Source organism: Gigantopelta aegis, chromosome 10, assembly GCF_016097555.1.
Source record: "Gigantopelta aegis isolate Gae_Host chromosome 10, Gae_host_genome, whole genome shotgun sequence".
Taxonomy (NCBI): Eukaryota; Metazoa; Mollusca; class Gastropoda; order Neomphalida; family Peltospiridae; genus Gigantopelta; species Gigantopelta aegis.
The window spans coordinates 39,237,905-39,364,987 of record NC_054708.1 but is presented as its reverse complement, the minus strand read 5'-3'; the positions used below and the strand labels follow the sequence as shown (position 1 = coordinate 39,364,987).

General features: G+C 38.1%; 3 protein-coding genes across 8 annotated transcripts; 1 reads left to right on the top strand and 2 right to left on the bottom strand.

Moving 5' to 3' along the window:
• Positions 1-1,674: 1,674 nt before the first annotated feature.
• On the top strand, positions 1,675-3,870 carry LOC121384789. 3 transcript variants are annotated; one of them, XM_041515370.1, is made up of 3 exons: positions 1,675-1,904; positions 2,180-2,385; positions 3,123-3,870. In XM_041515370.1, the coding sequence occupies exons 1-3, from the start codon at positions 1,723-1,725 to the stop codon at positions 3,326-3,328; spliced, it is 594 nt and encodes a 197-aa protein (XP_041371304.1). In that variant the 5' UTR covers positions 1,675-1,722; the 3' UTR covers positions 3,329-3,870. The 3 variants fall into 3 exon arrangements, with proteins under 3 accessions (XP_041371304.1, XP_041371303.1, XP_041371305.1); XM_041515369.1 differs by having other exon boundaries at positions 3,108-3,870; XM_041515371.1 differs by having other exon boundaries at positions 1,675-1,975; positions 3,108-3,870.
• Positions 3,871-54,812: 50,942 nt separating this feature from the next.
• Positions 54,813-58,473, bottom strand: LOC121383619 (proline-rich receptor-like protein kinase PERK9). Its single transcript, XM_041513712.1, has 2 exons — positions 58,403-58,473; positions 54,813-55,602 (listed from the first exon to the last, which is right to left on the bottom strand). Exons 1-2 carry the CDS (start codon positions 58,471-58,473, stop codon positions 54,813-54,815), a joined length of 861 nt encoding a protein of 286 aa, XP_041369646.1.
• On the bottom strand, positions 58,176-105,730 carry LOC121384310. Of its 4 annotated transcripts, none has more exons than XM_041514642.1 (3): positions 104,859-105,729; positions 65,405-65,491; positions 58,176-58,714 (listed from the first exon to the last, which is right to left on the bottom strand). In XM_041514642.1, the coding sequence occupies exons 1-3, from the start codon at positions 105,172-105,174 to the stop codon at positions 58,704-58,706; spliced, it is 414 nt and encodes a 137-aa protein (XP_041370576.1). In that variant the 5' UTR covers positions 105,175-105,729; the 3' UTR covers positions 58,176-58,703. The 4 variants fall into 4 exon arrangements, 3 of the variants coding, with proteins under 3 accessions (XP_041370576.1, XP_041370575.1, XP_041370577.1); XR_005959374.1 differs by lacking the exons at positions 58,176-58,714; positions 104,859-105,729 and adding exons at positions 61,619-61,873; positions 87,470-87,601; XM_041514641.1 differs by lacking the exon at positions 58,176-58,714 and adding an exon at positions 61,619-61,873 and having other exon boundaries at positions 104,859-105,730.
• Positions 105,731-127,083: the final 21,353 nt, after the last annotated feature.

Sequence of the window (127,083 nt, the reverse complement as noted above, 5' to 3'; positions counted from 1 at the left end):
AGCTAACATACACCCGAACCCCATACCCAGTTAAAGGACTGGAACTGGCCCTGCCTGCTTTCCACACCCAGTCACCATTCACAGTTTATGCACTAGAACTCTCCCTGCTTGTTGTCCACGCCCCAACACCGTACCCAGTTTTCACTCTTGAACCGGGTCTGGCAGCTATCATACACCCCAACCCCATATCCGGTAATAGGACTGCTGTCTACACCCAATCACCATTCACAGTTTACGCACTAGAACTGGCCCTGCCTGCAGTCCATGCCCCAACCCCGTATATTGTTTTCGCTATTGAACCGGCCCTGGCATCTGTCACAAACCCCAAACCAATACCTAGTTAAGAGGCCTGGAAGTGGCCATGCCTGCTGTCCACACCACAACCCCTTAGTTAGTTGGCACGCTTGAACTGGCCCTGCCTGCTGTCCATGCCCAAACCCCTTACCCAGTTTTCGCTCTTGAACCAGGACTGGCACCTATCATACATCCCAACCCCATATCCAGTTAAAGGACTGGAACTGGCCCTGCCTGCTGTCCACCCCCAATCACCATTCACAGTTTACATACTGGAACTGGCGATGCACCACAAGCCCGTACTCAGTTGGCACGCTTGAACTGGCCCTGCCTGCTGTCTATGCCCCATCCCCATACCCAGTTTTTGCACTTGAACCGGCCCTGGTAGCTGTCACACACCCCAGGCCCATACCCAGTTAGAGGACTGGAACTGACCCTACCTGCTGTCCACACCCAATCACCATTCACCGTTTATGCACAAGAACTGGCCCTGCCTGCTGTCCATGCCACAACCCTGTATCCTGTTTTTGCTATTGAACCGGCCCTGACATATGTGACACATCCCAACCCCATACCCAGTTACATGACTGGAACTGGCATTGCCTGCTGTCCACACCACAACCCCATACCCAGTGTTCATGCTTGAACTGGCCCTGCCTGCTTTCCGTGCCCCAAACCTGTACCCAGTTATCACTCTTGAACCGGCCCTGGCAGCTGTCACACACCCCAACCCATACCCAGATAGAGGACTGGAACTGGCCCTACCTGCTGTCCATGCCCGAACACCTTACCGAGGTTTTGCTCTTGAACCGGGCCTGGCAGCTATCATATATTCTAACCCCAAACCCAGTTAAAGGATCCCTTAGAATCTACTGGTCCTTAGCTATTCGCACATTGTTTGTCCCTTAAATAAGTATGCCAGGCATTAAAAATGTAATCCCCCACCCTCACCACTCACTATCAACTGATACCAGCTACATATATCATATGGACCGGATATGAAGTTTTTGTGAAACGTTTTATTTATCTAATTGTAGTGAAACAAATTAATGTAATGGGTTTCATGGAAATTGCCTTTGAGATATAAATTTAACAAACCAAAACGTTTCCATGATACCCGACCTTATTTGGAATTTATTTTTAAAGGCCTGCCCTAATTTTTCATTTAATAATCACAATAATAATAATAATAATAATAATAAATAAATAAATAAATAATAATAATAATAATAAAAATAAATAAATAAATAAATAAGCAAGACAACCTACCCTACCTAATGGTGGGTTTTTTTTTGCGCTTTTCTGGAAACGCACATTTATGAAGGCCTTATCACAATAAACTGAATTAATATTTATAAATAATTTGCTTCTTTCAGGTCAATATGGACAACAACAAAATCAGTTGTTTTCACGCCTACAATTGATATTATGCTTCTTAGAGAAGTGAATGTGAATGTCCCGTTCAGTGACCCTGTGAAATGGAATGCTGTTGCTGAAGCATTGAATGCTGCATTAAATCCAGAAAAAGCAATCACGTCCAGGACAGTGCGAGAAAGAACACAAAGGCTAATGGACAAACACAGAGCGGATGAACTGCAATCTGTTAAAAAGTGATTGCAATAGCAATGTGTTACTGTAAATGCATTACCAACATCAGATGTTCAGTGAAATTTGGTTCCAAGTAAGTAGGTTCTTTTGCAATCATTCAGGTAATTAGTTGTTATTATTATTATTATTTATGAATGAGAATGTTAGATGTTACATAACTCAAACTGATAACATGTTTTCGCCGACTGATAAAGGGCATGCGAATCGGTGCAGTAGGTTCGAATCCCGCCAGTTGACACTTTGTGTTTTTAAATATTACTAATGTTTGATGCTGCAGGTCTGGTACTAATGAGGAATACGGAGAGCGTGAACTCCTTCTGACTGAGATATTGCACCTGGAAAAAGAAGCTGAGATAAAGATACATGAGAACAAGATAAAGAATAAAGATGACGTGAAGACGTTGTCCAAAACCAAGGATGATACTGAAGGAGGCGAGTTCATAAGGAAACGAGCAATGGAAAGTTTGACACAAATCAGTGATGGTAAGGAAGTAACCAACGAAATGTAATTTTATTATACTAAAATCATGACTACTAGTATCAGGCCTAGAAACAAACCTCTGTTTCCGAGAATCCGACCCTATCTACCAAAAAAAAAAGACAACCTATTTTTAAATATTATTTTTAAAAATATTTTTGTACATGTGTATTTGGTTTTTGATTTCTTATTAATATGTTGGAGAAAATAATACACACATAACAGTTTATATGGACCAAAAGAGTTGCAGGTATAGGTAGTTTAAAACAGCAAACATGTCCCCAATCCACCCACACGTCCCACTACCCCGCACCCCCCCCCCCCAAAAAAAAATACACCAACAAAAACAAACTACAAACAAAAAATTAAAACTCTTTACCCTATTTTTTTATTTTTTTTTTTATTTTATTTAACTATTATTGTTTTGTTCATTGCACATTTTTGCTGTATCTTCTAAGGCCTAAATATATTAATTATGATGTACATATATCAGTACATTGGAGAAGTGATATATTGCAAGGGTAGAATGCTCGGAAATGTTCAGAGCACCATTATCCTTCTTTTTCTTTTTGTTCATGTCAGTAATTTTAGTTGTTAAAATATGTCTGTTATGGATTCAGTCATGGCTGAATAATAAAAACCAATATTGTCAATGGGTTGTCATAAGATGTTCTCTGTAATGATTACAGTGGTTTATTGTTGTTTTTCAACTGACATGGGTTAACAGCCTGTACTGTTTCAGATTATGATGTTGATAACGGTGGTGAACTAAAGCAGCCCAAGAAGAAAAGAAAACGTAAAGAGGACCCGTTGCTAGAAATGATGCGCGCAAAGCTTGATTTGGAGGCAAAACGTGAAGAGAGATCGGAGCGCGAGCTGCAGGAAAGGGCCAAAGAGAGGCAAGAGAGAAATGAATTGATGAAGATGTTAATGGAATACAAACGCTGATGGTCAACAAATATCAAAATGCGGGTTTTAATCAAGTTAATTTCAAATCATCAATGAAATTGTTCCGAATTAGAGACAAATATAAATAAATAAATAAACACATAACTGTTTTTTATGTCTTTTTCTTCCACTTGATGTGTATCAAGTATCATTGTTTTAGTATATATGTAGAGACTCTACAGAATACAGCAATATATTATCGCTAATGTACAACTAGGTACGGTTTCTTAGGTAATTTTCCAATGTACTTGGTTCAACTTTAAAAAACTGAGATGTTTCAGATCCATATAAACATGTATGACAATTTGTAAGTATTGCCCCAACCATGTATAATTTTCCAACTGGTTGTAATAATATTTTGTGGTTCTTTTTGAAATCTAGAAAGGCGAAGATACTGACCATTTTACCAAACACCCACTCAACACACACTCTAACTTTTGAAATTCGTGCATTAAATGTTTGCTCGAGCTGGGTGAGTACAGCACCTTTGAATGGTCCAATTAACTGTGGACGTAAGGGATAAGCAGGGTTCCCATATCAAGTTCAAGTTCTTTATTGCATTAAGTTTTCCAACTTATCAGCATTATAACAATGAAATACAATATTATGTACAATAGTGCGGAACAATGGTGGAGAATGACTTGCATAAATACATACACATATACAGATAAAACAATCCATGTATATCTATATATAAACAATCGGCAATATGGGTTACACAAATATAGATCTATTAAGTTGTTTGTAGTAATAGCATATCCCTCATTTTGTTCGCCTGTATTAAGTATTTGCCAAGGTTATTTATCTCCTTATTGTTTGTAGTTGACAATAGCTGTATTAGTTTAAAAGCACTGGGGTTCTTGGAGTAGTATTTCTTAATAAATATATTTCTTAAAGTTTCGTATCGTGGACACTGAAAAATAAAATGAAACTCATCCTCAATCTCATTAATATTACATAATGTACATACTCTTTGTGTTCTCTCGATATTTTTGTACCTACCAGCTTCAATATTTAGCCTGTGTGCACAAATTCTCAGTTTCGTTATTTCTTTTATATTACGTGAATCAATTGGCTTCGTCAAATATGTTTGTAATTGATATTCCTTTATTAAGTGTTTATATAGTGATCCTTTTGGCGACGCTGTTATTAAACTGTAGGATTTTTTTTTAAATAGATCAAATATTCTTTCTTTAATTATGTAATAAAAACTGATATGGGTATGGGTCAATTTCCACGTATAACTTAGCCCAAGCGTATCTAATTCCTGCTTAATATTCGTTATCCAAATATCTCCATACTCATACATTTCCTCGTACACAGCTTTTAGAATGCAATTACTGGTACTACCAAGGTTTATCCAATATTTAAAAATTCTCAGCTTTCTTATAATAGCTAGTGGAAATCGTCCCAATTCTCTATAAACAAAGTAATTACAAGTTCTATTATGTACACCCAATGAACGTTTACAAAATTGTATATGCACTTTCTCAATGTCGTGTGCTGAGTGAAAACCCCAGACTTCCGATCCATAATTAAGAACACTATTTACATAGGTATCAGGATAGCTAATTACCAGTAGGGCTCTTAAATGGTGTAATTTTGGGCAAAGGTTCACTCATTCGAAGCAGGCCAGCATCATGGCGACGACCCTCCACCGGTCCATACAAATTGGAAATTAAACTGATGGGGGTTACTACAGATTAAAACTTGATTCCAACAGTCCGTTTGTGTCCATTGTAACACTGACGTTGGTATACAGTGGGTCTGCAGATTGGTCTAACGGTTCCATCGATGAAGCCCCAACAATTATTCATTGGAGCACCTTTGGCGTGTACTGCCTGGGTGAAATGATTGAGACACTCCTCACTCAACTACGGCTGATCAACTTCATGTAACAAGTGTCCACAATGGTCATATATGAAGGCTTGTATAGAGTTGACAGTGGCCGACAAAACAGATGTAGGTCTTCCAAAGATCGGTTCCAGATCGCATAGTCTATTTGGGTACGCTAGCCACCTCAGTAGAATGCATAGTGCCTCAATACCGTTTACTACCGATCTGTCGGGCAAAACTACTCTTTGTGGTATCCTGAGAGCTTGACATAGACGGTGAATATCCTTTTTTTTAAAGCGGAACATAGCAACACATTGCTCGTTAGTAAAATTATCCAAATCAAACCTACCATAGTTCGCGAACGTTGATCCCCGTCTTCTTTTTACTTTATATGCGAACATCAGACACTCAAAGTCGTCCAATGTAACACCCATTTGCCATCTTACAACACTGATTTCTATCACCAGACGTCAAGAACGAGCAGCCAAAGAGGATTGCGCGAATATGACGTACACGTATACGTATACTTGTATACGTAAGCGTTCCCGTCCTTGCCGAACCTCTCTAATAGCTCGACTACGTATGGGTGTATCTTTTGGCTTAAATAATGTTAGATATATTATTAAGAAATTAGATACACCCAACTGCTCCTATGCCGACGGGTGAGATTGAGTGTTTTTTTACTCTTTTCCCACCCGTTCGGTTTTTATATATTAAAGGGTGGCAAAGAGGCGCCTCTGGACTTCTGAATCGACGAAATGCGTTTCGCTCTCCACGACTCACCAGACGCAAAACTTTCCTTCAACTCTACCCTTCTCAACAATACCAGCGATGGATTAATTAGTGTTGCTTTCCTAGCAACACCACTGCTGGACTATTATCTAATAAGGGGGGGGGGGGGGGGGTCGAGACTGGAGGGCACTGAGGCTGGGGGGTTGGGGGGATGGGGTGAGGTCACCGGAAATAGGTGATAGACGCTTAGGCGTAGGCGGTTCGGGCCATAGGGAGTGCTAGGTTTATCTGGGGACAACTCCCGCTCCCCTCCCGTTTTCCGCCCACTCCGCCGCCCACGTCAAGGTTACCAATACGATTGACACCCTTTCCCTTTCTTTTCTTTTTAACTCCCAACTACTAATCAAAACTTCCTGGGCGCGGATTACTTTCCCCCCTCTCCTGGTAACATTTCCCCTTTGTTTTTTCGGATAGACTATGGGGCAATTAATTGGTAAATTTAAAAATGAATATTAACTTATTTTTATTTGGGCAGCCCAATCAAATGCAACAAAATTTAAATTAAAATAAGATTTTGAGCTCTGTATTTTATAGTGACACTTTTTGGAAAATCGCAAAAAAATTGTTAATTAATTATTTTAAAGCCCCATGTTTTTTAAGTTTAGAATTAAACATCAAAATAGTCCCTTAAAGTCTTCTGCCCCGAGTCAGGCCACTGGCATCCAGAGACAGGACTCAGGATAGACATGCTCGAATCCTTCGTGGTATATGAGCATGTAAAAAATCTTCAAGTCAAGAAAATTCCTTCTTGTACCTCGCACCCAAAATGGGCCTCTTCTCTCCACCGTTGACCGAAGTCAACATCACAAAAGTCAGATTTTTTTAAAAACTAAAAAAAAACCTGACAGTACACAACTTTCTATATATAAAAAAAGATCATGTCTCTCGCATTTCAGCAAAAGAAAAAAACAAAACACACATCTCTAAACAATAAAAAACCGAAAAAACCAAGAGCACTCTGAAACACTCTTATCACAACCAGTACCAACTGCTTAACCAACTGCGCTACAGCGACATGTTGCTAGAGACAATCAAATAGTAGTAGTCAGTCATTAGTGTTGATGATGGAACGTTATACGTAATGCACACTGTGAACGTGCACAACATGGAATGCAGCCTAGGAACACAATAAAATATTGATTTTTAATCAACCACGTGGTACTGATTTTTGTAATAAAAAGGTAACACAGGTTTGTATAATTTGCACTTCACAAATTATGTCAAGCAAGAGAAAGGAGACCGAAACTGAATGTGAGGGAAGGAGTGAAATTAAGCGAAAACGTGGCAAAAAGCTGTCTCTAAATTTGATAAGATTGGGGAAACGATTGGAAAGTATAGAAACGTCATTTATCCCTGATCCATGTTTCTCCTCAGCCTTCTTACGTTCTAAAAGGCAGAACGTAGCAAATTCCACAATAAAATAGTCATAAACCCAGATCCCAGTGTTTGTTTCGCTTGAAAGGGCGAGACATAACAAATTATACAATAAAACAGTCATTATACATGATACATGTCTCTCCCCAGCATTCTTACGTTTTAATTGTTGATATAAAACAATAAAACTCTCTTTAACCCAGTTCCCTGAATCTCCCCAGGCTTCTTTCACGTTTTAAAGGACAGGACGCAAAAGCTTGCACATTAAAACAGTAACTAACGCAGACGAAACTGTACATCATAATTAACCCAACCGGTTGCCATATTTTAAAAGTTCTTGTGCCTTATTTGCAAATTTTTCAAGCATTATGCTTATGTATACGATCAAAACCGTTGTCTAAGTGTAAAAGTTTGGAATGGGTTTCTTGGGATAGTTGAAAATTGCGAGATAAACACCATTTCTCCCTTTGATGTTGTGAATTCAAACTCCTTTGCAAACTTGAGAAGCCAAGGGCATTTCGATATACTCTCCTCTCCAAATTTTCTCCTTTAACTTTAGCGGAATGTGGTCTGCTACACTATCAAAACTACTCTCCTCTAGTACATGCATGATATCATTATTTACAACCAGAGGAGGCGCCGACAGTGGAGGATGGGGGTGTGGATTATTGAAACAGAATGGGTGTGCTGTAAAATACTATCAAAATTTATTGTCGGTACCTGCATCCCATTGCCACTACTACCGTGTACACATTCACCGACCAGATTCTCCGCGACAGGAACTGCGTTTGGTCCCTCTCTGGTAGAAGTCGGTTTTTAAACTTGATTAGAAAAAGTTGTTTTCTTTCTCTTCTGGCGAACATCCTGTCCTCTAGCTGACGTCCCTCGTTTTAATGCCATCCGTGACCGCACGGACATGGCCGGTTGTGCTTCTTTTTTTTTTCCCCGAGGCACGTCAAAGAAATAAAGAAATAATACAAATAGTCCTAGAAATATAGTTTATAAACAATTCTGATTTGATTAAAACAAGTCTTAAAACTCAGTAGAGACCAATTTGAACTGCATATGATGAAAAAGTACTATGATATTTATTGGATAATTCTGTTAAATTTCCAAACACGTCTATCTGACTCACGCTATAAAGAGAGGAAGTGACGTTTTTTAAATTACTAATTTCATTGTGTGTTACGCTGTACCACATATAATTAATTAATATATACTATACAATGGAACTGATCCTAACACAAAACTATCTCAAAACTTCATTAAATACAATTGTTGGGTATTACCGATAATTATTATTAATAGTAATTTTGAGGGTTACGGTTTTCAATTTCTAAAGGTTTTTAAGTTTTTAATATGTATTATATTGTTGTTTTTGTTATTTAATTATTACAACCTACCTAAATAAACAAACATCCATTATGCGCAAAGCTCATTTTCGGCTAACGTGATAACAGAGTACCATACGCGAAATTCATTTCGAAGTGACATGATAAGCCATATCAACGCCAAACTTATCGTTGTATCAACTTCATATTATCGGATATGGATTATCGGGTCTCAGGAAGTATGACTGCACAATAACATAATTATGTTTCAGTCAAAATGTCATCACGAGTTAAAAACATAAAGACATAAAGATTTGACCGATCAATTCCTTTATTTGTTTACTTATTATTGAAACATCAATAGTTCTTAAGAACTATTATAGGAATCTAAATATCGGTCAGTTTTCATCACCTGATTCAAACCCAAGGTGTTTCGGTTCCAAAATAATACTTTCATTATAGACCTTGGTTATATTTTTCTGCACCGATATGACACACCCAGGGCAAATACTCATTGGATCTACTGTAGCTGCTGTAGTCTCATTCTCATCTATAGAAACAGTCACCTCGGTTATGTTCCGACCAGCACGTACGTTTCGCTCGGTTCGGTGTAACAAAGCTTCATTCGATTCCTTCGTGTGAGCTCTAGATGCAATGCTTCTATCCCATCGATTTGGATATTCAAATCGTTTCCACTTTTCATTTTCATTTGGTCTACCCGCTAGTTGTGTCTGTTCGTGAAGAAATTCACCAGACGGCAAGGCATCATCACTGTTAGTATTGTTAACACTGTTCATATAACTTATATTATTTCCAATGAGACTGCTAGATGCTGTTATATTGCTTTCATTATTGCTTTGTGTATTAGCACTGTTCAGATAATTGATACCACCACCAATAAGACTTCCATATCCCGTGGCATTACCATTGGCATCGTTGTTTCTATAATGAAGGTGTCTTTGCCTAGTCCTGTACGACAAGGCACGGACAAGCGTAGATTCCACACCACTAGATTCTGATCCTCGATTTATCTCAGCATCTAGGGAAGACAGAGATGTTTAAAACATTCATAATGTATATATGTATGTATATGTATATGTATATGTATATGTACCTGTATGTGTATGTGTGTGTGTGTGTATATATATATATATATATATATATATATATATATATATATATATATATATATATATATATATATATATTCAAAGGTACCGTGGTGATCCGGTTTTGCCAGTTTCCACTGTGTATATATATATATATATATATATATATATATATATATATATATATATATATTCAAAGGTACCGTGGTGATCCGGTTTTGCCAGTTTCCACTGTATATATATATATATATATATATATATATATATATTGCTCACGCACATGCACGCGGTAACATGCACACAGCTGAGGACATATTTTATTGACATATTTATGCAGTTATTATTATGATTACCAATAGACAACGGCGGATTTTTGGTATAACATGAACATAATTCAAAAGGAGTACACATAAGGCTGGCAGGTACTGAGTTCAAATCCCGGTACCAGCTCCTAACCAGAGCGAGTTTATGGACCCATTGGGCTGGTGTAAGGCCACTACACAGAGTTCTTTCTCACTAACTACTATCGACTAATCACTAATTGATTGACAGACAGTCCAGATAGCTGAGGTGTGTTCCCAGGACAGTGAGTTTGGACCTTAATTGGATATAAGCACGGACATAAGTACAAACAAACAAACAAACAAAGGCGTACAAATGTATTTTATAAACAACGATCAATATTCAGAACGGTTGGTTTTCCATGTTGTTTATTACACGAGTTTATAGTGCGCAAGAATATTATCCCATCAGACTGCGTAGCGGTCGAGTGGTATGGATCTTACACACTGTAAATGAGTTAAAAAAATAACACGAAAAAACAACTGGTATGTTGTTCTGTATTTATTACATACCACATTCGTATATTATGATTAACAGAAGTTTAATTAAATAATTCTTCTGAAAAGTTGGTTAACATTTGCGGAATTAACAGAACACTAAGCGTCCTGGATAGGGACATGCCGTCATTCGAGTGAAAACGCATGCGATATTTTGTGTTACACATGTTCAATATTTTGTATTATTATTACACGGTCAGAATGGTCTTTATTACAACAGTAAAATTAAATGGGTGTGTAATAAAAATGAATATAATCTAAAAACAAATGTTACTTATTTTGTAGCCCGAATAGGCCTACTCTGCCGTTTGTGAGCTGGCCGAACATGTGGATGGTTATACTCACTCGCTTGCCGTCAGAGACCTCTGTAGGCGAAAACACGCTATTTTTGCCCGGAGTATGCTTTGCATGCAAATATCTCCGCTGTAATAAAATAATAATCCTATGTTTGACGTTAAATACCAATGTACTGATTATTTTCGAGTTCGCCGACAACAAATATTTCACCATAAAGGAAGAAACCCGACAGCACCCCCATTCAAAATTATGTGTTATCGGCGAACTGGAAAATAATCGATATAAAGGTATTTTTAACGTGAAACATAGGATTATTGTTGTTTTAAATCAGAAATCTTTGACCACCCGATTATAGGCGTAAGGGCTCCCATTTTTGTAGGAAGCTTTTGCCCGAAGTAAACGAAAGTACCCGAATCTGGATAACAACATTTATTCATATTATCATTGGGTTGCAAACGAATCACTACGCATTTTTACATGGATTATAACTAATTTCGAGGGTAGAATGATGGAAATACAAGGTAAAAATGTCTCAGGTTGGCACATTTTACCCGAATATCTGTATAATGTTTACCCGAATTTGAGGTTTTGCTCTAGCACTAAGGGTATGCTTATGACTGAGAGATTGGTTATAACCGTCCGAATGTCCGTCTATTTTTCGAACAACAGAGTACTCGGGCTAGTTGTTTTGATGTCATTTCACCTACAATCATGCAGTAAGAAACCCAATATGTTATCTTTAATTACATTCCGAAATTTAATTATTAACTGCAACGTCAGAAATATTTTAAGCCTAGTTGATGAGACTTGAGCGAAGTGTATAATATTTGATTTAAACATGCTCGATGGGCGCAGGATCAGAAGACCAAGATGGTGATGATGATAACTAGTTTAACGTGCTCATATACCACTAGGGTTTCGAACACGCATATCCCGAGTCCGACCTCTGATAAGATCGGTGGCCTGACTCGGGATGGGGGGGGGGGGGGGGGGGGGGGGAAATGGGCAGAATTTTGAAATAGCAATTAGTTAATAGAATAAAAAAAAAAAAAAAGGAAAAAGGTTACAAGCCAAAAATAAAAGACCAGGATGGTGATGGTTAGACTATATTTGTGATCTGTTTGAAGTCCAAGCGGAATGAGGTTGTACGTTATCCAGTTGCGCGTGGAGACGTTGAGTGGCCGCCACAAGAAGACCGACCAGTATTAAATTTTATAAAATCATACATACATACATAGTGTGGGTTGGCCCCCAAAAGTAGGTTGCATCCCCCCTCTCCACCAATATTAAATCCTGGCAATGCCAGTGAGACCTACTACGTGGAGATTTCGTAGTACCGTAACAGTATATATATATATATATATGGGTTTCCTCTCTCAATATATGTATGGTCCTTAACCATATGTCTGACGCCATATAACTGTAAATAAACTGTGCTGAGTGCATCGTTAAATAAAACATTTTTTTTTTTTTTCATCTCCGGGCTGTACATAACGAAATCGTGTTTTGAGTTTTTATTGTTGATGATGATGCTTTTTGGAGTGTGTGTGTGTGTGTGTGTGTGTGTGTGTGTGTGTGTGTGTGTGAGGGGAGGGGGGTATTTTCACATGTAAATAATCATATACTCATTTACAAGTTACAAAGCATGTATTTGTTTAATGATGTTAATTGCTGTACTAGGTATAGTGACTTTATTTACACACCATGTTTTACTAGACAACCGGCCTCGGTAGTGTCGTGGTTAATTCATCCGACGAAAGGCTGGTAGGTACAGTGTTCACAGCCCGGTACCGGCTCCCACCCAGAGCGTGTTTTAACGACTCAATGGGTAGGTGTAAGACCACTACACCATCTTCTCTCATATTAACCACTAACAATTAACCCATTGACCTGGACGGACAGCCCAGATAGCTGCGGTGTGTGCCCAGGAACAGTGAGCTTGAACCTTAATTCAATCGAAAATAAGTTGAAATAAATAATAAATAAATTTACTAGACAAACCATAAAGTAGGCCTATGCCTAAAAAGGAAGAAAAAACCCCGTCTGCCACTATGTGGATTGATTTATACTTTTACTATTCAATACATAACATTCCAATAAATAACACAACTCGGTATTGTTATGTATCTCTTTGGTTGTTCTTTTGTAAATATATGACAAACATGGGAACTTTAAATGAAAATGGCATTTTTGCGCGCTTTAAATTATTGTTTTGAAAAAGGTGTTCGCACACTGTAAATTATTGTTTAGAAAAGGGCATTCGCGTGCTTAAAAATTTAAATATCAGAAAATTCAGGAACTGTTTTCTTTTTTCCATTAGGTTAGTCGTACTGTTTTTGCAATCCAACCTAAGTAGTCGCTAAATACAATGACAGTCACATCATCCACATCGCCATCAGAAACCGACTCCGTCACCTGCATGGTCGACATCGACTCCTCTATAGTCTGAACACTTTCCTAGTACAATGTCTCTCTTTCCATCTCGGATCGTGTCCTGCACCACGGCCAGTGTTGCTATCGGTGTGTCAGCTTCAATACTGCACTGATGTGTAGGGTCCACGGTAATCCTACATAATGGAATCGACCCCAAGTCCGTAATAAGCATGTCTAGTTAGGGATTGACTTTTTTCAGACGGAGCTCATGTGGAGGGCGTAGCCCGATGAGGCGCTTCGTGGAACGAGGTCCTGAACATTTAAGTGTATATATACACATATTTTACTTGGTGTCCTTTCTTATAATATGCTACATGTTAATTTAGTTATGTACTGGAGGTTGCGGTGTGTATTCAGGATTTTATAAGTGTGCGTGTGTGTGTGTGTGTGTGTGTGTGTGTGTGTGTGGTGGTGGTGTGTGTGGGGGGGGGGGGGGGGGGCAATTTGAGTGTTTTTTAAGGCAAGTGTGCCAAGCTCCCGAAGGAATCGAGATCTGCAGGGGATTTCGGGGGCTTGTGCTCCGGAAAGGTTTAAAATAAATATGTTTTCATGACAATTTAGAGATGTAAATTGTGCATAATGAATAAAAAAAAATTAAAATAATAAAAAGCGCACTTCAAACGTTGAAAATGCAAAACTCAAGCATACTCACCCAAACATTTGGCATGCTGAAAAACAAGAAAAATATAATCACCAATAGATTATAGGTAGTACTATACCAAATAACTTCCGGCTGGGTCAAAGTTCGAGGTGCACCCAACCTTTGATAGAGAAGTGATTGGTGACAAATGTGAGTGTGTTGGTTGTAAAAGAAAAATAGTTTCATCTGGGCAAACAAAAAACAAAAAATGCAATTTTATTTCATCTAGTACCACTGTGTCAAGTAGCGTTGTGCTTGAAACATGTATGAGGTACCTGTAAAACAAATACTAGAATTTTGTGCGGAACTAGGGTAGTCATAGACGCTACCCGTTATCTCAGAAATGAGCATATTGACCCCAAATGTTTTCTAATTCACTTTAAGGGTGAGGGGTGGTAGTATTTATATTCGTGGCGTTTATGTCGATTGATACGCTGCAGGTAGGAGTTTTAGCCACATATTATGTTACAATAGTCGTCTATGGGATTGGATTTGGTAGTATACACCCTAAAGAGATCTACGTTTGCAGCATCGTTTTCGACTACTAGAGCCTTTTTAACGACTAATTTTACATAGAAAATACATTTTTGTATGCTCAGAATATCAGTTTCGCCCTCAACATTTCGAGAATTCCTTTTGAGCTCTTCTAGCTATGAAATTATAATATATTAATTAACAAACCAAGTTTTTAGATAGAAATATCAAACAGTGTTTAAATAATACGTTACATTAATATAATAATGAACAAACTAAGTTTATACTGAGTAGTACACCATTAGAATACATTAATTAACAAATTAAGTTTAGATAGAAATATCACACTGTTGTAATAGGACCACATACCTTTAATATATTAATAAACAAACTAAGTTTAGATAGAAATATCACACAATTGTAATAGGACCACATACCTTTAATATATTAATTAACAAACTAAGTTTAGATAGAAATATCACACAATTGTAATAGGACCACATACCTTTAATATATTAATTAACAAACTAAGTTTAGATAGAAATATCACAATATTTTAACAGGGTCACGTACCGTTAAAGGGACATTCCTGAGTTTGTGGCATTGTAAGATGTTTCTGACTAATAATATATTTCTACGATTAAACTTACATATTAAATATATTTTCTTGTTTAGAATATCAGTGTCTGTATATTCAATGTGTTTCTGGTCATCTTAATATTTGTAAGAAGCCCAAACTGGATTTGATCTTCAGATAATTTCGTACGTACAAAAAATATATATTTTAGGAAATAAAATGAAATTTAACCTAGTACAAATATTAGAACGACCAGATACACATTTAATATACAGTTACTAATATTTTATGCAGAAAAACATATTTGATATGTAATTACAATCGTCAAAAAGTCTCTCTTAGTCGATAACATCTTAAAAATTGTAGCAAACTCAGGAATGTCCCTTTAATATATTAATATTGTTAATGGGTGTTCGAGGTGCGCCAACTCCTCAATAGTTGGCGTTACGCAACAACAGGGTCCCACGTGACACTATGAAAAACAAGGAAGTAAACGACTTTGCGTCTATAACATTTTGTAAAAAGTTCTATAAATAATGCCTTCTTCGTGTTTTGGTGTTGGGCTGCTGGTGCTCCCTTGCACCTGCCAGTGCAGGCGGTCCCTCCTCTCCTCTCCCCTCCCCCCACCTTTCCTGTCATGGACGGAGGAGCCGGCCAAGGCCGGCTCTTGTGCCCACGACAGGCGTGCGCTACAACAGCTTGTTCTGAATGTGCACGTAAAACTCTATGACATGACATGACATGTTTTTGTGTTCCTCAATACCACGGAAGAAGGAAACTTTCCAAGTGACAAGATATTGTAAAACAAAAGGCGGAATGTTGCTATGAGATAAGACAAATGACACTTGAAAGTCGACCGTCAGTGTTTTTTGTTTTTACAGACTGCATATATTCTGTGACAGAAGATTATAAAACATGCAAGTCCTACTGAATTTTTATTTTACTATTTTCTTCTGTAGATTATGTTAGAATATAATTTAGGTAATACTAAAATATAAAATATTAATAACACGATGATATGAATTTTTTCTTTTTGCTTAAAGGCACACTATCTCTATCACTGATATTATCAGTTTGCATGTGCTATTTGTTCACCACTTTTACATTATTTAGGTCTAGCCTACTTGTCAATTATAAGTACACATTTAATTAATCAATCCTACAATTAATCTTTGCATAATTAATGCAAGGATATCAAATTGTAATGTGCAGCCAATCAAATTGTAATACGAAGCCTCTCAATATTTTATATACTCGTAGAGCCAGGACATAGACCAGTGGTAAGACAATCACATAATGTGTGGTAGGTTTAATATTGATTTCCGCAATGGGTCCATTGGGCTATTTTTTATTCTATCCAATGCTCCACAACTGGTGTAACAAAGGCTGTGGTATGTACCATCCTGTCTGTGGGATACTGCATATATAAAAGATTGCTTGCTGCCCATCAGAAAGAATAGCCCATTGTGTGGTGGAAGCACGTTTCCTCTCTCATTATCTGTGTTGTCCGTAACCATATAACCTTACAGACATGTATACCATGCATATAATAATAAAAAAATTAAAATAATATTTGGATAGTGGGGGTGTTATTGTGGGGTTTTTTTTCTTCAAATTACTGGTAGGATATACATGCATTATATTTGTTTGCACATAATCCCCCCCCCCTCCCCACCTCCTCCCGGCATCTTTATACTGATTCCAGTAACAGTATTATACTATATAAATTATAATGTTATATTTTTATAACATCTTTTATGATGTTGTTCCCTTGTTACCAGTTTGCCAGAGTCATTTCACATTTTTTAAAAGATTTATAAATAAGGAAAGAAAAGGAACAATAACCCAATAACACCCCCTTCACCCAAATATTATTTTGTGTACATTTGATAGATGTTTGGCTGTGTAAAAGCTGCAAGTTACTTTTCTCACTAGTCCAAGTGCCAAAAATACCATACATGTATGTCAAATACTAAGTACTAAAGTACCTATACTATAGGATCTGCGGAGGCTCTTTAAACAGACATTCCTGTTGTTTCCTATTTGTTGATTTAAAAATAAGTGCAAAACATATTAAACTTAGCTACATGAATACATTTGTATTATAATTGAATTTTGCATTTCAGGTACAGAACTAGTATGGTTCCTTAACGACTGAAGCTAGAAGCCATTTCATGCTTGTTTTTGTGGATAGAACCTGATTTATTGTCTTGTTGGGACAGGACAAGCAGACTACAAAATGGAAACAATAAGAAAAGTGCCAGATTCGTATTCAGATGATAAAACTAAGTTTTTTATGTTTCATGATGATTGTTCCTTAGTAAAAAAAAAAAAGTAACAAGTGTCAATGTGTTAGATGTTGAAGTTGTGAGATACAAGTGAATATCACTGTACTTGGAACTTGGAAAGGTTTTTTTTTGGGGGGGGGGGGGGGGTTGTTTTACATAATTGTGATTTATATTTCTAAATTATGATGCTTTGCATGTTGTTGGTTTTATATTTTTAGACATTTATAAATGCTTTCCGTTTACATACATTTGGGTTCATACCCCCTATCCCCCAAAAAACCCCCCACAAATTCATTGACATTAATTGGCTTTAATCTGGGGGAGGAAATAGAGAAGGAAAGAGAGAGAGCGAGGGGTGAGCAGATGGAATACCTGGATAGTTATTGCTGGGAATAAATACACTGAGAAACTATGGATTGCTTGTCGACTTTTTTTCTGTTATGTACTGTATATATAACATAACATGGTGACAGATGTAAAAAATCCACACAAAAAAACCCCACCCAAAATATGTTGATGACTAAATAGAATTCATGTAAAAATAGGTCACCCTTCACAGCTGTTGCATTAGTGGCACTGGTACTCGGGGCTTTAGATCTCACTAATTTGGGCACAATATATATACAGTAGAATCTCGTTGGCTCGACCTTGGAAGGGTCGATCACACTGCAAAAACTCGAACCAAAAACGAAGTTCCAAGTTTTTTGTCTGGTAAACCTTATATTAACTGACGATGGGTCGAATTCGTCCAGAGACGACTATAAGGCTTCGCTCGAACTAAATTATCGGTCCCGTCTGTGTTATTAGTTATATTTCCCTCGAACTGGTGATACATCAAATATCAAATGGAAAACCACCGAAAAGGACCAACAATTGCCGCGCTTGCGTAGTTGGTTATTACAACCTTTGGATTATAATAATTTAGGCGGAACGAGTTATAGATGGATCGGAGAATCGCGACACTAGCCAAGCGATCCTTTCTTTGCCATACCTGTCATGTTGTGTGTTCATCCAGCAGCTATCCGGAAAAGTCTTTCAAGTACAGCTAGTGTCACGGTGCCTTTTCGATGAAGCGTGATACCAGTCAAACAATTGGCCTCGGCGGGAAGCGTTACTCTGAACACATCTACCAGACCAGTTTTCAATGAAACCAGGGGCGAGGTACTCAGCTATTATCACTTCGGCAAGGGCTTCTGCATCACAGGAGTAATTTCTAATAAATCCTTTCACTCTGATATTTTGTTATATAACACATTGATGAAATGTTTAAGTGTGCAGTTAACAAAATAATATGGTAACAGGTCGTTTCGCCCTTATTACTAGTTCACCAGAGTCGTTTTGAACAGGGTTGATTCGTACCTCTAACCGAGTCGTTTCGCCCCATGTTTCGATTCGCACTAATTTTTATTTTGTTAATAAAGTACATTTATTCATTGATTTGTCCTATATCCATTGATTTTAGATGTCACACATTGCGTGTTTATATTTACAGATAAAAATAATATTATAATTTTGTTTATTTCCAGTATCATTTACTCAAACCATATACATGAAATACGTACAGGCCTTAGATAATATACAGACAATGTATTCACATTAATAATTCATTTATGAACAGTCACACTGCATGCTACTGATGTGCTGTGGTTTCTTATTAAATATACTACATACCCAGCTGAGGTTAAACGACTCGGTACGAATGAGATTTAGGGCAAACCAACCCTGGGTGAATAGGACTAAGGGCGAAACAACGCAGAGTTCGAAATGGTTTTAGGGCGAAACGACTCTGATTCGAATAATATGTATCTAATGCTTTCGAGACGTTTCGGCCCCGCTACACATTCGGCCCCAGTCGTTTCGGTCCCGGTTATTGTTGTTTTATAAATCAAATTATTCAGTCACTTGTGTTTTGTTATTAAATTTTATCGTAAGTATTGTAATTTCTTTCTCTCGTTCTCTATCTTTTTTTTCTTTCTTTGTCTCTTTTTGTGATTATTTTTAATTGAACATAATATCCGAGTGTTAAAGAATAAATAAGAGCCAACCAACCAAAACTGTATTTAGCTTTGATAATCCAAAAATGAAAATGAACTGATTTTCTTGTTTGTGTAAATACAATTTAATAAATTGCAATAAATTGTTTTGCGTTGTTTCTACTTAATTATATTTCCATGTAGACCCTTCCTATAATAGGAATTTACATGTGGCTAGAATTGGAACCACTGATGTTTGACGTCAGTAGGGCTACATGTGTACAGAAATTAAGTACGATCACAAAGAATGTTTTCCATGCGGAGCACTCACTCAGGGTTTGGAGTTGGTATCTGGATTAAAAATCCCATTTATCGACTGGGATCCGAACCCAGTACCCACCAGCCTGGAGACCGATGGCTTAACCGCTGCGCCACTGAGGCCGGTAGGTAAATTGAAAGTAGCATCATTAAGACATGTTCAGTTCAGTTCAACTTTATTTTCGTGCTTATATCCGATTAAAGTTCAACCAAGCTGTCCTGGACACACATCTCAGTGTTCTAGCATTTAAAAGAAACCGCAAAAAACACATATGGATGCACAGTTCCTGAACCTAGTCTGAGTTGTTTGTGATGCCATCGTGGGTTAGGTAAGTTCTGTCTTGTATCACTCTCTACCACTTGAATCGTTAGTGAAACAATGTTAAAACGTAATATACAAACATGAAAGTCTAAACATACTAAACGTAAAATTCGCTTCCTTATTTTATCACCATATCATTTATCAGTGATATTCTATATGAACACGATGACGTACATGTTTATGTGTGTATGTGTGTGCGTGTCACGGTGTATAATATGTATATAGGCCTGTTAGCATGTATGCAAACGTCCTGACACCTATCTAATTCAACTTTCTAACTTGTGTTACGGAAATATCCGATTTTGACCGAATGGTTCGGTCGAACTACCCGATGGGTCGAACACTTTCTCGAGCACCGATGGGGTTCGAGCCAACGAGATTCAACTGTATATATTGTTTTCTGCTGCTGAAGGGTTATATTGCATTAAAGTTATTTTAATCTAATTCAAGCAAAATATTTCAGTGGTTTTGAAGTAAACTGTTTTGAGGTTAGCATGTTTGTATTTAAAGTTGCAGTCTCTGGTTACTAGGGCCTCCACGAGTCCAATATATTGGACTCGAGTACTCGAGGGTCAAACTCGACCCGGACCCGAGTACCCGAGATGATAATGAGACAACGGAATATAACGTAAAATAGCATTATATAGCTTAATTCCAGCACTGAACATGAATGCCAAATCATGTCATTGTATTGCATTTAGAAACCCGTTGATACGTTCAGTATTGTGACGGACGAACGGACGGCCAGATTAAAAAAGAAACTAGCAAATAGTCATATAATTATCGTGTAACTTGTATCGTTGATTAGTTACTGCTGAACTAGCTGCTCTACATTGTCTCACTTGTACGGGTACTCGAGTCCTGTGAATGGACTCGAGTCTTTGCTAGACTCAACCCGTGCCCGAGTACTCGAGTACTCGTGGAGACCCTACTGGTTACCATATTATAACATCATGTACAAATATGAAATACAAGCTCAAATGCACTTTTAAAAAACTCGTGTGTGTTCACTATGAACGGAGATCGTCAACAATATACGCTTGATTCGTCGCCTGTGCCGCCATAGCTGGGCAAAGCACAAACGACAGCCTGTTGTCAGTTTCATTTAACACGTGTGTTTGCAAATTTCAAATTGTAGGGTTCGTCTCAAAAAATTAAAAGAGAAATCTTGCGCTGTACGAAGAACGTTCAGTTGAGGATACGGTACTAGTCTTTCGTTAAAACCGGTTTGATCTTGACAACGTATTATCGACAATCGTACCTTCCTATTTCAGAATTAATATTTTATAAAGTGTTAGTAGAACTTTCAAAGTTTAGTTTGTATACTAACACATTAATCATGTATATATTTTTTAAATAAAATATACTAAAGTAGACGATAAACGTTTTCACCTCTTAATTTTACGTGTTAAAATCGACAAATTCAAATAAATATTCTTTCGTTTGGAAAGGATAAAGTTAGGGGGGGGGGGGGGGGGGGGAGTGTTTAACGACATCAAAGTTAGAGCATATTGATTTAATAATCATCCGACGCCATACAACCGTAAATAAAATGTGTTGAGTGCGTCGTTAAATAAAACATATCCTATCCTTCCTTCCATCTGCTGTTGGATGGCTAACATTTGGTAATTTTGACATATAATCTTAGAGAGGAATCGGATGCATGTGCAGGGAGGGTATTGGAGGTCGAAACTCTTACTTGCCCAAGCTTAAAAAAAAATTGAAATGTATTTTCTGGGGGAGCATGGTCCTATATAAATTTCGCTCAACACAGTCTATAACCCCAACCCCCGCTGAAATCCCTGCACACGCGCCTTGGAAACCCGCTACATTTTTTTTTAGCAAGGGATCGTTTATATGTACCATCCCACAGACAGGATATTACATACCACGGTCTTTTATATACCCGCCGATGGGGATCGATCCTAGACTGATTAGGTCTACATTTTTTTTAGGGGGGGGGGGGGGGGGGCGTATGCTTATGAATTGGCTCATATTGTTTCACTACTGCAATCTGTATTCCAAAAACACTTTAAGTGGAACATTTTATTTATTAAATGGAGAGGAGGAAAGGTGACAAAATGTTTTATAAAAACATTAAAGTATAGTTATTAGTGGTGTGAATGTATATTGTCGCAAACTGTGACCCATGACTGGTATATAAAACCCCATGATATTTGCTGTCCTGTGTGGAGAAGTGTATACTTAGTAATAATGCTGCTAATGGAAAACCGTCAATTACCAAATGGTTGACATCCAATAGCTGATTAATTTATCAATGTGCTCTAGTGATGTCATAAAGCAAAAATAAATTTTAACTTAAAAGGCATTCACAGCATCCAGGTAAGTTTGAAGACTGATAATACAATTTGCATCTCCCCCCCCCTCCACCCCCCACCCCACACACACACATCAAATATGTCAAATATGTTCATCCCCAACAAAAAATCCTGTTCGCCCCCACTTGGGGTTTTGGTGTATCCTTTTTAAAAATATCGATAAGGGAAAAAAAAACAATGACTACGTTTGTAGGTAAAATAGGTCATGTGATCACTAACACCCATGTATATTAATCAATGTCATCTTTACTGTCTAACATTAATATTGGGGGTGGGGCGAACCGACAAATAGTTGGGGGCGAACTGGCTTGGAGAGGAAACGTCTGGTACCCAAGCCATTGACGATAATTTGTTTTAAAAAGTCATAATAAAGTTTTATGTAAATTCACAGACATTGTACTCCACAATAATTATCACTTCTGAAAAAAATATTAATACAAAATAATAATTTTACTCCCATTTTGCAGTTGGTCCGAATTAATGTTAGTCACGAAAAACCGTACAACACGTACACACCTTACCTACGTATATTACGCCTACGGTACAACAAACAAGAAATAAAACAAAATTTCGATCTGCACATCAGTTTCTATTTATTTTTATTTCGTTTCATAATTAATGCAAGTTGAATACGCTGTATTTTGATGTTATTTGTTTATTTTTAATTGTGTACAAAAACAACTTGCTAGACTGGTTTCCTTTTTTGACGTAGGACCCTATTTTCGTGTGGCGTCACCTGGCGTTGACTTCATCACCTCGAAGCCTCATTAATACATCAAAGGTACGTGGTCCTACTTCAATACGGTGTGATATTTATATCTAAACTTTGTCAATTAATATATTAAAGGCATGTTGTCCTATTACAATAAGGTGTGATATTTGTATCTAAACTGTGTTAATTAATATATTAAAGGTACGTTGTCCTATTACAATACTGTGTGATATTTCTATCTAAACTTTGTTAATTAATATATTAAAGGTACGTTGTCCTATTACACATGGCTTCTAGAATATTTATAAAATCCACTAGCCGTGGGATCAGTGATTAAAATTTGTTACTAGCCATGATTAAAAATTAACTATCCTTACTTTACATTAAGTTTATACAATTTTACTAAATAACAGTAATAATCAGATATGTCACCTAAAGAGGGAGATACAGCTTAAAAATACTAACACTGATGGGTTGGGGTTGGGGCAGGATATTCATATTTACAAAATAGACTTAATTGCAACATTTGACAAAACAAATTTCACTAGCAGTCAGGCATGGTAATAATAGTTATTTACTAGCCCGACACTGAATATCACTAGCCATGGGAGTGGGGATACCATAATCTAGAAGCCCTGTATTACAATACATATATTAAAGGCATGTGGTCCTATGACAATACTATGTGTTATTTCTATCTAAACTTTGTTAATTAATATATTAAAGGTACGGGGTCCTACTACAATACTGTGTGATATTTCTATCTAAACTTAGTTTGCTAATTAATATATTAAATGTACTAGGTCCTACTACAATACTATGTATTATTATATGAATATATTAATTAATAAAGAGTAGAGAGAAATATCACACAGTATTGCAGTAGAAACCTGTACCTTTAATATATTAATATAGAAATATCACAGTATTGTAATAGGACAACGTCCCTTTAATGTATCAATATATAAAAGGTATGTGGTCCTATTACAATTGTGTGATATTATGTTAATTATTATATTAATGTAACGTGTATTATTTAAACACTGTTTGATATTTCTATCTAAAATTTGGTTTGTTAATCAATATATTAAAGGTTGTTGATTTTTTTAGATTTAAAGTTGATCGTTCCAAGATTATATGTTGATCTTTCCAATATTATATGTTGATTTTACCAAGATTAAAGTTGATTTTTCCAAGATTATATGTTGATCTTTCCAAGATTAAAGTTGATTTTACGTTGATTTTACCAAAATTAAAGTTGATTTTTCCAACATTAAAGTTGATTTTACCATGATTAAAGTTGTAGGCAAATAGAATTATTTTATTGCGTTTGGTGGCATTAATACGCTTTCCGTAGGTACGGTATAGCATTTTTATTTATATATATTTTTTAATATTACGTTTTGTATCACAACCCATTTTAAACGCAAACCATGTATCAAAATGAAAAGTATCAAAATAAATTGGTGTTATAAAAAACTTATATATTCTGCAATAGGGTCTACTTTTTTCGCTATTGAACTTTAAAAAATGGGACTATATTGTGTTTGATAGATTTTAAAAAAAGAGAAGAAAACCGGGGTGCTAGACAGATTTATCTAGCACGGTGCAAAAGCTGGCTAATTCAGTCCAGTAGGCAAGAAAAACGTCTCCGGCACACCGGCCTCAGTGGCGCAGTGGTTAAGCCATCGGACTACAGGCTGGTAGGTACTGGGTTCGCAGCCCGGTACCGGCTCCAACCCAGAGCGAGTTCTTAAGGGCTCAATGGGTAGGTGTAAGGCCACTACACCCTCTTCTCTCTCACTAACAACTAACCCACTGTCCTGGACATACAGCCCAGATAGCTGAGATGTGTTCCCAGGACAGCGTGCTTGAACCTTAATTGGATATAAGCACGAAAATAAGTTGAAATCAATCTCCGGCACGATATGTTTTATTGTGATGTTTATTGCTGTGCTGTAACGTTTATCCATTGGATCGAATTTTCCATTTGCACTCAGGATTTAATAAAATCAGGCATATGTTTGATTTGAATTTTAGATCAAAATATTAACTACAATACCTTTGATAACCTTTCCAGGATTAGATGTTTGAAGATGACACATTTGAAAGTTATTTTTATCCTGGAACACCAGGAAATCGAAAATGCGGAATGAAAATATGGAGGAACAATTATTCGTATCGAGCATTTTACGTCCATCCAATAAAAATAAATATATCGGAAATGAATGGAATTGATTATTTATTTATTTTGTTATTTATTTTTTTATATGTGCTTTGTGTAGGTTGCATTATATGCATTAGTAATATATATGCCATTAAAGTTTTTTGGGGGATTTTTTTATTATTAATTTTTTTTATTATTGTCATTATTTATTTTAAGGCTTTTATTTATTTACTTTTTTAAAAATTACTATTTACTTTTTAAAAAATTATTATTTACTTAAGTATTTTTTTTTCTAATATTATTACAGGCCATTAGTTATTTCATTCGACCAATCAAAACCTTACTTGCAAAATCATGCCAGTGATTTGAAAAGAATCGCTGCTGGAGTTTCGCGTCGCGTACACCGGGTCACGGACAACCGTGATTTTGGTGTACGGCGACTCGGACTCGCAGAAGAGGAAGGGAAGAGGGCGGAGGAAGAAGAAACGTGCGCCAGGAGCGGCTCAGGGGGGAACAAAACTGGCGGCTCAACCGCTATCGGACCTTCATCTCCCTCTACGCCACCGCCTACACGTAACTGGCCACTGTCACAAGTCTTGCCAGTTCAGAAGGCGGCGGTCCGGGAAGGAGCCGTTGCGAAGAGGAAGGCCGTCGCTCAGCCAAGCGACCAGCCTGACAAGGCAAGGCCTCCACCTTCACAGGCGGGAAATACTTAATCGTAGCCACCGGGATGTAACATCTCGCGAAATGCGATTTTAAGCTATGCCCTTTTTCGTAAACCACGCCCCATGTCATAAACTAGTCTGATATGTTTCCGCGGGAAATAAACATAAATATGAACGAATAGGCCTAATTCCCTAGTAAATTATGTCAAATATAGAGCTGTGTTATTGTAACGAGCATTTAATAAAATATTAAGTAATACAAATGCGTTTTTCAATGTGTTTTTTTCTTCTAATCTGTACTTCCGATGTTTTGACGTACCTACGTAGTCCGATACACCTGCCGTCAACTCGGCAACTGAATAACAGTGAGTTTATGACAGATGTATCGGACTACAAACAACGCTGTAAAGTTAATCGTTTGTAAACGTGACACAATATTAATAATACGTGAATAATATAATATATCGCATAGTTTGGGTGGGTGTATTTATTTTTTATTTTATTTTTTTTTTGGGGGGGGGGGGGGGGCGGATTAACGTCTGTATCAGATATGTAAACATGAATATATATACAGTATATGTAAAAATGAATATATAATCGTGCGTTAATTCATAATCTACCACCTACAGGTACGGTGAGGTTAAATTGACCGAACAACTAACCTAACAATGTGGTACATGATATTTGGCTAATGTCAGGGCTTTAGATTGCACCAGAACCGGCCTCGGTGGCGTCGTGGCAGGCCATCGGTCTACAGGCTGGTAGGTACTGGGTTCGGATCCCAGTCGAGGCATGGGATTTTTAATCCAGATACCGACTCCAAACCCTGAGTGAGTGCTCCGTAAGGCTCAATGGGTAGGTGTAAGCCACTTGCACCGACCAGTGATCCCTAACTGGTTCAACAAAGGCCATGGTTTGTGCTATCCTGCCTGTGGGAAGCGCAAATAAAAGATCCCTTGCTGCCAATCGGAAGAGTAGCCCATGTTGTGGCGACAGCGGGTTTCCTCTCAAAATCTGTGTGGTCCTTAACCATATGTCTAACGCCATATAACCGTAAATAAAATGTGTTGAGTGCGTCGTTAAATAAAACATTTCTTTCTTTCTTTAGATTGCACCAAAGCTGCACATGTACTATATATACTGGGGTAGATTTTGCAATTTTATCAGGGTAGATTTTCCATTTTATATGTAATGTTAATTTCAGCTAAATAAATGCCTTCTTATGAAGACACTGAAAATTAAATATGAATATGATGGATTAATCCATTATCTAAATGATCAGGGTATATTTACAATTTGTTATTTGTAATTTTCATTTTCTATTTCTGTAAAAGTGGGGCAGATATAGCCCAGTAGATTAAGCATTCGCTTGATGTGAGGTAAGTCTGGGATCAATCCCTGTCAGACCCATTGGGCTATTTCTCGTTCTAGCCAGTGCTCCACAACTGGTGTAACAAAGGCCGTGGTATGTACTATCCTGTCTGTGGGATGGTGCATATAAAATATCCCTTCCTGTCTGACGCCATATAGCCAGAAATAAAAATGTGTTGAGTGCATCGTTAAATAAAACATTTCCTTCCTTCATTTATACCGGCCTCGGTGGCGTCGTGGCAGGCCATCGGTCTACAGGCTGGTAGGTACTGGGTTCGGATCCCAGTCGAGGCATGGGATTTTTAATCCAGATACCGACTCCAAACCCTGAGTGAGTGCTCCGTAAGGCTCAATGGGTAGGTGTAAACCACTTGCACCGACCAGTGATCCATAACTGGTTCAACAAAGGCCATGGTTTGTGCTATCCTGCCTGTGGGAAGCGCAAATAAAAGATCCCTTGCTGCCAATCGGAAGAGTAGCCCATGTTGTGGCGACAGCGGGTTTCCTCTCAAAATCTGTGTGGTCCTTAACCATATGTCTGACGCCATATAACCGTAAATAAAATGTGTTGAGTGCGTCGTTAAATAAAACATTTCCTTCCTTCATTTATACCGGCCTCGGTGGCGTCGTGGCAGGCCATCGGTCTACAGGCTGGTAGGTACTGGGTTCGGATCCCAGTCGAGGCATGAGATTTTTAATCCAGATATCGACTCCAAACCCTGAGTGAGTGCTCCGCAAGGCTCAATGGGTAGGTGTAAACCACTTGCACCGACCAGTGATCCATAACTGGTTCAACAAAGGCCATGGTTTGTGCTATCCTGCCTGTGGGAAGCGCAAATAAAAGATCCCTTGCTGCCTGTCGTAAAAGAGTAGCCTATGTGGCGACAGCGGGTTTCCTCTAAAAAAATCTGTGTGGTCCTTAACCATATGTCTGACGCCATATAACCGTAAATAAAATGTGTTGAGTGCGTCGTTAAATAAAACATTTCTTTCTTTCTTTCCATTATCTAACTAATAAGGGTAGATTTTCAAATTATAACAAGTTGTTATTTTTTTCTATTTTTATTATTACTATTTTTTAATATTTGTGAATAAACATACTTTATGTTTACTATCAGTACTAGGGATAGTTCTAGGAAAATGAGACACTTAAGATTTCAATAGGGTGGATTTTATGGTACCGAACTACTGAGGGTACAAGATCATCTACTGAAGGTACTTTTCCCAAAATATGGTATATTAGTTTATGTCACGGGGATCCTATAATACCCGTAACTGAATGAAACACGATTATCCAAATATCTCTCCTAACTGTATCTACTATCTATTAGATCTATTAGATTTCTCTGTATCGGGCAGTCTATACCCGAGTGGCTCGGCTCTAGGTATAATATAGCACGTTAGTTCACTAGAAAACACAACAAAACACAATACACTTTGGAATCTGTATTAACCTTAAGCTGACAAATATATTTGCTGCAGTTAATAGTTAACAACAACAATAATAATAACAACCCAGAACTAATCACTTAGTTAATCACTAGGTGTCTAGTTTACACAATATTCTAATCACTTCACCGTGGTACAACACACACACGTGTGATAATTGAGAAACGCTGTCAGGGGAACTTAATTAATAAAGGAATTACAACTCTATTCCTAACTGGTTAATTTTTAATTAACCCTTAACTACTCATTCAGTAACCTTGTAATACAGAATTAATACTGGTACCTATCACAATAAAGACAATAACCTACAGTTTACCTAGGTCCTCTAGGATGACTGGTTAAGCCTTAATAATTTTAAAATAGTGAAGCCTACAATTTACTTCGTCAGTTTACTGGAAACACTGTCTAAATAATATTGGTATACTACAGTATTAAAATATTTAAAGTCACATCAATCACATCAAGGTTATACAACAGAGCAGAAAAATATATTTACCACGTCCGGACTGAACTTATATACTCTTCAAAAGAAGAAACGCAAAACCACATTGTCGTAACATTTGGAGAATTGATTTAATTATTGAATGGTGAGTCCGATAATTACCAAATGTTGCAGGATTGTTCACAATTCACTCTAGTCCATTGTGAGTAAGTGATAGGACACACCACCAAGGTTAAGGTCATCTGGAGTCAATACCGGGTGTGGCCTCCGCGTGTGTTGACAACTGCCTGGCACCGCCTGCCCATTGAAGCAACCAGAGTACGGATGACGTCCCGGGGGATGGTGGCCCACTCGGCCTGCAAGGCTGCTGCCAGCTCGGGCAGGGTCTGGGGCTGTGGTTGTCGCTGTCGGAGGCGTCGGTCCAACTCGTCCCATAGATTCTCAATTGGGTTCAAATCCGGTGATATCGATGGCAAAGGAAGGACATTAATGTTGTTGTTCTGTAGGAAAGCCGGTGTGAGACGTGCTGTGTGAGGCCTGGCGTTGTCATGTTGGAACACTGCGTTGGCGTTGGCCATAACTGGAACGATGTGTGGCCGGAGGATCTGGTCAATGTAGCCCTGTGCATTCAGGTTGCCCTGCACGTGGACCAGGTCAGTTCTGCCAGTGTGTGAGATGGCTGCCCACACCATGGCACTACCCCCGCCGAATCTGTCCACTTCCTGCACGCAGTTTGCCGCATAACGTTCACCACGACGCCTATACACGCGGATCTTCCATCATGACGTCAGCAGAAATCGGGACTCGGCACTGAACCACACCTGTCTCCATCGCAGTTGAGGCCATTGTCGATGAATCTGGCACCACTGCAGTCGGAGTCGACGGTGTTGTGGTGTTAAGATGACACCTCGAACTGGACGTCTGGCACGAATTCCTACCTCACGTAGGCGGTTCCGTACGGTCTGGTCGGATATCCTGCGCAAACCTGGTATTGCTGCGGCTGTGGAGGTGGCAGTAGTCAATCGTTCCCGAAGGTGGCGTACCCGGATGTAGCGGTCCTGCCCGGGGATAGTGACCCGTGGTCGACCGGATCTAGGGAGGTCACGTGTTGATCCATGTTGCTGGTAACGGTCCCACAGTCTGGAGATGGTGCTTGGGGACACATGGAATGCCCTGGCAACGGCCGTTCTGGATTCGCCTGCGTCTAGTCGGCCGATGGCATTGTTTCTCTGCGGTTCACTGAGACGTGGCATGTCCTGGATTGTCAACTGTCGGCCAGATACAGAGGCCAGGCAAGCGAACACCCTGCACTTTTATACTGTCGGTGTTCATGTTGCACGTGCAGACAACGCACGTGCAGTGGTGACATGGTTTGCACGTGGCTGCGTTTTTGCGAATATTCACATTTTGGAACTTTATTGTACAGTAGCTGCGTTTTATCGAATGTAACCGTGGGAATGTGTTTGGGACATGCAATGACCTTATATTCACAAAGCATGAACCGGTAGGAAACATAAACTCGGAGTTATAACCCATTTGTACCCTTTTGCGTTTCTTTTTTTGAAGAGTATATATTTCGTTCAGTGGACGACGTCCGTTTCCCCTGCAGCCTTCCTATGTTTCTCCCCGCTATTTATTACAAATCCAAATATCGGCTGGGGGCACATGGCGGTCCTCCCCCTATCATGTGAATTTCCCACAACTCCCAGAGTCAGTATTTTTTCTTAGAAGCCTAGACTGGTCGTCGCCTAGTTCGCCAGCAATACCCCGATCGTAACCGAACTAGCGGAGGTATTATGTAACTACTGGCCACATGACCTCCGCACCTCGTCTGGGTGTGTAATAGAACAGCTCGACCACCGTCGCGCGGAGGTATTACGTAACAAATTGCCCACCTAGTCTAAGTGCATATTGGGACTGCACACGGCCCTCTAAAACAATTAACATCGCCACAGGCGAAAACAAATTAGAAAATTTGTTTCTAATTTTCATTATTATTCATACTTACCTAGTGCTAGCACAACAAATATGCTATTCAACCTGAGTCATACCTACACACTGCAGAATTCTTTCCCTTGCCGGATATGCGCAATGCTATCCTTGCACGGGCTACCTGTAACTTCATTCTCGGTTCAAAGTCCACCCACCGAGGGAAAGCCTCATAGGGGTGGGTGGGAGGTATAGTTTGTTGTGCTAGCACTAGGTAAGTATGAATAATAATGAAAATTAGAAACAAAATTTTCTAATAGTCTTATTCAACTTACTGTGCTAGCACAACAAATATGCTATAACGGACGTGCAATGACACCGTTAGAGCACGTGAATTCAACATTAATGGGAGGAGGTAAGAAAATAGAGGACTTACCCGTACCCAAAAAGCTCCTTTGAAGTAATGACATGGAGATAGGACGAACCACGACATACGGTAACAAGGAGTCAAAAAACTTTTGGGAATAAAAAGGGGCTTCCCAAAAGAAAAACTCATCCCCATGAAAGGGAGGAAAAACATCTCCCCAGGGAGAGGAAACGGTAGACAACACTACAAAAAAACCCATCCCTCAGAAAAGAGTGGAGTGTTAAACATGTCCGAAGCGTGAATCGATGGCAGTCGGACGGAAAAGAGGTCGACCCCTTTCCATTGCCCTGCGCACAGACACGACGTGTTGAGCCGCAATGACTGTCTGGATCCTACGCGTACCGTCAGGACCAACCGCCATATCCCGGAAATAGAAACGGTCAAAAGTGTGCCGTCCTTTCCAAACCCCTGCATTCATGACCTTTATAATATCTAAAGAGTCATGAAAATTCAGGGAAGCAGAAATGGCTCGGATCTCATGTGGTTTAACAGAGAAATTCCGTAACACATGATCACCCGCCATCTCATATGCTAGCTTGATGGTAGCTGCTATCCATCGAGACAAAGCATTTTTTGTGACATCACCCGGCCTAATGGTATAAGAAATAAACAATCTCTTTTTACCCTGCCGCCGGTTTTTCGTACGCTGCAAATAATACTTCAATGCTCTCACCGGGCAAAGAAGTCTATCCGAGTTATCAGATGACAGTGTACGAGATAAACTGTGAATGACAGTAGGTGGAAACTCTTCCTCTGGAGACTGGTTTTTAGCAACAAAGATAGGGTCGGTACGTAAAGTGACAGACCCGTCCAAATTGTAATCAACCAAGTCATGCAAAAAAGCATGTATCTCAATGATCCGACGACAAACTGCCAGTGAAACCAGAAACAGAGTCTTCCACGTCAAGGCACGAAGACTAGCAAACCTCAACGGCTCATAAGGCGCACCCTTAAGAGCATGTAACACCAGAAAGACATTCCATTTCGGAATAATGGAAGGTCGTTCAACCGTGGATTGTAATGATTTAAGTAAATCATGCAACACCAAGTTGGTAGAAAAGTCACGACATCCACACTGTTTAAGAGTAGTGAAAATCGCAGCTCTGTGACTTTTCACTGTCGTGACTTTAAGTTTCCTTTCTTGGACCAACGCCAGAAAGTACTCCGCTAAATCGTTGACAGTAGGCGATAAGGGATCGAAATCCCGTGCGTTCGCCCAACGAACCCACATACGCCAGTGACACTGACACTGTTTCGTTAGCTTTCCCCATTCCCCATTGTTTATAAGTGTCCGCTTGTTTCTGTCAGTTGCGTTATATAAAATAATGAGCTGTCCAACACTACCTTTGTGACAAGATCTTTACCATCAGTTAAAATTCCAGTCTCCTTACAGAAAATGCCATTAATTCTGCCTGCACACCTGCTGACTTGTTAGTGGTATGGTCCACACTGCTTGCCACTCATTTAAGACTTGATTTCAAAACCTGCAGCCTGTCTTTATAACAGAACAGGATGACCACTATTATTGCAAGATTCGTCATTTTGATGTATGATCGCACAAGTACCTATAGTGACAATAGCCGATGATTAATGTTATTATAGGTGTTAAAACTGTATTGATATATTTTATATTTTATGAGCTATTGAGTAAAATAGCTTGTGGATGAGGCCATCTTGGATTTCAAGATGACAGCCATATATTCAATGTCACCATTGGATTCTTAGACCCCTGATATGTCAGTCTAGGTGTTAAATCTGTAATGATATCTTTTCTACTAAATGAGATATTGAGCAAAATAGCAATCTAATTAAAATTAGCTCCACTATTACATGTGGATCTAACAGCAGCCCATTGGATGACGTCCAGTTGACCTTTCATTCGACCAATCAAAATCTTACTTGCAAAATCATGCCAGTGATTTGAAAAGAATTTTAAAACATTCGGGATTATGGCGAGGGTATATGAAATGATTCGGGTGAATTACGAAGTATGCTGAAAACTAATTTCAATATAACATTTTATATAAAATTCGTTTCAAGACAAAAAAAACCACTGTGATGGTATAGCCATAAAATCTGTTTATACTAGTATACAATACAGAGTTTATTACTGCACTTTCCCCCCTGTTTTTTCAGTGTTGAAATAGACCAACAAGGTCGCCTATTGCATAAATAGTCTCGCCCAATATTTTTAGAATTTGTATGTTCCCGAATAAAAGGCGAAGTGTAATTGGTCGATATTTAAATTGTTATTTATAGATGAAATGTCACCTGGACATAAGAGTCCACGCAATGCTGTTAGATCTACTGTCAGACCCAGTAGAGCTGTTAATCAGATTGGCAAAATAGCATGTGGACGGCGACCATCTTTGATTTCAAGATGGCAGCCACAATTTGCAAACACTTCTGTCACCACTGGATTCCTAGTCTCCTAACATGTGGGTATAGGCATTTCAACTCTCTCGATATGTGTATTAGTTAAGGAGATATTAAACAAAACAGGTCCACAATGGTGGCCATCTTGGATTTCAAGATGGCAGCCATACAGGGTGCAATTTCCAGTATAAAAACATTACATACAATTTAGACATCTACACTGATAATTTTGATAATGGATTAATCCATCACATATAGTGTCTACATAAGGTGTTTACTTAGCTGAAATATACATTAGTTAACAAATATGTAAATTAATATAACATCTTTTGGGAAAAGTACCCTTGGTGGACGATAATGTACCCTCGGTAGTTGGGTACTGTAAAATCCACCCTACTCAAATCTTAAGTGTCTCATTTTCCTAGAACTATCCCTAGCACTGACAGTAAACATACATGTATCATACGGTTATTCACATATATTTTTAAATAATAATAATAATAATAATAATAATTTCTTTTAATTTGGAAATGTACTCTGATCATTTAGATAATGGATTAATCCATCACATTCATATTGAATTGTCATGTCTACATTAAACGGTGTTTACGTAGCTGAAATATACATTAGCTAACATATGTGTAATGTAATATAACATATTAAAGGAAAACTACCCTCGGTGGATGATGTCCATATACCTTCGGTAGTTAAGTACATGTATGGTGAAATCCACGCTTTTGAAATTTTAAGAGTCATCTTTTCTGAAAACCACTCCTGACATGGATAGTAAATATGCAGTAAGATTATTGACATCTTGTTACAAAAAAAATCCAAAAAAAATTCAAACTTTCACACATGAAAAGAAAATCTACCCTGATCAGTTAAATAATAGATTAAGCCATCACATTCATATTGAATTGTCATGTCTACATTAAACGGTGTTTACGTAGCTGAAATATACATTAGCCAACATATGTGTAATGTAATATAACATATTAAAGGAAAACTACCCTCGGTGGATGATATCCATGTATCCTCAGTAGATACATGTAAGTATCATAAAATCCACCCTTCTGAAATGTTACATGTCTGTTTTTCTGAAAACTACCGCTGACATCGGTAGTAAACATACAGTAAGATTATTCACATCCACTTAAAAAATAATAATATAATTTTAATGGAAATGTAAATGCACATATGTAATAAAATGGAAATCTACCCTGATCAGTTAGATAGTTGATGAATAATTCATATTCAGTGTCTACATAAATTGGAGGGGCCGGACGTAGCCCACTGGTAAAGCATGGTCGGTCTAGGATCGGTCCATTTTTATTGGACCATTGTGCTATTTCTTATTACAGCCAGTGCACCACCACTGGTACATGTATATCAAAAGCTGTGGTATGCTGCATATAAAAGATTACCTGCTACTAATGAAAAAATATAGTGGGTTTCCTCTCTAAGACTATGTCAGAATTACCAAATGTTTGACATCCAATGAATCAATGTGCTCTAGTGGTGTCATTAAAAAAAAAAAAAACAGTGTTTACTTATACATATGTATTTCACACACGCACACATTTATTTCAGCTTATTTCCGTGCTTATATCCAATTAAGGTTCAAGCACACTGTCTTGGGCACACACCTCAGTTATCTGGGCTGTCTGTCCAGGACAGTGGGTTAGTTGTTAGTTGGTTAGTGGTTAGGGAGAGAGAAGAGGGTGTAGTAGCCTTACACCTATGCATTGAGTCCTTAAGAACTTGCTATGGGCTAGAGCCTGTACGGGGTTGCGAACACTTTACCTACCAGCCTGTAGTCCGATGGCTTAACCACTGCGCCACCGAGGCCGGTTACACACACACACACTCACACTGTCACGTATGTATGTGTGTGTGTATGTATGTATGTATACATGTATGTATATCTATATTAAAGGTAAATGAACCTTCAGTGGTACTTTATTCAAATCTATTTAATAAAAATCATATTTAAAAAAATAAAGAAACAAATCTACTCTGATCACTTAGATAATTGATTAATTTTGTGTCTACAAAAGTAGACTTTTACTTTGAGGAAATAGACATTAGCCAAGAAGTGTGTAATTTGTTAACTACATCAGTGGATGACTTCATGTGTACTTAGTAGTGAGATAATGTATTTATAATCCAACCTACTGAAATCTTAAATTTATAATTTTCCAAAACCTACCGTAACTATACTGTTGTGTTGTTGTTGTTATTATTTTTATTTAGGACAACTGTTATTACAAATAATTAAATAATTATAATTAACAGTAGTGGACAACATTTTTTGTAATCGGTTTGACCTGTACTCATTTATACAATAATTATTTTAAATTATACATTCTGTAGTTGTTGAATGATTTTTGTTGTTGTTGTTTGTTTATTTGTTTATGAAATTAAGTTGTACAGACGTGCATTACAATTTTGACGTTTAGATAACCGTAACCACTGGTGTAAAATTCATCAAAATATCGGCGGGATTATCCCACAGAAGAAGAGCAGGAAAACAACAAACAACGACATTGATATACGCTACGTAACATTCAATTACACAATTTATTAAGCACACTGTATATTATTAAATACTTGTTACATTAATATCTACAGTTGGAATAATTTATATATGTATACACCAGAACATTACTCGATGTCGTAAAATCTCGATGTCGATCAACCGTTTGATCATGAATATTCAGTAGACGCTCACTGGCTGACGACTCTCAGTGTCTACGATTTAGTCTCTTCCTTCACAGGCACCGTCCCCCTCCGACTCGGAAGCCGTCTGGAAAGTTCAGATCGGGAAAATCATGTCCGGCTTCCTGAAGTTTGTGCAGAGGGACACCTCGGATCCGGCATCACTGATGGCCGGACTAGTGGAACCAGAGCTGAAACAAACTGCCTGATGGAAGCGCTTACGAGCTCACACCATCAAGTCTACAGCCGGCAAGACAGGGTTGGTACTAACTCAGCGCCGAGAAGGAGTCTACCGACAAGCGGTCCTAGTTAGAGAGATGGATAGCCACACCATCCACAGGATCGTCAAGGCCCTTTTCGGCAACGACTACCGGAGTGTTATAACCATCCTCGCCGACCAGTGATGGAAGCACTTCATCCCCGCCTTTGCCGGTTCTCCGCTCATCAGTTCGCCGTAGGCTAACCTCCACACCCTAACGGCCGTAACAGGCAACTCACGTGGACATATAGCTTGGACTTTAAACATTTAGACCTTCGTTCAAAATTTTATGTCGAAATTACTTACTTTTTTTTAATATTCCGATCCTCTCTTCTTTCTCTTATTTATTTTTGGACTGTCCTTCTAAAATACTCCAAATCCATTTTCAACACCCCCCCCCCCCCCCCCCCCCCCCCCCCCCCCCCCCCCATCCCGAGTCAGGCCACCGATCTTATCGGCGGTCGGACTCGGGATGTGCGTGTTCGAACCCCTAGTGATATATAGGCACGTTAAACTAGTTATCATCATCATCATCAAGACGAAAAAACTAAACAAAAAAAACGTGATGGTATAGCCATAAAAACTGTTTATACTACTATACCACGGTTCATACAGCCACTCATATAGATGGGGCTTTTTGACTGCACCAAAGTCAAGGCGATAAAGATTGTACCAAAAATATAAATGCCCAAAACAAGCAAGCCCAAATTGAGTATAAACAATGTTATATGCTAACCTCAAAAATATTTTATTTCAATACCACTACAATAATAAACTTAATTTGACTGATATAACTTGAAATGCATTTCAGCAACATCTTTACCAGCTGTTAATAACATTACCATATTAACAAGATCTAAGAGTGCTCTAACAGACAAAAAACCAGTTGTGCCCAAATTAATGAGATCTAAAACCCTGACAGAATAATAATCCATCAAGGTGTTGTTTTGTTTTTTAACTTGTAATTCTCTTACAAATAAACAATCAATAAACAATGTATTGGGGTGTTGTTATATAAAAATAAATAAATAAAATTGTATGTTTAATTTATATTATCTAGATTTTTTTAAAATTAAAAAAACCCCTTACTCTTCTAACCAAAACTATGAAGAAAAAAAAGAGAGTAATGTTTAAATACCGGTATTATCCAGATCTATTATTTAAAAACAATTATCACAAAACGTCTAAACATTAATTAATACATTTACGGTATTACGTTTATAGGTCAGTGCTTATAGAGTACATGTACATGTACTTCAAATCATTATTTATTTGTGGTTTTTAAAAAGTACCTAATGACAAAATTACATAAATCATATAAACATGTTTTTTTCTTCATTAATAATTATTTTAAACTCATTAGTGACATCGTATTTCAAATACGAAGTTTACCGGAATTATACCCGTTTCCGTGAGTAACTAAATGTCAATCACATTATTCATTGATAGCACTGGTCAACAATTTTTCAAAAGTTGTCTGCTTCTGAGATTAAATAAGCTATTTCTTATGTATTCTGATGTGCTGATTTCAAATATCACAATTAAAATTGCTAGTTGGCTATCGTTTCAAAGATAAACGAGGTATGTTGTGTTCATTATTTATTATCACATAAAGCATATATTATATGGTGTACATGGAATATTTTCAGTCATGGAATGAGAAATTATGCTGTTTATCATATGCTCTTTGTTATTTCATCAGATTAGGTCATCTGCTCGGCTTTATGTAATGATTACTAGGAATTACTGCATAGTTTACTCCTTAATCTGTGTCTATCCTACGCTTTTTGGCTTGTCGTTTGTAGGTATTAAATAGAACATCCCGTGTCACTGTCCAGCAATAGTTGTGTTCATTTATGTCCACGCCTTCTTACTGTGTATGTATTTCAACAGTTGACCAATGGCAGTCATGTGCGCTACAACAGCTTGCTCTGAATGTGCACGTAAAGCCCTATGACCTGACCTAATGGCAGTCGACCTCTTATAGTTACTGTTGCGTAAAAGGATATAGTTTGGAAACCAGACGTCAAACGCGATTCTTTATAAATATATTTTCCAAATAATATTATTAAATGAAAAAAAAAAAATATATATATATAAAATAATAAAATTCCAGGACTTTCCAGGGGGTTAATTCATTTTTTTTCTGGAGCTTTAAGCACTTTCCAGGATGAAAATAAAATTGAGCACTTTCCAGGGTTTTCCTGGATGCGTGCGAACCCTGTCTTACAAGTTACATGTACGTACATGTTGTTCTAAAAATATATTGCCGCTATTGATGATGATGATAACTAGTTTAGGTCTCACTACACAGATCACTTCCGGGTGAGAGTTCATTCATCACGGTCCACTATAGTTCCTAATTATGGCACATGTTATGGTTCACATATTCACTTCTAGGAAATGGTGAAGAATTAAAACAATATGTATGTTTAATGGTAAGCCTTCTGGCTGTATTTTTGCCCATGTTATTTTGTATTATTGTCCATCGACCTTTTGGGACATGGGTATATAGTGCAAGTGACAGCGGAGTGAATCGGTTTATGAACCACTTGTTCGGACCGGTACTACAGCCAGATGCGGTTATATAGCAAAAAAATGAGACGGAAATGTTCACAATTTTGGAATGAATACAAATGCTTATATAATGTATGTTCGCAATGGTTTATGTTGTTAGTGCCAACGAGAACCCGTTCTATGGGCAATCTTCGCTTGAAGTTGGGCAGTTTAACATGGGTTTCAATGGCGGATGACATCTGTGTAGTGAGACCATAACGTGCCCATATACCACTAGGGTTTCGAACACGCCCATCCCGAGTCTGACCTCCGGTGTGTGTGTGTGTGTTTTGGGGGGGGGGGGGGGTAAGTTGAAAATGGGCAGAATTTTGAAAATAGCAATTAGTAAAAAGTTAATAGAATAAAAAAAATAAAAAAAAGTTACAAGCCAAAAATAAAAAGAATTGACTGCTCGGCCGAATATTTATATAATTTGGAGCATTTTAGAAGGACAGTCCAAAAATAAATAAGAGAAAGAAGAGAGGATCGGACTAAAAATTTTGAACGAAGGTCTAAATGTTTAAGCTCCGATATATATGTCCACGTGAGTGGCCTCGTTAAGGCCGTTGGAGGTTGACCTACGGCGAACCGATGAGCGGAGAACCGGCAAAGGCGGGGATGAAGTGCTTCCATCTCTGGTCGGCAAGTATGGTTATGACACTCCGGTAGTCGTTGCCGAAAAGGGCCTTGACGATCCTATGGATGGTTTGGCTATCCATCTCTCTAAACCAGTACCGCTTGTCGGTAGACTCCTTCTCGGCGCTGAGTTAGTACCAACCCCGTCTTGCCGGCTGTAGATTTGATGGTGTGTAGCTCGTAAGCACTTCCATCAGGCAGTTGTTTCAGTTCTGGTTTCACTAGTCCGCCCATCAGTGATGCCGGATCCGAGGTGTCCCCCTGCACGAACTTCAGGAAGCCGGACCTGATTTTCCCGATCTGAACTTTTCAGACGGCTTCCGAGTCGGAGGGGGACGGTGCTTGTGAAGGTGGAGGCCGGGCCTTGTCAGGTTGGTCGCTCGGCTGAGCGACGCGACCAACCTGACAAGGCCGGCCTCCACCTTCACAAGCAACGTCGGCTGAGCGACGGCCTTCCTCTTTCCAACGGCGGCTGATCGGGCCGGTGGCTTGACGACTGGCAGTACCGGGGGATACCGGCCAGTTCTGTCTGGGCCACGTAGTGGTCGCCGATGGAGGGCCTTTACGGGGCGTCTCACACCGCGGTGTTTAGTCTGTCTCTCTCGGTGGTCGACGGTTCCGGCGTAGCAGGTTTCCTCGACTCGGGCTGGGCTGGTGGCGGTGTCGCAGAAAGGACCGCCGCTGGCGGTTGAGCCGCCAGTTTTGGTCTCCCCCCCCCCCCCCCCCGTGCCGTTCCTGGCGCGCTTTTCCTCTTCCTCCATCTCCTCCTCTTCTTCTGTACGATCGCGTCGCCGTACACCAAAGTCATGGAAGCCCGTGACCCGGTGTAAGTGACGCGATATTCAAGTAGCTTCCCGTAACTCAGTAAGAGTCCCCCCCGGGGGGGGGGGGAGGGGGGTGTGTGCGTTAAGAGTACATGGCGAGATGATGATGATGATGATAACTAGTTTAACGTGTCCACATACCACTAGGGTTTCGAACACGCCCATCCCGAGTCCGACCTCCGATAAGATCGGACGACCTGACTCGGGATGGAGGGGGGGGGGGGGGGGGGGGGGGGGTGTGATAATGGGCAGAATTTTGAAAACAGCAATTAGTAAAGAAGTTGATAGATTAAATAAAAAAAGAATTGACTGTTCGACCGAATATTTATATAATTTGGAGCATTTTAGAAGGACAGTCCAAAATTAAATAAGAGAAAGAAGAGAGGATCGGACTATTTAATAATATTTTAAAAAAGAAGTAATTTAGACATAAAATTTTGAACGCAGATCTAAAAGTTTAAAGTCCGATCGATATGTCCACGCGAGTGGCCTTGATAAGGCCGTTTGGGTGCACAGCTTAAAGGGACGAGATAGGTTGCATCCCATCAAGAAAACCCCTAGATTGACAGTCGATAGACGTTGAAGGTGTAGTGCTGTGCTGAAATACAGATCTTGAGATGCCGGATCCGTCTGAACGAGAGAGAGTATCAGACTAGGGTATAGTCCAGTCGTCATGGGTTGGTATAGTGGTGCGGACGGGCCCGACTCCGGAGGATACGAGATGGTATCACTATAAAGCAAGGTAAAGTCTAGAAAAAGAATAGTAGGGGCTGACCCCGCTTCCTATCTCTTCTTAGAGTGGGGTGGTCAATCTTCCAGTGCTGCTAGGACAGGCTCGGACATGTAGAGACTAAACGCGAACAACCGTGGCGTTCTGCAGAATGGCCGTCATACGAGTCACGAAAAAAACAAGTCGACAGTCAGACGGAGAAATGACGTGGAGGCAAGGAATCTCGCTAAAAAAAGAATCCAACCTGGTGGTGCAGGCTGTCGAAACGAGAAGCGTTCCAGCGTTCAATCAGTTCCAATGGCCGCATACATCCCAGTAGAAAACTTCATTTCGCTGACAAAAAAAAAAACGAAATGAAGGACCCCCAAGTCGAGCACACGAAAGCACGTGTAGTGTGCACAAGCGAAACAAACACGTCTTACCGCGTGGAGCTCCAGACTGGGAATGTGACATGCCGAGACGTCTGTCCCCATCGCAAGTTAGCTTGGAAGTGATTGCCACCATTTGCATATAATACTTTCGGCATGTTACGGCACGGAAATTACCGACTGTCAAAGGGAAATAACTCTTTATTTCATACCGTGCAAACCATAGCTAAAAACTGTTTATTTGTGCATTATTATTTTTAAATATATCAAATAATATTAATAATAAGTTTATTAAAATATATAATTCACTACATATGATTATCTGCTAAATTCAAGGGCTTTTCAAGGCAATTTTCAGTTTCAAGACTGCACCTCAAATTCAAGGCCTTTTCAAGCCTGTGCGAACCTTGTATAATACAATCCAGAGTTTATTACTGCACTTTTCCCCCTGTTTTTTAAATGTTGAAATAGACCAACAAGTTCGCCTATTACATAAATAGTATCGTCCGATATTTTTAGAACTTGTATGCTCCCGAATAACGCTATAAAAGGTGAAGTGTAATTGGTCGATATTTAAATTGCTATTTATAGATGAAATGACACCTGGACATGGGGTTCCACGCAATGCTGTTAGATCTACTGGTGAGACTAGTAGAGCTAATTTTAATCAGATTGCGTAGTTTTGCACGTAAACGTAAACGTAAATCTACGACTGAAGAGCATTTCACAAAGAAGTGTAGACGTAAATCTAAGAGTGCCCCCGGCCACAACTAGTGGCGCACGTAAATTGCTACATCCACTTCGATAATTCATAAAATGGCAACACATTTTTTTTTTTTTTTTTTGGTAAAGCGTTTATCAAATTAACTCCCTGTAATAATCCAGTGACACCCAGTTTTGTTACCTGTGTCATTTGATCCACTCAGGGCGGGATTTAGCTGAGTCAGTAAGTGCTCGCTTGAGATGCCTGCGTCACAGGATCGAACCACCTTGGTGGATCCATTCAACTGATTGGTTTTTTTTTCTGGTTTTGGTTTTTTCTTGTGAAAGTCCGTGGTATGTGCTATCCTGTGTGGGAAAGCGGATATAAAAGATCCCTTGCTGCATTAGGAAAAAGATGTAGTGGGTTTCCTCTGACAACTACTTGTCAAAATTACCAAATAATAAATCAATGTATTCTAGTGGTGTCGTTAAACAAAAAAACCCATCTTTTTTTTAATCCACTCAATAGTTTTTTCATATAGGCTGATAGCGTTCAATTAAGACGAGTCTGCATATTTACTGATATATCCAAATGTATGCAGCAACAAACCAGACGATATTTTCCCTCAGTACTATTTCCCGTACCAGCTCCCATTAAACGTAGGGCCGTACGTGGTCTGGACGTGGGGGTCAGGGCGAAAATTAACATAGCTGACCATTTTCTCTATACGTGTATTTTATATGAATAACCAAATATTGCTTTGTAAAATAATAATAATAATTAAAAATAAAAGAATACGGTTTGGTCTCAGCGGGTTAGGTGGGTCATGACATGTAATCCCCCAGGGCCATGCCCCAAAACATGCTTTTTTAATCAATTATTTCACTTTGGTGGTTTGCTTTAAAATATTAAAACAAAGTTTTATTTTTTAACATTTAAAGCTTCGTATTTAATGCTGCCGTGTCTATATTATTATTATTATTATTATTATAACATTGAACTGTCCTGAAAACGCATCTCTTCACGTCTTCATTACGAATATGTGTGGATCCCTTTCGGACCTCGGCTCAGTTGCCTCGCACAAACTCAGATTGCTTCTTTTATAATTCTGTGACACCCCTCTACCCTTTACAAATGTCTAGATCCGACCCTGCTATCAAACGCATTATTTTAAACTTATATACTTATACACTTATTGACAATGTTTTACTTTCATCTTTATCAAATTCAAATTAATATTTTCTCTAATATTTAGAAATGAAATATATATCCATATACAAATGACTATCTGCTCCACTGACTTATTTTGATAGGGGTGAAAGGTGTCTAGACAAAAGAAACAACAAAAAACAACAAACAAACAAACACACCCAAACGTCATCTTACATATTGCCTACACAACTAATAAACTCGTTCATAACATGGGGAAATTTTAGTTGCGGATCCACGGAATGGACATGCCATTTTATATTTAGCCCCTTTTTACTATTACTTTGTTGGAAAACACGAATTGAAATCACCATATTTTCTCTTTTTTTTTTTTTTTTTTTTTTTTTTTTTTTTTTTTAAAGTGCACGTCGACATGTCCAAATATAGGGAATGGAGTAAACGTACACGTAGACGTACGACAGGTGTAAAAGACCTGTCGTACGTCTACGTGTACCTTTACTCCATTTCACGAAGCCGGTCGTAGAAATACTACCAATACTTTGCATGGGCGTCAATCGGTGGACACGTCCCCCACACTTGTTAACGCCGGGGGACAATCTATATAAGTGCCCCCCCCCCCCCCCCCCCCAACTTTTTCGTTTAGCAAAAGCAACAACAATACCACCACCAACAACAACAAAAGCAACACCAAAAAACAAACATAAATTAAAAGTTTAAAACTAATGTGTAGCTTTATGATTTTCATTGACATTCTTTTATCACAAACACACACACTAACACTAACACGTGTCCGTCCCCCCCCCCCCCCTCCCACACACACACTTTTAAAGCCGGATTGACGCCCATGATACTTTGCACGTAAATCTATGTCCGTTTTCTTTTGCAACGTATTTATAGTCTGGAACCCAGAATTGGAAAAAGGCCTTAAAATAGGTTCACGGTGAACCCATCTGCTATACTTTTTTTTATTAACATTTTTAAATAGCTTAAATATTTAGAATCAATGTTCAACTGGTCTGCAAGTCAATTTCTAATGCGAAAAATAAATATCCTATGTGGAGTGGAGGCTGGTAGACCTCAAAAAGGATAAAATTGCGCCTTTGAATTGAATTTTCTTTTTTCTCACGAAATTGTTAATTCTTAAAATAATAGCATGAATCTTTGCACACCCATAGAAAACAGCATAGATAACATTTTAAAAATGAAAAGAACTTGAAGTATTTCCTGCATCAGCAATGGCGGCCATTTTCCAAGATGGCGGCTATGGATTTTTCTTAATATTCTGCCGTTTCTTTTAGAAAAATACTATGAATGTCATATAAAATATCATGACCAATGTCCATGCTGTTAGTGCATTATATGCCAAATAAAATATTATATAGCACCACCTTCTATAACCCGTACGGGCCATGTAATTCCAATATGGTCACCTTTGGTAAAATATTACATTTTACATATATTCAATTTTACATCTAAAAATCTTAAAACATCACGCTTTAGTTCTTTCTATATTTGAAACAAACATTATTTTCATATTACAATAATGTATGATAAATTATTTATTTGTGTTGTTTTAGGCTATACTTGTAGGAGTATTTAATAGTAATATAAATTAAAATGGCAACCCAACCCACCCCAACCATAAATACTACATGCATGTGTTTATTATATTAACAACAAGGCTTTTAGATACATAATAATAATAAGATTGATTGAAAAGCATTTACATTTTAACTCCTTACTTATTTTCCATTTAAGATATTATTTTTACTTTTGAATGTGGAAACAGCTGTCTAACATTTTGACAAAAGAAGAAAAGTCAAAAGCAACTCAAATAGCATATAGGTCAGTATTCCCTCAATCTCCTACAGATCTTGCCGTTGTGAATGCATCACTGGATTATTTCTCAGAAAGTTGGACAAGACAAAGCATTAGCACTTCGAAAGAAACTTCCTGAAAAGTTTGATAGACACATTCTTCGAATAGGTGGTTTTCACATTGCCTCCATTTTTCTAGGTGCTATAGGATTCTTCATGCAATCAAGTGGTATAGAATATATCTTTGCCCAAGCTGAGGTTTCTCTTCCAGGAACAGCTAGAACGATACTGTCTGAGAAAGATTATTACTTAATGCTCAGAGCACACAGCTTTGTGTATACTGCACAATTTCAGCTATTTTGAGTCTTTTGAAAGCTGGTTATTGCAACAGTCATGTGATCTGGACATGTTTTCAAATCATGATGAAACTGTCTATAATGTTATTGACATTCTCATGAGCAAACGCAATATTGCTGATGTATTGCAAACTGAACAGGCTACGTCTTCCCTAACAAGAGTAAGAAGACTCCTAACATAATTCAAAGATATATGCTGTAACAACCCCACAGCAAAGTTTTGGCTTATGTACATAGAAATGGTTACCATTCTAAAGATGTTCATCCACTCTGGGAGAGCTGGTATGTGGCAGCATCATCTGTCAAAAACGGAAGACATGATACCATACCTGGTTGCATCTGGACATGGTAAATATGTCTCTTGCCTTCCTCTGTATCTTCAAGAGATGCGAACGTTGCAGATTTCAGCACCGGAAGTGAACAGAGAATTTGAGAAAGGCAACTTTGTGGTTAGAAGAACAACTGGTAGATTCAATGGTGTCTGGTCGGATATGTGTCTTGAGTAGACTTATAACTGTGATGCTAAAACAGTCCTCTTTCATGGCATTACTAAAAAACCTGCGACAATGGAGAAGTACCCAAGAGTAGTCCCAGAGTTAACATCAATATCGGAAGACACAAAGAGAATGGTTCACATGAATGAACCATACAAATGTCATGAGGATCAAAACACTGGTGAAAGAAACAATGATCAACTCATTTATGTGTGACAACACTACAGATTTGCTAAACATCAGCACTGGGGAAAAGGCTTCTACTATAGAACTGATACATGCAAAAGAAACAGGTCTCCAGATCTTGGAAGAGGCAGAACATAGTGGATCCAACAGGGTAAAACATTGTACATGTAAAGAAAAAGTAAAAAGAAGAAGTATCAAACTGCATTTGAGAATTCAAAAAGTTTATGAAGAAGAATCAACAATAGCCAGAAGTTTGTTCTTTATCCATGAATTAACTGATGACAAAAAAAGAAGCTCTCAGTCATGAATGGACGAAGTATCCTTCACCTCTGTTTGAACCAGATGACATCTTGGATCAAGGCTATAGGATGAGAAAGGGGAACAAATCTGATTATGCTATGGCTCTCAAAGACTATCTTGGGGATATCTGGATAGAGAGAGAATACACCATCAGATGGAGGACAGGTTACACTGCTAATTGATGCAATGGCATTTATCCAAAGGCACCAACATTTTGGATGCAATACATTTGCAGAACTTCAAAGAAGTTCTTAGACAAGATTCTACACTATATCCTAGTGAAATAGTGAATTTTGTTGGGGACCGCTATGACTTTGGACCAGAAAAAAAGCTTGAAACAAGAAGAAAGAGAAAAGAGAAAAAACAAGTGTAAGCCTTAAAAAACAGAGTATCACCCTCATGACACATTACAAATTCCAGACTGGAAGCTTATGACACAAAGTATGCAGAACAAAGCAAACCTCTTAAACTACTTAGGGGAATCATGGATAGGATGCTGCGAGCACCTCCCAGATAATCTGAAACTCATAGTCAGTGGGTTGATGAAGGATCCAAGTCACACAGTCAAAATTTCAAATGTGGGACGCACTCATTTACCTGAACTGGCATGTGATGTACACGAAGAAGCAGACACGCGGGTTTTTTTCTGACATCAGTTACTGCGTCAAGGAACTTGGATGTAATAGTGTGAAAGTCCAGACTACCGACACAGATGTCCTAGTTCTCAGTATGTATTATAGTGTACAAATTCCAGGACTCGAAGAACTCTGGTTCAAAAAAATGATAAATACATTCCTGTACACATGATTGTTGCATGAATGTCAAGAAAGTGTGGTGTGGATGCTGCAACTTTGACTGGTATTTTGCTTAGTACCTACATTCTCATCAGTTGTGATACAGTCAGCTATCCATTCAAAAAAAGGAAAGAAAAGAGTATTGAAAGTGACACTACGCAACTTTGAACAATTAACTGTCCTAGGACAATTTGGATTTAGAACCATAATTATAGCCAGTTCCTTAACATATGGCTATTATGGTGGCCATTTTGGATTTTTACAGGAAGTGGTGAACGAAAAAATTGAAAACATTATTTTTTCTTAATTATTTATATTCCTAGAAGTGAAAAATCTATGTTTTTTATTTGTGCATTCAATAGAGGTATTTCACATTCCTATTGCGCATGCGCGCGAAGAGTAACGTCCCTTGACAAAATAGACTGAAACTAGTCTATTTACAAATTGGGGGGCGTGACAGACAGGTTGTTATGGGCGACTTGAGTAGCTTCGTAGGAGACTTAAACTTTGACAACTAACATGTACATATTTCGAATTAGATGGTATAATGGCCGTAGAAAACGGTCCGCTGAAATTTACAGCGGAATGGTTCAAATTAAAAAGCAGTGCAACAACTTGGACAAAGTCTCTGCGACTTGTATCCGAGGGTTTTGATAACGCCAGATTAAAAGACTATCTCGTAAAATGTATAAACAAAACATTTGACAGATTCCATAGGTTATGGCATCGACAGGTTATGGCATCGATCGATATATATATTTGAGAGAGAGAGAGAGAGAGAGAGAGAGAGAGAGAGAGAGAGAGAGAGAGAGAGAGAGAGAGAGAGAGAGAGAGAGAGAGTATATATATATATATAAACATAAACATACACACACACACACACACACACACATAGTACAGGTTGCCACATATATAGTCTTTAAAACATTTGTTGTTGTTTCTTGTTTTACCGTCTGTACTGCTAATTAACGGATGTGTGCTTCATAGTTGACTATAAATCAACTTTTGACATGTTGTCTCCTTCAAAAATAATGCAAATAGAATATATTAAATTAACCGTTTTCCACAAGTTTGTTTTCTTTTTCCATTTAATTATTTAATTCCGACTTCATGCGATATATTGTTATAGTAAGTGAATCTACAAATGTCAAGCGTAGCCTGCCCAGAGGCAATTAGATGCATGTCAGATTCATACTTCCTCAGAAGGTGTTTTGTTGCATTTTTCTTAGTGTCTATCTAATTGGGAAAAGTTAAAAAAAAGAAGAGATTTTTATGCTGTTACATGTATATCCATAAAGTGGGAATTTAAAAAAGGGGGATTGGGGGGGGGGGGGGGGTTGAAGGTAGGTGCCGTTCTGTTTACCCATACACACGTTTTTATACAGTGTCAACATGAACGCATTGAGTATTATACAAAATATATTTATTTTCTTTACTGTTAATGTGTTTTCCACCATATCTAAGTATATAAAATACTAGACGGACCTGTGTAGGAACGTCCTGTACAGAGCCGTCATCACTCTATATATATTTATATATCATTATTATTATTATTATTTAAGGAGTGTCTGTTATTTCTTTTACGTTCATCGGGGTATGAACAAAATAAATCATCCGTAAATTTTGTGAATCGGCGAAGCCGTTCTCACATAAGTTTGCGGATGATTTTTTTGTTCATACCTAGATGAACGTAAAGTAATAACAGACAATACTTATAATTAAATTTGAAAAATACTGAGTAATAATAACATTAAAAGTTCATATATATATATATATATATATATATATATATATATATATATATATATATATATATATATATATATATATATATTCTGTTGAGTATTGTCCGAAATATACATATATTTTCTGTATATACAAAATAGATATTTATTTTATTTTATTTACTGTTTACTACCATATCTAAGTAGAGAATACTAAACCGCCCTGTATAGGAACGTTCTGTACAGAGCTGTTCTGACTACATATATTTTTTATATATTTACACACGCACACGTTATATATTTTATTGAGTATAATCCGAAATATACATATATTGTCTTTATATACAAAATATATATTTATTTTCTTTACTGTTAATGTGTTTTCCACCATATCTAAGTATACTAGACCGCCCTGTGTAGGAACGTCCTGTACAGAACCGGTAAGGTTTTGGTCCCTTATGCGTTCACTGGCTTCCCTCCTACAAAATGTGCCGAACAAACCCTCGTACTTAGAGTAACATTAAAATCGTTTTCTACGTGAAACGATTACCCACAATCGTTTCCGATATCCATTGGCTGGATATCGATGGAAGGATAACGAATTTCCCGGACATATGCGGTTGGAACAGTTAATAATTGAACAATGGTCGTGGCCTCCCATTGCTTTTGCCCCCCAATTTGCACATAGGTCTATTTTGGCGAGATCTCGCGAAATCTCGCGGTTTGCGTCCTCGAGTAACTCCGCAACGGGCACATGCGCAGTGGAATGTGAAATACCTCTATTCAGATGGAATTCTATAATCTAATAGTTGAAAGTGCTAAAACAAGCTTATCTCAGAACAGTTGTTGGGTCCCCATAGTATATACGTGTTTTATAAAATTCGCAAAGGAATTCGCAGAGCAGACCAGCTTTTCCTAACACCTAAGATGAAAACGTGCAATAAAAAATGGTTTAAAAAGTATAACAGATGGGTTCACCTTGACCAAAATTTTCAGTATTGGGTTCCAGAGTATTCGCAGAAATTTTACATCTAAAGCCAATTATTAATAAATCAATGTGCTCTAATACGGTCGTTAAACAAAACAAACGTAAAACGTTTAAAAGAAAGAACGAATAAACTTGATAAAGCTTGGAAACCACCGTTTTCGGTATACCAACACATGGTTGTACTGTACCAAGTAAAATCCTATAGGCGACAATGTTAACCGATGCAGTTTAAAAACACTATACGAGTATAGCCAATTCCATATATTTGGATAAGTCGATGTGCACTTAACAATTAAAATAAATAAATAAATAAAATAAAATAAATAAAAAAATAAAAAAATGGTGATTTCAATTCGTGTTTTTCAACAAAGTAGTAGATATACTGCAAAAAGGGACTGAATAAAAAAATGGCATGTCCACTCCTTGGATCCGCTACTAAAAATTTCCCACGTCATAAACGAGTTCATTATTTGTGTAGGCAATATGCAAGATGACGTTTGGGTGATATTTTTGTGTGTGTTTGTTTGTTTGTTGGGGGGGGGGGGGGGGGGGGGGTTGGTCTAGACACCTTTCACCACTATCAAAATAAGTCAGTTGAGCAGGCAGTCATTTGGGTATATATATTTTATTTCTAAATTGTAGAGAAAATATTAAGTTGAATTTGAAAAGGATGAAAGTAAAACGTACAGTCCGTCAAATATAAGTTTTAAAATAATACATTTGATAGCAGGAGCTGATCTAGACATTTGTAAAGTGTAGAGGGGTGTCACAGAATTGTTAAAGAAGCAATTTGAGTTTGTGCAAGGCAAATGAGTTGAGGTCCGAAAGGGATTCACAGTCCTGTTTACCCTAAGTAATCTGTAGCAGTAGTTTGGTTCAGACTTGTCAGTAGTTTTAACTTCTTGTCAGTAGTAATACTATGTTCACAGATTTTAAGGAAAATAGTTCTCAACCGGCTGAATCTTTTGTATGCACTCCTCATATTAACAAAAAGCACATGCATTAAACTGGATGTTACAAAGCTAAAACTGCATTTAACAAAGTTAAAACTGGATTCCACAAAGTTAAAACTTATCTCACAAAGTTAAAACTGCATTTAAAGGGATAAACTTGCATAACACAAAGGTAAAACTGCATAATATTTTATTGGGTTCCACAAAATTAAAACTTCCTTCACAAAACTGCATAATTTATGACAGTCAGGAGTTTAAATTTAACAATGTAGTTGCCTATAGTAAGCCCCTTTCAGATGATCTAGAGTTTTGTCAGAATGCTGTCTGTATGTGTCACAAGGATGTCCTGGTCTTGATTTCAACACCAACAGAGATTCCAGTGTGCTGTCCCCAAGAGAAGCTCTCTGGTCTGTTCTGTTTTTCCGAACTGTGGAAAACACTCGCTCACAGTGAGAACTACTGTGTGGAATGCACAAAATTCCACACATAACAAGATTTCTGTACAATAGATGTCCGTTCGCATCTTGCATTTTACCTTTGGCTATCCAAGTTTGATCCAGTCTGTCTTTTATCATATGTTTGACGTCTTGACACTGATATGCTATGAACTCTTCGAAATAAAAATGGAAATTAGTCACATGCATTTTTGAAAATACATCCGGACACATGCGTAGAATTCTGCAATTCTCTCTCGCAGATGATTATTTCCCTTATTTGCTATATACTCCTTGGCTGCCTCTCCAGTGACTAGCTCCTCGTTGGTCTTCTGATTATATTTCAGTTTGTATTCAACTTTGTCAACAGACTTGCCAACAAGAGCAGATGGCTTGACAACGCGGATCATCACTTTTCTAACAACAGAATGCAGAGACCTGAGTAAGTGAATCTTTGGATCTTCAGCTTGTAAATTCAGCAGAACCTCATCAAATACAAGAACAGTATAGTTCAAGAAAATAACAAAGAGATTGTTTGTTGGCGATCTGATAAATCTGAATATATTATCAACTTTTTTTTCTGCATATGTTTGTTCAGTTGCAGCAGATTGCTGACTTGTTTTCTCAGACTTGGAGTTGTCAACTTTCTTTGATTTGTTAGCAGAACTTTGGCTAGACTTCTTGGCTTTACTTACTATAAGATCGTTTTGAGTTTTGAAATAAATCTTCAATGGCTCCCAGTTAAAGAGCAGCCGTTCCAGGCATCTTCCAATGCTAAGCCAACGAGTACACACCTGCTTAAGCATTCTTTTCTGTTCAATGTCAAAGACATCCTGCGTACCTTTGAATTGCAATTTGCGTTTTCCACTTTTGTTGAAGTATTAATAAATATCAACGAGTACCTCATCAATAGCTGGAAGAGCCTTTGCCGCTTTCTTTGCACCAATATGGACAAGGTGTAAGGTACAGCCAGAAAGATATACATGCAGCTGTTTGTCTTTCACGAATGCAAATACACCATTTTTATGTCCAGTCATAACACTTGCATTGTCACATCCCAAGGAGAGGCAGTTTTCCCATGGAATAGTTCGCTGCTTCAATTCCTTATCCATGAGAATAAAAATGTTTTGACCTGTAGAAGCTTCTGAACAAATGGGTATCGATAAAAGTTCAGAATTGACTAATCCTGAAACTTCATCTAATGTGCTCATAACAAGTGGTATTGCTGACTAGTCTCATCATTACTTCCATCCGTTGATATGGAAAAAAGTCCGGTTCTCATTCGACCAGCAAGTGTTGTTTGAGTCATTTTAGCTAGTTCATTAATCAAAGCTGTAGCCTTGTTCCTGCCACACTTTATGCCTGGAAACAAAGAATACTCTATTTTTACAAAGGTATCAAAACATTGCTTTACAAATTCAGCTATATAGAACTTGGAAGGTAAAATTCAAGCACTTTTTGTTTCACAATGACTTTTTTATTTACCACATCTAACTACACACATATAATCATCTACGACAACATCTACATAATTTCAAAAGCTATGTTCGGATTGTTTTCACTTTCAGATAAAAAGATTGGTACCGTTTAATAAATGATTTCCACGCGGTTCGTCTCCTGGACATTTAGTCCAGTCGATTATAGAATTCCCCCCATATATATATAAATAGTTATTTCTGTTATTTGTGTTATTACTGCAACACAGTGAAACATGCGAATGAACCATGAGTGGTCAACAGTATTGAATATCATGATCACAAAAACTGAAAGCATGCAGAAAACAAAATGAAACGCTTATACAAAAACAAACATACTGCACTGGCAATATGCAGTTAATGTTTTCTGGGAACCACGGTGTCACACAATTTTTTTTTTTCAATTTTTTTTAGAGGAAATGGAAAAGCGCATTTCGCGTAGCTCTCACATTCCTGCTTTTATCATTCCACTTATATCTGAAGCAATGCATATCATAGTATTTAAAAGCAAAAATTAATAGTAAAAAGTAACTGTTACTCACTTGAAGCTATCTTGGAATCTGGAAACATCAGTTTAAATGATGGCGTCAGACGATCTGCTGAAGCCAATGTTAGGTTAAAGTCTGCAATTATCTCGCACATAAGTAGTTCTGCCTTTGTTACAGATCGTACTTTGTCTGCCCGTGTTCCCTGACCTTCACCACAAAACATTGTTATTGGCTGATGGGTAGATTTCAGTTTTTTATAATCCTGATGTTGTTTTGTATCAACATGTCGCTTACAGTCATTTTTCCCGCTATGAGCACATCAAAAGTTCACATCGCACACGAAGCATTTCACGAAGGTGTCTCCTTTGTTCGACGAAATCAGGCATGGCCACAAACTATTATACAACTCTTTATATTTTTGCGACGATTTAAATCGTTTTTTAGTCATGATAGCGTTACTAGTATTACTATTTTTCCGTTTTAAAGACGGGAAACTGGGGAAACTGGGAAACTCTTTTTACGTGCCCCTATCCACGAAGGTTCAGGCACGCCCACCACGGATTTAGCCTCTGACTTCGCCAGTGACTAACTCCGGAGCAGGAGGGGGGGGGGGGGGGTAAGTTTGAGGTGGGCGGAATTTGGAAAAAAGCCATTTAGTAAGGTCAACGCGAGCGCGGACCAAATAGCAGACACTTCGTAAACTTGAAGTACACCGAGTGGGAGCCGTGCTCTGATTGGCTGAATTTCGATTCCTCGGTGAAGCCTGTATTTTACCTAAGTCTACAAAGAGTAACTGCATCCAAAACATGTCCGGACTCTAAAATTTAACCCAAAATAGTTAAGACTGCTCAGCCAAAAGGTTTTTAAGGTGATTTTGAGCAATTGAACGGGCGCCAAAATAAAATGCGTTAGACTACTTATAAAAAAATAAACATAAGAATTTTGAACTGCTTCCAAAACGTTTAAAGTCTAACTAGCCCAAAAAAAGAGGTTGTTACCTGTCCTAAGAAAGGTTGTTAGCGGGGATGTCGTCACGGAGAGGCGATGAATAGGGACGAGTCCAGATGGGTGAGGGCGTACTGGTTGGCGGACTTGGCGATGCTCTCGGTGATTGGACGGTAATCTTCCCCGGCAACGGTCTTGATGACGCGGTGGATGGTCGGGTTGTCCATTTCATCGAGAAGCATCCCTTGGTTGAAAAGTCCCTTCCGGCGAACGGTAAGGCAGATCCCTCGCCCATCGTTTATCGTGATCCTACGCACCGAGAACTCTCCTTCGGTTCGTGGCAGAGGTTGATACGACTCCGGAGTCGGTCCACAAAGGAGCTGACGGACATCCCCAATGTTAGTCTTCACCAGCCTCGAGTAGCGTGTTGGTAGCTTGCCGGCCTGCAGTGACCAAGGTTGTTCGGCGGGCTGGTCGTTCGCTGGAGATGAAGTAGGTGGGGGCGGTTGTGTCGGCGGACTTGGCTTGGCTGGTTGGTCGCCTGGTGACACCATCGCCTTTCGTTTTCCAACGACCACAAGACGGGCCTGGGATTCTACAGCTCCACTCTTCCTGGGTGGGGGTGGCATCGCTGGAATCCCGGGGGTTGAAGTAGTCGGAGTTGATGGTGGCGATTCCATCTGGGCCTGGTTAAGGACCGTGTCCGCCACTGGCGAGTCGTCGACTGGATCCTGCAAAGCTGGAACAGCTGGCCTCACTGGTGTTGACTTGGGCTTGGGGGGTACAACGGGAAAAGTCGCCGCCGGTAGTTGAGCTACCGGTTTTGACCTCCCCCGGTCCGCCCCTGGCGCGTCCGTCTTCCTCCTCCTTCTCCTCCTAGTTGGTTTCTTTACCGGGTCACCGTACACCAAAGTCACGGTTGCCCGTGACCCGGTGTACGCGACGCGGTACTCCAATAACACTCCATACGTTGTTATGAGTCCCCCCAGGTGGGGGGGGGGGGGGGGGGTGGGTAACTCCAGAGAGCATGAACATACGTCCTGCTTCATCATAACAAGAATTGGAATGCAAGAATCGAAGTGTAAAGACGGGATAACGGAATCGACCATTACGCCCCTTTTAAAAATATCATCTAAAGGACTTTTTTAAGAACCAGTGTAATAAGCGACCGAAAACCAGTTGATGCGCCTTTTATTCGGCAAACTCCGTAGTTTGCTTCGGTAAACTCCGTAGTTTGCCGAATATACCATGTTAAAAAACCCAACAAAAAAACTCCCCAAAAACCACCAAGTCGTAGTTTGTTTGAGACAACACGTAGTCCGTACTTTTTGGCAATTTCCCGTAGTAACTACGGAGAAAACGCAGTAGTAAACATGTCTGAGAGACGCGTTTTCAGGACAGTTTAATGTTATAATAATAATAGTAATAATAATAATAATAATAATAATAGTAATAATAATAATATAGATACGGCAACTTTAAATGTTAAAACATAAAACTTTGTTTTAATATTTTAAACCAAACCACCAAAGTGAAATAATTGATTAAAAAAACATGTTTTGGGGCGTGGCTCTGGGGAATTGCATATCATAACCCACATAACCCGTTGAGGCCAAACCTTTCCTTTTATTATTAATTATTATTATTATTTTATAATGCAATATTTGGTTATTCATATAAAATATAGAGAAAATGATCAGCTAGGTTAATTTTCGCCGTTATCCTCACCCCCATGTCCAGACCACGATACGGTCCTGCGTTTAATGGGAGCTGGTACAGGAAATAGTACTGGGGGAAAATAACGTCTGGTTTGTTGCTGCATACATTTACATATATCATCAAATATGCAGACTCGTCTTAATTGAACACTATCAGCCTATTTGAAAAATACAAATAAAAAATTGAGTGGATTTTAAAAAAAAGTTGTTTTTGTTTAACGACACCACTAGAATACATTGATTTATTATTCATCGGCTATTGGATGTCAAACATTTGGTAATTTTGACAAGTAGTTGTCAGAGGAAACCCACTACATTTTTTCCTACTGCAGCAAGGGATCTTTTATATCCGCTTTCCCACAGACAGGAAAGCACATACCACGGACTTTGACCAGTTGTGTTCCATGGTTGGAACCACACACACACACACACACACACACACACACACACTGACATTAGGAAGGTTCCACTACTACATCAATGGTTGAAACTCGAACAATGTCAACAGCAAACAACAGCAGTAACGTACACCGACGTGTATGCTGGCACTTTAACTTGGAAACGAAAGTAACTAGAATAACTGTCTTCAACAACAGGTTCACATCATCATCATCATCCTACTCGTCATCATTAAGGACAAATGTGTGTCTTTGATGATAAAAAACATGTCATTTTGCATTTTAGGACATATCTTAGGAAATATTTTTAAAATAGGATCATTGGAGATTTATTCGGTGATTGCTGGCGCAGCCATTTTTCAAAATGGCCATTTTGATTTAATGCCAAACGGGGTTCTTTGTATAAGGCTAATGTCCACCTTGTCTCTTTGGTGAAAGTGACTTGTGTATTAAATTATGTTACAAATATTTACAGGGTTTATATTACACTGGTTAGTACATATGCACATTGCACATATTGCAGGCATGAGCTTTGTAGGGCATACGAGTCACATGCACCTGGAATAATGTTCAAATGGTGTGGTGGGGACAAAGGTGAGATTATATCGTGGGCTGTATTCCATGATAACCATCAGCCAGTGAGTACCACCCCTGAGAGGAATGTAACCATTACTCAATGTGTGTGGTATAGACAGAAGTTGACATTCTGAATCCCAACAAAATGTCCAAAATCATTCTGGACCGGCCTTTGTATACCAATGACAAACGGATCGAATGCATATATGCCCATTATGTCCTATCGAATATCACTTAATTGTGCCTTGCGGATGTCTTTATATGACGGTAGTGAGTTAGTAGATGGCCTGATAGATAGGCTGGAGTACGGAAACGGCAGACTCCCTTCCCAAAAGCCGCTAATGTGACACGTCCCCCATCCTACAGTAGAAGGCATGTTGGTCAAAGGCTGATGCAATCACAGAGCTGAATCATGAACCCCGTTCCAGTTATGTTTTTCAGTTCTGCAGATGAAAATAAAAGTAATGCTCTGTCTTTGAACATTTGAGAAGCAAATTTCCTTTTGTATATAAGTATTTTGTTATTACTGGTTTCTTGCAGCAACACACACTTGGTGACTTTCAGTCCATTTACAAGATTTGGCGACACTTAATTAATACAGTGGTGATGTATATGCTGCGTAGCATATAAATGAGGCACTGAAGTCCAAGCTTTCAAAGACATAATGAACAATGACCAGTATGATATATTTATGAAGGAATGGCTTGTTTCTCAGAACGTTTCAAGATGAATAATCGTATCTTAATGTCTTGCTCATACTAAATCCAGAGAACAACGGCATCTTTCTTGAAAGAAGACTATTCCAGGCTTTATTAAATTTCTTGCCAAGTACAGAAACATTTTGCTTTAAGTAGATAATGCTGTCAGTGAAGGATATTCTAAGATCCAAATACACACAATGGACAGTTTTCATAGCTCTGAAAACATCTAAGAAACTCAATAATGTTTTGTATAGCTATGGTCTGTTTTTGTTGCTGGAAATACTTTTCGATATCTGGATGCCCAATGTGATGTCTTGCAGTCTTGGCACCAGGCAGGTGTCTTTCACTGTTCATGTTCCTTTGGCTGTTGCGACGAAATGTTTTTGTTCATTGATTGGAGCAAGAAAACATACTGGGCCACTGGAGAGGCAATAAATATACTAACTAATACAGCTTTCTGTGCTTTAACCAGACCAGCATCCACAGAACACGGAACGTGATTTCAACCCTAATACATCTTGCAAGAAAAAAACAGTGTACCATAATTGTATTACCAACTAAATTGACACATGTCTTGCATTGGATTAACAGAGACCTGGAAAGTAAAAAATTAGTTTTGTTCAACAACAGCATTAGAGTGCAACGATTTATCAGCTATTGGTTGTCAAACATTTTGTCAAATGATCTAAGAGGAAACCGCTATACTTTTCCTTAGATGTACCAGGCGTGGGTACTGGTTGAGACAGGAAGAAAAACAACAATCAGAGATTTGGTTCACCGAAGGGATTAAATCCTTTGCATCAAACACTTCTGGTGAACGCTCGACAACTACCACATGATCTGTTTAAGCATTTTCACCGTAACTTTGTTTTGCGAGTTTGATATACATGAATCCCTCATAGCAGATTTGTTACCGCGCTTATTGCTATGAATAATTTCCACACTAAAGATACTTTTGATACTAGAGGAAGCTATATAATATATAGTGAAACCCATTTTAACCTGGGGCATTTTATATGCTGCTGACTTGAAGCCATTCCCAATATAAACCATGCACAGTATGAAGCCATAAAAAGTCTACCCTAATTAACCCTGATCAGTAAGCTGGACCAGTCAGTCGAGACACCAGACGCCACACTACAAACCCACCCTAAGCAATACGTTTAACAAGCCCATACATTTTATTGGATAAAGTTGTGACTTTTTCCTGTGGCTTTTTTTCATCCACCACCTGAACATGCAGAGGGAGGTGAGGGTGGGGTTAATGATCAAATGTATAAAACGTGTACATGGGGAGGTGTAATAAAACATTCCCTGATTTTGAAAAATAAATACTTTATGGATGGCTCCCAATTAGTATCTGAAAGTCCTGCTACCCATTTCACAGCGACAAGATGGCGCACATCTCTCAGCAAACTTACTTGAGCTTTAGTCAATGTCCACGTTGTACACACTAGCAGACCGGTGTACGCACTCCCTACTTTTGAGTTACACTGAAAAGACCCTTTTTAACAGTTTGTTTGTTTTGTTTAACGACACCACTAGAGCACATTGATTAACAGACACTAAATACCCCCTTTTTAACAGAAACTGAAAATTTGTGGTACATTTGACCAAATATGACATAACATCTAGTGGTTATAATATTCCCACCTCCCACCACTTTCAAATTTCTGTATCCGCCCGTAACAACAACAAAACGAACATTTATTCATGTTTTTGTTTAGTTTACGTAGTGTCCTTTCTTTTAACATACTACATGCCAATATTTTAATGACAGAATACAGTGACACTTAGCAACTTAAACAGATTTATAGTGGTGACTTTTGGTGACCTCAAAATTACTTTTGATATTCATGAGAGAAAAAAATAGAACAATATTTTTTCTGAATCTGTATACAATAGTGATTATAAGTATCATTGGTTCCAAAAATTGACATGAAATTCCCACGGTACCTATTTTAGCTACATATGACCGTACACTAATGCTTCTTTGTTTGTTTTATTTAATGACACCACTGGGCACATTGATTAATTAATCATCGGCTATTGGATGTCAAACATTTGGTAATTCTGACTTGTAGTCATTAGAGGAAACCCGCTACATTTTTTTCTAATGCAGCAAGGTATCTTTTATATACACTTTCCCACAGACAGAAAAGCACATACCACGGCCTTTTTCCAGTTGTGGTGCACTGAACGAGACAAAAATCAGCTTAATGGATCCACCGAGGTAGTTCGATCCTGCAACGCAAGCACTCAACTGACTGAGCTAAATCCCGTCTCTTACACTAATGCGTCTTTTTGCGCTGTGCGTTCTTTTGCGCCTTTACTGCACCCTTTTGCGTCCTTTTGCGCTATTTTGCGCCTTTTCTGCGGCCTTTTGCTCCGCGTCTTTGATACGGGTGGAAGTGTATCACGTGATTAACTGCCTACGTGTCTGACGTCATTTTCTGTGTATCTTCGTCATACCCAACCCACAACAATGAACCCAGGGTCCTAGCTTCCATATACGAAGGTACGCGCAGCTGCGTACCACTTGAGGTTACAAATAATCTTTTTTTAAATTAAAATATATGTTGTAAATGCATGTATGCTCTATGCCAATAGCGTTTTATTCCATCGCCGAAAAAGTTTGCGTACCTCCTGAAAATTCCAAGCTAGGCTCCTGGAACCGGGAAATGGGTTGCAAATTTTGGCTATAGCATAATTATTATTTATAGAACAGCCAATTAAGAATACTTTCTTGTTTTTTTAATAATTATATCTTCACTTCCGGAATATTATAATTATATCAATTCATTCTGAAACCTGACAATATTATTTTATGTGCAGCCCATTGTAAATTAGAGAAATAACTATTTTCACTGTGTTAATTTGTAAATAAAACATTTACAATAAAACTGCATTGTATTTTATCAAAGTACAAACATAGTGCGTTTCAATATATACATATATACTGGATTGTCTATGATATGCCATTATTGGCGCACTGGTTGCAATAGGATAAAACAAAGGTCCAGCAAGGAAGTCGATCCTACGATCCTTCGCATCTCAAACGAACACACTATAATCATACATGCACTCTTTAAAACATTTCACATGCTTTAACATGGTTAAAACATCACAAAGTAAGGTTTAATATGTTTATTTTATATGGCAGTCAAAACGGTTATTTTATATGGCATGTCTTGGACGAGCAGTACCCAAGACATCCTACATGGAATTTAAAAATGTCAACTCCGTCACATTGTGTTGACTACTATATAGGTAGTACTAACCCAAATAACGTCCGGCTGGGTCAGAGATCGAGGTGCACCCAACGTTTGATAAAAAGAAAGACATGTTTTATTTAACGACGCACTCAACACATTTTATTTACGGTTATATGGCGTCAGACATATGGTTAAGGACCACACAGATATTGAGAGAGGAAACCCGCTGTCGCCACTTCATGGGCTACTCTTTCCGATTAGCAGCAAAGGATATGCACCATCCCACAGAGAGGGTAGTACATACCATGGCCTTTGATATACCAGTCGTGGTGCACTGGCTGGAACGAGAAATAGCCCAGTGTTTGATAGAGCATTTAAATTTAATACCACACGTCCTGACATTGGCGATAAATGTGTATTTGTTGCAAAAACATTATTTTTTTTAAATCATCTGGGCAAAAGATGTATGCAGTTGTATTTCATCTAGTACCACGGTGTCAAGTAGCCTTGAGCATGAGCTTGAAACATGTATGAGGTACCTGTAAAAAAAAGTACACAAATTATGTGCGGAACTAGGGTAGTTATAGACACTACCCGTTATCTCTGAAACGAGAAGCTTAACCCCCTTTTTTTTCTGATTTACTTTAAGGGGTGGTAGTATCCGTGCTGTATATGTCCATTGATACGCTGCAGGAAGGAGTTTTAGACACATATGCTACTATTGTCGTCTATGGGATTTGATTTAGTAGTATACATTTAATCGTGCATACATTGTCAACATGTGCAATTCATGTTGTTTATCAATATGTATATCCCATTATTTTGTATTGCTGTAATAAACTATAATAAATGGACTGAAAAGAAGCTTGTTTGGACATGTAGCAGCTTCATCTGTTACTGCACCATAAGTGATCGCTATTTTTCTTCTGTATCTCAAGGTCAACCTTCCCCGTCTGTCTCTGTCTCTCTCTCTCTCTCTCTCTCTCTCTCTCTCTCTCTCTCTCTCTCTCTCTCTCTCTCTCTCTCTCTCTCTATGTATGTATATGTATTAATTGATGTATGAATATCTGTATATTGTATGTATGTCGAGGTTGACGATTACATACATAGATATTAACGCATTGGCACAGGAGATAATTAAATCCTTTCTGGCCTCGCAAATTGTCCCATGCAGTTGTTGAGACTGGAACCTATGGCACCGAATCGCCCGCAAATTGCAGACTTGCCACGATACTTTCTGAGCTATCGAGTTATCCATAAAAAGGATGCTCTTTAACTCCGCCATATGCATGGAGCCTACAAGTTACGCGATCGATCCCGCTTACATGCATGAAACAGTGGGAAGACCTGGCACTGGTTAGTATGCATTGATGTATGAATATCTATATATTGTATGTATGTCGAGGTTGACGATTACATACATAGATATTAACGCACTGGCACAGGGCATAATTAAATCCTTTCTGGCCTCACACATTGTCCCATGCCGCTGCTGGGACTCGAACCTATGGCGTCGAATCGCCCGCAACTTGCAGACTTGCCATGATACCTTTTGAGGTACATGTATGTATGTATGTATGTATCTCTATATCTATATCTATATCTATATATATATATACACCGGCCTCGGTGGCGTCGTGGCAGGCCATCGGTCTACAGGCTGGTAGGTACTGGGTTCGGATCCCAGTCGAGGCATGGGATTTTTAATCCAGATACCGCAAGGCTCAATGGGTAGGTGTAAACCACTTGCACCGACCAGTGATCCATAACTGGTTCAACAAAGGCCATGGTTTGTGCTATCCTGCCTGTGGGAAGCGCAAATAAAAGATCCCTTGCTGCCTGTCGTAAAAAGAGTAGCCTATGTGGCGACAGCGGGTTTCCTCTCAAAACAGTGTCAGAATGACCATATGTTTGACGTCCAATAGCCGATGATAAGATAAAAAATCAATGTGCTCTAGCGGCGTCGTTAAATAAAACAAACTTTACTTTACTTTACTTTACTATATATATATATATATATATATATATATATGTGTGTGTGTGTGTATATGTGTATATATATACACACACACACACACACACACACACATCGGTCTACAGGCCATCGGTCTACAGGTTGGTAGGTACATGGGATTTTTAATCCAGATATCAATTCCAAACCCTGAGTGAGTGTTCCGCAAGGCTCAATGGGTAGGTGTAAACCACTTGCACAGACCAGTGATCATAACTGGTTCAACAAAGGCCATGGTTTGTGCTATCCTGCCTGTGGGAAGTGCAAATAAAAGATCCCTTGCGGCCTGTCGTAAAATAGTAGCCTATCTGGCGACAGCGGGTTTCTTCTAAAAAAAAAAAAACAGTGTCAGAATGACCATACGTCTGACGTCCAATAGCCGATGATAAGATAAAAAAATCAATGTGCTCTAGTGGCGTCGTTAAATAAAACAAACTTTACCTTCTTCTGTATCCACCCACCCCCAGATCAAAGCCAATTAATGTCAATGAATTCATGGGTTTGGGTTTTTTTATGAACCCAAATATATATATATATATATATATATATATGTGTGTGTGTGTGTGTGTGTGTGTGTGTGTGCATTTATGTCTAAAAATATAAAACCACCAACATAATAATAACAATAATGATAAACATTATCTATCCATTTTTTTTTCTCTCTTTAGAAAGGATTAAATGAGAAACATCAACAATGTCCTTGTCTGTAAAATTGGTTAAACAAATATAACTTCTTCGATGTACTTCACTTTCTCCATCACAGAACATTGGAAATGTATATTTTTATATTACAGAAAGTTCTGTATCCGCTTGATTGTCATCCATGACACATCCTTACAATGTGTATTACCATTGTAAGGCAATGATTCAAGGCTCTACAACCTTGACATTGTCTGTATGGTCTGGGGTTAATAAATATATAAATAGCAATTTAGCAATTTGTTAAATGTGCTTAAATAAAAGAAAACTTGTGACTTACACAATGAAATCAGACACTGGATTTAATTTAGGCATCATTTGTCAATACAAAATGAACCGTGTGACTGTCACGTCATTTTTAAATGATGCTTGGGTGACCATACACGAAAATCTGAAAATTGTCAGTAACATGTCTAAGCACCTTGGACATTGCATGTTGACGGCGGTACAACGTCGATTCGTGCTTCTGATGAGACGATGAATCTCTGGAATAGTGATAGTAATCCATTCACGAGTTAAAGCATGTTTAAGGTTGTGCAGCCAACGACCCAACAAATCCCATACCTGCACAAGTCAGGCGATTTTGCAACCCAGTTTTGTGCCACAGTATTGTTCCTCTGAAGAAGTCCAGTCATTAGTCTAGCAGAATGCTGGCGTGCATTGTCATGTTGAAACAGAACGCCTGGATGTTGCTGCATGAACGGAATGACAACTGGTGTGATGATTTCGTCACTGTAATGCTGAGCATTCAGATTCCCATGAATGTTGAAAATTAAGTTGTTTTGTCCGATGTCATGAATTCCTGCCCACACACCATGACGCTACCACCACCACATCGGTCACGTTCAGTGCATGACGGACATTGTATCACTGTCAATGCCCAATGTGCTCAGACACATAACTGGCAATTTTAAGATTTTCGTGTATTGACCCCTAAGCACCATTTATCGACGTGGCAGTCACACATTTCATTTCGTATTGAAAATCTTCTGTTACTTATACTGATAAATGATGTCTCAATTAAATCAGGTGTCTGATTTTATTTTGTAAGTCACTTTTAGTTGAACACATTTACCAAATCGCTAAATTGGCTAAATAAAATAATAAAATCCAGTAAATAGATGTTGGTCATTAACAACTTTTCTTTCATCAGACTTGGTTCAGGTTATCGTACAGTAGGGATATTGTCATGAAAATACGTAAACAGCCCTTTTATTATGTAATATGTAGATAGCCTTTAAACTGAGGGTGGATGAGGGGGCAACGCTTATCCTGCCACTCCCCCTCCCCCTCCCCCCTCGCTTCCGACGCCTATGTCAGTAAGCCGTAGATTGGACGACAAAATAATAAGGGTACATACCTTGCAATCTGAAACCGTATTTTTTCTCTGCAAACGATTCACTCCAGTTTGAACATTGTTGATGACAACACTTACCAGTAGAAATATCTGCAAAATAGTTAATTTAATAATATTAACAAAAACAACAACAATAATAAATATAACCGCAAGCGGTAATGACGGATTCCCGATATGTAATAGCTGTATATTAACCAGACATTCTTGTACGTTATTTAATATTGCAATAACACCACATACACCCCACCTCCAAACCCACACACACGCGCACAGTTTTCTAACAAAGTATCAAATTTCAGCGAAATCGACGCAGTATCTTTAGAGAAACAACAACACTTTTTTTTTAAAAACCCACATACAACAGCTGATATAGCTGCTTTATGGGTATACAATTTCTGGACAACAAGGCTAGCTATCCTAATGATATCGATGGCTGACCGCTCACACACAATGAGCGATGATGTTAATTGTCAGCTTAACAACTGGCCAGCAAATACGCATGCAGAATCTATTTAGGTAGTGATGTTTTATTTTATTTATATGTTAATTAATTATAGCAATAATTACCCCCTTCCCCAACCCACATACACGGACACTGTCACGTATTACTCATATTTATATGAAAGCAAATGCACTGGAAGGAGAAATAAAATATTCAGAAGTGCTATCATTTCTTTAAAATATGAAACATTTAAAAAGCCCTGGGTCTGATGGATTCGCTGCTGAATTCTTCAAATATTTTTGGATTGATTTAGATTATTTTATCATTAGATCAATAAATTATAGTTATATTGTCAAAGAAATGTCTGAAGTCCAAAAGCTGTGTATCATTACCTGTATTCCCAAACCAAATCATTTTTTTTTTTTTTTTTTTTTTTTTTTTTTGTAAATGGAGCCCTTTAACATTACTTAATTGTACTAGCTTCAGGCTGTATTGCCAATAGAATAAAAACAGTGCTAGATACAATAATTAGCAATGATCAAACTGGTTTCATTAATGGTAGATATATTGGTGAAAACATTCGATTAATATATGATATCATGCACTACACGGACGTCCACGATATTCCAGGTCTCCTGTTTTTGGTACATTTTGAAAAAGCTTTCGACTCTGTATCATGGGCATTTATTGAAAAATCATAAGATATTTTTAAATTCAAAACCTCAATTAAAAACTGGATTAAAACTCTATATAATAATTCAATGTCTAGGGTGATTCAAAATGGCTTTCTTTCAGAAACATCTAAATTAGAACGAGGATGTAGACAAGGCGATCCTATTTCTCCTTATATTTTTATTATTTACGTTGAAATTCTAGCTATATTAATAAAAACAAAATATAACGAAAACATAAATGGAATAGCAATCGATGGTGAACAATAGTTAACATCCCAATATGCAGACAATACAACTTTTATACTGGACGGAACTCCTGGATCTCTGTTTAATACTTTAACAATATTAGAATAGTATGCCACAGTATCTAGATTAAAAATAAATTATACAAAATCAAAAGCTATTTGGATAGGCAGTACAAAAACCTCAAAAGATGTTTATCACCATTCAAGATGGAAATTGGAATGGAATACAACATAATTTAAGATGCTCGGAATAACGTTTACAGTAAATTTACAATTAATTGTTAAAGCGAATTACCCCACAAAAATTAATGAAATTAAAGAGACATTCCTGAGTTTGCTGCAATTTTTAAGAAATTATCGACTAACAAAGACTTTTTGATGACTAATTACATATCAAATATATTTTTCTGCATAAAATATTAGTGACTGTATATTAAACGTGTTTCTGATCGTTCTAATATTTGTACTAGGTTAAATTTCATTTTATTTCCTAAAAAAGACTTTTTCGTACGTACGAAATTATTTGAAGACAAAATCCAGTTTGGACTTCTTACAAATATTAAGACGGCCAGAAACACATTGAATATACAGACACTGATATTCTAAACAAGAAAATATATTTAATATGTAAATTTAATCGCAGAAATATTTTATTACTTGGAAACATCTTACAATGCAGCAAACTCGGGAATGTCCCTTTAAACTATTGATAAAATTATGGTTAATAAGGAAGTTAACTGTCTTAGGAAGAATAACCGTATTAAAAACACTAATAATACCTAAAATTACGTATTTACTAACTGCACTACCAAACCTATCCAAAAAAGAAGTTGACAATTTGAATAGATTATTTCATAAATTCATTTGGCAAAATAAATCCAATAAAATAAAACGAGTCTTATTAGTTCCAGAATTCAACAAATCTTAAATATATATAATTTCATGATGGCTTTAAAATCTTCATGCCTTAGGAGACTAGTTTTAGGTAACCCTAAATGGATTAAACTGTTTGAATCTACAACTAGCTTATCCAATAGAGACCTTGTAATAAATGGAGATTATTACTTGAATATAAAAAGAAAGAAATTTAAAAAAAATGTTTTGAAAAGATGTTTTATACAGTTGGGAGTTAATTCAACAAAAGCAAATTTTGGAAAAAAATAGAAGACATTTTAAGCTCAAATATTTGGTACAACGGCAATATAACAATACATACAAAACCATTCTGTTATAAAAATTATTTAGAAAAGGGAATAATATTTATAAACTATCTTCTTGATGAAGATGGAAATTTCTTTACATTTGAGAATTAAAAAAAATATATATAACGTAAACTCACACTTTTTAGAATATTCATCGCTTATAAACAGCATTAAGACATTTATAAATAAAGCAATGTTAGAAATAGACACTTTACATTGTTAACTAATCCTGTATTTCCGGTAAAATTTAATATTATTCTTAAAAGTCAAACAGGTATTAAAGACATGTATAAATTATTAAATCACGAAATTATTACACCAACATCACAAATAAGATGTAGAAACTAAGGTTTTGCTTTTGACTCTAGAAAATGGGGAAACTATTATAAAGTGCCTTTTATAAGCCTCAAAGATAGAACTTTGATATGGTTTCTAGGGGTGCAACGATACGGTCAAACCCGTATTGCGATATATTGCGATATAAGAAACTGTATTGTAATATGTATTGCAATATAGTTGATATTATTTAAATTTAATATTTATGGGTTGGGTTTTTTTTAAATGAAAACAGAAGGCATAACTTTTTAATGATCTTTATTAGTTTCAGCTGCCAGACTAAATGTTTTAGACCATATTTTAATTGTTTAACACAATACTAGTCTACTAGAACACCGGTGTGACGGCGTCAAACTATTTATAAATTGTCATATTCAGAAATCATTACTATCGGGCTTTTTCCGTTGCTGCTCGCTTAACAAGTCGAGAGCACAGGCGACAGCGTCCAGCTTTCATCGAGTTAGCTTGGAAGTGGACTACGCTTGACGTGATTGTTACATTTCCTGTCATCACCAATTAATAAAATGATGTGGTTTTTGTTTGTTTGTTTGTTTGCCTATTTCAAGTCAAATAAGATAGAAGGAAAAAAAAAATAGCGTATAAAAACTGTACCGCGGTTTGTATCGAGATGATCAATTATCGCGGTATACCGGTATACCGGTTTATCGTTGCAGCACTAATGGTTTCAATACATAATTATACACCAGATACTAACAACTAATACTTTTTTTAAAACATAAAATTAAATACATAGATACTAATGAATGTACCTTCGGTGGAAGTTCACGAGAAACATTAACACATTTATTTTACTATTGTAATAAAGATCTGTGGCATGCTGTTGTAAATTGGATTTTAAACAAAAAAAGAATTCGAATAAAGTTTTAAAAAAAACACAATTATTTTATTTGGACAAATAGGCGATATAAAAGACATATTTATAAACTGGCTATTAATAAATATTAAATATTATATATACAAGACAAAAATGGAAAAAATAAAATAAATATAATAGCTGCTGAAAACCTTTTGCAAAATAAATACGAAATAGAAAAATATATTCTTTGTAAAAAACTGTAGATATGAAGAGTATAATACAATCTGGGCACCATAGAAACGACTCTTCAGTCAAGAAAGTAATTTGATGGAAGAAAATAGAAACAATTATCAAGCGAGCGCTTGAAGTTAATTTTGACATTATTACTTATCACTATAACTACTACTACAGCTCTTTTTTTTTAACAGTCCTTCTTTCTAAACTTATATGTTTATTTTATATCCCCATTACATCAACCAGCCTATTTAAATATATTTCTATTAACTAGCCATTTATAATGTGTTATTAATATTACTATCTACATGTACATATGCATTGATATTAAATATATCATCGTCTACATTATTTGTATAAGTATTACTATTACTATAATCAGCATACTGCCACAATGTGTATGTACTAGTATTTAGCATGTATAATGTAATTCATCTTCTGTGAGGCGATGAATCAGGCATCGTCAAAATGAGCTAGGGACAATAAAATATATTTTTAAAAGTGCTCTAGAGGCGTCGTTAAATAAAACAAACTTTACTTTTTAAATCCATTCGTCCGACGCCGTATAATCGTAATTAACATGACTTGACTAAATAATTGGCAATGTAAAATAGCGTATGCTACTATTACTATTTTATCCTTTTTAATGGACCTTTTCGTTGACAACACCATTGAAAATGCGCTAACTATGAATGACATCATTGTATTATATCATATATTGGACGCTGCATAGCTATAGCTTCCAGTATATCAAAGCAGAAATTTCCGTGTCAAGGAGTAAAAACAGCTGTGGCTCTGATTAGTAGTAATATATGTCAATCCATATTTCTGCAAATACTATTATCCATTTCAAATAAATAAATAAACACTTTTATTAAATATACTCTTGTTATCCAGTTTATACTACATGATTAAACCAACACAGGGTATCCCCAATTCTACATCTTCCTCTTTATCATATGATAAACATTCTGTTTAGTTTCAGAATTGTGGATAGCTTGATTTTTATACTGTATACCATATATAGTGATGGGGCGTTACTTGGGAAGTTGCCCCTGGGGCACCCCGGGTTTTTTTTTATGGTTTGGATGTGCACTACTGAACACTTGTTTATCATCTGATAAACATTATATCTTTAGTTTCAGAATTGTGGGTCTAATCTGAATATTGAGCTGATCTTCGAGTTTCGACCTTTAACGGGGCGTCACGACAATATAGTCTTGAGCCACCCTAGACTCTTCACATTACCAAGGAGCATGCACCATAGGATGGATCTGTTGAATTTCATAAACTTTCTAAATTCAGTTTCAGAACTGCGTGACTGTAAACGAGTGTGGTGTAGTTATACTATGTACCATATATATGGATGGGGCGTTACCTTGAAAGTTGTTCCTAAGCCACCCCGTGTTTGTTAGTTATGGGTTGAACTGCTGAACACTTGTTTATCATATGATAAACATTCTATGTTTAGTTTCAGAATTGTGGGTAGCTTGATTTTTACACTGTGTACCATATATAGTGGTGGGGCGTTAACTTGGGAAGTTGCCCCTGAGATACCCCGAGTTTGTTATTTATGGATTGGATGTGCACTACTGAACACTTGTTTATCATATAATAAACATTCTGAATATTGAGCTGATCTCCGAATTTCGACATTTAACGGGGCGTCACGACCAGATAGTGTCTTCAGCCATCCTAGACTCTTCACATTACCAAAGAACATGCTCTATAGGATGGATCTGTAGAATTTCATAAACTTTCTATGTTCAGTTTCAGAACTGCGTGACTGTAAACTAGTCTGGTGTAGTAATACTGTGTACCATATATATGGATGGGACGTTACCTTGAAAGTTGCCCCTGAGCCACCCTGTGTTTGTTATATATGGGTTGAATGTGCACTGCTGAACACTTGTTTATCATATGATAAACATTCTATGTTTAGTTTCAGAACTGTGGGTAACTTGAGTTTACACTGTGTACCATAGATATTGATGGGGCGTTACATGGGAAGTTGCCCTTAAGCCACCCTGTTTTTGTTATATATTGGTGGGATGGACTCTATTGAACACCTCTTTATCAAATGATAAGAATTCTATGTTTACTTTCTTTTTCAATACCTTTACAGCGTTAGTAAATTCTTACATGGATTGCCACTTTGCTTTATTTCTGAGCCATCTCATATTATCGTTTATTCCTAAGCCACTCTAAATTGGTTGTTTTCATAGACAAACACCTGTATTTGAATTCAAGTTTTTAAAGAATTTTAATTGCATATTGCAGAAAAATATTCTGAATGTTGAATGTTGTTCTGTCAGAACAATATTCAATATTGAATGTTGAACGTTGAATATCGAACCAACTTCTGCTTCCCAGTTGGAATGTGGTTATACCGTTGTAACCAGAGAGAGAGAGAGAGTATCAGATGAGTATAATCCAGTCGTCATGGGTTGGTATAGTAGTGCGACTAAATTCTTTTATTAACAAATCGTAAAAATATCTTAGGAAATTGGCGAATCGACAAAATCTGACAAATTGACTGGATTTGGCCGTCAGAGACAGATGGGTTGCTCAAAGACAGTAAATTTGTTGGCAGCACACTGACATTTGTCACAATATATGTTTGTATACTTATGTATACGCCAAAAATATATCCATGTATATAAACACCAGTCATTACCAAAGTGTTCGATCAAATGAAATAATTACTTATAATGAGCAACTGTACAATTAAACAAAAATTCGTTACAATTATAATCGCAAATTATATTAATAAAACAAAATTTATCATTTTGCAATTTACTATTTTCAATTTACTATGTAGGACTTTGTAAGCCTATTTAAAAAGAAAAATCAAATAGGTGAAATGGTTCAATGACTCTTTTGGTAACGAGTTTACGTCAGTTCTTGAAAGATTTGGGGAATCCTTCTCCAGAAAATTTAGAAAACTAGAAATGCAATTTCATGCATTCTATAAATACAAGTCACCACGACAGAATGATGGAAATAAAGGGTGAAAAGTATTTTGGCCAGCTAATTTTGCCCGAATGTCGCCATAATTTTTGCCCGAATGAGTAGATTTGCTCCATCACTTATAGCCGTAGTATGTGCTGTGCTGCCTGTGAGAAAGTTCATATAAAAGATCCTTTAATCAGACCTGTAGGAACGATATCTAAAGTTGGGGACACAACCTCCAGTTGGGGGAGGAAGGGGTACAAGCCATATGTGTAACTTTATTTATGTATAGTAGGTAAAATCAACCAGTACATTTCCGACCTCGCGTTCCTACGGGCCTGTTACTGCTAATCGAACAATGTAGGGGCATTCTTCTAAGACTATGTCAGGCTTATCCAATATTTGATATCCGCGTCCCGTAGCATGAGTTTTTTTGGGGGTTTTTAAATTTATATGAAATGTATTTCAGGCGGCCACTGTCTCAAGCATGATTTCTGACGATAGTTTATGGTATATACAGGCGTTTTAAGGTGCAAAATACTGGGGTGGGGGGGAGGGGAGCAATTTTTTTCTTTATGTCCCAATTTTTTCTAATGCTGACACAGAAGTTACGCATTTCCTTGCCTCTATGTATTCTTATCCCTGGCCCTGGGGTAGGGATTCTTACCCCAGGGTTAGTAGCGGTGGTGGTGGTAGTCGTAGTGGGGGTGCCAAATCAATGTTTTATCGAGTTTGGTGTCAAAATAGAATTTGAAACAATAACTTTCTAGTCCTCGTGACCTACTTTCCAAACTTTTTTATTTTCAAAGATAAACATATCGTGTTTAGTACCAAAATAAAAGGTATTATATAATAATATGGACTCATGGATTTTGAGAATGGACTCATGGAAATGAGTCCACTGGAAAACAATGGACTCCTGGGAAAAATCCTTAAAGGTCCACGTTTATCAAAAACGTAATTCACTATTGTATGGTATCTATGTATACCTTTTACAATATATATGAAGTATCAATAAAATAAAATAAATTAAATTTACCAGTTTTTAATATATTCGCAATAAAAGTCGCGTTTTTCCTATCGCTTGTCAAAACTCCAAGACCTAAGTCACGTGACCCCATGACGCGCTAACCGGCATAACATGAAAGCGTAATTCGCAGACTTTCAGACATTTTACTGGGAAGGTGGAACACGTGTATTTTTAAAAAGCGTAAATTTTATTCTATTGAATTGAATTGTATGGATGGAATATTCTGTTGGAGATGTAAAATGTAAAATATGGTGAACAATTGTTTAGTTTGGATGTATCAAAGCAGCAGTATTTCCAAACTTTAAACAAACCGACAATCACAGGGTTTGCATGGAAGTGGTTCTTAAACAGAAACCGCATGTAATGGAAAGGACCATCATGATGGGATAGGATCTGAAGTGACCACTTCATCCCTGGGGGTTACGACAATTATTTAAGGTGGTCGATAAATATGACACCTATTTTTTATTAGTATCATTTTTTTTAACATATCTGTACCAAGCCTGTATCCTCACCGGCACATGTTCTATAATTGCGCATGATACAGCAAACAAGAAACCACGACTAGCACGAACTAAAGTAAAACTCAAAAAGGTGAGTTCCTGCAGTGGCTTAGGGAGGGGCCCACGGGAACACGCCCCCACCTCACCCCATCAAACGTTTTTCTTAAACTATTACATTTTATAAAATCATACATACACATGTATATATATATGTAGTCAAACTTCGACAACTCGATTTTGAAGGGGACAAGGAAATAGTTTTCGAAATTAATATATAAGAGTTCAAATTTGAAACACTGCATTGCAGCTGGTTGCAGCATGGCAGCTGGTTGATTTCGCTTAATATTGTAAGAAGCGTGCGCTTCGCTGCCTACCTCTGAACTCTGAAAACTATGAATCCCCAGTTAAAAGGCGAATTAATATACCAGTCACCTCACCTCACACCACCACATCTCATCCTATCCCACCCCACCCCAGCTGTTGGCATCTTTGATGCCTGTGGTACATTCATTTTGTGTATATTGTAAAAGTAAGTAAATAAAACAAAAAAGATAACCCAGATGAATTTGAAATATATACTCTTCAAAACAAGAAACGCAAAACCACATTGTAGTAACATTTGGAGAATTGATTTAATTATTGAATGGTGAGTCCGATAATTACCAAATGTTGCAGGATTGTTCACAATTCACTCTAGTCCATTGTGAGTAAGTGATAGGACACACCACCAAGGTCAAGGTCATCTGGAGTCAATACCGGGTGTGGCCTCCGCGTGTGTTGACAACTGCCTGGCACCGCCTGCCCATTGAAGCAACCAGAGTACGGATGACGTCCCGGGGGATGGTGGCCCACTCGGCCTGCAAGGCTGTTGCCAGCTCGGGCAGGGTCTGGGGCTGTGGTTGTCGCTGTCGGAGGCGTCGGTCCAACTCGTCCCATAGATGCTCAATTGGGTTCAAATCCGGTGATATCGATGGCCAAGGAAGGAAATTAATGTTGTTGTTCTGTAGGAAAGCCGTTGTGAGACGTGCTGTGTGAGGCCTGGCGTTGTCATGTTGGAACACTGCGTTGGCGTTAGCCATAACTGGAACGATGTGTGGCCGGAGGATCTGGTCAATGTAGCCCTGTGCATTCAGGTTGCCCTGCACGTGGACCAGGTCAGTTCTGCCAGTGTGTGAGATGGCTGCCCACACCATGACACTACCCCCGCCGAATCTGTCCACTTCCTGCACGCAGTTTGCCGCATAACGTTCACCACGACGCCTATACACGCGACATCTTCCATCATGACGTCGGAGCAGAAATCGGGACTCGTCACTGAACCACACCTGTCTCCATCGCAGTTGAGGCCATTGTCGATGAATCTGGCACCACTGCAGTCGGAGTCGACGGTGTTGTGGTGTTAAGATGACACCTCGAACTGGACGTCTGGCACGAATTCCTACCTCACACAGGCGGTTCCGTACGGTCTGGTCGGATATCCTGCGCAAACCTGGTATTGCTGCGGCTGTGGAGGTGGCAGTAGTCAATCGTTCCCGAAGGTGGCGTACCCGGATGTAGCGGTCCTGCCCGGGGGTAGTGACCCGTGGTCGACCGGATCTAGGGAGGTCACGTGTTGATCCATGTTGCTGATAACGGTCCCACAGTCTGGAGATGGTGCTTGGGGACACATGGAATGCCCTGGCAACGGCCGTTCTGGATTCGCCTGCGTCTAGTCGGCCGATGGCATTGTTTCTCTGCGGTTCACTGAGACGTGGCATGTCCTGGATTGTCAACTGTCGGCCAGATACAGAGGCCAGGCAAGCGAACACCCTGCACTTTTATACTGTCGGTGTTCATGTTGCACGTGCAGACAACGCACGTGCAGTGGTGACATGGTTTGCACGTGGCTGCGTTTTTGCGAATATTCACATTTTGGAACTTTATTGTACAGTAGCTGCGTTTTATCGAATGTAACCGTGGGAATGTGTTTGGGACATGCAATGACCTTATATTCACAAAGCATGAACCGGTAGGAAACATAAAATCGGAGTTATAACCCATTTGTACCCTTTTGCGTTTCTTTTTTTGAAGAGTATATGTTTGGGCATATAGGCTACATGTATTTATTGACAGAAAACCCCCCGAAAAAGAAGGCATTTACATAAGCCTACATATATAAATAACAAACAGTAACAATGATGTATTTTACAGATGTCAAAACATGGCGGAACGTAACTAATAAATAAATCACTGAATGCCGAATAACACTATAAGCACATTTGTTTTACACAAAAATATTTACGCTTCATACATCTTCTTTCTTTCTCCAATCTGGCCACCCACCCCCATTTCTGGGCCCTACGCAATATTGCTTGGATGACAAGAAAGCAGAACTTTTCTTTAAAACAGATCTGGCAAACCCCACGTTACCACGTTCTTCCCCAGATTGCTCGATCTGTGATGTATCAATTATTAACATAACTAAATGACTGGTAATTGATAAACATTAATTGATACATAAATAGAAAAGCTAAACTTTGAAACGATTCACGCCTTTGAAAGCTAAAACAAACAGCGCTAACAATTATTACAATTATTGCTCTTTGAAGTTAACCAGACTGTGTCTGTAATTAAGTATTACGTAGTGAGGTTCTCCACCGCGTACGAACACCGACTACCAAACACAGGATCATTTCGTTCCGCTTATTCAGCGATCTATTATTCTGTAATTATCACCTTAATTCTCGACAGCCAAGACCACCCGATGTGTGTGTGTGTGGCTATAGACATATATATATGTAAACCGGCACAATTTTAAAGTCTCGTTCAGCTACCGTTAATTTATTAGGAAAACAAAAAACCTCTGTCGACACCGGATGGCTTCTATTCCGGACTTCGGATGCAAATTCAAGAACAAAAGAACGATTCATGTTACTGGGGACACACTTGATAAGCCAGTTGCGGATCACTCACAAAACGGAAGTATTTACGTTGTAATTGCCGCTAGATGGGGCAATGAACTCAATACTCAAAAACGTTGAACACTGGACTTTTTTCTCCCACTTTTTCCCCCCTTCCTTAATAATAATAATTATTATTATTATTAATATTGTTATTATTATTATTATTATTATCTTCTTAAACCCTTCTGGATTCGTCATTTCAACCACTAGTTCATAATAATTCGACCCTGCATGTGTTGGACCCAATCATAGTAGCCCTAGACTGTTCGTTCCATGGCCAGTCGTCCTCTGAAAAATATTTTATTAATCGTTGTAGTTTCATCTATTTTTCTTTTATTAATTTTGTTTTCTACAGGTAATGACAATATGCATATAATGTAAAGACACGTAGGCCTATTCTATAAACTGAAACTACGATTGTAAGTCTTCGTCCACTTGTCTCTCACGTTATATTAGTACATGTAATTTGCCATTCGTACACATACAGCTGCAGTCATTCAACAGTAATGCTAATATAAATAAAATGTTTTTTAAAATCCATTTTCGTTTAATTCGGGCAAAAATGGGAGCCCGTATGGCCTATGTTAGATCGCCAGTCTAGACCCCACATCTCTCGCTGCACACGTGTCTTGTATTTGCCCCATAAGACTATTCAGTATAGTTGCCCACTCCTCTCAGTGTGAGAGCCGTCCACCCCATTGCTTGCTTGATTGATTGAAAAAATATTTTACTGTACAAAGAAAAGAATCGGCACAAGTTTGACAACTTATTATCAAATCCTGCCACTGCCAGTGGTGCTCTATTTTGTTTTGTCAACGAAGTGAAAATCTCTTATACGGCTTTTCAACAGTCTGTACCACTATAGGGTGGATTAATTTTTCAGTGGGATTTTTGTTTTACACAATCGCATTCTGATGCAGGAAAGTCAGTCGACGACTGATCTGTGTATTCGCAAGGTCAATCTGAGCTAGCCCTAGCCTTTTAGACCGTCTTTGAAAATAATTCTGCATTCAGGAGCAGATCCAGGAAATATTTTGCGGGGGTGGGGGACTAACCCAAAAAGGGCAAATGGAACAACACGTCAAAAGGGCATCCCAATGAAGGAATTAAAATAATAATAATAATAATTCCGCTTTGTGATTGTTTAGTGTGTATCACTATATTAATATGTATCATTATTAACCAGGGTCCCGTTCCACGAAGCGATCTTAGCCCTAAGATTACCTTAGGCGCATTGCTACCCTATGCACTTAAGTTGATCTTAGGGCTAAGATCGCTTCGTGGAACGGGGCTCTAGGGTCTAACCGTCCTGCTTCAAAATTACTTGCTTAATTTTAATATTATGATAAATACTAAACAGTCCCAAAGTTTATATTTTGCAGATATATCATTTCTTTCTATTTCCAATAAAAGGTGCTGATTTTTAAAGCCTTTGTTCCTTTTCTAAAGAAAATGTGACTTTTAAAAGTCATCAATATAACAGTAATAATAATAATTATTATTATTATTATTATTATTATTGTTACTATTATTATTATTATTGATATATACGGTAATAAATGAAACAATGATTTATTATTATTATTTTTGACACAAGCTCCGTATATCTGACGTCATGGGACGCCATCGTTGATTTTCAATCGATTTTAGAAATTGCTAATTAGGGGCGTAATCAGGGTGGGTGGGTACCTCATGGATTTGCAAATTGCAATAAAATATGTCAGGCAGGATCCACGAACGTACAGAAAGTGCTAAGATGTTGGAAATGGTGTTTTTGAAGGCGTAAGGCTCTATTTTCGAAAGTGATCCGTAACTGGATAAAGCGATCCACAACTAGCGTAAGTACGCCAGCTTGAACAACACTGTTTTTTGTATCAAATGTTTACCTAAATTTACATTGTGTAGCCTACCACTGTTTATTTATATGGTTGATTGTCTTTATTACCAAGAATTTCTTTTAATGTCATACGCGCACATGTTGACAGAATTCACAATTTTGTTTGAAGTGATCCGGAACTGGCGCATCACCTGTATATATATCGATATATTATGCACAGTAACACATAGTTTTAAAATGTATATAATTATACACAACATGATTTCAGTAACTTTCCTATAAGTTATACAATACTCAGACCAAACATCAAATTAGGATCATATCTGGTTGCACGCTGTTAGGCCTATCTGTTCTGTGGACTACAATCAATACCACTATTTCTATTTACAAGCTAAATACTGAACACTAAATAATGTTTATTATTTCCTACAAAAAACATCTGTAACAATACTACATTTTTAGTTATTTATTTTACCATCATTTGCAAACAAATGTACTGTCGTCTGCACACATTGTAGAACGGTAAGAACAACAAAATTTATATACCATTATTATACCTTATGAAGTCATTGCATAACTTGGTCTAGAGGTTATCAACATGCTGGGGTATCGTGGATTAAAGCCGCACACCCTAGTTCCATCCAGCGAAAATAAATTATACTTTGGTTAATCTACAAACCTGTAACACACTTAGATCACGTTTTTATCAAATGGAGTGAAAAAGCAGGTTTTATATTGATAAATACCATGGGAATCCCCATGTCCCAATTGCTTGAAATAATTTTGAAAGTTAGTATTCTGATGTCACCGGTAGATGTCCCTCGAAGCACAACAATGCCTACATCACGACAAATTTAATTCTCGTAAGGGTTTTTGGGGTTTTTTTTTGTCCGCCCCACTCAGTTGTTTTGTCCCCCCACCCAATTTTATTATTATTATGTGTGTGTGCGTGAGTGCGTGTGTGTAATAATTATTAAATTAATATAATATCTGTTCACTTCGCATCATTTGTATAGGAGTTGCTTTTCTTTTGTACAGATGTATATTTTAATTTTACAGGAGCTTGAAGTACTCTTTGAGGCACATTTTGGAATTCAAAATAGAAGACCAAGACTAAGAATAGTGGAAACTGAAGAAACAATATCTGTATTACATGATGATGAGTGGGACGTAGCCTGATGCGCGGTCGGTATGGGATCGATCCCCGTCGGTGGGGCCATTGGGCTATTTCTCGTTTCAGGCTGCTAGTGCACCACGACTGGTAGTGGTATATCAAAGGATGTGGTTTGTGCTATCCTGTCTGTGGGATGGTGCATATAAAATATCACTTGCTACTAATAGAACAATGTAGCAGGTTTACTCTCTAAGACTATATAGGACTAGTAGTGTCGTTAAACAAAACAAACGTTAACTTTTACTGTATTGGATGAATATGATGAACAGGCCAGTATATGTTGACAATAATATTGAACATAGAATGTAACACTTATCTGATGATAACACCAGTGAGCAGGAAGACACTGAACCAGTTAACAGTTTAACGGAAATAAAACAAGTTACAGAAACGACGCACTGGATTGTGTTTTACAACATATTTTGAAAATCAAATTTATGACCATATTTTGAATTTGAGGGAAATGGAAAACGAGCAAAAGGAAATGTAGTTTACATAATATTCTCGCTGGGTAAAATTTAAACGATTGCGGTTGTGCGACCCCATGCCATCCCCCATCCCAAAAACCCAAAACCAAAACAAACAAACAAAAAACCAAGAAGAGAAAAGAAAGTGGGGAAGGGAAACATAGGCTAGTCTGAGTACTCAAGCTATGTGTAGGCCTATCGCTGTGAATTGGTCGACTTTGCGAAAAGACCTATTCTTATTTTAATATTATTATTTTAATAAAGATTTCAAGATATATTTAAAAAAAAAATAAAGACTTGTTTTAAAATGTGATTCCCTAAATTGGGATAACATTTCTGTGTTCTTTTTATTTCTTCGTCGAATGAATCGATCGCATTGATATCGCCAGCTGACAAAAAGTAGTTTCCTTTTTGTGAAGGCGGTGTATATATTATTTGGCTCCTAAGATAAATGCTTTTAATGATGAACACTACCACTTCCGTTGTTTTTATAAGCGGTGATGCCCCATAAAATTCACCAGTTACCACCAACTATATCTGCATTTGAGAACAAAAATCAGGCGATAGTTAGGGGACACAAAAGACAGAATGACCGTTCTGATCATGTGACAAATTTGGCGCCAAATAAGTGGTTTTTCAGTCGGAGATTACAGAAACGATAAAAATAAAGTGGTTTTATTGCTCAAATAAAATATAACTTTAAATGTTTGTCTCAACTATACAAATGAATACTGCTATGGGATACAACAGCGGCTGTTAAAATAGTGTTAAATTACGTTACGGTAACAATCGTAAGCTACTGAAGTTTTTGCTCAGTTGCGCTTTCGTACACACCGCGACTTGTCCAGTGTGCAGATTCATCGATTTGTTTCTTCAGTGTGGGGGAAAAAGTGTGCAATTTGAAATGGCGGAGCTGGGTGTTGTAAAATATACTAGGATGAGGGAAAATAAAGAGGAGTGGAGAAAAAATAAAGGGGCGGCAAAATGCAATAGCGGGCCGGCCGCTCCGCTTAAATGGAGCAGCGAGGACACTTTTGTTCGCCCCAAGTACCAGGATACATCATGTCCTCTACCAACCGAAGAATGAAATGATATTGTTCAACAGTACGATACCAACAAAATATGAAATTACTCTATGGTGCATACTGGAATCTGAATAAAGTGGGGTCGGTGCGAAATGTAACAGGAATTTGAGAAAAGGGGTGTGAAATGTAGTTCTCTAAATTTCATATCTGTCACCCATTAAACCATCTATGATTTACTAAGTAGTATTGGATCTATAGATTTTTTTTTAATATATCACTTAAAATACTGGATAAACAGAAAATTACCGATTCCAAATCAATTGATTTTATTGAAATTAGGCGGGAAGTAACCTAGAATACAGTAATAACGTTTTTCAGACGATGAGGCATTGCACAAAGAATGTCTGGAGTGCATAACATCTATAATATGACCCCCCCCCCCCCCCCCTCAAAAAAACACAAAAAAACCCACAACAAAAACAACAACAAAACAACAACAAACAAACAAAAAACAACCAAACAAACAGTGAATCGCTGGAAACGAGACGTTTTATGTCATAGCCAAAAACCTATCCATTCTCGTTGTGTGGATTTTTAAAACTAATTATTTATATATTATTTGAATAAAATCTAGTTGAAATATTATATTGTCTTCCTTTTATGTACTCCGCAAGGCTCAATGGGTAGGTGTAAACCACTTGCACCGACCAGTGATACATAACTGGTTCAACAAAGGCCATGGTTTGTGCTATCCTGCCTGTGGGAAGCGCAAATAAAAGATCTCTTGCTGCTAATCGGAAAGTGTAGCCCATGAAAATCTGTGTGGTCCTTAACCATATGTATGACGCCATATAACCGTAAATAAAATGTGTTGAGTGCGTCGTTAAATAAAACACTTCTTTCTTTTCTTTCTTTTCTGTCCTTCAGCAAAAAGATAACATCTTTAGTCATACCGAGTTTAATTCGGCAAATACGACAAAAACAAGGTCAGTAATCGTCAAATTGTGTATGGAATATATCGCAGATTTAGGAACGTACATGATACATCAAAATGCAGTTGGAATCGGCACTCTTAGGATTTTATGTTACAAATAAAAAATGTATTTGAAGGTTTATCACATTTTGTGTTTTATTTTGTTATTAATATGATTTTGGCACTCTTGCTGGTTATAATGTCTCGAATTTGATTTTTTGTCTTGGTAACGTTTCAGGTCTCACTACACAGATGTCATCTGCAATTGAAACCCATGTTAAACTGCCCAACTTCAAGCGAATTTTGCCCATAGAACGGGTTCTCGTTGGCACTAACAACATACACCATTGCGAACATACATTATATAAGCATTTATTTTCCCTCCAAAATTGAGAACATTTCCGTCTCAGGTTTTTGCTATATGACCGCATCTGGCAGTAGTACCGGTCCGAAAAGGTGGTTCATTAACCGATTCACTCCGGCTGTCACTTGCGCTATATACCCATGTCCCAAAGGTCGATGCACAATATTACAAAATAACATGGGCAAAATACAGCCAGAAGGCTTATCATTAAACATACATATTGTTTTAATTCTTCACCATTTCCTAGAAGTGAATATGTGAACCATAACATGTGTCACAATTAGGAACTATTCATCAATGAACTCTCACCCGGAAGTGATCTGTGTAGTGAGACCTCAACTGTTATAGGATTACGTGACGTCACTAAATCCCATCAGTTTTAACACATTGCGGGAAATTATAAGCGTTGGCGTATTCTGATAAACAAAGCAGGAATGTACGAGTCTTATGGAGTCTTATGGATGACATTATGTAATAAAACAATTATTGACCACATTTTGGGCAATATAATGTTTTATGGACCGAAGAAATTGATATTGACCGAAGCCAACGGCCGAGGTCAATATCAATTTCTTCGGTCCATAAAACATGATATTGCCCTCAATGACTGTCAATAATTGATAAATAAATATATATATATATATATATATATATATATATATATATATATATATACATACATATATACATATATATATATATATATATATATATATATATTTTATCATATAGTATCTTACATTTTCAGTGCAATCAAAGTATGTGATATTTTTCAGATACTTTAAGAATTTGATAACTTTGCAAATTAGATGTAAATTAGTCTAGGTCTCGGCACTAGGTTTATTGACATTTAAACAAACGTACTTGGGTGACACTCCATGATTGACGTATGCATTCATAGTCATCAAATAAAAACATTTCAATGGCAATTTGACACTGAAAGCTGTCCAGCGTTCGGAAAACAAAAAACGGTAGGCATAACTTTATTTTGATGTAAGGACATCCAAAATGACGTCATTCGAGTTTGACGTCATTTCCATTCAAAAATACACCGCGCCACATATTCTTACGTCATTTGAATATCTAGTAATGGCGGACTGGAATTAAAGTTGCGTGTACAGTTTACAAAAACACGTTGTATTAAGCTTGAGCTTATATGATAAAGAGATTATTACCCTCGTGTATTTCGGTATCGTCAATATCATATTTTAGGAATAAAAATAATGTATTATGCTCGCCAGAGGCTCGCATAATACAATTTTTATTCCTTAATATATGATATTGACGATACCGAAAAACACTGGTAATAACCTCTATATATTATATACATGTACATATATATAATATTTATTTGTGTTGGGTTGGGTTTGAGTTTTTTGTTATTATGTCTTTGAAATAATTTATTAAAAATAATTATGTTGACAAATTTGGTTGAATTTACACTACTCTATAAACGAATAATGTGTGGTTTTAAACACGTATATCCATGGGCGTATGGGGACTCTTTGATTTAGGGGGGCTGGAGTGGTTGATTTGCCCGAAATTTTACCGAGATAAAATTTTCCCGAATTTTCCCCACTGTTTTGCCCGAATTTGGGGGGGGGGGGGGGGGGGGCAATTGCCCCCCCCCCCCCCGCCCCCCTGGGTCGACCGCCCATGCGTGTATCTTCATATTAAATCGCGATTACAAACATTGAATAGGACCCGGAAGTAAAGAGCGAATAATTGAACGTGGCGTTTTACAAATAAAAACTTTATTAAATGCCGTTAACGTTTTCTATTGCAAACACTCAAGTATTATCAGTCAAACATGTACACATTTAATGATTTTGGCTTGATTTGACTGAAAATTATTTTCTTCTTTCATTTTTTTTTTAACCACCAACTACGGAATTTCGTAGATTTGTATTATTTACTTTAATTTTTAGCCGTTCTACGCTTCAGTCACATACATGCTCACAATTAGGTCGTGAATAATAGAGTGGATATACCGATCTGTGCGTTATGACAATCCAAATTTAGAAACCGGAATGGTGTATAGAACACGAGCGCCACCTGTCGGAAAGTCTGTGAAACATCCCTATACCTGGCACATAGTGCAATAATTAAAATAATAAAGAAAAATTGTTTAGATGTAGAACAATCCAAATTAACAAATCTTAATAAGAAGCCCGGAGAAATAAGATACTACTAAAGCATTACAATTTAAGTACAAAATAACCATAGCCTACCATTGCTAAAATATTGTACTTTTTAATATAGAAAACATATGATATCAATTTTGTAGGCCTACTAATGGACTACCACAAACTTTAAAATACTGAAATATGGATTAAACATGGATTAAAATATAACACTGTTAGTCTAACCTGGACACTGCGAAACATGGCTGTATTGTCGATCGCATCAAGTGGCAGCACGGTCTGGTGTGATTTATATTAACACATCACTGCATCTCTGCATCTCGTATTAATAACATTCACACAGTTCATAAACGCAGTTTGCTTTGATAGTTGTGAAGATAGTCGTGCTTTACTCACTAATGAGTTAGTATCTGTATATGAATCAGGGGCCAAATTCACCAAACATCGTAGTTTTAAGTTTACCGCCAACAGCCGTATGTTTACGGAATATAAAATTTACCCGTGGATTTAGCAGCCTATAATTTTGCATACAAAGGTTAATTTAGGATTGAAAACCTGTTGTTATACAATACAATACAAATAATACAGTTCGAGATACACCTAGAATCAATTTGTTTTGTCCTTACTGTGACCAGCAGGATCGAACCTCCTCGTGGACCCATTCTCTGATTGTCTTTCCCGTTACAACCAATGCCCCACGACTGGTATATCAAACGCCGTGGTATATGATGTCCTGTCTGTGGGAAAGTGCATATAAAAGATCCCTTGTGGCTAATAGAGAATGTAGCGGGGTTTCTCTGAAAGCTATGAAACAAAATTATGAAATGTTTTACATCTAATAGCCAATGATTAATAAATCAATGTGCTCTAGTGGTGTCGTTAAACAAAATAAACTTTAACTGTTTTGTTTCTTACCGGTCCAACCGGAGGGAGACTATAGGTTTCAGCTTCTGTCCGTCTGTCCGTCCGTCTGTCCCGCATATAGTTTTCCGGAAGTTTTTGTAACATTGCCTTAAAGGGACACACCCTAGTTACGGCTAGTTGTTAACCATTACGGCGTTGTTTTTCGCTATTAAACCCATTTTTTTTTACAAATAAAATTGCACTTTACTTAGCGTTTATTATTTAGAATATACATTTCCATTCACCTGAAGTGTTTTTTGGTAATCCTGGTAATCCTGGTGTTTGTAATACCACAAAATGCATTTTTCGTATTTCTGAAAAACGGACGCACGTTTGAGAAAAAACCGTTGAGCAGACAAGGTCTAATCTATTTTTAGACGGGATATTTCCATTTCAATGTCACAGACGTTGGTATACCACGTGACCGTTATCATTTTGGTTCGGTTTGTTTTCTGGTGCACGGTTCGCTCAATCAACATCCGATTTTTTTTTGTTCATTTGTGAGATTTTTCTTCACAGTTCGTGAACATTTTTAGTAACAATAAAGTTCAGACAAGTAAGTATCTCAATACAAAACGTTACAAGCCCTTAAAACCAATAATTTTGCTAAGTCCTACGATATCTGGAGAGGGGATACAACCAGGACAGAACAGTTGGAACATGACCAGGAGAGGTGAAAAGAACGCACCCCAAGTCTGTGAAATTTGTCGTGACGTAGGCATTGTTGTGCTTCGAGCGACATCTACCGGTGACATCAGAATACTAACTTTCAAAATTATTTCAAGCAATTGGGACATGGGGATTCCCATGGTATTTATCGATATAAAACCTGCTTTTTCACTCCATTTGATAAAAACGTGATCTAAGTGTGTTACAGGTTTGTAGATTAACCAAATTATAATTTATTTTCGCTGGATGGAACTAGGGTGTGCGGCTTTAAAATATTGATCTGAAATTTTGTGTATAGGTTTACAATGTACTGTTACAGATCAAGGTTGGCATTCTTTGTAGAGTTATGGTCCTTGAACTTAGAAGATATAAAAATTAGTTTTCCGATTTTTTAAAAATTATTATTATGTTTTTTGTAATGCCTGAAGATATTGAGATGACATTTTGTATATGGTTTTGGCATGTATTTTTACAGATCGATGTCAATGCGTCTTACTTATTTTGCAACAGTTATCGCCCTTGAACTCGGGAGATACGAAAATTAGTTTTCCCAGATTTGTTTTCGGACTACCTCAAGATATTGAGCTGATTTTTTTTGTCTATGTATATCGTGTAATCGTGTAATGCTACAGATTAAGTTTCACAGAGTTATGACCCGTAGGTAATACGTATAGCTTTAGCAATACACTCCAAATGCTTGTTTTTACTGTAATCCATATTCCATATTTACATATTTTGTTTACTTGGAATAGATACTAACTACTTGTAAACATACGACTGCTAACATAAAGTTAAGATGTTTTGTGAATTAAGCCCCAAAATTAAAAATTATATTAGATAAATACAAATACAAAAGATTGCATTAAGATGTTGTATTTGACCATATAATAAATGACGCTGTTTTTAGTGGTGCAACCTGAGTTTTACAAATTTACAGGTGATGCAAATCCTACAAAAACGTCTCTCTCGAAAACAATCCGATTTTTAAAAATTAACTTGTGTAATTTACAATTAAGTGATCGTCTGTGGCACATAGGGCTATTACTTTGGTTCGGAAGTAAGCGATAAGCGTAAATAATCGAAACAAGTCTGCCGACTCGATGTTTGTTCCATAAATTGTACAGCTAATACTTACTTGATTTGGGGCAGTAAAGTGCACATGAATGCTGTGTAATAGTACATTCTGGATCCGTTGGGGGCAGAAGCTGCCCCACGTTATAAGGTTATTTAGCATTTTCTTTGTGAAATAGATCCGATCTGGTATATCGTCCAGCTAAATTATGTGACGCGATTGGTTAGATGACGTCATGTGACGTCATGTGAAAAGTATAAAAAGCGCGAAGGAACGTTTGTTTATCACTTTGCATTTCGGTGTTAAAGTCATAACATCTGAAATAATAAGAAGAAAATGGAAGAATACCGTTATGACAAATAGTTAACTATTTTAATAACGGTAATCTTCCATTACACTATTTTAATGTACGCAGACGAGACTGTGCTGCTGTCAGAGTCTGTTGATGGCCTGCAGAAAATATTAGATTCGTTATATACTTATAGTACTAAATGGAATATCGATGTTAATATAGACAAAAACAAAATACCGTATACGCAAATATTTTCGCGGCTAAAATAATTCGCGATCAGGCTTTCATTTTACATTTTCGCGAGGAATTATTTTGGCGACTGTGTCCCCCGATAATAAAAGAAAAATTACCCATATTTCATTTGCCAAACTGTTTTCAATGACGATTTCACGCACATACTTGGACATGTTCACTGTGCAGTCAGCGATACCATTACTATTACCAATATTTATTTACATGCTCATATACCACTAGAGTTTCGAGCATGTCTGTCCCGGGCCCGATCTCTGGATAGCCAGTGAGACGACGTCAATGTTGTATGTATGTCTGATAAGACTATTGTCATGTTATCGATGGAACACGCACATGCTAAACAGAACATTGAAAAAAGCAAATATCATAAGTAATAACTTTTTATTATTGGTGATACTCACAAAATTCCATTTAAGGTTACAAAGAAAACAAACAAAACTGAGATTACGTAACAACAGACTTTCACCCAAATGTGTGTCATTTGGATCAAATCCATGTGACCAGGCAGGTTTACAGAATCATGTGACCTTGCGGACCACTGACTGCTTGATTCTGATATGGGTTGGGCGTGTAGAGATAAGACTATATATTATAAGGTAAATAATAGTATACCAAATTGGAAATAAGTTCGCGCGTAATTAAATTCGCGGTGCTAACAACGTGTTCGCGATTTTCGCGGTATATTTTATTCGCGAACATATTTGCGTATACGGTAGTTGTATTCAGAAACAGGGAGAAAATTACTACTAAAGACAAATGGACTTACAATGACAATATAATCCAAGTGGTTGATAGTTTTAATTATCTTGTATTAACGCTAAAGGGACATTCCTGAGTTTGCTGCATTGTAAGATGTTTCCAACTAATAAAATATTTCTACCATTAAACTTACATATTACATATATTTTCTTGTTTAGAATATTAGTGTCTGTATATTCAATGTGTTTCTGGTCGTCTTAATATTTGTAAGAAGCCCAAACTGAATTTTGTCTTCAAATAATTTCGTACGTACGAAAAAACAATATTTTAGGAAATTAAACGAAATTTAACCTAGTACAAATATTAGAACGATCAGAAACACGTTTAATATACAGACACTAATATTTTATGCATAAAAATATATTCGATGTGTAATTACAATCGTTAAAAAGTCTCTGTTAGTCGATAACATCTTTAAAAGTGCAGCAAACATAGGAATGTCCCTTTAAATTACAATGGTAAATTTACAAAAACTCAAAAATTAACTGCTTTACAAGGCAGAAAAAACATGGGCCATATCTTCAGACTATGTAATAATCTATCACTTAATCAGGAAACAAAGTTACATGTTTTTGATACTTGTATATCTAGTGTGTTAAATTATGGTTGTGAAGTATGGGGTTTTGACCCAGCTCATGATATAGAAAAAGTTCATATGGATTGTTTTTAAATGATATTCAATGTGAAAAAAGGTATAATGAATGCAGCAGTGTTAACAGAATTAGGAAGATTGCCACTACATGTAGTACGTAAAGTAAGAATTGTTAAATATTGGTTGAAGCTTTTAGAATAATCTAGAAATCAATATATGATGATATGTTAGAAAGTTAGGAATCTTTTAACTGGCTACACCATGTAAAACATTTATTATCTTCTTTAGGATTTGGAGATGTATGGTTTAATCAGCAAGTTGATAATCATGTAATATTTATAAAAAGAGTTAACATGCGCCTGTCAGATCACTGTATTCAAGAAATAGACAAATTGTTGAACAATTCACCAAAATGTAATATTTTAAGATATTTAACAGATACCTTTTGTTATTCATCTCTCATCACACAATTTCGTGTTTCGTCGCACCAATTACTCATTTAACAAGGAAGGTATTGTGGAACTGAACGATCACAGAGTAAAATGTCGTATGAGTAGTCGGGATAACATTGAAGATGAATTTCATTTTATTTTAATATGTCCATTGTATTTGCATATTTGCGTATTGTATGTAAAAATACTACTGGTCTTGTCTGTTTTTAAATTAATACAATTACTGTTTGTTCAGAATAGAAAACAACTTTGTAACCTTGGAAAATATTTAAAATATGCATTACATTTAAGATCGCATCATGTATAACTGTCCATATTCCAAATACACATCCACTTGTTTATGTTTTTGCTGCTGATAATTTATATATGACTTATAATATTGTATATACGTGTATGCTTATGAGCCACACAGCTTAAAGTAAATAAACTACTACTACTACTACTACTACTTAGACAAACGTGTAGGGTCGCGGACCACCTTCCAGGATCAGACGGCCCTTATTTGATATGTGTATACTAATAGTGAGCTACATGCACACTTATATCCTGAATTTATGCTGTAATATGTAACCAATCGCCAGTTTTTAATATTCGGTATGTTTCACAGTATCTGCATTCTAACATCATAACAGATGTACTAGGACCTATATATTCAATCAGTTGTCAGATGTTTTAATTAGGGGATAATATCACTGTGTTTCGTTGTTAACTATAAGGATTTATCACAAAATTTGGATTTAGGGACGAGACGAAGTCGAGTCTTATAGTTAACAACGAAACACAGTGATATTATCCCTATTGTAATACTACACCTATTAGGAGTATCTGTAAGACATTTTATGGTGTTTTTATTAAAGAAAACACACACACACACACACACACACACACACACACACACACACACGCACAGATATATATATATATATATATATATAAAATTATCTATTCTCCTTACTTACGATATTCAATGAAAACGCTTATAGTAAGTAAAATTATGACGTAGGGCAACGACTCCAGTATTCGACCACTTAAAGGAGAGGACAAGTAAGGCATTTGGCCTGGTATGCATATTCAACGATATATAATGCACATTATTGCTTAATATCAACACGTATAATCGTATAGTTAATTAATAAAACGGTTAAATGTGACGGCTATTATATATAACGGGCGCAGCCATTTTGTACCATCTCAGTGAGTACGCCCTCTGGCGAGCTGGTGGTTACGTAATACTTAACGCGTAACGTCAGGAATGATCCTTAGAACTAAAGAAACACAATCTACCTGGTTTTTGCGGGATGATAAATAGTCATACATTGCAATGTTCTGTAATAATGCACATCCCAGTAAGCCAGCAATAAGTATATCCAGCACTATATATATTATTTTTCAATACAAAATAAAATATCATTGTCAAAGCGGCTACACAACAAGTCGAAACAATTAACAATGTTTTGCCCATGCATTAACCTTTTTCTACTTTTATGCTCATATACCACTAGAGTTTTGAGCATGTCCGTCCCGGGGCCTGTCTCTGGATAGCCAGGGGCTTGTCCCGGGACAGAAAAAAATTAGTGGACGATTTTGAAATTTACATCCAAAAATTTAATAGTGGGCCTTTAACATTTTGATGTGCATTTCTAATATAATTAATAAAGAAAATTCTATTATTAAATTTGGTCGCTAGATTAGATCGGGTGATCAAAAAGAAATTAGATAAGATCGGTGGCCTGACTCGGGATGGGGGGGGGGGGGGGGGGGTGTAGAGTTGAAAATGGGCAGAATTTTGAAAATAACAATTAATAAAAAAAAGTTAATAAATTTAAAAAAGAAAGAAAAAAAGTTACAAGCCAGAAATAAAAAGAATTGACTGCTCGGTCGAATATTTATATAATTTGGAGCATTTTAGAAGGACAGTCCAAAAATAAATAAGAGAAAGAAGAGAGTATCGGACTATTTAATAATATTAAAAAAAGAAGTAATTTCGCCATAAACATTTGAACGAAGGTCTAAAAGTTTTAGTCCGATCTATATGTCCACGTGAGGGTTCACAGCTTGTAGGGACGAGATGGGATGCATCCCGTCAAGAAAACCCCTAGATTGACAGTCAATAGACGTTGAAGGTATAGTGCTGTGCTGAAATACAGATCTTGAGAAGCCGGATCCGTCTGAACGAGAGAGAGAATCAGACTAGGGTATAGTCCAGTCGTCATGGGTTGGTATAGTGGTGCGGACGGGCCCGACTTCGGAGGATACGAGATGGTATCACAATAAAACAAATTAAAGTCTAGAAAAAGAGTGGTAGGGGCCGACCCCGCTTCCTATTTCTTTTTAGAGTGGGGCGGTCAATCCTCCAGTGCTGCTAGGACAGGCTCGGACATGTAGAGACTAAACGCAAACAACCGTGACTTCTGCAGAATGGCCGTCATAAGAGTCACGAAAAATACAAGTCAACATAATTAGATGGAGAAATGACGTGGAGGCAAGGAATCTCGCGAAAAAAAGAATCCAACCTGGTGGTGCAGACTGTCGAAACGAGAAGCGTTCCAGCATTCAGTCAGTTCCAATAGCCGCATACATCCCAGTAGAAAACTTCACTTCGTTGACAAAAACAACAAAAGTGAAGGATTCCCAAGTCGAGCCGCGAAAGCACGTGCAGTGTACACAAACACGTCTTACGTACTGAAATGATACAGGAGTGTTTTCTTAGTTAATTGGTCTATGCTGTTAGTTGCTTCTACCTGTTATTCCTGATTGGCAGGTGTGTATTTGATTGGTAACCAGACGAGCCAATTAATTGATGCATACCGGTATTGTGGAATATTACCTGTCGCCCCTAAAATTGTAATGGACATGGTTTATTACTGTAAATAGTTCTGTAAAACTATTGATTAAGTAGACTTTTCCATCTAAAACCACAGAACTGACCAATTACGTAGTCCCAAAGAAAAGAAAATTATCACTTGGGTATTGTGGGTTGTCGTTTTTGCTCCAACGTAGCATATCAATAGACCTAATAGTGTACATTTTTCCTTTGGATTATTAAACAGAGAAACATACTATAACCCCATTTTGTTCCGTTAATACAACTTGAAATATATTTAGTTAAATAGTTTATTATATTATTACGTCATTTATGCTGTTTTACAAGTCAGGTTGATCAAAGAAAAGCGCCTTGTTGAAAATTACTGCTTTTGTTTACACTGTACATACAGGAGATGGGCAGGAGCTGACGTCACTTCGCCCCAAGCTATCCCACCGGACGTCACAAAAACAAAACAAAATGGCTGCCCCCAGTTAGCAGGAATAATCATGGTATTTTATTAAATCTAAAATTACGCGTTTTTCATTTGCTAAAGTGTCAGTATGTGTTGGTGGTCCGGGTATGCATCTTTCCAACATATAAGGCTCTTGTTTGAGTTGACCCTACCTTTAAGAAAGAAAGGAGTATAACATGTTCATTTTATAGACATTTTCTAATACTTGTTTTTCTTCGTAAATACTTACTCATTGGATAGACCCAAGTTTTGTTCGTGTGGTATACGCCGACTATAGTAGGTTTCAATGCCACAAGGAATAGTATGCAATATTCGACCAGCTGACCCAGTATTCGACCACTTTCTAATTAACTAATAAAACTAAACTTTGAAGTTAATGCAGCATATATCAAACAACTAAATCCAAAAAGTGTTCATTTTAACAACTGTAACACATATTTATGCATTTACGCACGCACGCACATACTTATAAACACATTCACACACGCACAATTACTTTCTGGTTAAACAGTCTCTTTGGTCCTATCTTAACTTACAAATAATGATATTAGACTGAAAATAAAAGAAAACATAATTGTGCAAGTCCTGACAAACAGCACCAAAATACATAAAATTAGTAAATTTGTGGTTCTTGGGAGTTTATTTTGGGAATGTATCCTCTAGCTTTTCTATTGGTCGAATACTGGGGCAACCCTCTCTATCATATGTCATTATTTGATCACGTGGTCACGTGATTGAAATTATAATGACTGACCTCACATTGCATTGCCAGCTCCATTTGATTATAAATAAAAACAATAAACACATTTTCAAAGATTTCAAATGGATTAAAAGTATTGCAAATGTCACGGGATGTTGGATGGTGTAATAGCATGCTATAAAAATGGCCGACGTTCATATTATCACTATAGTCGATGAATATATACTTACGTTCATTCACATGGTTATCGTCTGCTATTGCGTTTCCGGAAGAAAGAATGTTCACCCTGTCGCGTATGTTCAAAAATGTTGGGGAAATCTATATACTATTCAGTTTAAACGAGTATGGTAATTAAATAAGTTTATAACTTGCTAACATATGTTCACTTAAAGTTTATATAAATACATAAAATAATATGCATTTACTAAAGGGCCAGTATTATTTTCAAAAGTTTTTCAGAATTGTGCGATATTTTAAAGCAGTTAATGTTGTTTAAAATTGCGTTTAAAAATCAAGTCATTTCCATCTTGTCTTCTTTGTCAATTTTATTGTCACAAAAAGTATGTTCTAAACAAAAATAAGGTACTCCAGATTGTGATATAATTATTTCTGATGAACCTGCTTGCACCCTTTTGAGAACACAAACTAGAAGAGCAGACCACAATACACATGCTGCTGACTGCTGCGATCGATCAGTGACCGGACCTTACTTGGGGTGGGTGGGTGCATATTCATTGCTGCAAACGAAGTGTTAAAAGTTACAATGGCACGAAATAATAACAAAATAGTAACAATAACATCATTTTCATCTGAAGTTAGTAATTTTGTTCAAACTTATTTATATCGACGTTTAAATATAATGGAATTAATATACTAACGAAAATACCACACATGAGGTTAAGTGACAGCATATTGGACGAGTTCTTGGAATTTTGTTATCGTGATAAATCCTGGTTGCCCATGACAGCGTACATCTATCGTCCGATTTATCACGAAAATTAACCAATGGAAAAAAGGCTTATATGAAAGTTGTATTCAGTATGTTTCACAAATTGAAAATCTAAAATCTAACATTCTAAGAAGCGTCAGTTTTTAATATTTCAGTGTGTTTCAAGGTAACAAAGTGAAAGCCTACAAATATACCTAGATGTTATCTTAGTCGATGAACAAACAAACAAAATACTGTTTTACTGTATAGAAGTTTGACATAACATTTTGAACGAAGGTCTAAAAGTTTAAAGTCTGATCTACATGTTCACGTGTGTTGCCATTAAGATGCACGGTCGGTAGAAAACAGATGGGTTGCATCCAGTCCAGAAAACCCCTACAGTGACATTGATGTGAAAGATGAAGTGCTATTCAGATAGTACTAAACAAAATAACTTCCGGCTGGGTCAAAGTTCGAGGTGCACCCAATTTTTGATAGAGAAGTGAACACCACAAGTCCTGTGATTAGTGATAAATGTGAGTGTGTTTGTTGTAAAAAAAATAGTTTTATTTGGGTAAAAAATTTATGCAATTTTATTTCACCTAGTACTACTGTGCCAAGTAGCCTTGTGCTTGAAACATGTTTGGGGTACCTGTAAAAAAAATACTCAAATTTTGTGCGGAACTAGAGTAGTCATAGATGCTACTCGTTATATCAGAAATGAACAGCTTGACCCCCAATTTTTTATGAAGCACTTTAAGGGTGAGGGGTGGTGGTATTTATATCCGTGGCGTTTATGTCTATTGACACGCTGCAGGTAGGAGTTTTAGCCACATATCTTACTATTGTCGTCTATGGGATTTGATTTGGTAGTATACACCCTATAGCACATATTCAGTGCATAATAAACAATAAACAATGTCCGTGATCAACCTCGACCTGGTCAACGTCCCGTTACGACCCCACGCCAAGATCGGCAGATTCGACGACACCACCTCCGTGACCGGTTCAGAACTGCGACGATGACAGCAAGCAACACGATAGGAGGTCATGGAAGGCCTATCCATCCGATGACGGTCATCCGTCGACTCACAACGGCCGTACAACAATAACATCATGACACCGCGACATCGTGCTGCGAGACTACAGTTTGCTCTCCAGAATGGTAATCATCCACCAGCCTTTTACCGGAGCATTGTTTTCTCAGATGAGTCCCGTTTCTCGGTCTCCTTTGCCGATGGAAGAGCACGTTTGTACAGGAGACTCCTATGAACGGTACGCTGACGGATGTGTGAGGGAACGTGATCGGTTTGGCGGCGGTTGTCTGATGGTATGGGGGGCAGTCAACTGTGATTTCAGGAGTGATCTCATCATTGTCCACGATGCCCCTACAGCCCAGCGTTATGTTGATGTTATTCTAAGACCAGTTCTCCAGCCACTTTTGCGCCGTCACTGAAGACCAGGAGGTCCCCTTCTGTTTCAACAAGACAATGCCCATCCACATACTGCAAGAATTACCCAGTCATTCCTGCAACAAGCCGGTATCACCGTTATGAACTGGCCCGCCGTTTCACCGGATTTGAACCCAATTGAACACGTGGGATGAGTTAGGACGTCGTGTACGTCACCACCAGCCACCAACGCGTAATTTCGCTGAGCTTGCACAGGCGTTGCAGGAGGAGTGGAGGAACATTCCTCTGGCTTATTTGAGATGTTTGTGCCAATCCTTTCCCCGTCGTCTTCACGCATGCTCACGGGCCAATGATGGACACACCAGATACTGACCTTGATATGGGGGGTTGAACTTTTCGATTACGAATGCAACTCGATTATTGATGATAACTGGCCATGTTTCCATGTGAATGTATCTCATGAATACCAGTCATTAATATCATATTACATTGTCCATCAATTCATTAATAGTTTGTCATTATTTGCAATGAAAAGTTGTTTTTGCGTTTTCATTGTGTTTCAGAATAGTATTTTTGAGACACAAAATGTGCAACAGTACCCCTATTCAAATTGCGATTTATTTTTAAGCCACCAACATTTTTGCTGCCGATATTAAATTGATATTTAATGGAATATCTAAAAATGCTTGTCTCCAAAAGTCCCTTGGCGGGTGGGGGGGGGGGGGGGGGAGTTCGGTATCTGGCCCATGGACTACATAGTGAACCTTACAATCAAATCAAATATACCCTCATAGCGGAGTAAACAAAGATTTTATTTATTATTATATTATTTTATTACACACCCGTTGGTGAGAACACCATGCGTTATTTTTGTTACACATGGTTGTTTACACATGCACGTGTGTTAACAATTCAAAGACTGCTTCTAGGTGATGACCAGGTCACCAAGGCCATACAACCAATGAAAACCAACACGATGGAAACCGATTAGACTGTGGCGTATAGTTAACCTGACATTCATGTGTAAGTCAGCTACAAGTGCAACGGCTGTAAATAACTTTTAGTAGAAAATTATGTTAGAATTTGCTTAAAACATGGTTTTGAGAATATGTAAGAAATGGAATAACACATTCGTGTCCGTTAGATATCATTTATCTCACAACTCGTTGTTTACAAACGTATCAAATTCGCTTTCTCTCGTTAGCTACATTTTAAAACAACTCGTTGTGTCATAAATGTTATCTAACGGCCACTCATGTATTATTCTCTGTGTACTCAATATTAATTCCTAGAATATCATCTATATTTTGTGAGTGTTAATTGTGTTGTACCCAGCTATATAATGTATCTCTCCAAAATTATTTTGTTATTTGTATTCTAGTTTAAATGTACTGAAATGGTCGCCATTCGTTAAACAAAACAAAGATTTAACTATCTTTGTTTCTTTTTCTTTTGTTTCGAGGTCGGGTGTAACTCAGTGATGTTTTTCGCAATAGGTGCGATAAACATGGGGTTTCCCCACATCCCAACCAGTGCCCCACGACTGGCATGTCACAGGCCGTGGTTTGAGCTATTATGTCAATGGGAAAGTGTATATGAAAACCATTTTTATGCTTCTCGGAAGATGTAGCCTGCCTCCTCTCTCTATCTCTCTCTCTCTCTCTCTCTCTCTCTCTCTCTCTCTCTCTCTCTCTCTCTCTCTCTCTCTCTCTCTCTGTGTGTGTGTGTGTGCGTGTGAGTGAATAAGACAGAAATTTGATAGGGGCTCAGAGAGAGAGAGAGAGAGAGAGAGAGAGAGAGAGAGAGAGAGAGAGAGAGAGAGAGAGAGACACGCACGAACACTATCGCTCTAACTGGGTAAAGCTTTTAAACTTGTTTTTTGTGTTGTGTTTTAAAGATGCTGACGTCCATATCAAAATCTATGCATTAAACTGAAACTGCCCGCTAATTTGAAACCGAGTATATGGGCTAACACTTTATCATGGATGTGTGAGAGATTTGCCATACAACCTCGAAGGTGAGGTGCTATTGCATGAGTGTTACGTGTGAGGAGCTATTAAAATATGTAATTATCTAGGGTGTATGTGTCATGAGCTACCGGCCTCGGTGGCGTCGTGGTTAGGCCATCGGTCTACAGGCTGGCAGGTACTGGTAGGTCAAAATCTGTGTGGTCCTTAACCATATGTCTGACGCCATATAACCGTAAATAAAATGTGTTGAGTGCGTCGTTAAATAAAACATTTCTTTCTTCCTTTGTGTCATGAGCTGCATTGCAAAACTTTATAAACCCTTCCCATACATGTGGAGAGAATATCAAATTAACAAGTATAGACATGTATTCAAAAATAGAAGCAAGCAATTAAAATATCCACCTGGATATTAATGAAACACCTCCTAGTTTTGACCGTGTGACTTACACTAAAATTATCGAGAGGATATTAGGAAAGAAAGAAAAAAGACTGACAGCAAGTTGCACTGATGTTAAATTAACATTAATGTTTTCTAAAGAAAATCACTGAAACCGTAAATATGCATAGCATTGTATGGCAATTCATTAACTATTAACAGGTGATGGTTACTTAATTGCCAGGTGTACATATATATTGGATTATTTTTAAGGAGAATCCAGTGGTGTCAACATAGCGGATCTAGGATTGTTACTGAATGAAAGAATGAATGAATTACTGTTTAACGACAACCCAGAACAAAAATGCATTGGCTACTGGGTGTCGAACAAAGGTAACTATATGAATGAATTGGTAATCAACATTAATATAGCAATTCTACAGTTAAATTAAAACAGTGTAAAGAAATGTGCGAAACATACAAATATCACAAGTAAGTAAAACAAAAACAAACAAGAACAAATAAAATTCAGTATCTCTATGAAATTTTAAAACAAGTTCAGGATTGATCTCAAATGATTCCATCACACTTCTATAAAATATATCTCTTCTCGTTTGCTTAAGAATATTGCACTCTACCAAAATGTTGCCTATCGTCACACAGAGGTGGAGGTCCCTTCTTCAGAATAAATGAATATGTCAGATTTGTATGACATGTAATATATATATATATATATATATATATATATATATATATATATGTTCATATATTCGAAATAACTGTCAGACGAATACGATCTGATAGTTAAAATATTAATAATCACATCAGATATGTCAGACGATTATTGATATTTGTCATCAGGTTACAATGCTTTTATTACAATATCCGTTCTCGTCAATATTATTATATTGCACACTATTACTACTACTACTTAGTAGTAGTAGTAGTAGTAGTAGTAGTAGTAGTAATAATAATAATAATAATAACAAGAAAGAAAGGGGGGGTCACTCAATTCTGACGTGCCTATGTTTTGTGATTGGGTGGGGGTGGGGTGCATTTTCTGTACTAAAACGTGTCTTGAGAGTTCGCTTATGATACCATTGACACCTGTAGGCGGAAACCAACACTTTAGGTTTATGCTTGGGAGGGGTATGTAGAGTGTCATTTTGTAATAAAGTATCGAATTGTAATAATACATTTTTTATTATTATTTAATTCTAATCTACTCTTAACTTTAATCTTGGGGCCGAAATATGTACCACCAGACCTCGTTTGGCATATTTTTTCATTAGTTAGTCGTTCCACAGATTTGAGAAATTACCCATATTGTTGTATATGTGTTTTGGGAGCAATAGCGTTAAAGTGCCGTTTTGTAATAAACTTAATTTTTCAAATGTTATTTTGCTTATTAGCATCTCAAAATCACTGTCCATCCTTAACAGGACATGGGCAACAAACTGTAAAGTGCCGTTTTGTAATAAACTTAATTTTTCATGTTATTTTGCTGAACAGCAACTCAAAATCACTGTCCATCCTTAACAGGACATGAGCAACAAATTCCCATTCCAACTTTTGTAAATTTTAACAAAGAAACGGGAATATTTCAGTTTGTTACAAAACATCACACGTACATTTTTCAAAAGTGTCGTTTTGTAATAAAGTGTCGAATTCTACTCAATTCTAACTTAATCTCGGGGCCGAAATATGTACCACCAGACAAAATATGGGAATTTTGTTCATTAGTTAGTCGATGCATGGACTTGGGAAATTACCCATATTGTTGTATATGTGTTTTGGGAGCAATAGCGTTAAAGTGCCGTTTTGTAATAAACTTAATTTTTCAAATGTTATTTTGCTTATTAGCATCTCAAAATCACTGTCCATCCTTAACAGGACATGGGCAACAAACTGTAAAGTGCCGTTTTGTAATAAACTTAATTTTTCATGTTATTTTGCTGAACAGTAATTCAAAATCACTGTCCATCCTTAACAGGACATGCGCAACAAATTCCCATTCCAACTTTTGTAAATTTTAACAAAGAAACGGGAATATTTCAGTTTGTTACAAAACATCACACGTACATTTTTCAAAAGTGTCGTTTTGTAATAAAGTGTCGAATTCTACTCAATTCTAACTTAATCTCGGGGCCGAAATATGTACCACCAGACAAAATATGGGAATTTTGTTCATTAGTTAGTCGATCCATAGACTTGGGAAATTACCCATATTTTGTATATGTGTTTTGGGAGCAACAGCGTTAAAGTTCCGTTTTGTAATAAACTTAATTTTTCAAATGTTTTTTTGCTTATTAGCATCTCAAAATCACTGTCCATCCTTGGGCAACAAATTCCCTTTCCAACTTTTGTCAGTTTTAACAAACAAACGTGATTATTTCAGTTTATTAGAATTAAATGTATTATTATTATTATTATTATATTATTATTATTATTATTACAATTCGACACTTTATTACAAAACGACACTTTTGAAAAATGTATGTGTGTTGATTTGTAATAAACTGAATGAATGAATGAATGAATGAATGAATGTTTAACGACACCCCAGTATTTTTGTGCTGGGGTGTCGTTAAACATTCATTCATTCAAATTCCCATTCCAACTTTTATCAATTTTAACAAACAAACGTAACTATTTCAGTTTATTACAAAACGACAAAGATGTACATTTTTCAAAAGTGTTGTTTTGAAATAAACTTCGTTTTTGATATCTTATTTCGGTTATAAACATGTCTAAACCAATGTACGTCCTTATTAGGATACTGGAAAGACATTCCCATCACAAATGTTATCAGTAGTAACAATTTAATGGAAATTATATCAGTTTATTACAAAACGACAGACATACTTTATTCCTATTTTAATGACCGGAAAACAGTTATATTTTGAATATTGCAACGGTCAACTTAAAATCCATTTCGAATCCCTGGGAAAAATTAGAACTTTTTATTTTTTTTTAAATTCCTGAGCCATACATGGATACATATATGCCGAGAGGTTATCGTGGCGGTCTGAGTTCCAGTAATGGTAACGAATGTATATAGTATTAAATAAAAATGACTTTAATCAAATACATCTTGTAGGCCTAAACAAATTACAAATAATACTGACCGGACTGATAGGCCCTTTTCTTAATACAGTGAATACATGTAAAAATTGATACATACATATCTACACACACACACACGCGCGCACGCACGCGCGCTATGTTAAACTTATTGTTTATACTTAATATAATATAGTCTTACTTTTCAAAACCGGCCTCGGTGGCGTCGTGGTAGGCCATCGGTCTACATGCTGGTAGGTACTGGGTTCGGATCCCAGTCGAGGCATGGGATGTTTAATCCAGATACCGACTCCAAACCCTGAGTGAATGCTCCGCAAGGCTCAATGGGTAGGTGTAAACCACTTACACCGACCAGTGATCCATAACTGGTTCAACAAAGGCCATGGTTTGTGCTATCCTGCCTGTGGGAAGAGCAAATAAAAGATCCCTTGCTGCTAATCAGAAGAGTAGCCCATGTAGTGGCGACAGCGAGTTTCCTCTCAAAATCTGTGTGGTCTTTAACCATATGTCTGACGCCATATAACCGTAAATAAAATGTGTTGAGTGCGTCGTTAAATAAAACATTTCTTTCTTTCTTTTACTTTTCAAGATACAATACATCTTTAAGTATATCAATATAATGCATTTTTAATCCACTCATTAAAGGACATTCCTGAGTTTGCTACAAGTTTGCTACAATGTTATCGACTAAGAGAGACTTTTTGACGATTGTAATTACATATCAAATATATCAAATATGACTGTTTATTAAACGTGTTTCTGGTCGTTCTAATATTTGTACTAGGTTAAATTTCAGTTTATTTCCTAAAATATAATTTTTTTCGTACATACGAAATTATTTGAAGATCAAATCCAGTTTGGGCTTCTTACAAATATTAAGATACACATTGAATATACAGACACTGATATTCTAAACAAGAAAATATATTTAATATGTAAGTTTAATCGTAGAAATATATTATTAGTCAGAAACATCTTACAGTGCAGCAAACTCAGGAATGTCCCTTTAATACACTGTTTATCACAGTACATGTCAAACACTTATGCTAAATTAGTTAGAGAAAAATGCAGTTGAAACATCGAATTCTGAATGGGATCATGTTATGGTGCTAAAGTTCCAAGAGGGTCTGTAATGGAGAGGGTGGTTATATACAACGTTTTTGTAAGCTGAATGGATCGTGTTTTACGATATTCATTACTGCTTGATGCTCTGGCCTTAATACCTGACCACTTAAAAAATTTGAGGAATGATTTATAGAGTGAGACTGAAACCGAATACGTATACTTATGTTTGAACTCTAGACGTGATAAAAGCCAGAAGCAGTTCTGAAGGGGAGAAAAGAAAACAAAACAAAGACCATGTGCGCTATATTGCATTGTACGTCTTTAACTCTGATCCATGAATGTTTCTGTTTTGATACAATATTAGTGTATGAGTTTTTAACAGGTTATTTCGATATAGAAACCAGAAGTAATATATTGCTCAAACATATACACGCTCGCTCGCTCTCTCTCTCTCTCTCTCTCTCTCTCTCTCTCTCTCTCTCTCTCTCTCTCTCTCTCTCTCTCTCTCTCTCTCTCTCTCTCTCTCTCTCTCACATATACACAAATCGACCAACATTTACATATACCTGTATACGTAAGGTTTCATGTTGACCGCCTCCTCCCAGCAAATACTATTTTGGCGGCCATTTTGAATGATGAGCAATATGGATTAAAATATTATTTCATCTATAAGTTTATATAAATCAATAGAACAATTTTAAAAGTCGACCAATATTTATCTACATAAGTAAGTTTTAATTTTGACATATTCCCTAGCAAATAATGGGGGGGGGGGGGGGGTCAGAGGGGTCATATTGGACACACTTTATAAAACATCGGTTAGCACCATCGGATTCCTTGGAAAAAAATCCATTTGCAATCAACTTCAAACATGAAGTGAACACTTTCGAAAAAGATACCAAATCTGAGACCGACTACTGGGCAAGTGAAAAATACTGCGCAAATTTCACAGAGGGGCATCATATTTAACAGCTACCTACAAATTTCCAGTAACCTTTTGGCAAGGTTGTCCACCTTACATGTAGGTTGTGATCCTAGATATGTGTAGATATGGTTTTAGGTGGCAAACTTTTTACAGCACGCCCCCTGGGTATACCCCGCCGGATCAGAACCAACTAAAATTTACTAGCCCGCAAAAATTTCTGCTAGTCCGCCAACCTATAGAACAATATATTGTTGTTTAACAATAGTAAAATATACACTGTCTTCATTTCAAATAATAAATATATATTTGACAAAAACGATTATTAAGGACACTTGGTAGGCTAAGTGATCAACATCACGTGGCAAACAAAATCAAGTCTCATACCTTGATTGACAAAACAATAATAAAGTTTTGAAATATTCTGGTAAAGACAAAAAAAATTGTTTACATTTTATTTATATAGATTTACAAAATTCAAGTGACATGACATAAGTATTTAACAGAAAGATCTAGTCAAATTAAAAATACTCTAGCAACATGCATGTACTTTCAATGTAAACAAGCCATTTCTAGAAAGTATTGACCTTTGACCGGCTCCGTTTCCGGAATGTCATGCTTGCGCAGTTCGGAACACTGAAGTCATATATTGCCAATGCAGTACATATATTGTTGTGTATTTCGTAATAATTCTGAACGTTTTTGTTTGAATCGTTTGGAATTCTAACATGGCTGATATGGAGTCGCGGATTCGATGCGAAAAAAACAAGTACAGTCAGTCAGAAAAAGACCGATCGCCCGTCGGACTAGTAGTTGCATTTCTTTCATTCGTCCGTCGGAATTTGTACTCGCATTTGGCGAGCGGGCGAGTACTTTCTGCACCTCTGACAGATCACTTCACAATTATAAAACGTTAAATAAGAATTACTAATCAATTTTGAAATTGATTAAAAACTATGGCTAATCTAGTAATACAAACTTTGGAAACAATATGTACCTGAATTTGGAACCATCTGGAAGATTACAAAAAAATCTTGTAACGTCCAGTTTTTATTTCTTTACATGGCACTGTGTATGTTACAAGTCAGCTTTTCTAAAAACAGAAATATATGTACTAAAACGCAAAAGAATCGCAGGTCCTGGCAATGAGAAGGAAATACACTTTTTAAAGCAATATCTTTGGTGGAATTGAACCTGAACGGTGCTAACGGACATGGCACACACGCACACCGCGGCCCCACCCGCGTGTCAATTTTATTACCTGAGTGACGTAACGGATTCTCAAAACACATTATTTGCACGTGCTGGATCACCCGTATGGTGAATCCAATGCAAACACGCTCAATGAAATGCTCTAAAAGCCAACATACCTGGATTTAATCGCATAAATTGAATTTGAGTGGTGGGAGACAACAGAATCAATTTTTCCAAATGCCGCGACTGACGCAAGTCCAGCGAGGGATGGCCATCGGGATGTTGCAAGCCGGACAGACTCGTACTGCTGTAGCCAACCAATTGGGGTGCCATTATTCGACAGTCGCACGACTTTCCCAACGTCACCAAATCACTGGATCCGTGAACGATCGACCACGCACCGGCCGCCCGAGGGTGACAACCGCAGCCCAAGACCGGTACATCCTTAGGAATCGGATGATGCCAGCAACTCACACCGTTCACCAGGTGCATGGCCCACGTGGTCCAGTGTCCGCCGCCGTCTGAGGGCAGCAGGACTCCGTAACCGCCGTCTCTATGTGGGACCAATATTGACCCCTCGGCACCGCCAACGACGTCAACAGTGGGCACAACAACATCAACAATGGCGACGTGTCCAGTAGCAACAAGTTTTGTTTACGGATGAGAGCCGTTACAACCTTTCCAACGCTGATGACCGAATCCGAGTATGGCGACGTCGACATGAACGTTACTCCGACTGCTGCGTTCTGCAGGCCGACCGATGGGGCGGGGGTAGTCTGATGGTGTGGGGTGGATTTACATTCAACCACAGAACACAACTTCATGTCTTCAGACAACGACTTAATGCAGCCGTGTACCAAAATGACGTCATCAACAATCACGTCGTTCCCTTCTTTGCTGCCCACCCACGTGTGCGCTTCCTGCAGCAAGACAGTGTCAGGCCTCACACGCGTTGCTGGCTCAGCACAACATCCCAACGTTGCCGTGGCCGGCCTTATCACCGGACATGGCACCTATCGAACGTGTCTGGGATGAAATCGGACGTCGCCTGCAGGTTGTAATAGACCAAATCAATTCCTATTGCCAATAATGTTAACGTTTACTAATAAAATTGATATAATCAGCGTTTCAACACACCCAGGAAATACAGCAATAGAAAGTGTAGCACCTCACCTCTAATCGACCTGCAAGAAAATGGGGGGTCACGTATCATTTAAGAGATTTAATTAATGTTTTTAATAGCAACCGTCATTTTTGTTGAAAATTGCAGTTCCATTTTTGGGGGTATCCCGCATTAGTTTCAACCTCTGGTATATACTGCCTAACAACTATAAAAGATAAAAGTGTATTTATTTATTGTCAATGGACAATAGTATTTGCACAAATAATCAATGTCACATATTACTACCAATCACACCCACAGCTGCTTTTACTCCGTAAATATTTGACAGTGCACGTCGAACTTTGACACAGAACTCTCTTCTTTGGTACTATACAACCTGCAGGCTCGCGGACATCCTCAGAATCTCCAGGCACTGGAGGCAGCATTGGTGCACGAATGGAACACACTCCCTCAGGCATTCTTCCAACGGCTTGTAAACTCAATGAGGAGACGTTGTACTGTCTGTTTGAATGCCCGGTGTGGTCACACACGATACTGACATTGACAGTGCTACAGGTCGTCAGTAGTAACAAGGCCTTCCTGGGGCCATGACCTACTTTCCGTGACCTTGACCTTGGTGTACTTGGCAGGTGTGAGTCATAGTGGTGTGGTCTACTAGGGTGAACGCTCGCCCGTGTCCCTGACCGACTTAGGTTAGTACTGATGTCCTTGGACTGGCCCTGACCGACTTAGGTTGGTACTGATGTCCCTGGACTGGCCCTGACCGACTTAAGTTGGTACTGATGTCCTTGGACTGGCCCTGACCGACTTAAGTTGGTACTGATGTCCTTGGACTGGTCCTGACCGATTTGTTTAGCATTGATCGACTTAGAAGGCAGTGACTGGTATACCTGGGCAGGTGTGCGACCTTGGTGTAAGTCATAGCCTTGACGTACTTGGTGTGTGACTCATCGCCTAGCCTTGTCAGGGATGGTGTAAGATTATTAATTGCTACTAATGGGAAAGTGCAGCGGGTTTCCTCTCTAAAACTGTCAGAAGTATGTTTCACATCCAATAGCCGATGATTAATAAATCGAGATGCTCTAGTGGTGCCGTTAACCTACCACTTCTAAGGACTGCCCGACGCGAGGTAGTGTATTTAATTTTAGCGCGCTGAATGATGAATGGTTATCACTGTTTACATCCGGCAAGTGATGGTATCTTGTGTTGTCAGTCTCTAAATAAAATACTCTACGGAACTTCTAGAAGTTAAGTTCTCAAAGTCTGGCAGAAAGACGAAATGATTGAAATAGGTGAAAAAAGGAATTCTCGTTCTACACTATCTGATAGCGCATTCACAAGATTATTATGAACTGACCTATTTCGTCGCTTCATCCCGCGAGCACACACACACCCACACATATATATGGTTTAAATGACAGATTTTGCCAATGTCTCGGTAGCTCAGTCGTTAGCGTAGTCGACTTGAGCGTGAAAGGTACGTCGTTCGTATCTCATGTGGTAGAAGTTTTTTTTCTTTCTATTATTATTTTTTAAATTAGTTTATTTATTTATTTATTTATTTATTTGTTTTTATTTTATTTATTTATTTATTTGTTTATTTATTTATTATGTTCAAGCAGAACCCAATACAAGCATCCTCTAATAACCCTGTGTGGACGGGACGTAGCTCAGTGTTCCCTTGATGTGCGGTAGGTCTGGGATCGATCCCCGTCGGTGGGCCCATTGGGCTATATCCAGCCAGTGCTCCACAACTGGACAACGACCGTGGTATGTGCTATCCTGCCTGTGGGAAGCGCAACTAAAAGATCCCTTGCTGCTAATCGGAAGAGTAGCCCATGTAGTGGCGACAGCGGGTTTTCTCTCAAAATCTGTGTGGTCCTTAACCATATGTCCGTATAACCGTAAATAAAATGTGTTGAGTGCGTCGTTAAATAAAACATTTCTTTCTTTCCTCAATCAATATCTGTGTGGTCCTTAACCATATGTCCGTATAACCGTAAATAAAATGTGTTGAGTAAATAAAACATTTCCTTCCTCGTAAAATAAAGATTAATTGAATACAAATATTTATTTTTAGTATTTTGTTTTAGTCATAGGGAAAGAAAGACATATTTGTCTCGAAGAAAGGAATGTTTGTTAAGAAGAAAGGCATATGCGTTAAGGAGAAGAAAGGAATATTTGTTAAGGAGAAGAAAGGGATGTTTGTTAAGGGAAGAAAGGAATGTGTGTGTGTGTGTGTGTGTGTGTGTGTGAAACATCCCCAGCCCATTGCTTTGAAGAAAGAACGACCTTGGCACACTTGGCAGGTGTCTGGCCTTGGTGTGAGTCATGGGCCGCCCTTGGCATACTTGGCAGGTGTCTGGCCTTGGTATGAGTCATGCCCTGACCTACTTAGACTAGTTCCGTTGTGCCCTTGGACTGTCCCCCAGACTATTGTCCTTGGCCTACTTACGACTGGTCTTGACCTATGTAGGCTCGTATTTAGATATAAAAAGGGGTGTTTTGTTAGTAGCGTCATTCGCTTGCCGAAAGTTCTGTGAACGAGATCTATTTTTACTTTGGAGTTTGAAGATATTCTGGTACGAAGAAAATGACATCGGGATATTCGAGCAGTGTTAGTAGCAGCAGCAGTAGCGATGAGGACGACGTCTTGGTCTGCAAATGTTCAGAAAGACATACGATCAAAAGAGTGATTACCAAACAAGATGAGGAGAAGAAGAGTATTCATTATACGGATCAAACGGATGCTACACGTGACATTGGGGTTGGAACTGAAGATGGCGAACTCGTGGATGAACCCACAGATCAGACGGATGCTGCCTGTGAAATAGATGCTGCCTGTGAAACAGATGCTGCCTGTGAGGAAGATTGCTATTCGAGACGTTACGTGTTCTGTCATCGTCCCGAAATGAGACATTTCTATGCCCGGATGCTGACGTATGCTCGGTGGCCCATACAATTACGTCAAAAACCAAAAGAACTTGCAAAGGCCGGTTTCTACTACACGGGAGACCACGATGCCATCACCTGCTACTGTTGCGGACTTCGCGTCTACCGATGGAAGAAGACAGACGACCCAGTGATGGAACATTACAGACTCTCTCCAAGATGTCCTTATGTGAACAACCTGTTCAGACATTAAATGTTTTAGACACTTGTGTGCTATGTTTTCATGTTGTATGTTGTGAATAAAACCGTGAATAACAGGTTTTGCTTTCTTATTTATGTCCTGGGTCCACGAGTGTGTCTCTGGACGTGTCCCTATGGTAGTAACACTGGTAAAGGGTAATATTTTGGTAACGATTATTTTTGGGAGCTCGCACGATGAGATTTGTGCTTGGGAGGAGGGACACTGGTCATACGTATCACACACATTCAAACATTCCTGTACCATATTTTTATGCGTCATAAGGTATATAAGTAAAATAGTTTTGGAAAACTCGTCATTTGAGGTAGAACTTTCAGAGGAGCAATATGTCAGACCAGTACAAGTTATATGTACCCGACGTGGATAAGTGGACCCGTTTCTATAAACTGCAGGCAGAAGGTAAACTTCAACCTCATTTTCCAGTGCAACGTGGTGGGAAAAGTCAGATCATGTACAGTGTGGATCGATGTCTAGAACTCTACGATCCCACGTGGAAAAAAGAAAAAGAGGAACAGAACAAGTCCCCGACACCCAAAGTCGTCATGGTCTCCTCAACACAACAAGTGGTAGAACAAGCCAAAGCCGATCTGAAACGGAAACATCAACAACAACAACAAAGTGGTACGGGTTGGAAAGCCCCGAAACTGCAGAAGCATTTCTAAATAACCTATAAAAGGAACTATGTGGGTCAGATATCATCATTTCATTTAGAGTCGTCATGCAGAGCACATGTTCAGAATGTGGTTTCACATTCTCAAGGAGAGACGCCATGTTAAGACATTTTCAACAAAAACATGCTAAAGGTCTACCACCACCACCACCACCACCACCACCACCACAGCAGCAGCCACCACCACCACCACCACCACCACCACAGCAGCAGCAGCCACCACCACCACCACCACCACAGCAGCAGCCACCACCACCACCACCACCACCACCACAGCAGCAGCAGCATCCCCTAAGATTGCTACATCCCTTCACCATGATCGTGTCGGGACCCACGTCGTGTGGAAAGACATTTTTGGTATACAAATTGTTGAGAGATGGTAAAACCCAGCCGCCTCCCCAGCGCATCATCTGGCTCTACAAACGATGGCAACCCCTCTATGATATGATCAAAAAGGTTGCTCGAGTGAAATTTGTTCAAGGTATACCTGAGAATTTGGAAAAGGATCGTTATTTGGATCCCAGAGTCAGAAATCTCATCGTGTTGGACGACCTGATGTGTATGGCTAATAAAGACCCAAGGATCACCGACCTGTTCACAGAAGGAAGTCATCACAGAAACTTATCCGTCATCGCTATCAACCAGAACCTGTATCACAGCAAGGACCCGACACAGAGAAGAAGAAACTGCCATTATCTAGCGCTGTTCAACAACCCCATCGACAAGCAGCAAGTTCTGACTTTGGCACGGCAGATGTATCCGGAAAACACTAGTCATTTCATGCATCAGTTTGAGGAAGCTACCCACAGGCCCTACGGACATCTCTTGGTGGACTTGAAACCGACCCACACCCGAACACTGGCGTCTTCGGCCTAATGGTTTAGAGACGGGGCCGTCCGAATGGTATAAAAGCACGAGCGTAACGGCGAATGTCTCAGAAGACGTGCAACCACTGTCGAAGAAAGAGCTCTACCTGCAAATTATGCAAAGGGGCGCATTCAAGAGAAAACTACCAGGCATACCCGCCTACGAAAGTGACGACGAAGAAGAAGATGATGAGGTAGAACCCTATCTGAAAAAAAGTCAAGAGGATGCAGTCTTGCGATACGTGTGGTCTGGTCTTTAAAGACGGAAGCGACTTGCAGCGACACGTGAAAATGTGCGAAAAGGGAAATCGAGAGCCGTCGCCCGACCTGGAAAACGAAGGCATTCGTCTCATGGTGGAACGTGAATTCGACATCAATCGTGACTATCTCCAAAGCAAGAGGAAACGCTACGAAGAAAAAAAACATGTCCCAAGATGCCATTGAAAGAAACATGAAGACATTGCAATGGAAGTTATTTAAAGATACGTACTCTCGCTTTCTGACATATATGCATTACTTTGACAAAGGTCCCAACACCAGGAACATTTTACAGTTTGTGAATCCAGACAAAGATGTGAGACCACAGATTCGTTCTAAATTAAATCAGTATCGTTCATGGATCGGCGAATATTTGGATGAACAAGACGACGACGATACCGACGATGAGGAGGACGACAGTGATGAAGAGAAATGAACACTCATATTATTCGCATGTCGCCCTTAAGGCCTCTCGATGTAACCCAATGTGTGTCCATTTCATGTGTAGTTGTCTCTAGAGAGACCAGTGATTGTAATTTAGAAAAAAAAAAAAAAAAAACCAAACCATTGCGTTTGTTTTTTGTGTTTTTTACTCTATGACTAGATTTGTGATTGGATATTTCTACCGCTACTTTATAGTAGCAAGAGCTGTGTGTACAAGACAGAACATACCACGACCTTTCATATACCAGACATAATACACTGGTTGGCTATAGCTTAATGGGCCACCGACGGGGATCGATCCTAGATCGACCACTGTATTTACCCATTTGGTAATTAAAACGTCCTGTAAAAAGGCTTGTACTCTAGGGAAATACTTGTGTTTAAAATGCAGTTAAAAGATCATAGGTTAGGCTGGAGGGTTGAGTTGCAGTCACGCGTTCTTTCTTCAAAGCAGTGGGTTAGGGATGTTTCACACACACACACACACACACACACACACACACACACACACATTCCTTTCTTCCCTTAACAAACATCCCTTTCTTCTCCTTAACAAATATTCCTTTCTTCTCCTTAACGCATATGCCTTTCTTCTTAACAAACATTCCTTTCTTCGAGACAAATATGTCTTTCTTTCCCTATGACTAAAACAAAATACTAAAAATAAATATTTGTATTCAATTAATCTTTATTTTACGAGGAAGGAAATGTTTTATTTACTCAACACATTTTATTTACGGTTATACGGACATATGGTTAAGGACCACACAGATTTTGAGAGAAAACCCGCTGTCGCCACTACATGGGCTACTCTTCTGATTAGCAGCAAGGGATCCTACACTATCCCACAGGCAGGATAGCACATACCACGGTCGTTGTCCAGTTGTGGAGCACTGGCTGGATATAGCCCAATGGGCCCACCGACGGGGATCGATCCCAGACCTACCGCACATCAAGGGAACACTGAGCTACGTCCCGTCCACACAGGGTTATTAGAGGATGCTTGTATTGGGTTCTGCTTGAACAAAATAAATAAATAAACAAATAAATAAATAAATAAAATAAAAACAAATAAATAAATAAATAAACTAATTTAAAAAATAATAATAGAATTTTTTTTTTACCACATGAGATACGAACGACGTACCTTTCACGCTCAAGTCGACGACGCTAACAACTGAACTACCGAGACATTGGCAAAACCTGTCATTTAAACCACATATATGTGGGTGTGTGTGTGCTCGCGGGATGAAGCGACGAAATAGATCAGTTCATAATAATCTTGTGAATGCGCTATCAGATAGTGTAGAACGAGAATTCCTTTTTACACCTATTTCAATCATTTCGTCTTTCTGCCAGACTTTGAGAACTTAACTTCTAGAAGTTCCGTAGAGTATTTTATTTAGAGACTGACAACACAAGATACCATCACTTGCCGGATGTAAACAGTGATAACCATTCAACATTCAGCGCGCTAAAATTAAATACACTACCTCGCGTCGGGCAGTCCTTAGAAGTGGTAGGTTAACAACACCACTAGAGCATCTCGATTTATTAATCATCGGCTATTGGATGTGAAACATACTTCTGACAGTTTTAGAGAGGAAACCCGCTGCACTTTCCCATTAGTAGCAATTAATGATCTTACACCATCCCTGACAAGGCTAGGCGATGAGTCACACACCAAGTACGTCAAGGCTATGACTTACACCAAGGTCGCACACCTGCCCAGGTATACCAGTCACTGCCTTCTAAGTCGGTCAATGCTAAACAAATCGGTCAAGGCCAGTCCAAGGACATCAGTACCAACCTAAGTCGGTCAGGGCCAGTCCAGGGACATCAGTACCATCCTAAGTCGGTCAGGGACACGGGCGAGCGTTCACCCTAGTAGACCACACCACTATGACTCACACCTGCCAAGTACACCAAGGTCAAGGTCACGGAAAGTAGGTCATGGCCCCAGGAAGGCCTTGTTACTACTGTCGTCTTTTTCACATTTTTTAACATGGACCCCCACCCTGCTTTATGAAATGAAACAATATCCAAAAATGAATTCAATCCAAAATTTCCAACACCAATGTGTGCAGAATTGGAGTGGCACCAAAATAAATGTTGAAATCCGCATTTAGTGTTGTATTTTTTATATTTTATATCCAATTTAATGAGAACCTGCGTTTCTTTTGCGTTTTAGTATATATAAGTATGTATATAAGTTAAAATGTATTGTCAAATGATGTCACATTACAATAAATGATGATGTGCTCTAAAGACAAAGTAAAAACTCTCAATATTGTAATTATACCTGAAAATATATTACTTTATTTTGTAGCAAAATATGTTTTACTTAATTGTGTTACTATGAGGACAAAACAGTATGTGAATTGAGTATGTATCAGTGTTAGGGTATCCAGTCACATTACATTTTTAATTTTGTCAGAAAGCAGTACTTTTGGCAAGCATCCATTTAATGTGACCACATGAAAAGCTGAGCTTAATACATGTATAACTAAACATCTGATTTGTAGTACTGGGTTACTATATTAGGCAATTTGAACAGCAGTTCTATGATCTATGTAAAAGTACAATTCCACACACGCTATATATCCATTAACTGCCAGGATTTTAGGGTACGTAATTTTACACTTGGTACACACTGGTAGAAACCCTGTATATGACCTGCTCATAACATGGACCCAAGGGAGGAAGACTGGTGGCTGCTTATTACAGGTTACAGATATATTAAAATGTAATTTTACTGTGTATGCTAGGCATTAATGTTTGTGTGTTCTGTAGCGCTTGATTATTCCATACCTTCACACACGAAACCATATGTACAGGCCACATATAAAAGGGACAGTCCTGAGTTTCAGCCATAGTAACAGTTCCTCTCTGCCCCCCCCCCCCCCCCCCTCCCCAACAAAATAAACAAATATTCAATTTTTTCTTTATTTTATAAACAATATCTTATCTTAAACATGTTTTAAATGTAAAGCACTACACGGATAAAACATTCAGGATTTCCTATAAATTAATTATTTCAAATTTCTTTTGGAGGTTGAAAGAAAATATAAATTGATACATACGTAATTATTTTAGGCAAAAATCCATGTTTGGCTACTACAAAACGTTAGGATAACAATAAATGTATTGAATATACATACACTCTTATTCTAAGCAAGAAAAATTAAGTAAATTATAATTTTAATAATTATAAAAGATTATATTGGCCGAAAACGTGTTAACATGGCTACAAACTCAGGACTATCCTTTTAATTATTGAATGTTAAATAATTTTAAATTAATGAAGTCCAAAACATATCCCTCCTTTCACCAAAGTGATAAGGAATAGCTATAGATCCAGTGCCATAACCCCTTAATTGGCTATGTATTGAAATGTGAGTGTTGCTAAAACTATCTGTATGACAATGGGTGTTGTATGAAAACAGTTTAAATTCCGATATGTTTTATATGATATATCACGTGACACAAGAATTTATTTTCTAAAAGTTAAAGGAAACATAACATTTATCACATTATCATATGCATATTTACAATGGATATTGGGTCTTTTATTTATTCCTTCTTTGCAACATAATGCAACAAGTCATAAAATGGCAAATATTTGCAACCTATCTCCGGGTTCGTTATGGTGGACTGGGTATGACGAAGATACACAGAGAATGATGTCATGTACCAGCGGATACGTAGGCAGTCGGTCACGTTGTACACTTCCACCCGTATAAAAGAGGCGGAGCACAGAATTCTCGCCGGCTTGTGGACACACGGGCTAAAGGGCTCTCTCCCCGAAGAAACCATAATGAGTTTCTCCCCGTCAGTTCCCCAACATGAACACTATTCATCGCCGTTTCCACACCAACGGTGCTAACTGAAACTCCAGACCGACTACTTATCCTCCGGACCACCTGACCCGTGTATATAGTACCTGTTGTTGAAGACAGTTATTCTAAAGTACTGTCGGAAATAGAATAAAAATTATTTTCATGGATTATTTCTTACATATTAAAGAGACAAGTAAGTATTTTGTAAATATCTATTTAAATATAGTCTACCTAATTTAGCATTTACTTGTGTTGGCTCTCATTGATATACAAGGTGGTGTTTACTCTTGAAATTAAAAGACAGATGTCAGTAAAACAGGTGATTTGTGCACTTTATTGGAACAGACTGTAACACATTTTGGTCAATGTGTCAATTTCATTGCTGATTCCATATGTGAGGGACCTTTCTGATGACAGTTTACCCCTATCCCTCTCCAAAACAAAGTATTTGTAGACATTTATAAGTAACTTTTGAGCAAAACTGTTAAGCACCATTTTGAGTTTGTGATCTATTACTCCGGTATTAAAGGTGCTATCTCAAAGTTGCATAATGACAGCTATTGCGAATCATGTTTTTATTAAATTTTGCTTTAACATTTAAAGACTACACAACTATATGCCCATAAATGATTATAAGAAATAATTGTATCTACTAGTAGAAAATAAATTTTTATTGGAGAATCTTTAGGCCACATACCAAAAAAAAGTTGGTTAGCGTCCCTTTTTTTTTTAAAGTTTGGGGAGGGAGGGAGGTTTTTTTTTTTTTTTTTTTTTTTTTTTTTAATACTTTCCATTGAGTTTGTGTAGTTCTGGCATCCTGTAGTTGCTGAACTGTTCAAATGAAATTGGGATGGCGCAACCACGTTTCTTCAAAGTGTCCTGGTTTCTGTCAACATACCAGAGACTCTCGGCCAGGGTATTTACAAAGGACAATCCAAGGGAGCTGACACTGTCGGCACTCCACCCCAAATTATTGCGTTGAAGCCACTGGAGAATGTCGTTCTTCAACTTGTTCTTCTGTGGCAGCTGAGCGAGCGGGAATACAGGTGGTAGGCAAGTACAAGACGCATTAGCACGGGCAGCAGACATGAGGACACTAAACACATTTGATCGACTAGGCCCACCATCAGGTTCCATCCTGTCATGATCCGTGACCGTGTCTGCAGCCAACACAGATTTGAGAAATGAGCCAAGAGTCTTTGTCACATCAGAAACTTTGCAAGCCGGTGAAACTTTCGTCATGTCAGTTTTACTGGGGCCGGCGAATACTTTGACAACAGTACCGCGTGTATCGTCAGGCAATGGCTCCCTATCCCCATCATACTTGCCGTCTGAGAAGTTCGCATAGAAGTCCGAGATTGTAACATCCAACTCGATATTGCACGCAAACCAGTCATTTACAGTCTTAATAGAGCCCTCACGGACTATTACTGCGGTCACAATAGGTATTTCAAGCCGATTTTTATATCACAATCAACATATAAATTCCCCGACATACTACTCTTGAAATGATGACGTCAAACACAAAGACACCGAGGACGTTTACGTAATACGTCTTGCAGAACGGCGCCAAATTTGAATGTGAAAAGATCGTTTTTTACGATTTTTTTCAAAAAAAAAAGAAAAAAGTTTCGGGTCGGGTGTGTTTCGTAGGGGCGGGCGGGGACGCTAACCAACTTTATTTTTTTATGTGGCCTTATCACAAACATGCTCACATATAACTTCTGATATAGCACATTTATGTGGTTGCAAGATTGCGTAAATTTCTGATGTACTAATATTGAATTTATATTTACTAAATATGCTGGTCATAATTAATCATTTATGCTGCAATTCAAAATAATCAGCTAACTTTCAGTTTTAAACAAAAAGTTTGTTTAAGGGTAAATGAAATTGACATATATCCACCAAAATGTGTTATAGTCTGTTCCAATAAAGGTCACAAATCTCCTATTTACCGACATCTTTATTTTAAAGCTGCAATGTCTGGTTTCAATCGTATACAGTCAAGTTCTAAGTTCAAATACAAGCATAACTGCACTTTTAATTCACTCGCAAGTTGTCGTCATTAACGCATATCGTCAAATGCTTACTAGCCAGTTAGAACAATTCTCGCCATTTTGTAATACCGAGCGCATTCTAGCAGCCACTTCCTAGCAACCAATTACGCTAGCAGCCAATTTCAGCAGACACGCATGGCGACGTTCTAAACACCGGTATATTACGCCTTTTATAATGTGTGTTGTGGTGTGGGCTATACGATACTAGTTGGACATCCTATATTACTGTAGTACAGACGGATTTTTAAAGTGATACTTCAGATATAAAAGTGCTTAATAAAACGGTTAAGTTGTATTTATACGGATATTAGTGAAAATGAGTCTTGGTTGTTATTTTGTTTTTGTGTTGTTATTATATAAAGATACTCTTTAAAACTCTAAAATTCTTAAGTTGTAGTGAATAATTAAAAATTAGCATAACAGTGTGTATAAAAGTGTGTAAAATACAGGTAACAATCGAAAGGCGTATGAGTCCGGTGTTAAGATCGTCGCCATGAGGGTCTGCTGAAATTGGCTGCTAGCGTAATTGGCTGCTAGGAATTGGCTGCTAGAATCCGCTCGGTTTTTGTAATGCAACAATAGCCGAACCGTACTATTTTTAGCCCAGAGGGAGCCCGGCAAAAGTGTCCCATTTTCGAAATAGTGGGTTTATTTTGAACTTGGAAAAGCCAGTGTAGTGAAACCAATGCGGAGTGCGGCGTCTTATATGCACCAAACGTAATGGGATTTTCTGTTCTAAATGCTTAAATAATAAAAATATTCCAGACATAGCCGCTTTAATTTCAAGAGTAAACACCACCTTGTACATCAATGACAGCCCAAGCAAGTGAATGCTAAATTAGGTAGAGTATCATTAAATAGATATTTACAAAATATTTACTTGTCAGTCTAATATGAAAAAAAAAAATCGATATGGCAACGTTGCGTTCTCTTCCCAAAAGGCTGGCCGGGATTACTGCTCGTCGACTGATCGGGACATCCCCAAGTGTGTTTCCCATCCGCCTCATTCTTCCGGTCCCTATGTTTTCGATTCTGTGAGTAGTATAGGGGCCTGTATAGGGCCATGACCTACTTTCCGTGACCTTGACCTTGGTGTGAGTCATAGTGGTGTGGTCTACTAGGGTGAACGCTCGCCTGTGTCCCTGACCGACTTAGGTTGGTACTGATGTCCTTGGACTGGCCCTGACCGATTTGTTTAGCATTGACCGACTTAGAAGGCTGTGACTGGTATACCTGAGCAGGTGTGCGACATTAGTGTAAGTCATAGCCTTGACGTACTTGGTGTGTGACTCATCGCCTAGCCTTGACAGGGATGGTGTAGGATCTCTAATTGCTACTAATGGGAAAATGCAGCGGGTTTCCTCTCTAAAACTGTCAGAAGTATGTTTCACATCCAATAGCCGATGATTAATAAATCGAGATGCTCTAGTGGTGTCGTTAACCTACCACTTCTAAGGACTGCCCGACGCGAGGTAGTGTATTTAATTTTAGCGCGCTGAATGATGAATGGTTATCACTGTTTACATCCGGCAAGTGATGGTATCTTGTGTTGTCAGTCTCTAAATAAAATACTCTACGGAACTTCTAGAAGTTAAGTTCTCAAAGTCTGGCAGAAAGACGAAATGATTTAAATAGGTGAAAAAAGGAATTATCGTTCTACACTATCTGATAGCGCATTCACAAGATTATTATGAACTGACCTATTTCGTCACTTCATGGTTTAAATGATAGGGTTTGCTGTTTTCTCGGTAGCTCAGTCGTTAGCGTAGTCGACTTGAGCGTGAAAGGTACGTCGTTCGTATCTCATGTGAGAGAATATATTTTTGTTCTATTATTATTTGTTTAATTTTTTTTTTTTTATTATGTTCAAGCAGAACCTAATACAAGCATCCTCTAATAACCCTGTGGGGACGGGACGTAGCTGTGTGTCCCCTGGATGTGCGGTCGGTCTGGGGATCGATCCCCGTCGGTGGGCCCATTGGACTATATCCAGCCAGTGCTCCACAACTGGACAACGACCGTGGTATGTACTGTCCTGTATGTGGGATAGTGTAGGATCCCTTACTGCTAATAAAAAAGAGAGTAGCCCATGAAGTGGCGACAGCGGGTTTCCTCAATCAATATCTGTGTGGTCCTTAACCATATGTCCGTATAACCGTAAATAAAATGTGTTGAGTGCGTCGTTAAATAAAACATTTCTTTCTTTCCTCAATCAATATCTGTGTGGTCCTTAACCATATGTCCGTATAACCGTAAATAAAATGTGTTGAGTAAATAAAACATTTCCTCCCTCGTAAAATAAAGATTAATTGAATACAAATATTTATTTATAGTATTTTGTTTTAGTCATAGGGAAAGAAAGACATATTTGTCCCGAAGAAAGGAATGTTTGTTAAAAAGAAAGGCATATGCGTTAAGGGAAGAAAGGAATGTTTGTTAAAAAGAAAGACATATGCGTTAAGGAGAAGAAAGGGATGTTTGTTAAACAGAAAGGCATCTGCGTTACGGGAAGAAAGGAATGTTTGTTAAAAAGAAAGACATATGCGTTAAGGAGAAGAAAGGGATGTTTGTTAAGAAGAAGAAAGGAATGTGTGTGTGTGTGTGTGTGTGTGTGTGTGTGTGTGTGTGTGTGTGTGTGGACCTGTGATCCTGAGTATGGCCCTGAGTGTGGCCCTGTGTGAGGCCCTGAGTGTGGTCCCGAGAGTGGCCCTGAGCCGTGCACGAGCTATGCTTTGGGATGGGGGATGGGTCATACGTACCACACAAAATTTAATCTTTGTGTGAATGCGCTAAATTGTAGAGAATATAAATAAAAGGGTAATGGGTAACATCGTCATTTGAGGTAGAACCTTCAGAGAAGTAACATGTCAGACCAGTACAAGTTGTACGTTCCGATGTGGACAAGTGGACCCGTTTTTACAAGTTGCAAGCAGAAGGCAAACTTCAGCCTCACTTCGAAATTCAACGTGGTGGAAACAGTCCATGGGCGTCATTTGGTGGGGGACAGGGGGGACATGTCCCCCCCCCCCCACTTTTAGCAGTGGGGAGGACAGAATATCTGATGTCCCCCCCACTTTACTCTAAATAATGTTCTCAGACAGCCACAATGACCTTCATTTTTCAAAATTTTCTGGGGGGGGGGGGGGGGGGGGATGCCCCCAGACCCCCTAGAGTCGCTTCACGCCTAGGGCGCTCGCGATTAGTCGCACGAAATATTGTTAGAACCCAATTGTCCCCCCCCCCCCCCCACACTTTTTCCTTGCAAATGACGCCCATGAAACAGTCAGATCATGTACAGTGTAGATCGATGTCTAGAACTCTACGACCCTACGTGGAAGAAAGAAAAAGAGGAACAGAAGAAGCACCCGGCACCCAAAGTCGTCATGGTCTCCTCAACGCAGCAGGTGGTAGAGCAAGCCAAGGCCGAGCAGAAGCGAAAACGTGAAGAGAGTGGCGTGGAACAGAAACGACGAGAGCAAACTGGGCAAAAACGGCACAAGCATTTCTGAGAAGACTATAAAAGGGGGCATGGCAGTTTCAGCATCGTCAGTTCACGTCGAACACTTCAATAGTCAACATCATGAATCAGAATTGGTTTATTCCGGAACATGTCATGAACAAAAGATCGTGTCCCGTATGTTCAAAGACGTTTTCAAAACCATCAAATATGCTACGTCATTGGAAGACCTTCCATTCAGCTCAACTCCAGGCTCCTATGGCTCCTATAGCTCCTGCTCCGGCTCCTCTGGCTCCTATAGCTCCTGCTCCTCTGGCTCCTATAGCTCCTGCTCCTGCTCCTCTGGCTTCTACAGCTCCTGCTCCTCTGGCTCCTATAGCTCCTTCTCCGGCTCCTAGACCTCCTATAGCTCCTGCTCCTCTGGCTCCTAGAGCTCCTGCTCCTCAGGCTCCTACAGCTCATCTGGCTCCTATAGCTCGTGTTCCTGCTCCTAGAGCTCCTATAGCTCCTATGGCTCCTGCTCCTCTGGGTCCTATAGCTCCTGCTCCGGCTCCTCTGGCTCCTATAGCTCCTGCTCCGCTGCAGCAGCAGACCCTAAGATTGTTACATCCGTTCACCATGATCGTGTCGGGACCCACGTCGTGTAGAAAAACATTTTTGTTGTACAAACTGCTACGGGATGGTAAAATCCACCCGCCTCCTCAGCGCATTATCTGGCTCTACAAACGATCAAAATGTTTGCTCGAGTAAAATTTGTTTTTCAAGGTATACCTGAGAATTTGGAAAAGGATCGTTATTTGTATCCAGGAGTCTCATCGTGTTGAACGACCTGATGTCTACAGCTGGAAAAGACCCTCGCATAACCGATCTGTTCACGGAAGGAAGTCACCACAGAAACCTCTCTGTGATTGCCATCAACCAGAACCTCTATAACAGCAAGGACCCGACACAAAGAAGAAACTGTCATTACCTGGCACTGTTCAACAACCCCATCGACAAGCAGCAAATCTTAACCTTGGCACAGCAGATGTATCCTGGAAATACTCGTCATTTCATGCAGCGGTTTGAAGAAGCTACCCACAGGCCTACGGACATCTCTTGGTGGACTTAAAACCGACCACACCCGAACATTGGCGCCTTCGACCTAATGGTTTAGAGACGGGGCCGTCCGGATGGTATATAAGCACGAGCGTAACCGCGAATGTCTCAGAAGAGTTTCAACCACCGTCGGAGAAGGAGCTCTACGAGCAAATCATGCAAAGAAACGCATTCAAGAGACAACTACCAGGCATACACGCCTACGAAAGTGACGACGAAGAAGAAGATGAGGTAGAGCCCTGTCTGAAAAAGGTCAAGAGGATGCAGTCTTGCGATACGTGTGGTCTGGTCTTTAAAGACGGGGGTGACTTGCAGCGACACGTGAAAACGTGCGAGGAGGGAAATGAAGAGCCGTCGTCCGATCTGGAAAACGAAGGCGTACGTCTGATGATCGAGCGTGAATTCGACATCAATCGTGACTATTTCGAAAGCAACAGGAAACGCTACGAAGAAAAAAACATGTCCCAAGATGCCATCGAAAGAAACATGAAGACATTGCAATGAAAGTTATTTAAAGACACGTACTCTCGCTTTCTGACGTATATGCATTACTTTGACAAAGGCCTCAACACCAGGAACATTCTACAGTTTGTGAATCCAGACAGAGATGTGAGACCACAGATTCGTTCTAAATTAAATCAGTATCGTTCATGGATCGACGAATATTTGGATGAACAAGACGACGACGATACCGACGATGAGGAGGACGACAGTGATGAAGAGAAATGAACACTCATATTATTCGCATGTCGCCCTTAAGGCCTCTCGATGTAACCCAATGTGTGTCCATTTCATGTGTAGTTGTCTCTAGAGAGACCAGTGATTGTAATTTAGAAGAAAAAAAAAATGAAAAACCAAACCATTGCGTTTGTTTTTTGTGTTTTTTACTCTATGACTAGATTTGTGATTGGATATTTCTATCGCTACTTTATAGTAGCAAGAGCTGTGTGTACAAGACAGAACATACCACGACCTTTGATATACCAGACATAATACACTAGTTGGCTATAGCTTAATGGGCCACCGACGGGGATCGATCCTAGATCGACCACTGTATTTACCCATTTGGTAATTAAAAAGCCCTAGGGAAATACTTGTGTTTAAAATGCAGTTAAAAGATCATAGGTTAGGTTGGAGGGTTGAGTTGCAGTCACGCGTTCTTTCTTCAAAGCAATGGGTTGGGGATGTTTTCACACACACACACACACACACACACACACACACACACACACACACACACACACACGCACGCGCGCGCACACACACACATTCCTTTCTTCCCTTAACAAACATCCCTTTCTTCTCCTTAACAAATATGCCTTTCTTCTTAACAAACATCCTTTTCTTCTCCTTAACAAACATCCCTTTCTTCTCCTTAACGCATATGTCTTTCTTCTTAATAAACATTCCTTTCTTCTCCTTAACGCACATGCCTTTCTTCTTAACAAACATCCCTTTTTTCTCCTTAACGCATATGTCTTTCTTCTTAACAAACATTCCTTTCTTCTCCTTAACACACATGCCTTTCTTCTTAACAAACATCCCTTTCTTCTCCTTAACGCATGTCTTTCTTCTTAACAAACATTCCTTTCTTCTCCTTAACGCATATGTCTTTCTTCTTAACAAACATTCCTTTCTTCTCCTTAACGCATATGCCTTTCTTCTTAACAAACATCCCTTTCTTCTCCTTGACGCATGTCTTTCTTCTTAACAAACATTCCTTTCTTCTCCTTAACGCATATGTCTTTCTTCTTAACAAACATTCCTTTCTTCTCCTTAACGCATATGCCTTTCTTCTTAACAAACATCCCTTTCTTTTTCTTAACAAACATCCCTTTCTTCTCCTTAACGCATATGCCTTTCTTTTTAACAAACATTCCTTTCTTCCCTTAAAGCATATGCCTTTCTTTTTAACAAACATTCCTTTCTTCGGGACAAATATGTCTTTCTTTCCCTATGACTAAAACAAAATACTATAAATAAATATTTGTATTCAATTAATCTTTATTTTACGAGGAAGGAAATGTTTTATTTACTCAACACATTTTATTTACGGTTATACGGACATATGGTTAAGGACCACACAGATATTGATTGAGGAAACCCGCTGTCGCCACTTCATGGGCTACTCTCTTTTTCATTAGCAGTAAGGGATCCTACACTATCCCACAGACAGGATAGTACATACCACGGTCGTTGTCCAGTTGTGGAGCACTGGCTGGATATAGCCCAATGGGCCCCCCGACGAGGATCGATTCCCAGACAGACCGCACATCAAGGGACCACTGAGCTACGTCCCGTCCCCCACAGGGTTATTAGAGGATGCTTGTATTGGGTTCTGCTTGAACATAATAAATAAATAAATAAATAAATAAATAAAATAAAAACAAATAAATAAATAAATAAATAAATAAATAAATAAATAAACTAATTAAACAAATAATAATAGAAGAAAAAAAAATACTCTCCCACATCAGATACGAACGACGTATCTTTCACACTCAAGCCGAGTACGCTAACGACTGAGCTACCGAGATATTAGCAAAACCTGTCATTTAAAGGGACACACCCTAGTTACGTTTATTTGTTAACCATTACGGCGTTGTTTTTCGCTATTAAACCCTATTTTTCACAAATAAAATTGCACTTTACTTACATTTTATTATTTAGAATACACATTTCCATTCACCTGAAGTGCTTTTTGGTAATCCTGATGTTTGTAAAACCACGAAATGCATTTTTTGCATTTTTTCACAAAACGTGTTGTCGAGAAAAAACCGTTAAGCAAGCGAGGTCCAATCTATTTTTAATGTCACAGACGTTGGTATATCACGTGACCGTTATCATTTTGGTTCGGTTTGTTTTCTCGTGCACGGTTCGCGCAATCAACATCCGATTTGTTGTTGTTCATTTGTGAGATTTTTCTTCACAGTTCGTGAACATTTTCAGTAACAATAAAGTTCAGACAATTTAAATGTGTCTCAATACAAAACGTTACAAACCCTTAAAACCAATAATTTTGCTAAGTCTTACGATATCTGGAGAGGGGATACAACCAGGACAGAACAGTTGGAACAAGTCCAGGAGAGGTGAAACGAACGCACCCCAAGTCTGTGAAATTTGTCGTGACGTAGGCATTGTTGTGCTTCTACCGGTGACATCAGAATACTAACTTTCAAAATTATTTCAAGCAATTGGGACATGGGGATTCCCATGGTATTTATCGATATAAAACCTACTTTTTCACTCCATTTGATAAAAACGTGATCTAAGTGTGTTACAGGTTTGTAGATTAACCAAATTATAATTTATTTTCGCTGGATGGAACTAGGGTGTGCGGCTTTAAACCATATATTATATGTGTGGGTGTGTGTGCGCTCGCGGAATGAAGCGACGAAATAGGTCAGTTCATAATAATCTTGTGAATGCACTATCAGATAGTGTAGAACGATAATTCCTTTTTTTCACCTATTTAAATCATTTCGTCTTTCTGCCAGACTTTGAGAACGTAACTTCTAGAAGTTCCATAGAGTATTTTATTTAGAGACTGACAACACAAGATAGGCCTACCATCACTTGCCGGATGTAAACAGTGATAACCATTCATCATTCAGCGCGCTAAAATTAAATACACTACCTCGCGTCGGGCAGTCCTTAGAAGTGGTAGGTTAACGACACCACTAGAGCATCTCGATTTATTAATCATCGGCTATTGGATGTGAAACATACTTCTGACAGTTTTAGAGAGGAAACCCGCTGCATTTTCCCATTAGTAGCAATTAGGGATCCTACACCATCCCTGTCAAGGCTAGGCGATGAGTCACACACCAAGTAGTAGAAGTACGTCAAGGCTATGATTTACACCAAGGTCGCACACCTGCCCAGGTATACCAGTCACTGCCTTCTAAGTCGGTCAATGCTAAACAAATCGGTCAGGGCCAGACCAAGGACATCAGTACCAACCTAAGTCGGTCAGGGACACGGGCGGGCGTTCACCCTAGTAGACCACACCACTATGACTCACACCAAGGTCAAGGTCACGGAAAGTAGGTCATGGGGGCGTACAGGCCTTGTTACTACTTCTGTGCTCTCTTTCGGTTATTTCTCTCTCGTTCCTGTTGTTGACTGGTGTAATTATCCACGGGCTCTTGCTTAATCCGCCGATTAGGATCAAGTCACTGAGTGTCTTTTATGGTGCTGAAGTTTGGGGCTTTCACTCGGGTCATGATGTTGAAAAAGTACATATACAATTTTGTAAAAGATTATTGGGTGTAAGAAAAGGAACGTGTAACGAATTTGTTTATAGCGAACTGGGACGGTTTCCACTTCAAACAACAAGAAAACTGAGAATTTTTAAATATTGGATAAAATTACGTAACACAACAAATTGTATTCTAAGGGGTATATATGAAGAAATGGCACACTATAACGATAATTGGTTAATTAACATTAGGAACGAATTGTATTCACTTGGATTGAACTATATTGACGACGTATATTGACGACAGTATTTACATTATAATCAAAGAAAGGATACCGGTATTAGATACTTTTAAGCAATTATGTTACAGTAAAACAATGACAACGTCTAGAGGACTTTTATATCAACATTTATTAAATGAATTTAGATTACAAACGTATTTAAGATTGCCAGTGGAAACGCGATATATAAAAGAAATATGTAAGATTAGAATATGCGCTCATAAATTAAATGTAGAATCTGGCAGGTATCGAAACGTTGAACGATCAGAAAGAATATGTACTCTGTGTAACGCTAATGCCAGAGAAAATGAATATCACTTTATAATAGAGTGTCCACAATACAAAGATTTGCGTTGTAAATACATAAAAATGTATTATGTGTCAGGTGTGTATCGTTTTATACAGTTATTAAACACCGGTAACAATAAGGAATTGAATAACCTAGGCAAATATTTAGTGCAAGCGAATACAATTAGAGATCGGTTAATACAGGACAATAGTTAATGTAATAAATGTAACTTATATCACTTCATTTGTCCATGATTATATATAAACCACACCCACCATTGTTTTGCACGTGTGTAATTTGTATAACTATGTTGTATTATTTATGTTATGTATTCAGCTGATGAGTTGTAAAACTCAAAGCAAATAAAGAACTGGAACTTGTTGTTGACTGGTGTACTTATCCACGGGCTCTTGCTTAATCCGCCGATTAGGATCAAGTCACTGAGTGTCTGTCATGATGACTCCTCTTAGCACTTTGTTCACTAGAACTGCTCCGTCTTCTCTTGGAATGCTGGTGATCTCGACCCTGTCCCATGCTCACTGGACTCCGATGTTCGTGCTTCTACTTCTTTGGTATTTCCTGAAAATACCGAAGGTGATCTACTCTTCTATAAAACGTGTGTGTGTGTGTGTGTGTGTGTGTGTGTGTGTAGGGCTGCCCCCCG

Coding starts and splice junctions, on each gene's coding strand:
- LOC121383619 (XM_041513712.1), bottom strand. CDS start 58,473: ATGAACAGTGAAAGACACCTGCCTGGTGCCAAGACTGCAAGACATCAC. Junction 55,603..58,402: donor GGGCATCCAGATATCGAAAA/GTATTTCCAGCA, acceptor GAAACCAACTAG/GAGGAGAAGGAGGAGGAAGA.
- LOC121384789 (XM_041515369.1), top strand. CDS start 1,723: ATGCTTCTTAGAGAAGTGAATGTGAATGTCCCGTTCAGTGACCCTGTG. Junction 1,905..2,179: donor GAACTGCAATCTGTTAAAAA/GTGATTGCAATA, acceptor TTGATGCTGCAG/GTCTGGTACTAATGAGGAAT. Junction 2,386..3,107: donor TTTGACACAAATCAGTGATG/GTAAGGAAGTAA, acceptor ATGGGTTAACAG/CCTGTACTGTTTCAGATTAT.
- LOC121384310 (XM_041514641.1), bottom strand. CDS start 105,174: ATGCACCTGGTGAACGGTGTGAGTTGCTGGCATCATCCGATTCCTAAG. Junction 65,492..104,858: donor ATTTATGCGATTAAATCCAG/GTATGTTGGCTT, acceptor ACTATTTTGCAG/ATATTTCTACTGGTAAGTGT. Junction 61,874..65,404: donor ATACGGTTTCAGATTGCAAG/GTATGTACCCTT, acceptor TTTTTTTTACAG/GTACCTCATACATGTTTCAA.